The sequence below is a fragment of the Corvus hawaiiensis genome, chromosome 1 (genome assembly GCF_020740725.1).
Source record: "Corvus hawaiiensis isolate bCorHaw1 chromosome 1, bCorHaw1.pri.cur, whole genome shotgun sequence".
Classification (NCBI taxonomy): Eukaryota; Metazoa; Chordata; class Aves; order Passeriformes; family Corvidae; genus Corvus; species Corvus hawaiiensis.
Genome location: NC_063213.1, coordinates 63,321,401 through 63,463,299, shown reverse-complemented (window position 1 = coordinate 63,463,299; position 141,899 = coordinate 63,321,401). Strand labels below are relative to the sequence as shown.

The 141,899-nt window shown below is 41.3% G+C and overlaps 2 protein-coding genes across 4 annotated transcripts; one reads left to right on the top strand and one right to left on the bottom strand.

The window, feature by feature from the left end:
- Positions 1 to 3,166: 3,166 nt before the first annotated feature.
- DEK (DEK proto-oncogene) lies at positions 3,167 to 19,304 on the bottom strand. The gene is made up of 11 exons (XM_048308172.1): positions 19,127 to 19,304; positions 17,306 to 17,446; positions 15,486 to 15,587; positions 14,883 to 14,992; positions 12,930 to 13,024; positions 11,379 to 11,499; positions 10,108 to 10,290; positions 9,007 to 9,139; positions 7,061 to 7,209; positions 5,706 to 5,774; positions 3,167 to 4,801 (listed from the first exon to the last, which is right to left on the bottom strand). Exons 2-11 carry the CDS (start codon positions 17,433 to 17,435, stop codon positions 4,790 to 4,792), a joined length of 1,104 nt encoding a protein of 367 aa, XP_048164129.1. The 5' UTR covers positions 17,436 to 17,446; positions 19,127 to 19,304; the 3' UTR covers positions 3,167 to 4,789.
- Positions 19,305 to 20,337: 1,033 nt separating this feature from the next.
- On the top strand, positions 20,338 to 114,251 carry RNF144B (ring finger protein 144B). 3 transcript variants are annotated; one of them, XM_048308139.1, is made up of 8 exons: positions 20,338 to 20,495; positions 80,419 to 80,607; positions 93,619 to 93,723; positions 101,390 to 101,450; positions 106,123 to 106,327; positions 107,477 to 107,621; positions 109,347 to 109,436; positions 109,619 to 114,251. In XM_048308139.1, exons 2-8 carry the CDS (start codon positions 80,443 to 80,445, stop codon positions 109,757 to 109,759), a joined length of 912 nt encoding a protein of 303 aa, XP_048164096.1. In that variant the 5' UTR covers positions 20,338 to 20,495; positions 80,419 to 80,442; the 3' UTR covers positions 109,760 to 114,251. The 3 variants fall into 3 exon arrangements, with proteins under 3 accessions (XP_048164096.1, XP_048164101.1, XP_048164092.1); XM_048308135.1 differs by lacking the exon at positions 20,338 to 20,495 and adding an exon at positions 62,964 to 63,334; XM_048308144.1 differs by lacking the exons at positions 20,338 to 20,495; positions 80,419 to 80,607 and adding an exon at positions 62,962 to 63,334.
- Positions 114,252 to 141,899: the final 27,648 nt, after the last annotated feature.

The window sequence follows — 141,899 nt, the reverse complement described above, 5'->3', positions numbered from 1 at the left end:
AAACGTTTAAAATACAAACAATGACAAATTCTCATAATGCTTATCTACATTGTTCTTTGTGAAAGGGAGGTCAGGTGTTAATTTAGTCTAAGTCTGACTGCAGCTGCCTTAAGAGAAAAATACTCTTACTGCTTTGAAAGTTTATTTCACCCACATGTAGGTCTGAACCAGTTGAAAGCATTACTGTGGGCAAGGTTCACTGCTTTCCCCTGACCCTGTCATACTTGGTGAGCAGTTCAAAGTTCGTATCTTGAAGATGTGTTTTGTTCTCATTACACCTGATACTGCTTTTTAAAAATGCTAGCTTCATTCTAAGAAAAACAAGCTTTAAAACAGAAATGAAATAGTGATTAAATACTTTAAAATAGAAATGAAATACTGCTTTTTAACATAATGTACAAAGCAGATTTCATCACACTACCCATAAAAATTACAATCATTCAAGAAAACAAGTATTGTTTTCCTTTCAGCCCAGCTGTCTAACACTTAGATCAGAAATAAGTGAAATAGTGCAATCTAGAGAACAAGGTCAAGTGAAAAGGCAGGGCGAGTTACGTGACACTGCCATCCTCTTACACTCAGAAACTCTGGAGCTCATCTGGTACCAAAGCTGCTACTTGGAACAGGGCCAACATGGAGCTGGTTGCTTGGGCCCCTGCCAGGTTGATGTCTGAACATCTCCACCCATGGCGATTCCACAGCTCCTCCAGGCCAAATTTCTGTGACCACCCTTCATGGTGAAGTTTCTTCTAACAACTGCAGTTTCTCTGGAGGCAGCTTGGGCCTGTCACCTCCCATTCTCTCACTGTGCTGAGCAGAGCCTGGCCCTGCCTTCTTCATATGCTCTCATTTGGGAGTCGCAGACTGCAGGGTGATCCCCCTTCATCCATCCCTTCCTCAGGCTGAACAAGCCCAGCTCTGCTTTCCCTCCTTCACCCTGTGCTCCAGCTCCCTCACCATCTTGGCACCCCCTCCACTGCACTCGCTCCATGAAGCCCACGTTTGCCTTGCTCCAGGAAGGCCACAGCTGGACACTGCTGCCGAGGTACTGAACAGGGGTGACAATCAGTCCCCTGCGCCGCTGGCTCCACGCTTGCTGCAAGAGCCCTGAGTCTTGTCAGTGTTCCTTACCAGAAGTGCCCATTGCTGAACAGCCTCAATGAGTTGTCTGCAAGAACCAGGCCCTTTTTGGCAAATGTGCTTGGGAAGACACCACTGCCCCCCACCTACACTGTTCAGTGGAGTTACTCTGTCCCAGAAGCAGAATGCTGCTTCTGCTTTTGTTAACCTTTATGAGATTCCTGTCAGCCAGTTTCTTCTGCAAGTCAAGAATAAACCTTTAGACCTGTAATTTCCAGCATCTTGCTTTAATAAATACTTCTGAATTCAAAAGCAGGAGACACATTTCTTTGCAGAAGGAAAACAACACACTTGTGAGCATTCAAGATGTTTCTTTTCTCAGCAACTTGAATAGTGATTTTACTGAATTTCTTACTGCAAGTTTTCAGACAGTATTCTGGTATCTTAAAGATTTTTCCACTCTTTTCCCTAAATAACAACCACCAGTAGTAATTTCAGGAATGTTTTCATCTAGTTCAGTTGAAGCTACTGGATTATAGTCAACTTTCTGATTTGGAAACAAGGAAGATTAGATCTGCCCAAGTGGTCATGGGCCACCCTCTCTCTGAAACAGCAGAAGAGCCAATAAGAAACTTTACTGGAATCACCATGCTGACAGCCAGGGGTTTTATTTGTCCAGATTAAGCACTGGCCTCCAGAAGGGTTATTTTCAAGTACAGCTTGACAGTGGCTAATATAAACTCAGACACTTCTTATATCTTGCTCTGTCATGTGCCTTGTAACGGGATAACATAGAAAGAGCACAGATCCTATAAGCAGCCAGCTCAGGTCCAAGAAGGCTGTCAGTCTAGAACTTCTGGAAAAAAGTGGGATGGAATTCAGAGCTATGTCTTTGTAATTTCATATTGGTTAGACATGCCTGACCAGTATACCATGGGTTACCACATAACTCTAAAGGCAAGTAACCTCTTTTCACTCCAAATTGCTGATCTCCTTCCCCACCTAGCCCTCTCCATCTTCCTCCTCCTACAAGCCCCATACACTGTTGCCACAAGCGCTAAGATCATGCATAAGAACAGCTGTTTACATCTGCAAATCATTCAGATTAACTTGTGGTTTTGCAGGTCACCAGCCAAAATACCGAATACCAAAAGCCTAACTAAAAAGAGGAACCAATACACTGGGATTGTAGGAATTATGCTGGAAGCAATCAAATCAAGATGTTAGGACTATTTTTCTCTAGAATACAATGGTCAGGGCATTACCTTAAGCATCTGGAAAGGTATATGCCTGAACAATTTATTCAGTTACCTTTTACCCAGTTAACCCATTTCTATTTTATGGGCCTCTTTGAACAGGATTTAGATCCTTGATCAGATGTGTTTCTAATGCAATAGCATCAGGATAAGCAGGACATTTTATTTACCCTTTAGTATTGTCTTGCAGCCTTTCTCCCAGTTGCAGAAAGAACTGGAATCCTGTATCAGCTGCAGCCAGACTGGTATGGATTAGCAAAGAAAAAGCTCAGGCCGTTCTTCTCCATTGAGGACTAACACTGAGTTGTTAAGAGATTTAAACAAAATATTTGAAGGATGTCAAGTTCATTTCCATTCCATCTGTGCAATTCCAAAGTGGTAACTAATGCATATATACAATAAATAGAAGTATGCTATCCTTTTCTAAGTTTTCATTAGAGTTTAAACTATAAAAAAATGTTTATACTTTGGAGTTGTGAATCTTAAAAACACTTCCTGATCCACATAATTAAAACTGGCTAGTACATTTACATAAAAATCAAACGGCAGTTCAAGTATTTGTAAAATATCAAAACTTAATACAAGTAACTTTCTTCTCTTAAGCCTGACTTGGAAATTTTTGATGTTTTTAATTGCAAATGAAAAAGTGTTTTTTCTGCTAAGACAGTTCAGAAACAAAAAACCACAAAAAAACCAAAACAAAACCAAATCAACTTCACAGAGGATATAAAATCTTGTCCTGGTGCAAGGACGTACATTTCAGCAATAGTGTCTTTCAAAGTAGAGAAGCCAGTATTTTCTACCAGATGAGATAAAGACAAACAACCTTGTTCCTGTATAGGTTTTTTTTACTATACATGTAAGCAAATGTTAGATTAAAACTGATTTACATTTTTGTGAAAGACATTTATTGAGTACAAAAAATCCCCATTACATTCAGCCTTATTATAAATGATTACACGCAAAGAAATTCAAAAGTGTGTAAGATCAACAGTCTAACTGGCTGAAATTTTCAGAATTTACATAATTTATGAACCCTTACTTCTCAACTGTACAGTAATAAAATTCAAAAAAATACACTTTGTCTTTCCAGCAATACTAGTCAGAGGGATTCTGTGCTCATGGTGTTAATGGCAGCCCACACTTCGGCAGCTCTTAGTTTCACGATTTTAAGTGTAGGACTTCCCATATTAGCAACAAGGTGTATGGAGAAGAGAAAACCTAAACAACAAAAATTTATGCAAAGAGTTCGCTAAAAGCTGCCAGCCAAAGTTCAAGAGTGCAGGCTTAAAAGTACCATTGTCCATGTCGAGGCAATGAAGCTCAGGTTCAGAAAAGCCCTCCCACACAGAAAAGAGGTTAAAACACACATGCTCACATCAGTGCTGCCTGATGGGGATGCCCTACTGTGGATTTCCAAAGCTATCAAGCCTCCAGCTGTACATCCTGGATACCCACTTCTGAGATGCTACGCCATCAGGTCAAGACACCAAGATAAAAGATCTGCAAAGTGAACTTTAGAAATTTTCCTATTGCCTTTGGAGGGATTTTATTTACTGTATCCAAGATATTGAAACAATGTCTGTAGTCTTTGTATAAAGTTAAACTACAGGTATAAACCTACAGTTTAGTTTCTGTACAAGGAAAGATGAGAGAAACATGATGAAACCCCAGCTCATTTTCATGAAACTTCTGCACACTTTTTATCACTGCCTCACTGCTGAACACTGACATTTCATGTCATAAATTCAAAGATACCAAAATTTAAAAACTGATTTGCACAAAAGAAATTTGAAATAAACTTTATATACACAACAAAAAGCCTTTTTAAAGTACAAAAATAACATCTATATGCCAATTAGTTACCATGCTGTGATAGTTCTTTCAGTGCCTACACATGCAAGACTGTAATCTAGATTCAGAATAATTCTGCATCTGTAGAATGTATCAGAATATAAAAAAGATTAGTATGTGACTAACTCTTCTTATTTTCAGAATGAATATGTATTCAAAATATCTTTGTAACCAATACTGCAATATTCCAGTCTCTGCATGTATACATGTAGATAAGCAGCTTTCCTCTTAGTAGATTTTAAAATCTCCTGTACGCTGGTATCTACACAAAAAAGCTACAATGGTTTTAATGAATCTAGTTACACAACGCAATTCAAAATGTACAAAACTATAAAAAAAGGGGACATTTATTGCCATGCATGAAACTTAAGTATGTTCAACTAAAAATTGCATCAAATGCAATTCTGTTAAAAAAAAAAAAAAAAAAAAAAAGGACATACAAAGCCATTTACATTAACACTCTTAACATTAGATCAGCAGAATTAGCTCTGACTAAATACCACAAGGGTAAGACACATTCCTTTTGCTGGTGCCTATTAGATCTTCAAATCCATGGAAACATAAACCCAGGAATCTTCATTTCCCACAGTCAAATCAGATCATGAAATCAACTGAAAAGAGAAGTGTATTAGTTTTCTCCTTTTTCTCAATCCAATCACATATAACCTCTCATTTTGTATCAAATTATCATGAAAATACACTCTCCTTTTGCTATCACAACCCAAAACATCCCTAGAGCAGACAAATTGCTCTCTCCTGCTAATAGTGACATGTAGGCACAACATAGACACAGCAATTCTAGATAGCCATGTATCAACAAGCCACAAGAAAATGAAGTTCTTTTATTAACTCCACTAAGTGAACCTCACTTCTATGGTTCCATTTTTAGTTTCAGGGCTAGCAAAAGTCATGAAACCTGATTTTTTTTACAAATTACAAAAACCTCAGATTAGACCAAAAAACCCTCTGTCATAAGTACAGTAGATAAGGCCTGATCTTCAGCACAGCAAACTCAAAGGCAACATCATGATAACTGTAGTACCAGGAGCAGATAGAGTAAAGCTATGCATCTTTATTCCCTTTTGCCTTAGCTGACAGGTCTGCAGAGCTTGTACAACCTCATGCATTGTTATCTATGAATGTATGTGGCCAGTGCCTGAATTGAGTGCATCTTGCAGCCAAGGTTGTAATTCAAAACAAATTCATAGCTTTCAGAGTACAAGTCATTAAAAACTATCGTAACGTTAATTCTAGTTATGCTTACCAAAGAAATGCGTAAGAGTAGTAGTGGTATGCTAAGAAAAGAATCCGAAGTAAGTGGTTTTTTAAAGAGGGAAAGATAAGGGAAAAAACCCCCAAACCAAACATCAAAGCTTTAGGTAAGCACTAAACTTTCAATATTATACAGGAGGGTATTAAAACTGGTGTAACAGGATGCCATACCAGGCGGAAGAAGGAAAAAAAAAAAAACAAACCACCCCAACCCAGAACATTTTCTAGTGATAGAGTCTTTACCTCTTTGACTGTTTTTTTAATGAAGTCTTTTCTGTCAGATAAATCATAACTAGGATATTTTTCATACACCTAAAAAAAAGTAAAAACAAAACCACAAAATAAACCTCAAATTACTTTCATTCAATGCAGTGTGTAAATAGAAGAAGCTTAAATGAAATTAAGGCAAAAACTGATGTGGGTACTTCTAGTACTACAACTGCCAAAATGCCCTCTGTTATTTAGGGAAAGACACAAGCTTATTTTCCTGTCTTTCTTTTGACCACATAAATATTTACATGGATGTACTGTTTTATGTTTGGTCACTGACTAAACTGGTACTGTAATTTTGCACATCAACAAACTGAAATGCCTAGCTTGCCATGTCACACAAATAAGAATTGTGCAGTTTTTGTTTTAAATGCTCTCTTAAGCAGTCAGATAGCCCTGCACTAGTGTAGGAAGCTAAACAATTAATGAAAAATAAATAAGCCTTGGTATTTGATAAGTAAAACTGTGATCCTTTCAAGAGAGTAACAGAAGAGTCAACATGTTTGAGTGCTATTCTACAACTACTCTTTTATTAACAGAGTGGGAGAGGACCAAACAAACAGAAAATAGATGCCAACACTGACAACCAATTCAGAGTATTTTATTTCAGCATACCAAATTTCAGACTTCTAGAATGACTATAAATATGAACAACAGTTACATTCAATTTTCTGATAAGAATAACTTCTGGTTTAATTTTCTCAAGACAACATCTGTAAAGTACCAGGAAAACCAAACTTGTGTGTTAACCAGAAAGTATCAAGGTAACTGTATTGTTTGTTTGGGTCACTTTTCCCCACCTTTCCCTTTTCTGGCCACATGGTTCCCACCTGTTCTGACAATTAATGGATTTCTTGCTGAACTGATTCAACTCACTAACTCAGCTGAGAACTATTCTGATAGCTGCTGACAGGTGAATGGACTTAAAAAGGGAACATATGAAGAATGAGTGTGCAAGGTGAGCAGCAGAAATGTCCAGAGCACAGGACGCAGCCCTCCCCTATGGACAGCAGCAAAGCTGCTGCACTATCTAAACATTTCAGGTTTTCACTGTCATACATGGCACTTGGTTTGGAGGTCATAGTGCTACTTCCCAGATAGCTAATTTTAATATTTCCCTTTTAATGCTAGTATCAGTGTTGCAGATCTAAAAATTAAAGCTCTCATCGTTACAGCTATTAGCAAGAAAATAAACTAATGCAAAAACTATTTAGTTTCTGAACAACAGTGCAGAGTATAAGCCTCCATTTCTGAAATGATGATAGAAGTCCATTCCCAAACAATCCACTCACTACCTATACAGAGACTGCAAAATTGTATTTACTTACCTCTTTGCAGATTTGTTTCATTGTAACCTCCTCCAAATTTGCATTGGCCAACAAATTCTTGACAGTTTCCTTCAGTTCTTCATCTGTGGGTGGTTTCTTCAGTTTTTTAATTAGAGGTTCATCATCTGAACTATCCTCAGACTCACTTTCTAAATATGAAGAACAATTTGGATTGTAATAGAAGGTTTTCAGTTTGTCTGCTTTCCTCCTTAAAAACAGAAGCCATCAGAACTTTCCACAAGCATCCAATCCAGATGTTTTCGTTTGAAATAGACATCTTGCTAGACCATCCATTTAAAAACAAAGCTAATGCTATCAGTACTACATTTATTTATGAATTTGTGTAATTATTGATGAACTATCAGTTTACATATCAACAAGAACTCTAAAAAGTATGGGACTAATTTAATCTATCAAACTAATGCAAAAGACTTATTACAACAATTCTAATTCAGGTATTATGACCGTAAAAAAAAAAAAAAAGTAATTATTTCCTTTAAAAAGGAGTTTGGATTTCTTTTTTCCCCTAGCAGTGCCAAAAACACTAGGCTCTTGTAATTTTGCAATTTAACTTTGCAAACTTACTATCAGAAACACCATGAGAACAAGTAAGAACTTCGTAAATTAAGTGAAGGAGCACAGGACACTCCTACAGTCTTTTCCAGCAGAAAAGGAATTAGACCGAATGACTCCAACATCCACTCAGTTCCTCTACTGCCAACAAGACAAAATTCAGAGCAGATGCCAAACAAACTGGATAATGACTTTACAGAAAGACCTACTTTACATTTTGATTTTGGTACTGCAAACATATGCTGGAAACAGAAATGCAGGAAGAGTAAATAAGAAGTTATGAATATATTACGTAACTTATATGAAAAACACATAACATTTGTGTCTATACATATATGCTGATGACAAAATAAGGTGTACACACAACACAGCCACATTCAGTAGTCAAATTGAAAGTACACTGAGTTCAGCACAGGCCAGTTTATTCTGCTGAGAAATAAGGCTATGAAAGAAATTTAGCATAATTCTGTGCCTAAATGCTTACCCACACCTTTTCTCAAAGCACTGACAAGAAGGGGAACTAATCTGACCTGATGCTTGTGCTGTGGCATGCATATGCCAATGCTGGCATTAAATGAAGTACTTTTGTAGTATGGATATAAACTGCATTAGTAACTTGGACTACAGTTGAGAAAGACTTCGCTGTTATCTCAGAGTGTCAGAGAATTTAAGGTGGGAAAGGACCTCTGGACTTCCCTGAGCCGCTGGCTCCACTCTTGCTGCAAGAGCCCTGAGTGCTGTCAGTGTTCCTTATCAGAAGTGCCCACTGCTGAACGGCCTCAATGAGTTGCCTGCGAGAACCATCTGCCCCTGCTCAGGCCCTTTTTGCCAAACGTGCTTGGGAAGACACCACTGTCCCCACCCTCAGTACTGCCATCTTTACAGAGCTATTAAGAAACTCAGTGTCTGTGTACTCTTCATGCACATTGTGAGATATGAGAAAACTGACTGCAAAAGGATGCATGGAGAAACTATATCTATGTTAACAAAAAACCCATATCAAGCTGCGGAACCAAAGATAGAAACGTGGGATATACACCACTGGGTCAACTACAAGATTCGCATAAAGCCACTGTAGCAGCCCAAACAGAACTTTACCAATGTTCTTCCAGCAAAGAATGGAAAACTTGGCTGATACTTTCAGTTTATATGCAAATAAAAACAATATATGTGCACACAGCAGAAATTACATGAAATATACCCAAACGAACAGCTTTTTTCATTAAATACTGTTTCAAGGAAAGAAACATCAAGTAGCAAGTCAACAATTTACCAAATTCCATTTTCTTTCACAATTAGGTGCAAAAGCTTGCTTTCTAATAAGCACACCAGTTAAGCTACAAGACAACATATGAAAGATTTAAAACATTTACCTTTTCTAGAACTGTTCTGGTTTTTCTTAGTAGTGCTGCTGTCTGCCTTCTTGACATTTGCACCCTTCACAGCTTTCTTAGTTTTAGAAGTAATCTTTTTAGATTTTTCTCTTTTAGTTGCTTTTCTAGGGGGCTACAAAGAAGAAAATCAGAAAATTAAAATTATAGGTTTCACCAGAACAATCCATACCTCTTTTCCATAAAGGGAAATTGTTCACTCTCAGGACAATTTACTCCAGCCATTCCATACCAACAGAGCAGGTGCAGCAAAACAGATACACTGCCTACATCCTTCTACCTGTAGTATATTAAAAGCCTAACTCTTTTAAAAAATGCTGCAATCAAAATCTCTCTGCCCAGAGAGATGGGGAATGCCCATCCCTGGAACCATTCCAGGCCAGGATGAATGAGGCACTGAGCAACCTGATCCAGTTGAAGGTGTCCCTGCTCATTGCAGGAGGATTGGACTAGATGACCTTTAAAAGGTCCCTTCCAACCCAAACTAATCCATGATGTGATGTTTCTCGCCTAGCATGCGAAAAGTTACAAAGAAAGCACAAAATACGGCGAGATTCAGACACATCAGAGAGTGCAGGGATCTTTCTAAGGCTGCCAACTATGTTGCTTACTTTAATCTAAGATATAACACCTGAAGAGAAAGACTAAGATATAAAATCCAGGAGGAATATGGAAACAAGATCCCAACCCAATGCAGTCAGGTAGGTCAGGGACTCCTACTGAATTCAAAGTTAAGTCCTAGGTATCAAATCATACACTACATGATGAAATTACAATAAAGTCATCACAAGATGATACAAGAAATGCAATCACTTACATTAGAAATCCTGGCTGCCCCAAAATGACACATAGCAAACGATTTTATAAGGTGCATACATATACCCAAGAACCAGAACTTCTGCCTTTTATCTAAATGATTCTCTAAATTCAACACACAAAGAATTTATGAAAACCTCTTATAAATTGCAGGTGTGTTCCCTTTTCTTTCAGTTAAATATCCCTTACTCCCCAACTCTGTGTTCCAAGAGTTACCAACTGATAACAATGACATAATGTTGAAAAACAAACAAAACCCCTCATTACCTCATCTTCACTTTCTTTTTCTTCTGAAGACTCATCCTTTTCCTTCTTTTCATCTTCTTCACTACTGGATTCATCTGACAAGATCTCTGGGCACTTGGTGCGTTTTGCTTTTCTTGTTGTTCCAGAGCTACTGCGCTCTTTCTTGCCACCTTTGCTTTGTGGTTTTTTGGACTTCGGCAATGGCTGAGAGACAAGAGATGTGTGTAGTCCAAGTAGGAATATAAAAGTGAATTTTAAAACGATAAATTCTTTCAAATCACATGAAAGAATAGTAAAAAAAATATACAGGTGTCTTAACGCAGGACTATTTTATGTACTACACTTAAGCCATAGTATTTTGCAGTAAGCAACTATTCACTACTGAGCTAGAGCTGAGCAAAATGAAATTTCAGTTCCAAGCTAAGTGCACCCTTTCCCTAAGCAAGCAAATCTTCAAAAGCTGGGCATTAGAGAAGGGAAGCAAGAAAGGTTCCTTCTAGGTTGTTCTTTCATCTACCAATCCATAAAAGCAAGCCTTTTCTTTTGGTAATAAATCAGCTGACAACTCGGAAGACTTAAAGGCAGGAATTTTGTCATGTCTTATGCAAACCTGCATTTTGCTGTAACTCAGTGCCTGTGTCCCTAAAGCAGCATGCAGACCCCTTATTCACATCGCTTACCAGTGTTTGTTGGGAATAGATTTGATTTCCTGAGCAACAGTGCAACTATTTTAGCATTACTTTCTAGATTAAAAACTGAAAGTCCAAGAAGATTAACAACAGAGTTTAGTAGTCTTGGCAGTGGCACTCTGAATCTAGTGCACAAGCATACACTAGCTAAACCAAGCTGTTGGACCCTGCAACAAATTCTATTTGGTGATGTACAAGCGTGATAACGTACATCTGCCAAATACAGCAAACACAGGTAACATCTGACATTTGATTTTCCTGTCTTTTCATGTATCTATTCTCCTCCACCCACAAAGGAGAAGCTAATTGGTATTTGGAGATGGATATCCTAATTAGCTCCATGTGTTGAACTTGCAGTTCTGTGCGCTAACAGTGTGTAATGGGTACACCCACATTTAAACAGAATTTCTATTTAAGTCTTCACCCCATTAAGGATGCCTGCAGTAGTAGGACTACTCTCTTTCAAGCAGTCATTCCTACTTCAGTAAGCTAAAACAGTAATTGTATCATCATTGGAAACAAACAAACAATGAGCAATAGAGAACAGATGCCTTTTCCATCAGAACAGAGCTACAAAAGCAAGTGCAACAACCTGCATCTCACCTTGCCTGAAGATTTTGGGTGCATTAGGAAGTTTAATATTCTGGTTACGAGCTCACTATTAACTCCTGATCTTTCCAAGTCAAGAACTTCACAGATACTTTTCAACATTGCATTTCTAAATCTGTAGGAGAAAAAAAAAAGAAAACAGAAAAAAAGAGGTTTAGTATCACATCCTAAACAGTCAACATTTGACTGCTAGAAGCTGCTGTCTGGTTTGTGCCTGCCACCTGACAATACATCTACACAATCAACTTCCAGTCTTATCTATGGTTAAGCAAAGAATCACCACTATATTACATAAAGCAAAATAAAATAAAATTCCCAAATCTCTATGTCTGTATAGTAGAATATTAAAAAAAAGTTAAAGAATCATAGTAAAAAAAAGTATTACATTTTTTATGATCTCTAGCCTGAATAGTAAAGTTCTGCAAAACACATTGACCTTTGTTCATCTTGTTCAATGCTGTTAAAATATGACATGCAAGTGTACAGTCTGGGCAGAAATCAGCCACAGAGGCAGAATAAATTAACAAACTGCTCAACAGTTTGTGTTCCACACACAGCTGCAAACAGCAGCAGAAGCTACCACAGTAACGTAAGCACACGTGGCTCTGTACCTTCATACGCAACCCAATGCAACCAGGTTTCAGAATATTTGCTGAAGACTAAACAAGTTGTTTCATATGGAAAATACAAAAAAAAAAGTGCAAAATGACTTTTTTTTTCCTGATAAGGAGAATTCCACAATGAAACCCATGGGAAATGGTCAAAACTCCCCTCAGGAGACAGTTTGTCTTGTGGATTCCAATGTATTTGACAAACCATACTCCTGGAAAACTGCATATCTGAAGAAGAAAAATTTGGAAATTCCAAATTCTGGAAGCCTTTCCACTACCAACAAACAGGCACTAAAAACCCCCCAGTTTTAGAACATATTGTGTAGATGTTATTCTTTCATTTATTACGACTAGCTACACAAATACACAAAGTCATTTTAAACACTTTCAGTCCAGCCAAAACTAAGTTGCAGGAGCTTCTCCTGTTGACGGAAAAGCAGCTTATGAAGGGAGACAGTAAAAAAGAAAAAAAAAGTTTGTGAGACTAGTTGCTACAGCAATTCTAGTATGTTTAATATATAATAAACAGAAATGGCTTTTGATTTTGAAGGAGGAAGGTTTTGAGGCATAGAAGGATGCAGGTTTGCACCACGAATAAAGTACAATGTGTTCACAACACTATGCTTGCCCTGGGGAAATAATGCTTTCCTCTCACTTGGCAGAAGAATCTGCTAGTTAGCATGCAATAGTTAAAGCCAGGAAGGTGGGAATTGTGAATAAAATGTTCACTATTTAACTTAATACGTTTCAAGCTGTCTTAAGAGACCAGCTTGTGTGATTAAAAGGAACTCAGAAGAAAACTATACAGCTCTAGTAAACAGCCACCTGGCTTATAGCTTAAATTTCATCTCAAGTAAAATTTTGGAAGAAAAAGAAAGAAAAAACAGAGTGCATAGCATGAGTCAAGCTATGTTAAGTATCAAGAGATCATTACTTTTTTAACATTTCTTCCTTCTTTTTATATTGGTCACTTCCTTTTTCAAATGGAAACCCACTGAACTGACCCACATTCTTCTTTAGGGATGCAACCTAGAACAGAGCACACAGATTACTTTTTTCATTGTAAGCAGTTTAAAAGATTTCATCCAATTACATTTGTTAATCTTTTATACAAGAAAAATCTGTTCTAGCATATAGCTTTCTGTTGACAAAGTTACACCTTTTAAGTTATAACCTACATGGATTATACCTACTTATCTCATGACAGATAAACTACAACAATTAACTTCAGCTTCTTGTAACTGTGGTACTTTTAATAACTTACTAGTCAAAGTCACCTGCCATTTCAAGCTCATTTAGAGTGTACTGCATGATGAGTTTCAGGTTTGCAAAACAACAACATTATGAAGACTGTTGCATGCTTTGTATCATGTAATTTGTTACAAAATAGGGGTTTTCATTTTTTATTCTATAATCTGCTAGAGTAAATTTGCTTTACTAGCTTTTCGAAGTCTTACATAGGACCATGACTGTATTTTTGAACATTTTATTTAGCAGGACTGATTTTTGCATTTACATACCACCCAATTTACAACTTCTACCATTACACCTGACATCCGATCTGGGTTGAACTTCCATTGCAACAGCCCTTATAATGGGAGAAGTGCTCCCATCAAGATCACAAAAATGTATTTAAGTTCTTTGTTTTCACTTCGTCTCCTTTCACAAAAAAAAAAAAAAAAAAAAAAAAAAAAAAGAAGTTAAAAGAGAACCCCAGATCTTTCAATCTTCTGAGATCTTTATAACACTATCAAGAATAATTTGAACTCACTTTCAATACTCCTACAAATTTTGTTTCTGCTGTTTCTCCATTAGTTTATAATTTTACCAAAGCTGAGCTCCTTTTCCAAAGAGCTTTGTCCAGCACCTAAAGAAAATTTGCAGGTGGTATGTTTTATTAAAAAATGTTAATTACAAAGCACATACAAATAGGTGCATACAAGACAAGATCTGACCTTCACTATATTAAACAGCATTCTGAGTTCCCAGAAACTCTGATTAAATATAGTTTTGACTGAAACCATACTGATATGTTCTTTTTCTGAATACTTGTGGCAACAGATCATTCTTTGCCATTAAACAAACATTGCATTGGAAGCAGTGGTCTGAGATATTACAGATAGCATGCATCTGTACTAGTGCTGTTCAGTTCCTGGTTTCTACACTGGCTGCTCAAGTCTCCAATATATACAAAGATTTTTAAAAAGCTCCAATAATTATAGTAAATATGTAGAAATAGTACAATTTAATCTACCTTAATTCCACATTTTGCCTCCATTAGAAAGGAAAACGGGTCATATTTACTCTGAAATTTAATGCACAATCACTGATACATAAACCACTCCAAGAAAGATTTGCCATTATATTTTAAGTGTCATCCTTAAATACAAAATGGACAGTATCATATTTTAATTCTCTTAGGAAAATTGTTATATATAAAACCCCAATAGTGATTTTTATCACATTTATCTTTCTACTGCTTTCTGCAAACAAAGGAAGAAAAATAGGTATGCAGCAATGTATTAATACATGGAGTATTTTGATTGTCATCTGCATGTCAGCAGCTTTTAGCACGTGAATCATAAATTATTTCCAATTCATCCTTGTAAGGTAATCCACCATCGTCCCCTTAAAAAATACAAACCAATCTACATTCAAGAGACTTTCAATTTAGTACACTTTGCCACAGGATTTTTATAGGAAGAGGGTTTATAGGAGTTAAAAGAAGGAGACTTACTTAACTGGTCCTGAAAATACCCATTTTCTAAGTAGTTTGTAATAAATGGCACTTAAGAAATAGATCCATATGTGCAAATGTAAAAAACTGCACTACAAACATTTTCACTATACATGAGAACTAATGGATATACAGGACTGAAATTCTTACAGTGCCTGGCCTGTTGTAGAGGAGTTTGTGCAGGTTCCTAAGTTCGTCTGTCTTCTTTTTACTCAGAAAGAACTGTATCCTCTCAATTTCACAGAGTTTTTGTCCTTTTCCTGAAACAATTAAAATCAATTATGCTATTCATCACATTCATATATACCTATGTGTTTATAACTTAAAGTTTCTACTGTTTTTTTAAAAAGCAAAGAACTTAACTTAAAAATGGCATTAGACATTTTAATAGGTCAAACATTAAGCAGGCCTTTTCCTGTCACTTAGGCACCTTGACAGGCTCTTTACCTGCCTTACTACTTAGATCAGGGTACAAGGATTTGGCATTTCTTTCTATTCTAGTTGCTCCTCTGTTAGTAGTGGTGAGGGACTGAAGATCCTAATTCCAAGTAAGTTTAAACATCACGTAACTTTTATGATTTAAACTGATGCTACAGAATAAAAGAGGGTTTTCATATAATAGCCTTATTATTTTTAAACGGATCATGACTCATAAGTTAGGTCTCATCTACAACAAATTAGTGATTTAATCTTTTTAGAGTTTTCATTATCATTCCTGACACTCAAAATTCTTATGTGAGAAGTCAAGCTTACCTGGTGTAATTGTAAAAGGTTCCTTCTGCAGTGAGGACACTTGCATGGTCAGTCGGTCAACCTTCTTCTTCTCCCTTTTTCCTTCAACAATGAGACTCTTTTCTGCAAAAGACAGCCTCCTTAACCACAATATTCTTCATTGCAGATTTGACTGAAGTGACAGAGAAAACAAGACTGACTCTTTGAAATAGCAAACCAAAAACAGATGATGATATAACCAGGTACTATGACACTTTCAAACCTTTGGCTAATATGCCAACGTGATTCTATGGAGCTGCATGTACATAACTAGAAGTTTCTCTAGTTCATAACCACAACCCTGTATCCAACATAACCATGAAGACAAGACTGTATTTCCTAAAGGTAACTTCACCCACCATGGAGACTGCAAGACTACCCATCCTTTCAGAAACCCATCCTTGTCTCCTTTCACTGCCTTTTTCAGGTACAAAACTGACACTGTTTGCACATTCTCCTTGGATGCTGCAGTCGCTATGCACACAGCTCCACACACAGCACTCTCAAGAACAATACTATCACCAGATGGGCAAAAGCAGAGTCCAGGATGCCAGCACACAGATTCATTTCCCACTACTGGACTGGAGGAACCACACATTTCAGCAGGAGAAGAAGCACAAGAGCAGTGGGACTGTACTACACATCCCAGGGCTATGCAGAGAAGCACTCTGCAGGGCACAATACAAGTATCTCTAACACTACAGGAATATTATTCCCAGAAATTCTAGTACTGCTTACTAATGAATACATTTAGGTTGTTTCATGTATACCCTGCACATCACTGATTTAATGATACCACTCCAGAAGAAAAAGCTAAAGCTTCACCTAAACATTTCATACCAAAATCTTGATCTCAAATAATACTATCCTTAAACAGATGGGCTGTCCTGGCTTTAACATCTGAAAGCAACTTCAAAACCTGTATGAACATTATCAAAACTGGTGTGTGACTGCCAAAACCAGAGCAAAACATACACTTGTGTGTTCACAAGAAAGTTGTTTCTGAAAATTCAATTCTAATTACTCTGCTGTTTTCCAAACTGCATAATCTGTCTTCTTTCTACTACCTTTCCTAAAGCCAAACTTCATCTCTTTCAAGGATCCAAGAGCATCAGTGATTTGGTTTTCACTGTGCCATATCACAGCTCTATTTCCACAAAAATTTCCATTGTGGAGTCTCCAGGGATCTGTTTTCAAAGGGAAAGCAAGCATTTTTGCATAGTAGTTCCTTCATCCTGTTTTGTACTCCTTGACTATCCTCCTCAATTACATGCCACAACAAAAAACTTGCCTTGCTTGCTCATCCTATCATATTGCCACAATTTTTTATTGCTAAAATTAGTCAAATGGAATTTCCAGTGACCCAATATAATTACATTTGGATACCCAGAAAATTAATTCTCTGTAGTTAAGCAAAGACATCTATATTATTTCCGAAACTACTGCACACTTAAAAGCTTCTCTTTTGTAAACACAGACCACTTCAGAGTGTTACTGGCAAAAAATAATTTGATAAGGGACACTACCTCCTATAATCCTCAAAAAATTTATACAACAACAACAAAATCCCTAGTATTGAAGTCCAGGATGCTGGCATTTCCTTCAGTCTTTTCTGTGATAAACCACCACCACTGCTTTTAGCGTTGCTTGTTATAGTCTACTGGGAAGCTATTATGACCCATGAGACAGATGCACCATGGACTCTCCTCAATAATTGCAAAATTAGCCAAAAATCACAGGAGACTGCATTCAGTAGCTTGACATTCATTAAAGAAAAATTTATTCAATGGAAAAACAAGTACCCTTTTCTTCTTCCTCTTCCTCCTCTTCATCTTCATCACTTTCCTCAGCTTTGTTTTCAGTTTCAGGTTGTTTCTCATCTGTTTTTTCTGAGGACATTGTATCTTCTTTTGATGAATCAACAGAAGACATGGTGTATGCTTCTGTAAAAAGAGTCAGGGGAAACCATCAGTAGAACAACATCCATGAAAAACACAGGAATGTTACTTTCAAACATGATCTTGTGCAGTAGAAGCAATGTGCTGGTACTGTGATGGTTCACATTCTGTAATCACTGAAGTGTTCTGCGTACACACAATACATACAATTTTTCAGAAGAAGTTGCCATCCATTCTGCAACTAGTCTGGTTAAGAACACTCTAAAAGGTTATAAATTCTTTCCACACACAAGTCTTCAAGCTGCTTTTGTGAAGCATTCGGAAACACCCACTCAAAGCAGCTGATACTGTTATCTATTAAAAACTGCAGTGTTTTAAGATATCACCATTTTACTGCACCCTGCAGTAAAACTTATTTCTGATCATGGTTAACTATGCATGAAGTTTCCTAGTAACTTAAACAAGTTACTTATTTAAATGGGAAATGGGAATAGAAAAATTTTTAAAAAATGTTGCAAGCAATTCAGGAAAGAATTAACACTGCTTTCATAACTCAGACAGCTGCTGCATCTTTGGGCATGAAAATACTTCCTGGTTTTAATTTGTAAACCTACAACAAAAAGGAATAAATGCTTCATACTTAGCATATTTAAGACTCTTTTCTTAGCATGTGAATTGGCCTATATGTAAACTTTAAAACTAAAATATCTTAGTTATGTATGTACCATTTCCCTACTAATAGAAAACGTTTATGCAGTAAAGCAAGATAACCATATGCTTCATTTTTTAAAATTCTAGCTTTCAAAAATTTTCACCGTTTGGATCTGGAACAAAATTTCATGTAATTAAACATTTTCTTTTTGCAATATTAAAGCCAAAACTATCTGCAAGAGATCAGGTGCAATAAGTAACTTATTTAATTTAAATTCGCTGCCTATATGCAGTATTAGCAGGTGCCAGAGATCAATGGTGTTCCAAAAGACACAAAACGTGAGTTAATATGTATTAGTAATAGTACGAGGAAAATTAAAGTTTCCTGGCTAAGTCACCAAGAAAAAAAAGAATCTTTTAGGATATTACTACCAGTATTTAATTTGTAGCAAGTAATCTGGCATTCTCAGGGCGATTACTGACTTTTACTTGAAGTCACGAGTAAAAGCAAGGGAAGCACTACAAGCTCTTTCCTTCCCCTTTCAATGGGAATAGAAGAGCAAAAGAAAAGTTAGAAACTTCTCAGCTTTTCACCACCTGGGTTCATGACGACGCTTTGCTTGGGAGAAAAAGGGTTCTGGATCGACGTTTACCGGGAGACGATCTCCCACCCTCGCCTGGGGCTTTTCAGACGGGGACTCTCCCTCCACCTGTCCCCTCCTTCCCGACTTGTAAGGTGGATGCCGGGGCAAAGAGACGGCGATGGGCAGCGCCCGGTGGCGCCGGCGGCCAAGGCGCCATCGCCTCCTCGTTCCAGCCGGACGCAGGACCGCTCCGCCCGCTCCCGCCGCAGGACACCGCAGCACCCAGGAAACACCTCGGGCAGAGGCCGGGAGGGAGGAAGCTCCGGTGACAAGCGCCCCGCACACGGCGTGTCCCCGGTGCGGGACGGGAGCCCTGCGGCGCGGCGGCCGCGTTTTGTTTCTCCTCGTCACAGCCCGTCCCCGCTCGGCCCGGGCGCGGCGAGGCGGGACCGCTCTCGGGCGCCGTTACGGCCATGGCGGCAGGACCCACCTCAGCTCGAGCCCCGGCTCCCGGCTCCCTCCTCAGGCGCGGCGGCAGCAGCTGTAGGCGGTAGTTACTGCTGGGCGAGACGGGTCCGGGCGCAGCGACACACACACCCCCCGCCGCGGCGCAGCCCCGCAGCCACCAGCCACTCTTTCCCTTTCCCTCTCCCTCTTCCCTCCCTCCCGGAATCAACAAGGTTTTCAAAATGGCGGGTTCTCGGGCGGCGAGGAGGAAGCGGGAAGACGGCGGCCAATCAGCGCGCGCGGCCCGGCGGGCAGGGGAGGGCTGGGGAGGGTGCGCGTCACGCGCGCCCGCCCGCGGTGACGTCAGGCCGCGCGCGGCAGCGGGCGCGCGCTCCCGCCGAGAGGAAGGGGGCGGGGGATGTGAGGGGCTCGAGGTTGCGTTTTCCCTTTCAAAGCCGTCTGTAATTGCACCGTCTGTAATTGCAACGCCTTCAAAAAAAGCTTTAAAATAAGGAATCTGCATGTCTTATCCTGCCTAAATTGGGCGGTGATTAATATACACTCCCCAGACTTCCCTTTTGCACACAGTATATGAATCGTAGTGTTTCCTAATACCTCTGGAACAGTTGCGCAGTGAAGCTATGGATGCCCCATCCCTGGAAGTGTTCCGCACCAGGTTGGATGGGGGTCTCAGCAGCCTGGTCTAGCGGCAGGTGTCCCTGCCCGCATCAGGTAGGTTGGGACTAGATGATCTCTAAGGTCCCTTCCAACCCAAGCCATTCTACGTTTTTAAGTATTTCGTAGTATTTGTGTTCCACATGTATCCTACTTTTACTACCAGTTCTACATGACTATGCTTTACGCGCGCCTACGATGAACAATTCCCCGGAGCGTGGCGTTCTTCCCACTTCCTCTGTTTTACTCCAGCGCGGCTCCTCCCCGCGGGGGCTGGTCTAAAGCGCCTGTTCCTTGCCGCGATTCCTTGTGTCGGATCTGGGCGCGCATCCGTGCGGCCGCGGCGCGGACGGGATGCGGCGCCGGGCGGTCCCGCGCGGCTGCAACGGGCGCGTCTCGCTCGGGGCGCGGCTGGACGGGGGTTGCGGCCAACGGGGGGGAACGGCGGAGGAGTGAGGTCGCCTCCTTGCTCCTGCAAAATGTAGGGTCACGGGCGACCCCGGAATGAGCCGAGGGCCACTCCCAGTCCCCGCGCTGTGGCCTGAGTTTAATTTTGAAGTTTAAGACTTAGTCTTGGAGCCTGAGAGGAGGCCAGGCTGGTCTCCACGTGCCTTCAGCAGGGGTACACACACGGTGTGTTGGAGAAGGAAAGCAGCCCGAACTAGCCAGTGCCGGTGACTTGTCTCAAAGCCGTGTTGTCCCAAGAGCAGCTTCTTGGCTAGTGTGACAAGCTGTAGGTATGTGGCTCTTACTTTGGGAGGGACCAGGTAAAGGGATAGTAAAAGAGAGGAAATGAGAAGAGTGTCACACTCCTGTGAATTGTTCATCTTAGATGCATGTAAAGCATAGTCCCATAGAAGTGGTAGTAAACCCAGGAAATACATGTAACACAACTACTACAAAATATTTAGAAACATAGAACGGTTTGGGTTGGAAGGGACCTTAAAAGTCATCTGGTTCTAATCCCCCTGCTGTGGGGAGAGACACCTTCCACTAGTCCAGGTTGCTGAGACCCCCATCCAACCTGGTGTGGAACACTTCCAGGGATGGGGCATCCACAGCTGCTCTGGGCAATGTGTAGGATAAAGGTACTAGGAAAGACTACGATTTATATACTGTGTACAAAAGGAAAATCTGGGGAGTGTATATTAGTCACCGCCCAATTTAGGCAAGAGAGATGCTGATTCCTTATTTTAAAGCTTTTTTAAAGCTGGTGCAATCACAGATGGCAGTCGTTTTAAAAGGGAAAATGTAAATTATTTACCAACAATACGTAATTAGACAAGCTTATTGTTAGCACACAATAAGGAGACAAAAATATCATGGAGCCATGGGCTACACAAATGGCACAAGACAGATGTTTGAAGACAACAAACTACTTCCCATAAGATGAATAGGTTTGGATTAATTCAGAATTGTGACAGAAGACATCCAAAGGCTGTGCTGCAGGTTGTGATGATAAATTAGATCATCATTTTGTAAAGATATTTACCCAGTGGAGATGATGCGCCTAACTGAATTACGTATGTAGATATTCTCTACATACCACATTAGATGCACCTTGATCTTGAGGAGAAATAGAAGATAATGGTTTCATTGATCCTTTTAGTGAAGTCATACCACTCTAGTAGCTGACAGACCCTTAAACATAAATGGAATCCAGTATTTTAGGAATGGATATACTCAATGAAGGTAAATTTCATTTTGTCCCAGGTTGTTCCAGCAGAACTTCAACAGCTATAACTCTCTTGATTGTGTTTTTTGAAACCTTCTATGCCCTTCATAGTATCTTTTTGATTGACAAGTTTATGGAGTAGTTTCAGTATGCTGTTAACAATTTACTAATTGGTTGTTGCATCTCCCAGATAAGGCTGAGACCATACAGATTAAGAAGACTTTTCAGAAAAAATCTGCAAAGCTAGAATTTGGGAGGAGGGGACCAATTTGAAAAAAAAAAAAAAAAAAAAAAAAATCAGATATGTTTTAAAGGGAAATTGCTAAGTACAAGAAAATAGTTTGAAACTGGTTTATCTTCCCATATTGACTATGAGTAAGTATTACAGCTGGTGGTGGGGTCCGAGGCTGTGACCCAGGAAGAGATGACCGGTCCAGGGAGATGGTCCCGAAAGGAATCGCCTTCCCGAGGTCCAGTGTCTTCCTCTCAGCTGCTGGCAGAGGAGCCCTTGCAGAGGCTGTCAGCTCTTTAGTGATATCAGCTCGTGGTTTCAGCTCAGCTCTGCAAGGCAGCCTCTAGGCCAAACCAGACCAGAGAGAGAGATGAGAAGGCCCGTGTGGCTGGTTCCGCACGAAGGCAGCTTTATTGTGGGTCCCCTCCGGCGAAGGGAGGAGCTACTGAAGACCTCTCTCTCGAGGGGTTCGAGGGAGCTTGCCTTTATAGGAATACAGGGGATCAGCAAGGGGACCAATGGATTACAGAGGGTCTGGGACAGACCAATGGGTTACAGAACGATCTGCATAGTGTCTCCCAAAGGATTGTGGGTCTACCTTTCCTCGCCATGACCCAAAGTAGTTGCCTTTCCAGGGAGTCCTGCTGGCCGATTGCAAAGTTTTTTATCTCAGCAGATATCCCTCCAGGGCAGTGGCTGGGCATATCCCACAAGTAAGAATGCTCATTCTCAGTATACTGCTTTGGGATACTTTGCTGTATCAACACTTCTATATTGCTGCCTTCTCTCAGTCTGATGAAGTTCACTTAATTATATGATTTCAGCTGAGATTTGAAAGACCTGGATGGGATAGTCATATTAGCATAAAATATTAGCATTATCTAAGGTGTTCAGACAGTGTAACGAAAGGTTCTAAATGAAACCTAAAAGCCTTGGTCCTGGAAGAAGGACAAATTGGAAAGGAGTAAGTCATTGTAAGCAGTTCTTAAGAGCTGCTTCCTATAGCCTGCTCTCCTTATTCCATCACAGAGAGGCTGCTCCTCTTCTATCACAGTCCTAATGATAGGGAACACTGAGTTTTTGACAGCTAGCTCCATCTGCAGACACCAGTTCTATAAAACATAGTTATCCTGGAGCTACCTGGGGCTCACTTTTAGACATCAAAGGGTATGTTTCTTAGACATCATAGCTCAGTAGCATTAAATGGTGAAAACTGGTTTGAGGGTGCTGTAAAAAGGGGCAGCTGCATGTTTGAGCATACATTACAAGGTTGTATTTTATGCTGAAGTGCACCAGGCAGTGCAGTTTTAAACATGGTCACCAGCCGCTGTTAATTAATAAAACCAGCTCTTTTCAGTTAGTTCAGAGCAGCTTGTATTAGCAAGCAATGTTTATTGGCTTTCGGTATAGAGCACAAAGCAATGTATGAGAAGCTTTTGGGAGCAGAAATGTAGGCTTCCCAGGATATACAAAGTCCCCCAGGGTGCCTTTATTTTATTTCCAAAGTGACCTGTTACTGCAGTGTCCCGCTGTCAGCACAGAAACCAGCAACTCTGCTGTGGGCAGAACTACAGAAAAGGTCTTCTGTGAATTGCAGAGAAAGTGCCCTGCATCAGACACTAAGTACCACTCATTTGGAATTTTATCCATAGAGTAAAATACCACAGCAACAAATGATGGGATGCTACTTTTTAGTAATGTAGGCACTGTTGCTTTCTGTTCTTGTATGAGTCATATAAATATATGTGTGTGTGTGTGTGTGTGTGTCCACACTTCAGGGTTTTTTTAACAGTCATGTGACAACATGTTTCCTAGAAATGTCAAAATGCCTGGCCTGTGAAATTCTGAGAAAATTCTGTGCATATGCCAAGTACATCTTTATTAACACTAGGGGCAGTGTACAGCTTTTGAATCTAAGGGTTATTTAATCGCTGCTGAAAGCAGGACTCTAAATATGAACCAATAATTGCGTTAATTCATACAATTTAAAAGACGAGAACTTGAAAACTATTTGAGTAGTATGCAGTTAAGTTATGGTGTGATCAATAACACAAGCTGAGGATCTCCAAGTGTTAACTGCATTTTCGTGCAAGGTATTTTGCATTTGTTGACTGATAAGAACACTCAATTTGCACAGTGTTTCCTAAGGGGGTCCAGCATCCTGCATTCACTTCCTTTTTTATACACCATCTAAATGTTTCAGGATTAGCAGGCTATTGCATCATCCACGCTTGTCATGTCTGACCCTTAAGAAGCTTAAGGAGTTGTCCCTGTAAATACAAATACTCACAAACATGAAATGTGTAATTGATATTAATCAATCTAAACAGTTTCACTATACTTCAGAAATCCCTTTTTATGCCATGATTTGGGGTAAGTATGTGCAAGATTCAACAAAATTGTAAAGTACTAAGAAACATCAGAGGTAGACAATGAATCAAAGTAGTATATGAAGGCACGTTTTCCATCTGTGTCTGTGTTGTCAGACTGAGCTCCATGTGGGGATTTCTGTTTACCTTCAAGTTACCATGAAGTCAAATCTTACACTGCAGGGTTTGAAAATTACAGTTTTGTGTGTGGTTGGTAACAACTACAACTCTATGTTCAGTCAAAGGATGCACAGCTTTTATGTGTTCAATGAAGTACTTAGATCTAGTGCTAGATCAAATATTTAGATCTCTATGGGAGGAGCCTGGAAACTGCACAGATGACATGTAGCTCCCGCAGGCAACAACCCTATAAAACTCTGCTGTTGACACAAAGGAGAGGAGTGTAAAAGGGCTCTTGCCTTAGTGTCCCACACGCTTCTTACTATTGAGCTGTTTTCGCAGGATGGTTCCAGAGCAAAGCATGGCAAGGACAGAATCTGACCCGTGGTGAATGCTCACTCAGTTACCGGCCTCCTGCTACCTTGCAATGAATAGTGAGTGCGTGGATGTGCCAGCGAGCTATGCAAATATTATGTAACTCACACTTTGGAAAAAGAAACACTGTCCATTCATTTATGCCTTAAAGGTTTGAGTCTGTAAATTTCTACTTGACAGGTCTATAGGTTTTTGTACAATTCATTTACAATTACACATTTTTGAACTCCTCGTAAATGGAAAACATTGTTGGGACTAATATACTTTGCCCTAGGAACAGTTTGCACCTAGCCCATCATCAAGTTGTGCTACACAGTGGAACTGGTGGTTTTCCACACACATTGTGTACAGGTATTGGCAACCTCTGTTTAAAAAAAAAAACAAACCACCAAAGAACCAAGGATGAGAAAAATTAAAACACTGTGGCTTTCTAATTATTTAAGGTGATCTTGGTAATAACTTATCGTCCTGACATGATATAGTGCGACGTTTTCCAGAAGACGAGAAGCTTTTCTTTCCCGAGCGAGGTCCTCCCCCCAGCAGCCGCCCGGTAGCGGTGAGACCCACCCGGCACCGAGCCCTTCCGCCGCCGCGCTCGGGACGTGGAAAATGAATTTGCCCTTTGTGGGAGGCGGCGGCGGCAGCGCTGCCTGCAGCTGCACGCCCGGGAGCGCCGCCGGCAGCGGCCTCGGCGGCCGGAGCACCCCCGGTCCCTGCGCTCGCCGGCAGTCCCCGGACCGGGAGGCGGATGCGCGACGGGGCACAGGAGCTGCGAGGGCAGCAGGAGGCGAGCGCAGACAGGGGACTCGCAGCAGCTCCCCGGCCGCCCTCCCGCGGGATACCGCCCCCGGAGCGCGCCCGCCCCGCGGCCAGGAGAAGCCCACGGCCAGGCACAGGTAGGGAGCGGCGGGCGGGTGCCGGGGCCGTCCCGAGCGGCCGCCGCGCCCCGGCATCGGGAGGCGCTGCGCTCCCAGCGCCGGGGCCTCGATTTTCCCTGGAGGGCCCGCGTGGGCACCGTCCGCCACCTGCAAGGGAGCCGAGCCCTTTCCCCTCCTTCTCCCGAAGCTTCTCCACCCTCGCCTTTCAGGTGAACAGGAGGTGATTGCTGGCTCGAGGCATGAGTGTTAATTGCTTTATCTTATGCAAAAGAGGTGAACTTTTTAATTTTAACTGAAGTTTACTTTGGGACTTGCATGTGGTTCCTCTCGACTGGAAGCTACGGAATGCAAGTGTGCTCCAGGGCTAACATAACGGGATAGTGGCATTTAGTGGGGGTTTCATTTTGTATACTTTCAAGCAATATTCTGAAGCCTAACTGAGGTTTCATTTTAATTTTAGATAACATTAATGTCAGCATGTACTCTGTAAATTTGACAGTTTTAAGTTGTTTTTCTCATACCTTTTCTTTAGGTGTGCTTTGCTACATGTAAGGTACAAGTGCAACTCTACAAAAGCTTCTTAGCCTTGAAGAGACTACTGCTATGACTAATTTGCACACTTTTCAGGTTCAGTCTCTTAGTATTTATGATGAAATACATAAACTAGATGCAGAAACAAAAAGTATCCAAGTGTTCACAGTCCATAGTTGCAACAATTACATTTATTATATGGAAAAAGAAATCCCAACTGAAGTTGTTTAAGGGTTTATACATCTGGCTGTAATATTCAATCTACTTTAAAATTCCATGTGAATTCTGTATGAACCATGCCTTCTTTTTAAACTACTGTAATTTTACACAGAAAATATTCATAGCATATTAAAGCAATATCCACAGCCTGGCTTAGACTAACAAAGTCATGAAGTTCAGTATGGAAGCAAAGTGTTTATCCTCATTTCACCTCCGTATCCTGGGTTTCTAGGCATTTCTTCTCACAAATTATGTAGTTATTCATTGTTTGACCCTTGCAGGGCTTTAACTTTAGTGAAGTGAGTTAATGCCAGGTGATCAAGTTCTATTACCAGCTACTTCAGACTTTACACCATGGTAACTTTATTTGTTTCAGAGCTGTTACTGCAGTTACCTGACCGTAACTGGAGCCTGAATTTGTTCAATAGCTTGTCATATTTTTTTACTTTGCCAGCTCAAGTTGAAGTTTTTAATACAGGATTTGTATGTAAATTGGATAAAGCACAGTTTAATTGATTCCCCTCTTTACTAGGACTTGCTGAATTGGAAATATAGGTGTAACACATGCTTTTAGTAGAGACAAGAAACCACAGTGCTGTTTTGTGTAGCTAAAAGCTATAAGCTTTCAGTCCTGGTGATTTTGTAGTGGAAATTCAGATATGACAGAACTGAAGGCTTTAGGGAAACTATTTTATGTGCACACACATAAATAAACATGCAAATTTGAGATGAGAAAGACTTTTAAAGTCTTGAAAGGATTCCAGCAATGACATTCTGAAAGAGAGACAATTTAATTATAGGAAGCTCATATTTTCCTCTCTGGTGGCTGGACTTCAGAGGCTTCACTGGTTTCTGCATCTGGCTTCCTCTTAGTGTGAGGTGGGCTCCACCAAGGCCTAGGACACCAAGGAGAGTTGCAGGAAGCCTGTAGAGAGCTCCAGGGGTTTAGCAGAGGACAGATTTACTGTTTTGTAAGTCAGGTCTTGGTTTGTTCTTGTTCTATGTTAATGCATATTTAAGGAGGCATGTTGGTAAAGTTTGTTTGCAGTATAAGAACCTAGAAAGGCATATTTTAAATTACTAATGTATGTAAAGGGAAAATGCCTTATCTTTTTATTATACAGAAATTTGGTATTCAAGTATGATTGAATGGAAGTGGATTGGCAAAGTCTTACTTAAATGTTGTTGCAATACTTTTAAGTGGAAACAAATTTTGTAACACTTATCTGAAATATCACTTTTAATAGAAGTATCCTTATTTTGGAGAAAACATGGTTTAACACCTAATTTTGAATGTGTGACTCAACTCTTTGTTACATGAAGGGGAAATTAAAGAATTAAAAGAAACATTCTGAAGTTTTTGTTGAGCTGCAGCCTAATCTAAATATTATAGAAAGGTTAGAAGTTTGTAATTGTAGATTCTGTCACTACATTTCTCCACCATGTTGCTTTTTCATTTATTATTTTTCCAAGTAAACTTTGATTGATGCCTTTTATTTAAAGTTTGAAACATGATAGATTTGCACTGACATCATACGTTACATAATTCCAAGAGGTATCCATATGCAATAAGGATTATGAAAAACCATGAAAAGGGAGAGTGCATTTAGGCTGAGAGGACTGAATCACTCACCACTCTTTCCAGTGGATGTACTGGCTGAAGAGGCTCATCATTCTGAAATGTGCTATTGTATAGTGCATTCAAATGATGTGGCAAGGTCTGAAAGCTGTGAAACTAATCATTCCTGACTAGCAGCTGTGGACATAGTGATAAAAATTTCTTTCTTACTGGAGCTTAAAATAAAGACTGCACCTTGGTAATTACCAGATAAAACGATCTGGCTTGCAGGAATTATATATAATAGGTAAGAGAAAATTCCCCATGTTAAAATGTCAGGTGGATAATTTTGCTTGTTGCAAGTGGGAATGAAATTCAAGGACACGTATTAACTTTGGTATGGTATAAAGGAATGAAGATGCTGGAGCAGGAGTGATTAGAGATGCTACTATGCAAAAGGAAAGGTAGCTGGATATTTACTGGGAAGGCTGGAGCCAGTTCTGCAGAATTTGACTTCTCCCAAATTTTACTCTTAGGACTTCAGCCATTCTTTGTGGAGGAAGACACTGACTTAAGTTCACACTGATCTTGAACGGCTGCTCAACTTTTTTTTCTGTGCAGAAGAGAAGCTTGTAGTTGTAAATTTTATTGTTCCTTTAAACAGACTTTTCATATTTCAGTCCTTTTCACATGACAACAACAGATACATTCTGAAATCTTCCTAGTATAAAGTAGGGTATTTACATGTGCTCATGGATTTTAGAAAACATTTGCTCAAGATTTAAATATGTTTTACCAAATGTTGCTTAAATCTTCATCTTTGAAAAAGTGGAAAGGCTTTTTCAGTATGGAACCAGAAGTTTCAAGTCCTACATGTATGAATCTGATAGTCACATCCTGTATGATCAAAGACAAATTAATGAAGGTTTCTGTACCTGGGCTTTGTAGGTATAATATGGAGTAAATAATTACACATTCACAGAATATTCTGAGTTGGAAGGGACCCACAAGGATCATTGAGTCCAGCTGTTAAGTGAACGGCCCATACAGGGATTGAGCCCACAACCTTGGTGCTGTTAGCACCATGCTCTAACAGGGATATTCTGAAGCCTGCTCAAAAAATGAAACATTGTGTGATGTCCAGTGAATGGAAGCTATGTAAGTTCTCAAAATGGTTAATGGAATTGTATATTGTGTTTTAAGTCATGCCTGTAAAGTTGGGCTAAGCCTTTCTGGTCAAAATACTCAAACACAAGAGTATCCACTTACATGGAAATCAGTACTTTAGTATCCTATTTATTTTGCAGATTATATCAATACACTATTTTACTTGATGTAATTCTAAAAATTAGATTGCTCTGTAAAATACTTTGGTTACAGCAATCCCTGTACAAGTCCAAATTATTGCAGGGATGTCACAGAAGGCAGAATTTGAGTATTGAATTGCCTGAAGATGAGTGATACCACTTCTGAAATGTGGACGTTACAAATAGACTTTCCAGGAATAACATCGCTACCTACATGCGTCTGTGGGTAGCTGGTTAAGCTTTTTCAGAAAATTTACAGACTAGCTAAGTAAAATTCTTAAACTAGTTGGAATTTGCCAGTTATTGTCTCTAAGTGAAACCACCTCCAAAACACTAAATTTGGACTAGTTGCTCAGGTAAAGTCAGTGGTTTTTTTGGGTTTTTTCCTTTTTTTTTTTTTTTTTTTGTTTTTTTTTTTTTTTTTTTTTTTTTTTTTGTTGGTTAGGGTTTTTTCTTCTTCCTATTTTATGTCTTAGTAAAATAAGGATTAACGTAGTATGAACATTATTTAATAGCAGAACTGGAAATAGGCTGCAAGTCTGCTGATTTCCATCCATACTGTGTGGGCAGTGGAAAAAGAAAATGGAAATTTACAACATCTTTCCTAAAAGTCAGTAGAAAAGAGCAGAGTAAACCGATCAAGCTGTACAGTCCCAGGAGACCTTTAATTGCTATCTGGAAATGGTTCTGTTGCCCATTCTGTCTCCTTTGGTGGTTTTGCTGCCTATGAAGCAGCAGCCTCACCATGCTCTACAGCTCAGTGTATTAGGATGAAACACTGGGTTGCGATCCATGGAAGGCAGATGGGATTCAGGACAGAAACCTGAACATTTACTGATTATTAACTGATGACTTTTCACTTCCAAATCTTCTTTTCTGTATTTGTGAACGTGTATTTGTTTTATTATGCATATTTTGTTGGCATGAAAACTGCAACACAATTATTTTCTTCAGTTTTTGGGGGTGACTTTAGAACTTTGGCTGTTTGTGCTTTTCAGGACTTCAGCACAAAGCAAGCAAACATCTGTTATTGTAGGTGCCCTATTTTAGGGCAAAGAGGTATTAGTGAGAGGAAAGTATCCACAGGTTTGACGTCTCCTGTATTCTCACGCCCACATTTTTCTGTACACTGTGAGCAGATTTTAAGGTAGATCTCGATATGCAAAATTCACTTCAAAACTGGTATTTTTTCAGTCTGTTGGTTAAGATGGTGCATTATTTCAAACATTATGTAGAACAATTGTCTCACTTAAACTTATTAATGATCCAATATCCACAGATAGGTGTGTTACAATAATTTCAAAAGATTTAAGAATTGGTAAAATAGACCTTGGGTTTGTTCATTTTCTGGAATGTTTCAAATTTTATTCTACAGTTTTTATATAAATAATTTTACAAGACACTGCAGACCTTTTCTTCTTACAGAATCTTTGTTGTTGCAGGTATTTTTTTTATTTGTTCAGTTTAGAGGAAGGTGATACCTATTTCAAAATAAATATCCCAGCTTCTTCAAGTAATTATTTTATAAATAAGCTAAAAGTCTTTAATACTGGAAAAATGTAAACCATCAAACTTGTCAAAATCCTATGATTCTATGAAATTATCTACTGCTTTTTGGAACAAAACATGCATAGTTATGTGAACAAAAGTGGCTTTGTGGAGTAGAACATGTTCTCATGTTTTTTGAGCATTTGTTCCTGATGCTGGAGATCAGTGTACAAAAATCAGACAGAAGTAGAGAGCACGCAATATAATGCCTGTGCCTTGAATTCAGCTGAGTTTTTTGAAATAAATTATGTTATGTTCGTGTTATAATAGGTGGTAGTCTGTAGTAGCTGCTAAGTGGAAAGTTATGTTAGAATTTTCTCCATCATTTTATGTCTGAATGTTGTCTTTGCATATTTACAATTTAATGGAATAGTCTCCTTTCCCAATGAAAGTTTTATGTTTGGTTTTAGTCCAGAGGTTTACTTTCCTGGAAAGCTTATGGGAAAATACTTTGCCTGGTTTTGATTAAAAAAAAAATTTGTATGCTTTTCCCATTTGAAATGTAGCTGGAAAAAGAGACTGGCGTTATATAAACACAACTGTATAATTTGACAGTTTTAGCCTGGCCATTTCGCATTGAGAGTTTAATTACTTCGGAAATAAAAGATTGAAAAAATATTTTAAAATTCTGGTGTCTGTTTCTAGTTTACTTTTAGTTGTTTTATGCTATTTTGTCTTTTGAAAGACTTACAGCCTGGTTGCTACCATTTGGTGAGGCTTGTACTACTGTGCTTTTAAACTGCTGTCAATTAGTACAAATTAATACCTACTACACTTGCTGTGGTCTTCAGTAGGATGAGACTTCCTTGGATGCTTAGTTAGGCCTTAAGGGAAATACTTAATGCCCACTATGTAAAGCAGCTTTTATTATTCATGAGAATTAAACTTTTTGGTGGTGGATTGCAGCATTGATCACACACATGAGCTTTGTAACCTGAACACTCTGATATGTTGGAAGAAGTCTGTCCTCTTGCCTCTCAGAAATAGGTTCTGAAACCCCAATGCTGTAAGTACCTATGAGAGTGGTTTCCTGATTTGCTCACCAAATAAAGATGGATTATTCACATACTCAGGGTTTCTACAGTTTGTGTGCAGGATTGTAGACCTTAATAATGTAACATAGCTGACATCTCTGTAACAGATTTTAAAGCTTTATATAAGATTGTACTACCTAATATTATTTGGTCTAGTTGTTCTGTAACACTTCCCATTTTGGGCTTTAAAAGTAAACATGTCCAAAACACTAAAAATTTGCTTAATTTTCCTTAAAATTTGCTATAAGGTCTGTCAGGTCCTAAAGCCTTGTAAAATCTTTCCAGTGTTTTAATGAAGTCCTGGATGTAGCAACTGTGAGAAAAGTATTTTTGTCCATGGTAAATTGCAATCTGATGTATCCTGTTACTGAAACCAGCTGGGAGTGTACACTGACTGAGTGATTCAATTGCAGAGTTGCTGTGTGTCACTTCTGACTTATAAGGTCAGTTCAATTTGTAAGTTTAAGCCTCCATCTAATCTGCTGCTGGCTTTGATGTGAGGGAATCCAGATGCTGAAAAGTGAAGCAGAATCTAGCATTAACTATAGAACTTAAGCCTTATTAAAAATGAATGCCATGGCTGTCATCAGAGTAAGAATTTAGTTATGTTGTGGCTATTTCTTATTTAAGGTGTGTATATATGTAATTTTCTGGGTTTTTTTAAATGGTGTGTTTAAGAGGTGACTTGCCAAGGAAGATTTTGGCCTGTAGTACGCATCAGAATGGTCAATAATACAGGGGTGGTATCGTACATGTATTTTCTTAGAAGTCTTAGTGTTGTTAGATTACACCTTTTTTGTGTGTCTAATTGCTGAAGCAATTACCCTTTAGAAAATGCATTCACCTTTAGTTTTCCAAAAAAGTTTTCCTTGTCTTTTCAGAGTAGTTTCTACTTTTAAACTTCATTAAAAAAAAAAAAACAAAAACCAAACCCCAAACCCAGATATGTGACCTTACTTGGCACAGAAGGTCACATATCTTGGCTTTCCATCTGGTTAAGTAATTCATTTGAAAAATGAGCTAGGCAACAGAGCCATTTTTGTCATTTTTGCAAGTGCCTTACAAAAATACTTACTTGAAATGCTTTCACTTCACACTTCTTCACAGCTACCTTCCTGCCCAGTGCTACACACAGCCCTCTGTCTTCACTGCATTTTGTGTCTCAGAAAAAATGAATAGCAGTCTCTAAGCTTGCGTACATAGGAACATTCAGGAAAAATATTCCAGATTACTTCATGGACAATCTATGTTATGAATTTGAGCTAACTTCAAATTTTATCAGTTAAATCACATTCAAATCTGTTACGGATTCTTTTATTTGGAAGTGATTTTTGTTTGTGAATTCTAAAGTAAATTAAGTTAAATTTACTTCTTAAGTAAATTAAACGAGCATTTTACAATCACTTTTAAACTTCAGTTATGGTTTAACTAATACATTTTAAAAGCTTTTTCAAATTAATCTTCCTGAAAGTTCTGGCTAATAAACCCTTCTAAGTTGTGGTAGGGTGATAGCAGAAGTTACTATGTCTTATTCTCTGTTCTGCTCCTCTCCTCAGTCTGCTGGACAAAGAGCAGCAGAACAACATGGATACTTCTTGAGCAGCCAGGGTGGTTCACAGATGGTACATAACTCAAACTCATGTTCAGAGAAAGCAAATACAGTGGACTGTGAACTGGGGGGGAGGGCACAAGGCACGGACATATTGCTTATTGTGCTGCAGCAATGGCCATCTTTGGCAGAAAGTGGGGCAGGCAGCAAAAAGGGGTAACATATTCAGCATTCCCTAACATCTTCAGCTGCAGGTTTTGGCAGAACTTGCATCAGTAGCAAGAACATCTCTGTAAATGAGCAGTCTACAAACAATGAAGTAGGAATGTTGTCTCTCCTGGAAATCTGTGTTTAACTAAACTGTATAGGGGGGTTGGTTTTGGTGTTTTTTGTTTGTTTGTTTGTTTGTTTTTTGATTGTTTGTTTGTTTGTTTTGTGTAAGTTTGTATTTTACTGACACTGAAAACACTTCTTCCAAGAGAGGTTGCTGGGGAAAAAGGTAGAATGTACACAACACCCGTTGCGCCACACTGGCTCCTGTTTTGGGTGTTACTGAATATTCTTGTTCAATGTAAATTATACTGAATCATAATGATCATTATACTGGAGTGTTCAGCTCACTGCACATGGAAGTAGTTGTTGAGTGTTTGAATTTGTACTGTATATTCATACCCTCAATTAATACAAAGAAGAGTAACTTCTTTGTGTAGATAAATTGTAAGAGTCCTTTTCTTCATTCATGCAGTTCTTGAATGTATTCTTGAATATCTTCCCACACTTTTCAAGCAGTATGAAAGTCTGCTTCTCATGTGGACATCCCTGATTCCAAAGATCCTCACACAGTGAGGCTATCCTGGAGAAACTGCAAGAAGAAATTTTGAATGCAGTTAGTGGTGGGATAAGGCACGCTTCCTTCTCTGGAGTTATGATTACATTCTGTACAGATTCATTTGGATGAACATGTGGAATCTTTCTTGCTTATGTGGTTCTGGCTAGGAACACTGACTACTTTTCAAACTTTGTGTGTAGTAATGTACATTGAACTTCTTTATAACCTGTAAGTAGTTACACATCACTTTCTTCTTCTGTAATCTAGACCCAATAATCTGGATTTTTCTGGTAGTAACCTGCAAGAAGCCCCAAAATATGCCCCCTTAAACATTCCTGGTGCTTCCCAAACCAAATACTCCCTTTTGACTAGTGAAACAGATCATGTTCTTTGGCATGGGTTCTGCTCCTGATCTCAGAGAAACAGTCATGAAAATTAATTGAAACAGTCCAGAGCAGTTGGAAGCAGTTTCTTTGGAAATACTACTAGGTGTTGGTTTCTGCTTTCTTCTGACAATACCTGGTTTTGTGCTTGGGATTCTTCTGTAAAGGCTGGTATAAGCAGTGTTCATAGACTTGCAACCATTTCTATTCTGTCTTTTGCTCATGTAAATTTAATATTGCATTCTTACAGTATATGGGGACTTTTAAAACTTGTTTTTTTGACTGCAGGTTTTTTCCTTACTTGCATTCTGTCGTCATTGCAGAGCCCATTTTGCTTTCTGTGTTGTATTTAATTCTGGCAAATATAGTATAATATGTAAATTTGTCTATGTTTGATTGTGCCAATTGACATTTTCAGATACATTTGGAAAAGTCCAATAGAACTCCAGTGTTTTAGGATATTTTAAAAGCAAATCTGAAGGTAATTTAAGAAATGCATTAATTGAAGTTTATAGCTGATGAGGAGACAGGTGAAGGGACAAATGTTGCTTGTGCTGTTATTGTACGTTTGTGTGGCAGTAGATTTCCAGATCCTTCCAGTGTACAATGAGATGAAGATGGGAAGAAAAAAACAAAAACAGCTTAAGTGAAACAATTTGTTTTATTTATTTATTAAAATATTAGTGGCCTAGGAAGAGAACTCCTATTTCTTTATTGCAAAAGTGGTGCTGCTTTAGTGGGATCACTCTGTGTCATACATTAAACTGTCAGAAGAAAATGAACAATACTGGGGAGTGGAAGGATGTGAAAACTGTAGAACCCACTCGAACACGGGAAAGTTTCACATGTGCCTGACCCTTCATCACACAGGGACTGTGTAAGGATTACAGAGGACGAACGTGCCCGTTGGTGCCTGTTGGCCTCACGAGGTGGAGCTCCTCTCCTTCCTTACCTTACTCTGGGCCCTTGGAGGAATTGCCCTTGTCCTCGATTTTGCATGGAAATACCTTCAGTCTGTGCTTCTGCCAGAGGGGGTGTCTCTGTCCTCTTCCTCCTGGCCACCCACCAAATGTTGCTGCTCTCTTTTATGCTACTTCTAGCTCTTCTTGGCAGCATGATTAACTGGATAATAGACATGGAGCAGTTGGAAAGTGATCAGGTTTTTTTGTCATTTAAGGTTCTGCTCAGTGCCCAGACCTTGCAGATCACATGCCTGCACCAGTGCTATTCTGGCACAAATTAGAAGTCAGGACCCTCTTTCTTTTTGGGAGGTAAGATGAAGTTAGGTCAGTTTTAGCTTAAAACTATGCCCTGAGCATGGATATGATGCTGTCTAGTACAACTGCCATTCCTGTAGGAAAAAGTGGATTTCTATTACATTTCTGTACCAATTCATATACTTCCTCTGTTGCTGGGGCAAGTCCAGTAAACTGGTCTGATGACAAATGTTTATTCTTTTTTGGAGTTCGGCAGAAGACTTGACTAAATCTTCTGTCAGATGAGTCAGCTGGACTGTCTTACTTGGTGGTTGCACAGTTACCAGGTCTGGTGGAGAAGAAGCTAAGGAAGAAAGAAGTGAGGGGGAAGGAGGCAAGTAGGAGCTCATCTTTCAGGGGAAGCCCACCGTTGCACCAGATTGGAATGTGTTGGAGGCATTATATCTAAATATTTAAAATAACAATGCAAAAATTTGAGTAAAATTTCAGTTGAGGGTACATTTCTTTCTGTCCTCACAGTTCTAATGATTTGCTTTTGAATCAAAAAGTTGGTCTTTTGTCATAAAGGGAAAATTTAATAAGAATTAGAACTACTTTGTCATTAGCAAAACAAACCACTCTTTTGTTTTGAATCCTTCTGAGGTTTTTTAGCTCTTATGAGATGTTTCTCTTTTTTGTGTGTGCTAATAAAACTAGTCTTAATCATTAGATTTTGCAGTATCCCCAGAGATTAGCTGACTTGGGTCTTAAAACCAAATGTTAAGTAATATGAATAACAGTTCTACATTTTATTTATTGAATAAAACATTAGATTTTTTACATAGTATATGTAGACATATTTTTAATAGCAAAACAAATTACAATTCTAATATCTCCTAAAACCTGAAACTTGTACTTGCTGGTTTTTAACATTTGAATACATTGATTTTATGTTACAGATGACTCAGATTTCCACCAGCCTGCTAAGTGTGTTAATTCACAAAAGCTGTAAAAAGTAGGCATTAAAAAAAGTCACAGAGTATGCAGCGTGCCCTTCAGCACTGATTACATGCTCATTGCCTTTGACTCCCCTTGTGTGGTTTGTATCCTGGTCCTTTATTTTCAGAAGACAGATGCATGTGCTGCTTTGTCCTGAGTTGCTGCCTGGGAATTAAGGGAGCTTTGATGGTCCTGTTGTCCATCAGCTCAGGAGATCCAACTTGTGAATGAAGGGGTTCAGGAATGAATTAAAGCACAGGAAGAAGCCGGACTGGCACAATGTATAGAGGGATTGAGAGCGTGCATATGGTAATACCCTTGGGGTGGCAGTAGGGAACTGATGACCTCTGAGGACCTCCCTCATCCAGAATACTTGTGTGTGTGGATTTACTGAGCTCCTGCCTCTCTGTGTCCATCTCCTGGGTGATTGCCACCGAGCACTCATTTATCCTTTGCCTATTCATTATCTGTTTTCTCCCCTTAGCCCTCTGACAGAAGAGTTTGGGATATAAAGCTGTTAGTTCAAGCTCAACTCAGACAACCTGATGACATTAACAACAAGGGAAATGGGGGATGTGTTCTGAGAAAACAGTGAGTTGTTTGTTCACTAATATTATTTTAGGTTTAGGACTACTGCTTGTACTTGAGTAGTACAAGCAAAAACAACTCAGCAAGTCTGTTGATGACACCAAGCTGTGGGGTGCAGTTGACAGGCTGGAGGGAAAGGGATGCCATCCAGAGGGATCTGCACAGGCCTGAGAGGTGGGACTATGCAAACCTCATGAAGTTCAACAAGGCGAAGTGCAAGATCCTACACCTGGGTTGGGGCAATCCCAAACATGGATACAGGCTGGGAAACGAGTGGATTGAAATAAGGGGAATTGGTGGATGAAAAACTAAACATGAAAGCTTATTGCATTCTGGGCTGTATCAAAAGAAGTGTGATGCATGTTGAGGCAGGGGATTCTGCCCCTCTGCTCTGCTGTGGTGAAACCCCCCCTGGAATGCTGTGTCCAGCTTTGGGGCCTCTAGCGTAAGAAAGATGTGGATCTGTTGGAGCAAGTCCAGTGGAAGGCCTTGAAGATTGTCAGAGGCCTGGAGCACCTTCCGTATGAGGACAGGCTGAGAGAGTTGGTGTAGTTCAGCCTGGAAAAGGCTCTGGGTAGACCTTAGAGCAGTCTCCCAGTACCTAAAGAGGGCTTACCTATGCCATGTGAGCCACAGATACTAAAGTAGACAGCAAAGCATTGTGGAGCTGGACAACTTTCCAGAGAGGTTCTTTCCCCCCTCCCTCCCCCCCCCCCCCCCCCCCCCTTCTTAATTAAACTTTAAACAAGTAGTTAAAGGTATATAATGACATTTACAAAGAACACTTTTAAAAGTTCCCAAATCCTATTGCCCTCCCAATTATGTTTATTTTAAAAGAGAAAACTTGTTGGTTCTAATGTATGGAGCTGAATTCTAATACGTTCTTTTCTTTTTTATTATGTCAGTGTTGGTAAATTTGTGCTTTGAAGGCATGACCATAGAGGTTTGAGTGTGTTTTTGTAGGAAGGACAATTACAGACACAAGACTGTGATTAATAACTGATTAAAATCAGGTTTTCTAATGTTATTTAAATATTGGAGGTTTATGTGCCAAATATTGCTTATCATGTGATATGCTACCATAAGGAACAATGCTGTAAATGCAGGGAATCAAAACTGCATTTGTCTAAAGTCTGTGAACAGTTGCAGGCAGCCCCTGGACACGTGCTCAGAACAGCACTGCTGGACCAGGAGAGTAGCCACTGCTGAGAGGTGAGCACTCCAGCTGCCTCTGGAAGGTCCAAGAGTTTGGCTGCTTTTCTAGTTGTTTACTATTACTGTCTGCTCTGAAGTGCTGAATTTTAGTGTCACACCATTCTTAATTCCATATAATCCAACCAGTTTCCCATGTGAGGCCTGTGAAGTACTGGTGGCTGCTTTCTTTAAAGCTTCGTAACTAGAGGTGCACATTGAGTACAGGGCTCCAGCCTGGTTTTGCCAGGCAGGATGGTGGCTATAGCATGTACTGCTGTTGTGCAGCGGCTCCCTGCTTTGGTCTGTGTTGCACAGAATTTGAAGTAGCTTCAGTTTCAACTAGGAGCTCAGTTCATACTTGACTTTATATGAAACAGTTGTAAAATTTTTAATGTCTGACTTTTATTTTACTTGAAATGGGTTGAAAACATCTCAGGCAAATATGTAAGTCTCCTCATCTTTCACATGTAATGTTAACGTGCATTTGAAGAGATCTTTGTAAAGTCTTAAGAGATCCATAAACCTTTTTGATTGCAGAAGGAAAATGCGTTCATTTCTGAAATCTCTCTGAGAAGTGGAGAAGAAAAATAGGTCATTAATCAAACGTGGAACAGGAAGTATGAAGTTACATATTGTAAATTATTTCTGTTCAATGTGCTTTTAAAAGATGAAGACAGAAGCACTTTGTAACTACCAAATTACAGTTCTCTTTAAAACTTTTGCAGAAGATGCATATTCATGCTATGGTTTTCAGTTTTCAGATGAAGAAAATATGCATGGTTACATGAGTTGACCTCTGCAGAGTCATCTCTCAATAGGGATCTGCAGTTCATGTTTTTTTCCTTACCCTGACCTTTTTTCAAGGAGGAGAAGAAAAAATGTTGAATAAATTTGGAATATTGTGTCATTCTCAAGGGATAGATTAGTTGATAGTTTTGGCTATGTCAGGGTAAAAATGAAACCTTGTGTTTATGACAATTGACCTGAGAGCAGCTGTCAAACATGTTTTTGAGTCATGGAAGTATTTGAAAATGTTCCTGTCAAATAATGGCATGCGAAGTTCTTTCCTGACCTTGGAAATTATTGCTTGTTTTAACAAAAGAGTCTTGTGGCATCTCTAGTTTCTGTGAATTAGGACCAGTAGGGTTCTTCAAAATTAATCTGTATTATCGTTAATATAATAAAACAATCCAATCCCCCATGTCAGAGCATCATAATTAATTTGTTCTAGTGTCAGTCTGCTTTCTTTCATGCTGCATTTCATTTTCTAATGGAGGTTACATGAAGAAGGAAATCATAACAGGACACTGAGAATTGAACTCTAATTTACATGGAAAAATATAATAATAGTAAAGCATTGGTAAATTTCCTTTGGGAAAACAAGGGTTTCTTCTCTGGTACTGTTGTTCTTGGTGAAGTTATATGCGCTTTGACCTCGTCGTTAATGACCTCAATAGATTAATTCCATCGACTTAAATTCACTACAGGATTTTATCTGTTTTCCTTTTTCTTATATTCCCTAGATAATTTTACTGATTTCATAGGAAGCATCAATTTCATTTACTTTCAGATAACCAGCTTGTGCTAATGCTAGGATGTTATGAACAGTTCTAAAGCTTTTGCACAAACACTCTAACTGAGGTAAGTGATTTGACATTTTCATTCCATATTGAAAATAATTTACACTTCTTGTTCTTACAGTAATACAACACGAATGTATCCTTTCAAGTCCCTGAAGTAAGAATCCTCTAAGTAAACATACAGGAGTTAAGACTGTGTTGTATATTCTATATTCTTCCTAATGGAAGAGTGAACAAGCAGTCACGAGGTGCCTTTTCATATGTCCAGCTTGCCTAACAGAGCTCAGACAAAGGCTGATGTTACGCTTCCTAATCCCATTCATTTAGCAGTGGTTTTGATTGCACATAATATATCCTTATACTACAGCAAATCTAAATGTGGACTTTGAAATGACATCTCAAGGATGAATGTCAGTCTTGTCAGAGGGCATGCCTTTGCTGTCAAACTTTATTCTCAAAACTTTTGCACAGTCTTTCTAGAAATCAAGAAGCTATAGAAATCTAATATTTTTTTGCATAAGTATTTAATATATTAGCTTTTATCTCACTGCAGCATTACATTTCTGGCCCTTTTTCAATTGCAATCATGCAGTGGATATAAAAAGCTACTATAAATCATGAAAGAAGCAGGAATAAAACACCATAATACTTTGATATTTATTGCATTATCCCCGTAAAGAAAATGCTTCGGTTAGATGAAGAATTGCCTTTCTTGCTGACAACAAGTATCCTTCAGGTTGAGAAACTAAATTTAAATTCACTTTCAAGAGCTGTATCAAGGCTATGTAGAAGTACCAGTGTAACCACTCAGTCCATACAAGTTACACTTTTATAGCTTAAGGAACATAATAGTTTTGTCTTTGCCATCTCATTATCCTCTAGATACATATATTCTCTACTCCTGATGTAGGTAGTAGAGGTACCTTGTCCTGGACAATTTTGGGTGCACGGTGGGGTCTAGAGATTTTGAGATCTGAAGTAACCTCATAATCTCCTGTGAAAGCTTCATGTCTAAGGGTGGCAGTGTTCTATCCAGCCCTTTGCTGTTGCTAAGACCAAAGGCTCTGTCTGTGTCTCTGTAAATAGAACATAGATAGGTCTTCAGCTAAACTAGAGGGGAGGTTTGGTGCTTTGGGGGGGCTTTGCAGGGTTTTTTTGGGTTTTTTTTGAAAGCTTACTGCAAAGTCTGGGTATGGAATTCTGTATGATAATGGTTGCACAGTGAAAGAACAACACGCTGGCATGTGTTTGTAAGTATACAAGTAGTTTCTTAAATTTGAAGTGCAGAGAATACATTTTTTCTCTCACATCTGGATTGTGACTGCAGTTGACAAAATAGTGTTTCTAAGGTGTAACTGACAGTAACTTGCTGATGCTAGGATAAGAAAAGGAAATCAGTTACAATCTTGTACTAACTTCATTCTAATATTATAGCTGCTTGGATAAGAATCAGTTTCCCCTTAAAAAAGGGAATGGTGTTCATTCTGTGATACCTGGCAACTGCCCCTCGCTGGTAAATCCATTGTTGCATTGTTACTGGTGGGAGATTCAATAACAAGTGCTGTACTGCTAAACTAAACTTTTTTAGGAGCAGGGACTCAAGTCATTGGACTTTACAGAGGGGATCACATTAGTCTATCAGTAGCCTCCTTCTGGACAAAATGTAAGAATATTTTGTGCTATTTTATGGATTGCCACATCTCTGTCTTGTAGTTCTTTCCAGTGGAGTAATGGGTTAAAATCCTTCCTCGGATGGTGGATAGGGAACTTGAAGGCATATTCTCTATGTTTTTTCTACAGCCTGTGGTAGCACTGAGGAATGTCCTGATGTGGTTCACAGCCTATCTCCACAGGCAGTTTTGTTGACCCAGATGAGGGAGTTGGGGCATGTGAATGAATGAGAAATCTTAAGCTAATAGCACCTTTTCTCCAAAACATGGTCTGAAGGTTTTTGCAATTAATTGTTTAAAGGGGAATGGGGTGGTCCTTCATGAACTTACCTGAATAGAACCTTTATGGAAAAAAATACCTCTCCAGAGATAATTGCAGCGTGATCCATTAGTCACTGACTTTCATCAGTGGTGACTGAGAGAGCTAAATAATTTTGAAAACTGAAGGCTCTTTTTCTATATATAAATAAATTTCATCAATGAATGTTGTGAGTGGATGACTGAAATGTTATTTAAACCCATGAGTCCTTTAAAATTATACAGAAAGCATCATAAACATATTTTCCAAATAACAGTCTTAAGCATGGAAGTTATTTTCTTCATGCAGATGTATCACCCAGTGCTAAAATTAATTTTCTTTCTCTTAGTTGGAAGTGTTTGGTAGAGCTAATAGGCAGAGATATGCAAGGAATTTCCGTACTTATTTGAAAGAATATATTATGGCTGCTGTTGGTGAGCACTAGAGGGCTCTTTAGACTAAAGCAAAAGAATACAATGTCATGTTTATCATCACGGATATGTCTAAGGCATTTTGGTATCTCGAACTAAATAATCAGACCCACTGTTTTCATTAGAATAGTGTAAGGCTTCCCTTTTCAAGAAAAAATAAATCAGTGTCTTCAAAAATAGAGGAGTATAGCCTGTTGTTATGTAGCAAGTGTTGGAATTTTTGAGAAGTGTGGCCTTTATATGCAGTCATCCAACTAGTTTAAATTTTTATACATTTTTTTGATTAGCAGTCAAGATATTTTTCATGTTCCCTTTCCAAGTGGGTTTATTTTAAGATATCGTTTATTTTAAGATATCTTATGTGCATATTTATCTTTCTTTCTGCTTGTCTGTCCACTTTTAAATTTTTTTCCTTACATGGTGTTTAATTTATAATAGCCCCTGTATGATGAAGCCCAAGTCTGCCTTACATTCTATTAAACGTGATTACTGTATGCAGAGGTGAATGTAAAATGTAGCTATGCTTCTTTGGAAGTATTTTTCAATCACTTTGAACTTGCTTTTCAAAAAAGGGCCAAACATTGTACATTTCATTAATGTCAGAAATGATTCTTAGCTGGTATGAATTTCTCATGCAGCCTGAAAAGGCTTTGCCACCTTACCCTGGCTGAAATGTGGACAGAGTGTGTTTAGTCCAGTGTTAATGGATGCCACTTGAGGGGAGAGGAGGAGCTGTAAAACCTATTCTATGCTGATGGGAAAAAAAAGCGTAAAAGAGGACCACTCTATAAGCTGTAGGGGAACAGTGATCTCATTGCCTTGGTTTACACTGTCTTTGTAGTCAGATACATTTTTTTCCTACATCCTCTTGATTTTTCCTTGTAAAGTGCATAATTTGTTCAAGTGTTTTTCAATGACACTGTGATGTTGCAGAAGGTAATTGATACTAAAGAAAGGGAGAGACATTAATAATTGAGTTAGTTATTATGGTACCCAATTTACATCACTCTAGGTAGCATAATTTTTTATTGCCAGAGGGAAGCCTGAAATTATGAACAAAAATTAGTACAACTGTGCTTTCAAATGTAAAGCTTTTACATAGACACAAATGTACACTTGTTTCGAGAAAAGTTTCTAGAGAACAATGAGTAGGCTGCTTATTTAGAAAAATGAAGGGCATTTTTTTTGCAATAGCAAGTCAATCATCAAAGCAGCAATTGAGACTTGAAATATAGGCTGGGAGATAGTTTATTTGTGGGACCAATGTCCTGGAAACCAGTGGAGATTCTTCTGTGTTAAATAATGTTGGCAGCAGAAGGGCAATTTTACTTGACAGACTCTCTTTGTCTGTCAAGCATTCCCCATTTTCTTGGATTTTCCTGGCCTTGATGTACTGTTTCCAGTCACAGGTATATGCAACTTATTTTTAGCTCTTGTGGTGTTGTTCTGTACAAAACATTCTGCCTCCAAGTGGAATTTTTGGAAGTAAAGAAATGTGATGGTGTGGTGGGCACAAGAGCAGGAGATCTATTTGAAATGTTTCAAGGTCAGAGTGATCTATTCCCATCTAGCTTTTCTTTCAGGTTCCTGAGATGTGGTGACTCAAAATATCCATTGTCCAAAAGGGGGCTATGAATTTACAAGAAGGAATTAAACTAGTCAGGAAAGATTCTTACTGATGGTGAATGAAGTGTTAACTGACCAGAACAGCTTGCAAAGAGAGCAAGGAAAGAACATTGTGGTCCATTTTATAGTTTTCTCTCCTCCAAGTCCCATCAAGCTCACATTATTGTTCTTACATGCCAGAAACTCTCAAGGGAAGTGGGAGAAAGGGAATATGTGGAAAATGGTATCTAAGAGAGATGGAGGTGGAATTGGGGTGCTTTGCCTGCCTGGGAAAAAGATAGGGAAAGAAGACAGAGCGTCGAAAAGCTATAAGCTGAGTACAGCTGATCAGCTGTACTGAGGTCAGACTGTGAGGAGGAGCAGGAAAGGTTAGGGGGAGAGGAGGGGAAGAAAACCTGCTACAGACACAAATTGTCCCTGACTGCTCCTAAATCTTCTACCCCTCTCAGAACCCTCTAATTCCTTGCTGGTATCCACTCCCTAGGGACACTTGGGAATCCCTCCAGACGTCTTTCAGGTCTTCACTCTCTCTCCACTGCAGTCCAATAACTCCCCCACCGACCATAACCCTACTCCTATCACCTCTGCCCTACCTATATCCCTGCTCTGCTGCTATTTCCAAATGTTGCTGGCACAGGAATGAGGACAGAAGTACTTAGTTTCTTCTCATCCTTGGGGCAGTAGCATTTACTTTTACCCATCTTGCTGTGGTACCTTGAAGTGATTCCATGGAGGATAGGATAGCATAGCTCTCTTTCCCTAAACACTGCTAATATTAGACCTAACAATTACCAGAATCAAAGTAATTTCAGTTTTCTTTGAGGATGAATGTACTGTCTGTGTAGTTCAGTTTGCTGCACACAGAGTGAATTTGAGCTATGGACATTAGACTTCATTAAAATGTCTTCTGGACACTCTCTGGCCAAAGACACGTCTGGCTGCTGTATTTCTGTTTTTCATCACTGATGAAGCATGATGTGTGTGGTGACTTAGATTAGAAAATGACAGGCTTGGATCTGTCTCAGCTGCTGCTTCGAACTATCACAGGACCAAAATAGCATAAGCTACAATAAAGTTCATAGACCTTGAAAAACACACTTGCCTAGGGAAAATGCCAGCCAGGTATCAAATGCTTTGGCAACGAGAAGGTTCCTTTGATATAATCAGCAGTTTATCCCATGAGTGCAGACTAGGGTTTAAGGAGAGCCTGTGTTGGCACTAAGCTGAACAGACTGAATGCTCAGTGAAAAGAAGATAATGCATTTAAAAATTATTTCAGTCTTCTGTGTCATGGTTAGTTCTATTTGACTGGGCTTTGTTTGAATAAAAATAGAACACAAAATACTGTGATTCTGGGAAGCTCGAGCTCATTTCTTAGTTCTACTAAGTTTTTGCCGGTGTGAATTTATATGTATCTAAAATTTCTACTTGAAATAATGTATTTAAATATTTTTAGCTTTTTCAGTTCTGGGTTTTAGGGCAAGATTCAAATAATTGCCAAGAATTGTAGCATATCAGGAGGAAACTAAATTGTGACAAATAGAGTCAGGAAAGATTAATGTATTTCACATCATTAGAAGATAAAGGATTATGTTTAAAAGAATCAAGTAATTCTAAAATGCTTACTTATCTGAAGACAGGACTCTTTGAAGGAGAATAATTTTCTTCTGTATTACATAAATTCTGAAGCAAAAACTTGTAGAGAACATTTGACAACATTGCTGGTAAAAACATTTTGAAAAATTAATGAAATGTATAATTCTGACATTTTGTAAATAAGTAATTATGCCAAGCTTAATCATCAAAAAAAAAAAAAAAATCAAGAATTAAAAGCACATTTAGAGCTCTGTCTCTGTGATGAAAGAAATTCAGTTGGGAATTTTAACATACGTGGGGAATCCTCTTTCATGTATAGTATTATTTGCCTCAATGCCTCTTTTAGTTTATAACAAGTTATATTAATATCATCCTTCAAAGGCATAGCTGTTTGTAGAGGAAAAGGTAATGTCTTCTTGGATTGTAGAGAGGGAATGAAAGAAAAGGGAGTGAAGAAAGTGAAATATTAATGTTAGGCCCTGACTTCTGCCAATAGAAAATGGTGGTAATGGGCCAAAACCAATTCCCATTACCTTGTATACCAGTAGGGGTGGGAATGTTAAAGAGGTCCATGGTTCCGACGAAGTTTATAGAATCTACAGATATTTAGTAAACCATATAAGCAATATAATTAATGGTAATAGCTTTTCTTATAAATGCAGCTTATTCATAATCTCAGAAGGTGGGTGTTGGTGTCTATAATCACAATTAAATACTTTCCTGTGATAGGTATGTAGATATATTTTTCTCTACTCGTTATCTAAAATTGATGTCTCCCAGTTTTCAGCTGAGAAGTTCAGCTGGAAGTGGGAAATTTTATGTGGGTGGTGGTAAAAAATAACCCTTATTCCAATGGAAAGCATACAGACACACTCAGTGTATCCATGACTGTGTCCCTATTTTTCCACTCCTGCTTTTTATTTAGTTTTCATGGGACAGCCTGTCAAAAGATTCACAAAGACAGGCTGGGCCCTGTGGGCTTGCCCCAACTATCCATGTTGGTTTTGCCAAGAGTTCATACTTTTTCCTCCACAGAGCAAATTTTGCTTTAGGCTCCATGACACAGTTTGAAAATACAAACACAAAAACTGTTTGACTGCTATTGAGATCTCTCTTATAACACAGCAGCCAAAACCTTGTTAAATCTCTTGCTGATAAAGCTCTGATACCTCGCAGCTAGAGTAAACTGAAAAGCTTGCCACAAGTCCATCTTTTTTGAGGAATTGCATAGTGCATCCTCTTCTGTCATGCCAAGGCCTTTCTGTAGGTGGAAGGTAAGGCTGAGAACCTCAGTCTGAGGCAGCATAGCTTCTTATAGGCTGCAATAAAATGCATAAAACTTAATAACACACTTACTGAATATTTTCTCTCTTTTGAGTTAGCTGTACAAATGAACTCCCAGAAGCAGAAGTTGTGCAATGAAAATAATTATCTCAGGACATTTTTGAAGGGTGAATTTTCTGCTAAGTCTTTCATGCTGATGTGTTTCCTGAAAAGGAGCACTGAGAAGCATCTCAGCAACCTTTGGAAGAGATTAGATTTTTAGCTTTCAAGGAAAACACTGTGTGTGTAACCACCCTATGCATTCCTTTGTCTGTCCCATCTTCCTTCTAATGGTGTTGGACTCACTGCCCAGCTTGTAGTGGTTCCTGCCAGGTTGGAGCAGACAGAGTTCAGGTCTCATTCATTATGTTCAGCTGCTGCTGGTCACCCATCAGTGCAGGTGTAGCACTAGGCTGGCAGGAGCTGAGGAGAAAGAAGGATGAGGATGGTGACTCTAGGAAGGGGAAGGGGGTGGAGAGGAGGCAGTGGAGAAATGCTATTGGAGGACACTTGGGCAGAGCAGTGTGTGGGATGGAGAAGTTCAGGTATTGTGTAAGATTGCAGTGAGGGAGCATAGGGAACACTGCTGTGTTGCACTGGAGGGCTCAGGGACTGCCTTACACTGTGGGTGCTAAATGTAGGACATAATTCTGTAGGAAACCAGGCTTCATTCGTCCTGCTGTTCCCAGGGTGACTTACAGAACAGTAGGCATGCTTTGACATATAGCTGTATACCAGCAAAACTTCCTGTGAATGGCTCTACGGCTGAGTGCTTTCTTTTGTTCCAAAGACACATTTTCATTTCTACAGAAAATGGAATTATTGAGGGCCTGCTGTGGATAGAAAGTCTGTAATTTATTGGGGAGCTGCACTGGTAGGCATATCTAATCTGCCTAATCCATTGCCATTAGCATTGAACAGACAAAATGTTGAAAGCATACCTAAGACTGCTGGTGATATAAAAACGCCTACAGCTAAATAGATTTTTTTGTTTCTTGAGATTTATAGCTCACATATGTTTGCTATACAAAAAACCAAATCCAACTGAATAATAATACTGTAACTTAGTTAAAGCTTTCTATTGACAGTATAAATCATGAGGACAAAGCTAGATTCCCTTTTATGTGCCTTTAGAATATTGATATGAAAATAGATCTTTCTGCGTTCGTATTTCTTCACAATAGTTTAAAATAATGCAGAGGCAGTAGTTCTACTGCAATGGATCTTTAAAATCGAGACTGGCATGTAGCTGTATCAAAAGGGAAATTCAAGCCTGGTATGCCCCTATGACAAGCCACAGTTTCGGAGGGGATGGAATCGTCTTTGGTCCTTGTGTGCAACTCCTCTGCTGATTCCCACTGAATTATTTCAAAAGGGTACTTTTTTCTGACCTTCACAAATGTGATTGTTTAACAACATTATCCCGCACCTTGTAATACAGAGCAAAATAAAAGGAAGGCAGAAAGAGGAGTGAATAAAGCTTAGTGAGCAAGCTACTAAGTAGCTACAGTGTGGCAAAACAAACAAAAGAAAAGGAAAGTGTAGTTTGGTGCCCTGTTTGGTGCTCTGGATCTCAAAGGCATTTATCCTGCAAGTGAACCGTAGGGAACACCAGTAACTTCCTCCTCCAGCAGCATCTGATTTCAGTTAGCAAAGATCCTCATGAACCTGTTTGGTGTAGTCTGAAGAGATAGTGTGTTAAACCCTGTGATAGCTGGTCCTAATTGCACTTCTTTTCAGACATTATTCACCTTTTACACAGTAGTGTGTTTTTCTTCAGTCTGCTAATGTCAGACACTATCCAGTTATCACAACAGCTCTTAATTTGCATTCTCTCATTAATGTTTGCTGTGTTTTTTTACTGCGGTAGCTTTGACTGAGTAGTCTACGTTATTGACTATTCCCCTTTTAAACTAGGGTAAAGAATAAATATGACCTGCATTTTGAAGTGTTCAATATTTATTTTGTTCTGAAGGACTACTGAATAACTGGTCAGGGCTGGTTTTCAGGTGACCCTGTAGCATGTTCATTTAGCACTTTGCTCAGCAGCTGTTTGAAAGAGATGGGGTATAGAAGCAGAGGGCTTTTATCCCAGCAGAGGGCTTTTTTTTTTTCCCTCTTGGAAACCTTATTGGAAATTCCCACACAGTGCTAGTATGGATTGGTGATTTTGCCTTTTGCAGAAGTTGAAAAGCTCATTAGATACCATCAGGTTTGTTTTGTGCATGATATTAAGACAAATTATGCAATTGTATGATCACAGTACTTAACTAAAGGTTGTCCAACACTCCAGATGTTGGTAACATGCTGTGTGAACCTTTTGACTTTCAGGCCAGACCCCTCTATCAGCTGTTTCTTGTTTTACTGTAATTTTACCCAAAATGGAGCAGTTGTCCCAAGAGGAAGTCTATAAATGCAGCACAGCCCAGAAAAGGCTGAATAGCTGCAGGGAGCACAAATGAGCCAATACTGTTTTCTTGTAGTGCATGTCAATATGGGGGGAATGGACTGAAAAAATAATATATATATAAAAAAGAGGAGAGCTTGTTCATTTGGGTCTGGCTGGCAAAAAAGATTAATTGTTCTCATTTGGAAGTGGAGGTGGAAATGGAGGAGGAGCTCTGGAGCCCATGATATTTCTCAAAGGCAAAAATCTTTCCCAGTGTCTAAAATCATGGCAAAGCAATGCTCAAGAGTTGATCTGAGCTTCAGGGCAGCAGAGCACTGTTCTGCACACACTGGGTTTCAATTACTCTGCCAGGCAGTATTGAATAGTATTGCATTTGCCACGTGACTGGAGGCAGGCTTGATAAAGACATCATTCGTGATGATTCAATGGCTTAAACAGACTTTGAAAAGGAGAAACGTGTCTAGCTAAGGACTGGGATAGTTGATCCCTTGCTGATTTTGTTAGCAGGGCTTGGGACTTTGTATCTGAGGAAAGGCGAAGCTTTGTGTGACTTTGCAAGGAGGCTGAGTCAGGGGATCACTAACCTGTCTGCCTGGCTTCTGCCAGCCCCAGTGACAGACGGACAAACAGAAGCTTTCTAGAGCCTGGTCTCTACATCCTTCTACATCTGTTTTTCAGAAAGCTGGTCCACACAGAACTGTTCTTCCAGAGTGGTCTGTGGAGTGGTCCTTGATTTCATGGCATTTAAACACTGCTTTGTTTCTATCTCCTAACTAAGAGCTAATCCCTCCTAGAATAGTTTCCTTGTATCATTTTTCAGGACAATCAGTTAGTGAAGCTCCAATTACAAATGCCAGGGAAAGTTCCTCTCAGTTGTGACTGTCAGCAAAATGTCTTCTGTTATTGAGGTGACTCCCATTGTGGAGGAAGGCTACATGGCAAAACACAAACTCTGCCAGAAACACCTCCGCATTAGAGGTGTTGGCAATATCTGTGTCATGATGAAGTAATTGGAGCACCCTACTGATTACTAAAACAGGTTCTTGACAGACCTGTCTGAAACAGAGAGGATTTTTGAGGGGGAGGGGGCAGGTGGGGAAAGGGTTGGTGGATGAACAAGGAAAAGCTGAAAAGGGGGGAAATCTCCCAGTAATTATTCAGTTCATGCCATGCAGGGACTGTCAGCTTTGTGTTAAAATGTTTGAGATCAACTGGTGCATGAGTGTTTCATGTGGCTCTTGAGTCTGGAAAAATGTTCTGGCCAATGCCTAAAATCTACTTGAAAATGTTTGTTGTTTTGGAGATTTTGTTGGGTTTTTTTAAAGTGACGAAATGACTGATTCTGGAAACAGTGAAAGGAAATATGTGGTTTTGTAGTGAGTGTTTTTCAGGCATTAGGTGTTACCATCAAACATCCTGTGGTGCTGGCTGTGGCTGTTCAGCTGTTGGTTCAGTCCCTATGCTGGCCTGTAGCTCATGCTGAGAGTCCTCTCTCCCACAGCCTTTCAGCAGGGAGGATTGCTGCTTCTCCTCTCTACTTTTCTGGTCCTCCACAACTCACTGCTACTCCCTTGTCTTCTGCCATCTATGTCATCCTTGCTTGTGTCGTTATGAACTTTTATGTTCATCTATTAAAAAAAGCACCTTGCCTTATTATTCATAAGGGAAACATCTCTTCTTTCAGCTTCTTTACTTCCTCTATGACTTGTACCAGTGGCCAGCCAACGGTGATGACTAGTTAGTACTGGTCAAGAATTGCACTTATTTATTTTCTTGATGAGGAGGAAAGAGGCTGAAGAAGAAATGTGAAATGTTCTGACTAATTCCATTGTGTACAAAGGTATCTTGTATCTTCTTCCTGTCACACTCACACTCTTCCTGCCTTACTTTTCGTGTTATTTCACAACTCTTCCTCTTGTTCCCTCTGACTGCAACTCAGACTGTGAACTCTTTCTGACAGTGCAGCTTCTTGTGTGTTTGGGTGATGCCTGGCAGGGGGACCACAGTCTGAAGTTGGGTACGGAAACCCTACAACATAAAAAGTATTGATACCAGGCTACTTCATAGTCTCACAAAGTACAGCCTCTTATCATTTCTTTTAAAAGTAGAAGTGTTAGCAGTTAGGAGTTGTCAAATAGGTGTTACCTGAAGAAGTTGCCTTCTGATAATCCTATGCACACATTAATGACAAACATTAAAATATCATGGTCATGCATGTTACATTTGCAGTAAAAGAGGAACTCAGATGTAAATACTAGAAGAAAAACCATTCAACACATTTCACAAGAAGGCCTTTAAGGCAAAAACAAGATCAAGTACACTGGAGCATGTTATATATTTCTACAGATACAAAAAATCTTGGGCTAGTGCCATATTCACAGTGGGATATTTGGGATTTTGCTTACTGATGGAAGCAACTATTCTAAAGAAAAGGTGAAAAGATTTTAGACTTTTAGAATAGAGTTAGACAGGTTTCAGACAGGTAGTGCAGGAAGTTTTAGTTACTGACTGCCAAAGATTTTGTGTGGCTGAGATAACAAGACAGAAAGGGCATGAGTCAAAGGGAAGATGGTGGGAAGGTGGAAGGAAGAACACAGGAAGAGATTCAGAAATGAGAGGTATCAGTGGCCCCTTGTGATCCCGTGGCACCTCTGCAGGCATTTTGTATTTATTTTGTATTAGCATCTAGTATTTAAGCAGGTTGAATGTATATGGCATTTATCTCTTCTACCTTAGTTAAGGCAGGATTGATAAAAACACATATAGATAATTTGTATTGTTTGAATGGTCATTTCTATTATCTTCCAAACAAATATACTTCATCAGATCAGTGATGTTCACTAGAAAACTTCTTTTTATAGGGACTTAACTTTACAACTTTTAATTCACTCCAGATTTCCCTGTTGGAAATTTGTGTTTCACTGCTTTGCCCTTGAATGCAAGACACTTTACAGTCTGTAACAAAGCATACAGGACAGCTGGGGCATGTGTTTTATACTTTGTATACAAGTAAGTAAGGTTGTGGGGTTTTTTTGTGGTATTACAGATGATAAAATTACTGTGCTTTTCCAAGATCAGAGGGTGCTGGTGGCAAAGCCTACAAAAAAGAAAAAAAATATAAACCTTTTATCTGTGCTGCAGGTGTTTTTTGTTAAAGAGCTGGAAAGCCTATTGCAAAACTTCTGAAGTTGGCTTCCAATGGTCAAAACCAAAATGTCAAATGAAAGTTTCCTCTTTACTTCCTACTGTGTATAATGAAACAGAAAGGTTGTACGTAGTCACACGTCTGAAGAGTACCCAGTAAAGTGCCTTGACTTTTGCTATGATTTTGTGAAATGATCAGTCTAATCCTTAAAGGTTTGAGCTGATTTAAGTCTCCTGCTTAACTGAATTTCTTAGGGAAATAGAGCTCATGTGGATTACACTATTTTTCTGCTGGTACACTTGACAACTTTCTGAGCCATCGATGTAAAAAGGCAGGCAGGGCTCCCCTGTTGTACCTTTTCTGGTACATCCTGTCAAAAACCCAGCATCACATAGAAGGCTTACTGATCAGTGTGCATGTGGGTCAGCACAAGTCATAAACTGCACTGCCCCTGCTCCAGGGGCACTTTGGAAATGATACCAGGGAAATAGGGTTATTGTTCTAGTAGTGTTAGGGCACACAAATCCTTAGAAACCAGGCTTCATCAGTTTTGCTGCTCAACCATTTCTTCCCATACAAGCTGGGAGCATAAAATCTGCCAAATTAATAAACCTTCATTCCTGAGAAAAACCATGGTTTACAATGCCTTTTGAATGAGGAAAATAATTTATTCACTGACTGTTTTTCAGCAACATGCTGGAAACACTTGTACAAGTGTGCATTATTTTAAATTCACAAGCTTTTTGTAATCTTTTTACAATAGAAAAAAATAAAATTGTTTGGCAGTGGATGGTATAGAGACAGCAGAGGTCTTGACTGTCAGCTTATGGATGCTTTTATGTGAGAGAATCTTAAACCTTCACACAGTGCCAATAACAGACTTTTTGTGGTCTAGGCAGAGTGATGGATGGGCCTCATGGCCCATAATAGTATTGAAACTGAAAACATCTTGGTATGTGGAGTGTTGCACATTTGGGTTATTACTAAAAGATAAAAATTTTATTGTGCACTTGTTGCCATTTGAAGGAGGCTGAAGCAACTTCTCTGTTTCCTGGAAGGACAATCAAAGAATGAAAGCACATTATTGGAATTTTTCCGTCACTGTCACTATCTCCATTCCCGTCATACATTGCCGTGTTTAGTGGAAATTAACTGCAGCAGAACATCAGGAGAACATCTGATTTCCTGTAAAACATTAATTTTATTTATTCTTTCTACGTGTTTTTCTGTTCTCTCCTCTCCTTCCTAATCCTATTGACAGCAAAAGAAATTACCCAAAAGATCAACTGTAGGCTTTATGTAAAATATTGCATCAAAATAATGATTCATTGGCAAAAAATTTCTCATGGTAAACACACACACAAATACCCACTCAAGTCACAAAACCAAAAATGTTATCAGTAAGGACAAAGGAAGTTGTTATTTTAGTTTTTGAACAGTCTTGATTCATGTTTCCTGTCATTTTGCTTGGGGGAAGAGAAATAATTATTCCTAAATAAACAATTAAACAGAACTGCCAGAAATTCTTCAAATCCTTAAACCTTATCAGGAATGAATCCATAGTTGAAATAAGCTACTAAATTCTCCCGCTGTCCAAATTCTGTTTCCATATACAAAGTTTCAGTGCTACATCTCACATCACGATCTGATATTTTTTTTAACCCAAAGGCAAGAAGCCATTATTGTGAACCCTGTTTCTGTGGCATAGTCTGATGATCACCATTATTTCAAGAGGGTCTCAGGTGGAGCTTCTTGGTTTTTACCAAGTTGTGCTGTATAATTACTCTGAAGTTTGCTCAGTAGGAAGCAGCCGATTTGTTCCAGTTTTATCAGCCCAGAGAGGTGCTTTGTGCTGCTTTCCCAGCTGAAGCCTGTGGCAGCTTGCTCCCTGGGACACCCAGAGACTGGTGAGATGTTTGTGATCACCAGCAGGGGTCCTGGGGATGGTACATGTCTGGATTCTGACACTGTGTTTGCTCTCTGCAAGGCTACTGGGAGGTGCTGTTTGTCATCTTGTTTATGTTGTTCAAAAAGCCATGAAGATACACAAAGCTAAAAGGTCTTAGTGTTTTTTCATGCAGTGTTAGAAATATTCTGTAAGTGCTTATGATTCTTCTATCCTTTTACCTGTTATTTTTCATTATAGCAAATGTACTCTATTCATGAACCAAAACCAGAAAGACCAGAGAGTGTTATGCTCAGTCTCTTCATGCTGTTAATTTCATATTTAGGAGAGTCAAATGGTTTTCCTGCCTTTGGCCCCTGTTAGAGTCATGGAACATTTTGGGTTAAAGGGACCCATCTAGTACAACTCCCCTGCAATGAGCAGGGGCATCTTCAGCTGGATGAGATCTCCCAGAGCCACATCCAACCTGACCTAGAATGTTTGCAGGAATGAGGCATGCACCACGTTGCTAGTCAATGTGTTCCAGGGTTTTACCACCCTCAGTTCCTAATATCGAATTTAAATCAGCTCTCAGTTTAAAGCCATTCCCCCTTGACTTGTCACTATATGCCTTTGTAAAAAGTTTCTCTCCAGCTCTTGTGTAGGCCCCTGGAAGGTTCCATAACATCTCCCTGGACCCTTCTCTTCTGCAAGCTGAACAACCCCAATTCTCTCAGCCTGTCTTCATAGGAGGTGTGCTCCAGCCCTCAGATCATCTTTGTGGTCCTCCTCTGAACTCACTCCAGCAGGTCCCTGGCCTTCTTGTGTGTGGGACCGGAGAGCTGGACGCATCACTGCAGGTGGGGTCTCATGAGAGCAGAGACGGGGAGAATCCCCTCCCTCGCCCTGCTGGCCATGGTTCCTGTTAAGCATACAGTTGGCTTTTCTGGGTCAGGTCCAGCCTCTCATCCACCAAACATTCCTTAAACTTCATGTTGTCTCATATCTCCTTGGCAGATTTCAAGATCCTGGAAGTTTCTTCCCATCTGCCTTCTGCAGGTGGGATCTGACCTAGCTTTGATCATATCGTAAGTGAGAGAGGTGTTCAGGACTTCTTTGGAAGTAGGCCAGTTGTTTCTCCTTTTGTCTAAAGCCTCCTTCTCTTCTTCCACAATGCCGCATTTCTATTCCCTATGATTTGGGATATTGTTTTTCCCAACATATGTAAATTGCAATCATGTAGAGAGTTATCCTAAGGATAATATAAGGAAAAATTTAGTTGTTTACTCACAGTCAAAGTTCACTGAGCAGAGTTTCTTCACCTTGAAAGACAGAACTCATGGAAACTAAAAATTCAGAGTTCACATTTCAAGCTTTGTTTATATTGTGTAATGCAAAGTAATTTTCTGTGGAAACAGATTTATTGATGCATTTTGCCCCGACTGTGTTTTGTCATATCCCAGGAAATAAGTGTACATGTATAAAATATAAACTTGGAGGAAGTACTTGATCTGTTTAAATTTCTTCCTGATGAGTATAGAGCAGTTAAGTGGAACCAGGGGCTTTTCACAGATGAAGTCAAGCTTAACAAAAAGATGAGTTCACTTGTCATTTCTTCAATGACCGCAGATAGTACTGAAGCAGGAAACACTATTTGCTTGGATTTTAGCAGTGTTTGGAAAAGCAAAGGTTTTGGTATGCCTCTTACCCTCTGCCCCTGTTGAGACTTGTAAAGCTCAGGTTTCTTTTCCTAGATGTTCTCTCTGCCCAGATGGGTATCCCTAATTTTATTAGAGACTTAAACAAATTTCTAGGTAAAAAAGCACATATTTTTAATGAAGTTACCTGGCAGTTGATTGTAGCAGATACAAAAATAAACAACATTAAGTAAAGCCCTCCCAAATTATTTCAGTGCAACTGAATAAATCCTTATGTCACTTGCAGCAAGCAAGCAATGTGCCTGGCTTTGAGTTCCCACTATACTAATTTTGGGATTGTTGAATTTAACAACTTCTTGCTAGGTGGTGTGTGTTAAAGATGTCCTTCCAAGGAGATTGTTGTAATTGCTGTCTGCTCTGCTTTGAGCAGAGGAGGGAAAAAAAGTTTTATCACTATCCTAACAAAAGACCGGAATGTGAAGCAATCTTGGATTTTGTTACTACAGCTGTGATGTGATAAGAATGCTGCCAGCAAACAGTTGCACGTGTTTTAACACGTTGCTGCTTCTCATCTGGAAAGTGGTATTGTGTCCTTGTTGGATGCTGCCATTACAAAGGTGGCCAGCCTAAAGCAGCAGGGAGAAGATAGGCTCACTCAAATAGCCCTGCTGAGAGACTGAAATCCTTAGAAACTTAGGATTGGTTGTGTTATGTGACCACATGATTAAATTCCATAGAGAGAAAAGTGGATCTGGGCAAACCTTTCATATCCGCTCTCACCATAAATGGGTGAGATGTAAATTCTGGTAGGGAAAGGAGACTGTAAAAGGGGAGGGGAATGGCATGGAGACCCTTCCTGGAAGTTGAGTAAGGAGAGGGATGCTGGGAGAGGGGGACAAGTTCTTGGTTTTCCTCTAGGGGTATGTTTCAGTTCCATTATTTCCCTGCATAGCCAGTCCATTGAAGTAACCCCTCTCAACTTGGAAACTCTTTCTCACCCTGAATTAATCAAAGGCTAAGTGTGTCATACTTAAATACTAAAGAAGAGTTATGAATCAAAGGTATACATTAGCTGCACACCTTGGTCCTTCCTGCCAGATGTCTGTGAAAATCCTATTGTTGGCTTTTATAGCCATAAAATTGTCTCAGCTCTCTCTCATCTCTAATCTGCCCATCCTTGACTTCAGAAGTTAGTTAAAACAACAAGGTCTGGGCTGAAATGTATTATTAGGTGACCTCTGCCAGCTTCCCCTCCAAATTCTAGCTGTCTTTTAAATCTATAGATGGAGTTCAGGCTAAGGCAAAGCCATCACCTAGGAGACTGGCTTGGGTTGGAAGCTGTCTCTTAATATTTCCAAATAAAGCAGTTAAGAGCTTGAGGCAGGACAGAAAACACAGTAGAATCAGAGACATGAAAACATTCTGCACATTTTTATCTTATGACAAGGACAGGTTGGTGACCTCCTCTGTTACAGAGGAAGCTTTCTGTCTTGGCTGCCAGGATGGTTTTCCCCTCTCAATTTTTAAACTGATGGTGATTCTGATGTCTGAAATCACTGCAATTCCAGGTACATGACCAAAACACTTTGTTAAAAGTCAACACAATGTGTCATTTTGGGCACACAATCAAAAGGAAGAAAAATATCCATGCATAATTGAAAGTCTCTGCCATTCTCTGAAATTAGCTATGAGCACAGTTAATAGAAAATAAATTAATTTACCTGAGCCTTAAGTTATCCCCATGCAATCTTTATATACTCTGGTTGAAAATGTGTGCTGACTTTAAGAGAAGGCAGGAGGACAACTTCAGTGTCTTCTCTTTCATGTGTATTTAGTATGGTTCCTCCAATGCTGCTTTATAAATTCCTCTTTTTGCAGCTAGAAAGTCTCGCCTGTTACCTGCTGCCCATAAGAGCTGAGCAACTCCACTTCTGTATGTGTAACACATGAACACGAGAGCAAAGCAAGCTGTTTGGTTTCATTTTATTTTTTATCATCAGTTCATGAGGTGGTGCTGGTCTGGGGGGAGCTACATGTGCTGTCCAGCTGGGGAACTGGACCTGCTTGCACACGGTAGCCTCTGAGCCCGAGAGGTGTCCTGTGTCCCTGGCTGCAGAAGCAGTGCTGTCACATCATTGATGATCACTGTGCAGCTGGGGAGGGACACAACTGCCTTGTGAAACGATGGCTGGCATGTCTCATGTCGCAGGAGAAGGTCAAGGGGGAGTGTGACAGTAGCCTGCCTCTTCCCTGTATTTCGAGTGCAAGGAGGTGGCTGAGGATGTGCCCTGGGCTGAGGGTGCTGCTCTGGCTGCCCCTGGGCTGGATGTCTGCTGTTCAGTGGCAGCTCATCAGTGTCTTATTTATGGCAGGCTCATGGCAACTTAGCTTGTTTTCTTTTTGCAGGCTGGTTCTTCACACACTTAGTGAGCAGGAAGGAGTTAGCCTAAGCAAAAATTTCTGTAGAGCTGTTGCAGAACTGTTTGGTTGCCAGTAGCAAAATGCTCGCTCCTGGTGGCATTGCCAGTAGAGCTCTGCCACCAGCAGGTTTTGCTGTGGGGGCAAATACACTTTGTCTCGATGCCTCGTGGTCCCAAGAAGAGGAGTTGCACTGGAATTGCAGTAATACACTGTCAAAGCCATTGCCCTTGATCTTTAAACTGAGATTTCTAAGCGCCTGAAACCTACCCACTGGGGTAGCAGGCTGACTTCTCATAGTTTTCTGCTCAGGCTCTATTTTTTTTTCCTCTAGCATGGTTCTGTATGGATCAAATACCAAAAGATAGTTCCAAGTATAAACATAGGAAAAAATATGGATAGAAAAGAAACACAGAAATACAGAACTTATGGAAGCCATATGATTTTGTTTGGTCCACTATGCCAATGAAGTTTAATGAATATTGCATTTTGCTTTGTTCATAGGAGCAGGATGAGTGTAAGTCACCTACCACTTTTCTTTGTATCCGAGACAAATCCACACATTTTGAGATCATAATCATTATAAATGTTCAGTAGACAGTGTGCCATCCCACTCCCTTTCTTACTGTAAAATAAAAAGCTCTTTAGATTGCACCTACTATTCTTTTGAAATAGTTTAACTTGATTTATTTCACTCCAATAGAAAACTCCTTGTAATAAAGTTTTATGTTTTAGCTAAAGGGATTAATGAAGATTTCAAGCCTGGTTTGTCAGTGAGTGACTTGCATACCAAGTCAGAATTGTAGAACAATAGGGTTATTTAAACAGGAAAAGATGTGATCCTGATTTTCTTGTAGCTATACTGACTAAATCTTGCCTGCATGCAAAATATTACATAGCTCTGTATTTTTTTGCACTGACATATTATTTCTAGCATTGTGTGATTATATAAACACATATATTGAATAGAGATTCTTTTTTAAAACATTTGGTTTATGAAGGTACCACAAATGACTTTTGATGGTGTAATCCCTCTTTAAAATAGTACCCACTGAAGACAAGTATTAATAGTCCATGACATCAGGGGCGTCACACTTGCCGCTTCAGTTGATATATGTATACTCCCTGTGCAAAACCCCTTCCTGTTTAGTTTTCAGCATTAGTTATGTTACTCATTAGTATCTATTTTTGTTGTGAAACTGTCTCTCTTACATCTACAAATACTTTCTTTTTCCACAGGGAGATGGGTTATTTGCCTGTACAAAAGTCAGATGGATAAAGACTAATTTTTTTTTAGTTAGGCTCTGGTTTTAGAAAGCTTGTTACAGAACCTGTTTTTATGTTACACCTATGGATAGCAATTGTTTTTCAGGATATTTGGGGTTTTTTAGTTGAAAATTGTGAAACAGGGTAGTGAAAATTTCTTTTTTTTCCTCAGAGCTAGTCCTATTTCTTTATGTAGAATTACAATGAAACTGTTAGTTATACACTAACTCAGTGTTTTCACTTGCTGTTAATGGTATTTTGTTCGTGGGATGTGAGCAATCTTTTCAGTGGTCATGCTATTACTTTTTTACTCATCTATGTCAAAAATTAATTAGTAATTTCAGTGAATGCAGAGTGGCTTAGTCATTTCTGAAGTATTTCAAGTCGCTGCAAGGATGACACAGCAATGTTAGTAATTAAATATGCCAGCCTTTATTTTTATTCTGGCTAGTAACTCAACTAAAAGTTTCCAGTGATACTGCATTTTGACATCTCAAAGGCTCAGCCATTCCCCCAGCCCAGAGGTATAAAAGCATCATTTAAGAGTGTCCAAAAGATTAATTGGACTGTCTCAGTTCTGTGCTTTACATCACTGCTACCCAAGAAGAAAGCAAATGGGGAGAATTTAGCTTGTGCCTTGTCTGGTATTGTGTGGCAGTCTGAACTTTTTTTTTATTTGTTGGCTCAAAAAGGAAACCAATCAATCTGGGTTAAGAGATTCAGGGATTTGAGCTGGGTAGCAGTTTTAGCATGACTCATAACACTTCACAAAATTAGCTTGCCAAGAAGATGTGCTTCTGTGAAACTGTGAAGTACCTGGGCTCGAGGTATAGCTGGAAGACAAATCATTTTGGCAGAAGAGCTCCTAACAGTCCAGCTCACGTCTTTTGGTGATGGCAATTGAAAGAATCATCGGTATTGATCATGTCAAGTCCTTATAGCCTGAGCTCCTGCACAGTGCCACGTCACCTTCAGCTCCTCTTTGCTGCGGAGATCCTGGATAAGCACAGAAGTAGGGGCAAATACCGAAGAGAAGATGGAAGCAGGGGCATAGCCAGCTGTCCACACAGCATCAGTAAGTGATTGTCCAGTGTGTTAATCTGGGCTCCACAGTTTAGGATTTGATACTCATGAAGTGGAGTACTTGGAACAAGCGTATCTCAACACTTCTAGTTAATTGTCTTGAGAAACATCCCTAATTTTTCTCACTGATTTTGTGATGTCTAAGGGAAAATAATTTTGTTGTAAGCAGTTTTGCACATTTGTGCAATCACATTATAACTTGCATGGAGACATATAGTAGGAAATGGGATAAAAATATGATGGGATGTTTGTAGCTGAAGTTTCCAGAATTTGTGTGCATTTTAATGTACTAAATCTAGTTTTCATAGTTCAAAAGAACAGCTCCCCCCCCCCCCCCCCCCTCGGATACAAGTGGGCCTCATCATTCATCTGAAGGGAAGATGACTAGTCTTTGTTGCAGTTCAGTCTCTTCACTGGTGGAGGCTGCTTCAGTGAAGCTTGTTTTTGTTTTGTTGTGCCAGCAAGGAGTAAGTACCAAACCAGATGCTACTTTTTCTACTCTGCTACTGGCAGCTGCTCTGCTCTGCTCTGCTTCTGAACTTACTGCCCTGCCATTTTCCCTACACCTGCATGAATGACTTGATTTCCTTCGTCCTCCCTCTCTCACCACTCTCCTGAGATAATTGCCTTTTGCTGTTTGAGTGCTGTGGTGCTGAGCACAGGGGCTGAGAACTGGAAGAGTTTTCTTGCTGAGCTTCATCTGTGGTCTAGCAAGTACTTGTGTGATGGAGGCAGAGTAGCAAAGGGAGCAGCTGCAGGAAGAAAATAGAGGAGCTGGAACAGAGAGGAGGTAGTGAAGAGAGTAGTGACAGGGGCTCAAGCTATTTCATACTAAAACAGAACATGGAGGATAAAAATGTAACCACTGAAGGAGAATCCTTTTCTACTCATAAAGCTTTACAAAGAATTTCACATTTTCACTACTGCTCTAGAGCCTAAAAAAATAGCTCTGAGCCCTAAGTGTTTCTTGAGTCCTGTCTAGGATTGGCCACTGCTGAGATTATATATGTCTGCTTCTGCTGGGAAATGCTCTGCTAGCTCAAGTGGCAGTATATGTGACATGGCTCTAGTTTGCCAAATCCTGTTGTAACCCTGTTGATGAACACCATAGAGATCAACAAGATTCCACATGTTGGAACAGCTATATTTTTTCTGGTGATTATTCCCTCCCTCCCTCGCTAAATATATACAAATAATATATAAATATAAAAAAAGTATATATAAATTATATAAATTATATTATATAAATATATTTTAAATTATATATAACACCCAGTGTTAAATAGATAAATTCTAAGTTTGTACTTATTCTGAGAGGAAAAGAGTATGTGATGGTAATTCAAGCAAAGCTGTAATATAAAGGAGTAATTCAGCAAGGAGGCTGAATGAAAGTTGCACAAGCTTACTGCCTTTTCCCTAAATTAATCTATGCAGTATAATTGTCTGAAAATAACTAAAAGCTCAGCTGTGAGCTTTTATACACCCCGGAAGAAATGCCTATATATAATTTTTCACAGGAAAGTACTGAAGGCAAAACGCCAGCAATGATTGCATGAAGTACAAAGTAAACTTATTTCATCATAAGGAGAAAATTATAGATTAACATCTATACTTCCTTCTGTTTTTCTGCACCCCCTGCACTCTGATATATCTATATTTCTTATCTGTGGGTGTGGTGCATTTCCTACAGCAGGAAAAGTTCTTGAGGGTTTGGTGTCATGTGGCACAATTAAATATCCTCCTGCTACTTGGCTGCTGTAAATCACACCCTTGCTGGAATACGGAAATGCAGGATTCCCAACCCCTCTTGCACACAGGGACAGCTTAAAGAGTGAAATTTTAGTATTGACAGAATAAGATGAGCACCATCATCATTAAACACTCAGATCTGAAATTACACTCGTACTTTATTTGTGAGTTTAGATTTTTTGCCCTATTCCCCTCCAACGTGAAGAAATCACTTTTTTTTTTTTTTAGGTGACATTTTCCACAAGCAGAAGCCAGCAAGGTTTCAGACATCAGCTGCTATGCAAACTGCTCTCCCAAAACACGTTAATTTGGGAGGGCTTTTATGAGTGTAGCATCTAATGCCTTGCTGCTTTCAGTTTTACCTTCTCAGGGCTCAGATGGGAGTTGTGGTTAAAAGCTGCACCGATACCCAAATCAGAACGTAAGGGTGTGCATTGGCTGGGAGCTGACAGGGTTTAAGGAATCACCTGCAGCTGAATTGAGTCTCGGATGGGAAGTAGGAAGTGCTGTACTCACGCTTCCTGTATAAATAAATGCGGCTTTCCCACAGCTACTGCATACAAGCTGCGACGTGCTTTTAGGATCTAATGGCAGCGTGCACTTAATAGCAGGGAGGGGATGATTTCTCGGAGTGGCACAGGGGCTGGGAGACGAGTCCTGCTGCAGTCCTTAAAAGTGTACAGCTGTCAGATACCCAGAGAAGAGGAAGGGCGTGTGGGAGCAATCTGCTGCGCTCCTCACTGCGAGCTTCAGGGGTCTGTGACATCGTGGTGCTTGGGAACGCCGGAGTCTGAGCGCAGCTACTGAAAAGTCACACAGCTGGCAGTGAGTGTGAGTGCTGCTCTCCTTTCAAGGTATGTTGGAATACAGCTTTCTGTCGGTTTTTTTCTTGAGAGCAAAGGATAGCCTAAAAGAACAGAAAGCCAGCCTTTGCTTCTAATGGAAGAAAGTAGAAGAGGGTTGGTTGGTTGTTTTTGGGGTTTTTTTTCTCCAGAGGTAAGGACTAGAATTATTAAATAGCTAAAATAAATGTTATTTGTGGTTCAGGTAAAATCAAACTATGTGGTGCTTAGAGCTGAAGCAAAAGGAAACCTTGGTGTCCTGACTGTTAAAGGCTGAAAATAAATCAACATCAAGTACTTCCCAAAAGGGTGAAATTACTTTTGTCAGTGTAACTTTCAAAGAAATATCTGTGTGAAAAGATCTGTGTTTAAAAATGCTGCAGTATTAGGATGTATCTGTGTGGAAGGCAGTTGCTGAAATGGCATACTATCAGTATGTTTTAATTTAAATAGAAGAACTTTCATACTGAAAAAATGCCTGATTAAGCTGGAAGAAGGCTGAGTTTAAAATGCTGAGGTTTCCTCCTGGTTTAAAGGCATTTCTTCTGCCACAGTCTCATGCAGCTGGTATCAGGAAGGAAAAAATATGTTCATCGGTATTGTAAGTGTTAACTTCTAATCCGTGTTAATGTACACTTCTAATCTGCTCAGGGTTTAGGGTTATGTGGTTTATGTAAGCACATACAAAATATACACCATACTTTTGTTTTCTAGTTTGCATTTAAATTTTTTTTGACACGAAGAATAGACAACTGCATTTACTGGAATGTTTGCACTGCTTTCTCATCATAAGGCTTTCTCAGTGCAAAGCAGCTTTAGTAATGAAGATATTTCAGTCTAGTTTGTTTTAGAGCTCTGAATTTCTGTAATACAAAAGCATTCTGCTTCCTAACTGTATGCAGCAATATCAAATGTCTTCCTTCAGAGAGCACTGTAAGTTGTAAAATATTTAGATTTACTATAGTAAAGAATGCCTTGCAGAGTGACTTCCAATCCTCTTGGTAAATAGACACTGAATGCTTTTAAGAAGTAAATTTTAGCAGAGATGTAGGCCATGACTGAAATACCCCTGTGCAGCTTTCCAACTGTGTGTGAGCAGGCAGAGCAGTCTGATATGTTTGGCTGCCCTCAGCCTGAAGGGCAAGTGGACTTGTTAAGGGCAGGCACTGGGTTTGGGATTCCAATATTTACGGAAACAGAAGTTTCAAAATCCTGTCCTGAAATATTTTTCAAAATGTTGTGATTCTTGTCCTGTATAGGACTTGTCTATGCCTGAATGTGGATGGGGGTCTGGGTTGTTGCTATAACGTGAAAGTGGCTGAAACCCTTCCGTCAATAAACACAAGCTATTTTGGAGAAAGTACCACATTGATAAGGGCATGGCTGCAGTTACACTGCTGAAAGTAATGCTTTAGATTATGGATTGACAAGTGTGTGTTTGCAAAGTGTCTAAAGCTGTAGTAAAGTGGGAGGTATTCTTTCAAAATAAACCAGAGCTACTCCAGAGCCAAGCCAGTATGATGAGAATCAGACTCATTTTCTCCCATGCATCTTGCTGTCTGATGGGGGTATTTCACACAAAGTCCTGTCTGCTCACACAAGGACACAGAAACCTCCCCAGGCTTCATGTAGAACTAACATTTGGCAACCTGGTAAAGTTTCTGTTCCCCATGCTGAAGTGTATTCTGCGTGCACCTTGCTGGTGGTCATGATCTTTCCTGCAGATGTGACATTTTGGTGATTTTGTTTGTGTGATAGTATGCTTTGGGGCAGAAGTTATCAATATAAATAGCAAACAATATGGAGTTTTTCTCTCTAGGTAGGTTCTTGGATTGCACTCTGTTCTCTAAATGCTTCATAAGCTTTGTAGAAACAAATAGTGTAGAAGTGGTTGTCTGCCCTTTCCCTTCTGGTGGAGGAAAGAATGTACTTGTCCATATTATTATTGTTACTTTAAAATGCAGCAAGTGAGAAGCAGCAAGTCACTCCATAGGGAAACAAGCAGTGCTAATGCTTAACCTGGTTTGCAGCTCATTAGTATGCCTCTGATAATATCGGTGGTGTGAGCCTGAGCCCTGTGCCTGCAGTTCACCCTGTCCAGACCTTTCAGTGACTTTTAGTGGTGAGACCCAGTGGAGTGTGTTGCTTTGATGTAGCTCGAAAGAACTGCTATAGACTTGCTGTCCCTCTTGTTGAGTGGGGAGTTTTCTTGAATGTGTCTGAAACTTCACAGTGCCTGTAGGTTGTACATATCAGATCCATAAATATCTCCTGGGCTAGTAGTACTGTGATATCTGAGACCATAATTACAGCTCTGGGCCCATGGATATCTCAGGCACACGTGAACAAAATACTGTGGCAGGCTGCCAGCGTTGCTGTGAACTGAGTCCATCAGACCTCCTTGCACATCCTAAAGCAGATATTGCCTTCAGCTTCGTGAGCCTGATTCTGGAGCTGTGCTTTTCCTCTGGGTGCTTGCCCAGAGGTGGGTACAGTTCCCTCCTCTTCCTTGCGTTTCTCTGTGCCAAAGCAGAGCCCGATATAATGCACTTCACAAATTCTCTTCTTTGCCCTTAACATTCATTCCATTTGAAAATTAATCTTCTTTTGGTTTGCAAAGGGAAACATTGAACAAAACAAGAAAGAACAGATCCGAAGGGAAAGACAGCAATGATATTAAGCTCAGCCTCCAGCATTCTGTATTTCTGCTGAAGCACAGCTGGGCTCCAGTGCTAGACTATGAGCCTTCTCACTTGACAGAAGCACAGGTCTGAGGGCCATCGAACACTGCAAATTTACCTAGTCTTGGACAAACATTTACAGAGATGCTTGTGCCAAATAACTTTTTGCTGATCAGTAAGAAAATAGTGTTCAGTAATCGTTCTGTGTCTTCTAAATGGTTTCGGCTCAGTGGGAACTGAATGGGCTTTACATTCATAAAGTAGGTCACTGCAAGGAGATACTAAAACACAAAAAAAAAAAAGACAAAGAAAAAAAAAAGATAGTATCTCAAATTACAAAGGTCCTCATCCTTCCCTTCCTGCTGAAGTAGGACTTTTCCAGCTTGTAGTCTTCCGGGAGGAACAGCGGTGCCAAGTAGAAATTTCTAGGCATGAGAGCATAACTAGGTTAACTGCATTGCAACCACACTGTCAAATAAAAAAAGTAGCTATGTAAAAAACCACTCTGTTTTTGGAGTTTCCTAGATCTCTTCATATGTGTTGAAACTTGTGCATAATGACGTATGTGTTCCCCATTTCTGGTTTCTTTCATTCTATTATAATAATGAAAAAATGTCATGAGTTGCCCAAGATCTGGGGGTTTTTTTTCTGTACTTTTAGGGGAATCTGCTCAGCTCGCAAGAGAGAATCCATAATACATAGTTAGAAAGGTCACCAGTTTACCTTCTTCTTTGAGTGTCCTTGGTTCCTGCAAGTACAGCTCCAGCTTTGGTGGAGTTTGGACTAACTCAGATATGGGACCTACAAGCTCCCTTGCTCGTTGGGTTTCTGAGCAAATCAGTATCTCTGGAGTCCCAAAGCCAGCCAGCCCCAGGCACAGTGATTCGGGATGTGGGAATCTGGCTTCTGGGTTTATGCACACTAGAACAAATCTTCTGTTTCTTCCTGTGTACTTCCTGAGCTTGTTGTAGACACAGCCGTCATGGGTACTTCTTATACATGCTTTTTGTTGCAAGGAGAGGTCATAGAATCATGGAACAGCTTGGGTTGGAAGGGAGCTTAAAGACCACCTAGTTCCAACCTACCTGCCATGGCCAGGGACACCTTCCACTGGACCAGGTTGTTCATAGTCCTATCCAACCTGGCCTTCCACAGCTTCTCTAGGCGATCTGTTCCAGTGCCTCACTACCCCTCTGAGAAAACAATTTGTTATTCCTAGCTCCTAATGTAAATCTCCCTTCTTCTAGTTTAAAACCATTCCCCTTGTTCTATCACTATCTGCCTGTGTAAAAATTACTTTCCCTTTTTTTATAGACTCTCTTTAGGTACTGGAATGCCACACTGATGTTGTTCCTGGAGTCTTCCCCTCTCCAGGTGGAAAAATCCCAGCTCTCTTAGCCTGTCTTTGGAGGAGAGTTGTTTCAGCCCTCTGATCATCTTTGTGGCCCTTTTCTAGACCTGCTCAAACAGGTCTGTATACTTCCTGTGCTGAGGACCCCAGGGCTGGATTCAGAACTCCAGGTGGGGTCTCATAAGAGCAGAGTAGAGGGGCAGAACCACCTCCTTTGATCTGCTGCCCACTTTGCTTTAGGTGCAGCCCAGGGTGCGGTTGGCATTCTGGACTGCAAGCACTGATGCTGTTGGCTCATGTCCAGGTTTTCATCCACAAGAACCCTCAAGTCCTTCTTGGCAGGGCTGCTGTCGATGAATTCTTCTCGTATTCTGTACACATGTCTGGGACTGCCCTGACCCAGGTGCAGCACTTTGCACTTGGACTTGAACCATTTAGTTCTTATGGACCTCGTTCTCTAGTTTGTCCAGATGCTGGTTAGGAGACAGAATACAGAATCACTTTTTATTAGAAGGAAAAAACTACGGTTTTACTGTCATGCTCATGCCTCTGCCCTTTAATTGAGACTGTATTTGTCTCAGTATTTGTGTCTGTTGCAAGCTTTTCTGCCTTTTGCTTTGTTGTAAAAATGAGGAGAGGACGGAAAGTATAAGACACAAGTCATTACTCAACCCATTGTCTGGGTATCCAACAGAAGCTTTGATGATATTCATGTTTGGTTATACAAACGGTTGTATTTTCAGATAGACAGACAGGAATTAAACTTGCAGATCTGAAAACATTTATTTGCTCTATATATTTGCAAAAAGGAAAAATCATTGGAACAAAAAAGCTGTGTCTGTTTTCAGGGACTGGCAGGATTCCTTTGAGGAAGGAAGCAACCTCTGCTTGCACTTTTATGTACTGAATGTTGCTGTGGCATAGGGGAGAATTCTTTGCACATGTATATATAGCTGCAAATAATTCAAAATTGCACGCTCTTAAACTCCTGTGTACATAGAAGGAAAAACACATTTCATGACAGCTAGTATCCAGGCTAATCATTTGCATGCAAAGAAAATTCCAGAATTAAGTAGAATCAGTGACACGCAGGCTGGCACTGGTTTTGTCTGAGCAGTAGATGGGAGAGTTCATGTGTTCTGCCTGTGATTAATTTTTGAAGCATTCTGATGGAGGTGGGGAGATGATGAAGGAAAAAAAGCCAGTTTTACCACCCCCCCCTCGCCCCTTTCAAAAAAAAAGAAGGTTACGAAGCTGTAGTCGTGGGGAAATCGAGCTGATCCTGTGGGCTGTTTACCATTGCACTCCCTGGAACATTTCTTACAGCAGCGGGCGCTCTGCCAACCACTGATCCTGGAACTCCTCCCCATGGGGTTTACCCATTTTAGGGCTAACATAACATCCACAGGGCCAGCAATAACTTGCTTGCTGAAGTTTTGCACAATGGAGAAGATGCAATCTTGCACCCTCTTGACCTCTCCACGGTTGCACTGATGGTTTCAGTGCTGGGGATTCTTCATCACTGTCTCCACAGAGGATTTGTGGGAAAGGCAGTCATGCCCTTTGCCTGGAGTGAAGTGGAAGCCACATACATGTGCTTAATTTAGACAATACTGCTATAAGGACATGTATTTTTTGGATTGGTCAATGTTTTTGTTGCAAAATACCCAAGCAGTGTGCATGGCTTGAGCAATTTCAATCCCCTTGTTAACTTTGCTTACCACATTTTGGGAGGATGGACCAACAAATTAAGGAAACATACACTTGTGAAGAGTAGAGAAAAAGTCAAGAATTCTTGTCTTTTCCCAAATTCTGCCACAATGAGGACAAAATGCCTATTTTGCCTATGGGCATTTATTGTCATGGTCATAATTAAAAGACTAGCTGGCAGAAAGGTGTCTAGAAAGGTTTCTGTAAAACTGTCATCCTGTAATATAATGAGTGTATGAGTTCTTTCAGTGCTCTGTTCTACATACTCATTCTTCTGAGAGTTTGGGAGGTGGGGCAGCTTCTTTCCAAGATAAGCTCCCAATTGCTTATCTTTGCACACATAATGCACAGGTCCGTTGAAAAATGCTCCAGTGGAAACACTCCCATTGGCAGTACTTTGACTTTGTGGATAAGATCATGTAGAGACTAGCCAGTTGTTACCAGATGCTGAGGCGCTTGAGGCTGAAACCTCATATGTTTACAGGTTGCTGTTCTCGCTTGGAATTATTTCTGTAATGAAGGTTGAAATTTGGAATTGAAGTGAGGGAATGATGAATGCAAGCCTCTGACTGCATTTGATGGACACCTCTGGTTTATTACATGTCTTATACTAACATCTGGATTTCTAAGTAGTTGCATCGAGCCCCTGAGAAACTAACTCTGTTCCCTGTGCTCAGCCCAGTACAGGCAGAAATCTTCTTGTGAATGCTTGGAGCTTGAAACACAGAGACAGAAGGGAGATGTGGAAAATCGGGTGGGAGGGGGCAGGGCAGCAGTGAGACAATACTGTGTTGTGTGATAGACAGTGTCATCAGTCAAACAGCTTTTTAACTCAAGTTTAAGAAAATGTTATATTTGTCTTACACTGCTAATAAAGTGCAGAGCAAAATAGATCACATCTGTTACAAGTGTTTATTTATAGAAGTGGGAATATACAATTGTTTTAAAAATACATGGCTGTTAGTCAAGAGTGTAAGACTAATAGTAGTTGAAGGTATCTTTGCTGTTCCAGCATAGTTTGCAGCTTCTGTTCAGTAGCATGTACATGATGGCTATCAGAGGTTAGAGGTGCCCCAAATTGAAAGCCTGGGCACGTGTCCTCCTCCACACTGGAGCAGTAGGCAATATGGAAGGAATTGCCTGCAGCAGAATTCCTCCCAGGATCTCTCTCCCAGCATGCTGGGCTCTTACCTTTTTCCATGCATGGGCTGGGAAAGAGGGAGATGAAACGTGAACATTGAGAGTACAAACAGAGAGATGCTCTGTCAGGGGATTGCTACTGGAGTTTACTTCTCTTTTTTACCTCTGCAGATCTGGCCAGAGCTAGAACTTGTCCTTTCCTCATCTCCAGTTGTCTTTGGAAGGGCTCATTGAGGAGCTGGCAGAAAAATGGTTTACGGATACACTCCGACTAGTTTAATTACTAGTCGTGAAAAGCAGTAGTAGTAGTCACTTCAGTAAATGCTTTTAGTTTCAAAACAGCCTCATGTCCAGGTCCAAACTTCTGCTGTTGTTTCTTGCCAAATTTCAGCACAGTCAGTAGCTATTCATGTTGTTTTCTTAATGGCAAAGGCTTATGTTAGAGATAGTGACTTCCCCAAGGTCTAATCCTCAGGTTTGACTCCCAGTCTTTGATTCACTGCCTGTCCTTGGAGCTAAGACTTGAAAGTTACCACTGGGTAAGGTTTCTAAGTCATTGAGATGTATGTGGATCAAGGGCAGTTTTCAATGTTTTGTTTTATTTTGGTTACCTCGAATAACATAGTTATTCTGTAATAATGAGCTGTGTATATGACTGTAAGATTAGATAGGGGCAGATTAAAATATTATATGTATTAGTATTGCTCACTGAGCAGTCACACAAAAATTGTTATCAAAGGAAAGTCAACTTATTCTGCAATTTCTGTTGATGTAAATCTAAAATAGTTAAAAGTGCTTTTCAATGCTTGCAGTGAAAAAAGTCTGCAGGACCATATTCTTGCAAGTTTGTGCTTTCTGTGGCTTGACAAAATGAAATGACAGATGTTAAAGGTATTACCTTATTGCAAGCACTGAAAAAAAAAATCTCAGATCACCCCTTCTGAAAATAAACACATGTTAATTTTGTTTTTCAGTAGATGGCTTTCAGTACATATTGCAGAATTCAGTGGAGGATCACAGTGGAGATTTCATTGTTTCTGTCAGCTGAGTTGTTCCTTCGCTTCTGGCAAACTTGGCATGCTTCTCTTGATGCCACAAAGTTTCTTGCTGGCCCTTTGGAGGCCTGGCTTTGTGTCATGTCTCTATTTGCTTTGACCTGCTTGCCTTGCAGTCAGGACGCTGCTTGCTCCAGACCCAGCTTTGGCAGTCTCCAGCCGGGGGACCCCGAGGGCCCAATTAGTTTCTTGTTAGAAGAGGAGTGCAAACTATGAACCATCACATGAAGCTGGTTCCTCTGTTTTCCCCTGCTTTTCCATTGTTTTACACTGCTTTCACTTTAACAATGTGTGTTTACAAATATCTCCTAAAAATCCTTGATGTTAGAACAGGCCAGTGTTGCACATGTCTTCTGAACACACCCTATCTAAACTGTAAACATTCCAGCTCAGGGATTTAGCATATCCCAAGGTTTTGTTATCCGATTAACAAAAATAAACATTTTTTCTGTGTCAAGGGCAAATTGTTACATCTGACTTCCTATTCCTGTTTCAGCAGAGACAGCTAGCCAAGTTATCAACCCATTTGACCTCCCAAAAGCTCAATTCCTTTTACTTAGTAAATGCCACAGTTACCAAAAGCCTCCACGTGGTCAGAGAGGAAGATCTGTCATTTGTCATTTTGAAGAACGTGCTTTTATTTAATAGTGGTATATTACCTCTTGTCAACAGGATGTTAAAACTGAAGTGCACCAAACTAGTTTGGGTGGAAATTCCTTGTAGTTTAGCATTAGCATACATTGCACAGTGTCATTAAGAACAGAGGATGTTATTTAGAAAAGCTTTAGATTTTAATCTTAGACCTGGTAACCAGTACTTGGAATTCCACTTGGTATAATTTTGTTGTTTGAATATGTTTTGGAAATGTTTGATGCCAAAACATTCTAGTTCTCTTGTCTGACTGCACTTTGTTTCACTGCATTTTGTGCTGATCAGCTTTGCTGAACTCAGTGACCAGGATGAACATAAAACCTTAGGAGAATCCTGCTGTTTGACCTCCTGCAGGACCAGACGTGTCACCCTAAGCCTGTGCCTGCGGCCAGCACCATCCCACTGCTCAGGCACAGTAAGCTTGATACATCTGGATCCCCCCAAGATTGAAGCCCACAGGCCTGCCCAGGACTCACATCCAGTAGATCTGGTGGAGGAAACTGTGTCTCTCCAGCCTGCCAGTGTTGATAGAGCTGTGTCCTGAACTTTGATGTGTCCTAGTTTCAAGCACAGAACTGAGTGAAAGTGGTGGCTTCTGTGATATGGTCTGACCTCATCCCATGCAGAATGGCTTGCTCCCATCCTTATGGATTCAATGAGTATTGCGTGGCTCCTGTCAGTATTGAAAAGAGTCAAATACCATGTTTTGATTATGCATTTCAGTTTAGTAACAGGCTGAGTTATTTCTCTTTTAGTTTACATGTTTTTATCTTTAAGTGATCCAAAAGTGCCTTTCCTAGCTCCCTTCAGCTGGGAGTAGCAGCATTCATTTCACCATTAGCTCCTAGATTCCCTGTTCTTGGACTCCCCTGCTTTTTAAGAGTGGAAGGGGGGAAAAAACCCACTTTTTTTCCTCTTGCTTGTTCTCAAAAAGTATTGCAAGGAAATACAAAAAGGGTTCCCACAACTGCAGAGTCACATCTGTTTCAGAAAAAAAAAAAAAAAATATTTGCTATATTCAGTTAATATCCATGGTCTTCTTGCAAAAAACCCCACCTCCTTGAGGCCATATTGACTTTGGGTCACAAGAAATTACTGTGAAGAGCTGGTGTTCTCAATTCTCAAAGTTACTCATACCTCACAGTATTACAGTACAGTAGAGAAGTTACCTGACAAGTGAACTCTCAAAGACTTGTGGAGACTGATACATGTGTGAACTAGTGGTGTTTTGGTTTATTAGAATGTTTTGGAATGATTGGGTGCATGTGATATTTGGGAAGTTGTTCAACGTGTATCTTAAGCATCCTAAAGTACTGGTATAAAAGTTCCTGGCAGAAATCTAGATGATATTCTGAATTACTATGGTCAGTTCCTTGACATTTTTTTTGTGCAAGAAGCTTTTCACTCACTGCATTCCTTTAAAAGTATTTGATATATTTATTTTTTGGTTGCTAGCATGGTATGAAAATACTCCATATAGCTACTGCTTCTTGAACAGCAGCTCAAAGTTTTGGGTTTTTTTCCCAGGCATTCCAATGAAAACAAGTGAGAGAAATTGCCTTTGGTGTGTTCTCATGTACCAGACAACACATTTATTTAGACTGCTTGTTCTTTAAACAAGTCTTTTGACAATAAAAATTTTACAGTGCAGAAAGCTGTCATGAAATATTATACACCTGACTTTTCTTAAGCCTTGCTCAAAGAGAACAGATATTGAAATGCTTTTATTCGCTCTAATGCTTCAGCTTGGTAGCATATTATGGTAATCCAGAAATGGGTTCTCCATGTAATCAAGTGCTTGCTGTTTTAAGGCTTAGATGTAATACAGTAATTCAGAATATATTAAAAAATGTATTTAAAATGAGACCTTCTATTTGTGGATCTGGTTGCTTTTTTTGAGACCATGATTTCAGAAAAATCTAAGTACTTGTTTAACTTAATAATCTCATTGCAATAAAGCAGAACATTCAGGCTTTGATACACAGGAGCACTTAAACATATGATTAAAATTTGTTCTTGAAGATGAAGGCTTTTTAAAATTGAAGCTTTAATCATATGTTTTGCAGCCTAACTGAATCCCTGCCTGATAAGTGATGCTGTATGGACTGGATAGGTAGGTCTTTGTAGGCAGTGCATATCATAAGGAGAAATGAATGCACCGTGGGTTAGTGATCTGTCTGTGAGACCACAGAAGCTCTAGTGCACTTGGTTCGGACTAATCCTCTGAGCAGAGCTGCTGAGTTTAAAAAAGCTGTCTTAGAAATGAATTTTGAACAACATTATCTTGAGAGAGTTGGAACAGCTAAGGACTTGCAGCCAAAACTGGTAATGATGGCATTTTGCTGAAACTGATAGAAGTGTGGATTTCTGACAGCTGTCTTCATGTGTCCTAATTTCATAGCTCAGTTTATATCTTGTAATTTGACCCCATTATCTTAGTACCACTTTGTTATATTTTTAAAATCTTTCTGTAATTGCTCTTTTTCCCCAAGGGCCTGATTTTTAGCATTGGTTTTGAACACTTGTATTTTTCAAGTAGTTTTCTTTTTCTACAGCAGAATCATGAGTGGACAATGTCAGACCAGGTTTTTGTATAGCACTGAAGTAATTTCATAATGGGTGAAGTATTTGAAAAATCTTTAGGGCGTGAGAAAGAATTACTTGCAGTGCTTGCAAATGTTTCTCCAAGAAAGTTTAGGAAATACCTGGTACACTAAATAAGAGTGTAGCACATGTGCTGTGAGTTTGTTTTAATACTAAATGTCTTTTTTTTTTTTTTTTTTTGTAAAAGGGAGAAGTGCTGTGCTTGGTGTTAGACCCACATGTATCCTTATACTTCTTTTCAATCTCACCATGTGTATGCAAGTTCACATGCCTGGGTGCTGGTTTATGGCAAGCTTAGGGTGTACTGGGGCAGAGGGGCCTCTCAGGTCTCACCCTGCCCACAGGATGGACATGCCATCACATGGGGAAAAACACATTAAGGACCCTTTTTGTTCCATTAATGTTTCCTGGAGCAATGTGTCTTGTATTTGTGCATTTATTGGCTTCCTTTAAACTCTAATTGTAGATAAAAGCATAGAGCCTGACTAACTTCAGCAGAATTGTTTCACACAACTTGAAGTAGCTTCTGCAAGAGGTGTGTTGTTGCAGTTGGATGCAGCATGTGAAAAATGAAAGGATAACTTGTGGAGCTGAACACGCTCCATTCATTCTCCTCCAGCTTCAGCGCAGGAGGCTTTAATGATTGTGTGTGATGTTTCTAAGTGGTGAAAGTCACATCCAGACACACCTTTTTTAGCTAAATACAGTGAGTCGGTTGCAGGCACACTGACAATGTCCTTCTGATGTTGCAGCTCAGGAGACTGCCTGGCTTGTTTGCTCTATCCCATATATAGAGTAACTTCTGTTCTTTGGTAGTAGTCATGGTTTGAGGCAGCTGGGCAGACTCAAGTGAACCTTTGTGTGACTGTAACAAGGATGTTACCTTAAAATTTGTGCTTACAGGGAAAGTTTCAGCCCTAGGTTGCATCGATTTTTTACACCTCTGTTGAGCTGCGGTGGCTTGACCTTGGCTGTGTGCCACACACCCACGCAGGTGCTCTCTCACTCCCATCACAGGGAGTTAGTAGTTTCCACTTCAGGACGCTAATGCCAGGATTTGCAATGGGTACCTGCCTAGAAGCAGGCATTGCAGATACTTGCTGTTAGGAAGTCATTTTCAAGGCTAGACATCAGACAGTGTGGTGTCAGGAGGCCCTGAAGGCAGACAAGTTCTGCATTCCTTCCTGCAGTGCTTGTGTTCTGTTTTTCATATTTCACTCAAAATCTCCATGCTTTCATGTTAGTGTTTCTTCTTGTACTTACCCTTTCTGCCTTGAGCACACACTAATGTTTTCTTGCTTACGGGTAGTGTTGAGATGTTTCAGTGCTACAGGAAAGCACAAAGCTTTGTCACCTCCCAGAGACAAAACGAAAGTGTCGCCAGGCAGATGAGTGAAATGGAACCGGTGACGGGTCTGAGTGCTTGGCAAGCTGTGGTCCTGGTGACTGTGCAGTTTACACCCCATGGGGCTGACCCTCCATAGCTCACTCACATTGGTTCAGACCTTCTGGTCCTGCCTTATCCTTTGGCATCAGCACCATCAGGGTCAGAGCCAGGGAAGTATGAGTCTCCTTATGAGATGAGCAGCATACAATTTGAGGAAAGATGTCCAATTTCCTGGAAATCCTGTGCAACGTGAAAGGAGTACGATATGCGTGTGTGTGCATGTACGTGACTGGTAGAAGTAGGCAAAAAAAGTGGGTCTTTAGAGTTCCTGAGTGTTTACGCGTACTGGGGCCAGTCTGACTCTTCCTTGCCATGATTCATGCTGGTGCAGGATTCAGACTAATACATTTCTCTGGATTAGAATGCCCTTGAGATGTATTCATCTGTATTCCACAACATCTCATGGAGCCTGTTCAGTGGAAGTTTTTTTGCAGAGTTAAGGTGCTGCACTACAGTTTTGGTGACACATTTCATGCTTTGTTTGGGATGCTTTCCTAAACAGGTTATTTGTGTTTATGAGCATGAAAGGGGAGATTTTAATGCTTAATAATGTATTTTATTTGTATGAGGGTCCATTGTTTTTCAGAAACCTTCCATTTACTTTAATTTCTGATCACTTTTCTACATATAACCAAATTTGGAATGGTCTTTTCCTCTTTGTTACTAAGTCATTCTTCAGTGACTCCCTCTTCCCCTGCACGACACATACATCCAAGATGCTTTATTTTCAGGCTAACCTATTGGCAACTCACTTGTAATTACAATAGGAATTTTAATCCTCTGTAAAGAGGACTGATGAATGTGTAATTAACTAATGACAGTCTGTGGGATAAGCGTAGCAAAGTGAAAGCCATGAAAATTCAGAGCAGCTGAGGTAGAACTTCATGGCTTCCCTGCAGCACCTGGAAAAGTGAGTTCTGCCAGGCTGGTAAAGTTGAGGAGATAGTTGGAAAGCTTGTGAGAGGACAATGCATTTTGAAGCGTTGGGGAAGAACAGGAGGAGTAGAGGCTGAGAACTGGAGGAAGATGTGTCTTTCCCCATTGATTCTGCCATCTGATATGATGATGATGAGAATGAACCTCCCCTGCAGACCTGATTTCAGAGCCCAGCTGCAGTTGGATGGGGCTACCCTTCTCCATAGCCCTGAGCTCTTCCCCTGGCACGTGTCCCCTGGCAGGAGTAACAGAAGTCCCAGTTCTGATGGGCAGATGGAAGGACCAGTGGGTTGGGTTGCTCTGGGAGAAGGAGCTGGCCAAGCAGGCCGTGTGTCTGCTCTCCCTTTGACAGGCAGGTGTTCAGTGCTAACAGGATGGCTTTGCCTGTGCCAGCCTGACCTGGAGAGCTGCTTGTGGACAAGCTGGCCTCTCAGGGAGCGTGGAAGCAGTGCTCTTCCTGGTACCCACAGTGTTTCCTTTAAGGGCTGAGCAGACAAGACATGGAGCTGCCTCCATGTCCTCTGATCCTGTTTGCTTCGTTTGATGAACTCCGATGGATTTAATGAGGCTGTGGTGAGGTGAGCCAGCCTGGGCTGTCTGGGGGTAGATCCTCTGATCTGCCAGGCTAACTTGGTGTTGTTTGCTGGAGATTTCCACAGGGTGCTCTGCCTGTTTTAGGGAGTACCTCAGCTGTGCTCTGGCATACTGGTGTGAGGGAAGGGCAGATGTGTGGTGGGACAGGGAGCAAAACTGAATTTAACCTACAGTCTTCGGGGACAAGGGTTATCATCAGTGACAATGGGATATCATAATGAGTCCCTACAGCCAGCACACTGTGGCATTAGGTTGCTACTAGTGAAGAGCAGTGTATCAGGAGTCTGCTCGTCACTGTCACACTGAGTGCTGGATTTAGACCATCTAAAATTATCCCCTAGCCCTAAACCTCAATCATACAACTGAATCTTCCTATGTCTGCTTAGTGCGGCCTGCGTGCAGGGTCACAACCCTTTTAGTTATAAGAAGAACACTGACTTTTGAAATAGCTGTATCCATTTTATATCTGTTCCCACATCCCGAAATATTCCTACGTGTTCTTTTGTGCATCCCTCCTTTTAACATTGCTGCCTTTTATTGTATAAATGAAGACATTTCAGATTAGTGCAGAGTCAGAGTGAGTAGCTCACCTGTACAGACACGGCTGCTGTTGAAAAGCAACCTGAGTAAATGTGTTACAACTCCCCTAAATACTGAGATAACGTCTAGCGTGTAGGTTTAAATAACAGGTAGTTCTTGATCTGCCATAGCATTTCCAGTGACTCAGTGTTCCCCCCCACCCTGCTGCAGTAATTATAGAAAATTATTGCAGTTCCTGACTCAGAGAGAGGCTTCCTTCTGAGGCTTCTGGCCATGCTGGAGCTCCAGCTCTGCAGCTGTATGGAGCAAATTGTGAAGGGCATCATAGTAGCAGGTCCCAGGACTGCAACAAGAATATGTGGGAATAGCATATGTTTTAAACTAGTGATAGCAAGCCATAAAAAGATAGTTTGCTTTGGATTTGTGGTCAGGAATTTGGTTGCCAGAATCTTGGCCATGACTCTCGTATCTCTTAAAACCATGTGCTTACAAGAGAGACATTCCAAGGTACAAATCTGATGGCTTCTCTGACAAGCAAGGCTAGGAAACTGCAAAGTATAAAAATTAAAAAAGGGTAAGTGTGCTCCCAGATTTGTTGTGATTTTGTGGCTTTTGAAGAGAATATGTTTTCCTGCAGATTGTGGGAGCATAGGGCATGAAGCTTAGGGGACAAGCCTGAGGATGGGCTCAGCTGGGAGTCAGGTTATGAGGTGGGAGCTGCAGGGAAAGGTTCCACAAACTCCAAGAGCCCCATCATTCTCCCCCTAGGGAGGAATTCAGCAGGTACTGCAAGTCAGCATGTCACATATGCATTGACTGTCTGCAGCTGCCTTGGCCACTCTGGGAGCCACAGAATGGCAGCAGGGTCATGCTGCCAAATGTGACCTGACAGCCCTGCCCAGAGGGTGCTCAAGACTGCAGGGGAGGCTAGCAGAAGTGGACCAAAGGGCTCAAGGCTCTGGTTTGCCTCATGAGATGTTAGATCTGACAGGCACCTGAATTGGTCTTGATTAGTTTCATGTTCATGCAGCCTTCATTTGTGATGCATGCTCTTCAGATTTACTAGAGTTGCACTCTTGGTGCTGCTGCAAGCAGCTGTGCACAGCTGGTTATCAGGCTTCTGCTTGTAAAATATTCGTGAAGGTCTTGCCATCAGCAAAGTGTATTCAGAAGGAGGTCTGTGGAAGTTGGGCCAAGTTTCTTAGAGGTGAGGATAGATTTTCCTGTGCCTTAAATACTGTAATGAACTCCACTGTCTGTGCTGAGGTGAGTAAAATCTGCAAAATGGATTTCCATTGTTTCAGCTTAAGCACAAGGATTTTCTCTTTAATTCCTTTTCAGTGTCTTTACTGTGTAAGAAGGAGGGTCTTGAGATTTTTTATGATTATGGTGCAGTGTTTTCAAATGCTTAGGCCAGAAAGCATTACATGCAAGCATGATATTTCCATTTGCTGCTCATCAAAGAATAGAAGTTTCATCCCCAAGCACTGCTGTGTGTAGTGAAAACATGGCTCTGCTGAGCATCTCCCTGTCGAAGTGCTAGTGCACTTAGTTCTTGGTTCACAAACATCAGGTAGATGCCTCAGGGGCCTATGAAATAAATAGAAGAGCTGGATGCCAGGAAGTGGGATGCACAAAAGCTACTTTCTGGCATCATTAAGGCAATGCAAGGAAGAGGACTGCACATTAAATGCTCTTACTAATTTAGATTTAAGCTCCAGCCCTGCATGAAGTAACACATGCAATCTGAAGCCCTTTGGGTTTAGATGCCTTCACCACCCCTCTTGCAATAGAGTGCCGGCTCACTATCTTAGTGACAACTCATGGAGAAGGTGGAGTTCATGGTACCCACCACCTACATTACAGACTAAATGTTTGAAGTGCTTGCCTAGAATCTGTTCTTGTCTTGCACTGCCTAGGGGAGTTCCCAAGCCACCAACTGGAATAGAAAGTGGGAGTGGAGACACTCACTGGAGCTGTGTGGGTGCAATGAAGACTGAAAGATCCCATTTGGGTGGGAGGAGTATGAATCTGAAACCTATTCGAAAAGGCAGAGTGATATATATATATATATAATGCCCCATCTGTATGAGTTTTGTTTTGTGTTTGTTTGGTTTTGTCCTTTATTTTGATGTCAAGCAGCCTGGCTGAGGTGCTTTGTGCCAGCAAGGTGAATGTTTTCAGAGAACCCAGCCAGTTCAGGTCTTTTGAGGAGGTGTGCTCTCTTTGTAAATTTTGAATGGCCTGAAGTTGAGACCGGCCCCAAGGTGTTGAGCAGTACATTTGGGTGCACAGGTACTTTTATGGATCTGAGATGTAAATTTTCAGAGCAGTGAAAGTGACTGCATGGCTTGAGCAATGTTTCAGCTGCCGATTTATATTTTCAGGCTGAGTGGACCATTAATGACTGAATGGGCTCTGCTGGGAAGGCTTGTCCTCACACCATGACAGCAGACGAGTCAGAAGTTGGAGAGTTAGCTCTGGAGCCTCTTCTCACTTGCAAGCTGTGTCTCTGTGAATATTCCCTGGATAAGATGACCACTCTACAGGAATGCAGCTGCATCTTTTGTACCGCGGTAAGATCTGTCAGTGCCTTTACATTACAGAAGCAGCGTAATGGAAGATGGACAGAACTGTGAGATGGGATTGCTTGTCTTGTACAAGAAGCATGTGTTACCTATGTTGACACAGGATGCTTTTCTAAAAGAGCATTTGGTGTTAGCCTGTCTTGCCTTATTTAAAAGATTTCTCTTGTCATTTTGCTTTTGATAATTTGTAACTCTAACATACGTTCCCATAGCAAGTAATAGTAACACCCAGTAATAAAGGGGGAAAAGATGCAGTGTAGGAGTGTTGGAGAACATACACAGTCTGCATGCAATCTCAGTATTTACTTTTTTCTGAAGCAAAATTTTGAAACATCATAGGATAGCTGTGAGCTTTTGTTTCCCTGCTATCCTTTTCTGAGTTCTCAGAGACCTTTAAAGTCTTTTTTATAACTTCTAAGGGCAATCAGAAAACCTAAACAAAAATGAACCTTGGCCTGTTGAACTTTTGCCTCTGTGCTGCAGAGATGTTGCCCAGGTCATGCATTGCTTATAGTTGTCAGTAAAGACTTTCTGGCCTGCAAATTCAGATCAAATAAAGCTGGTGGAAATGATGGAGGCAGAGTTTGAATGAGCCGATAAAAGCCCTGCAGATAGTAGTACTCTTCTGGTGTCTTTGTCAGCATGGGAAAAATGGACCTAGTTTCTCTGGTGGTAGTGCCTTTAATGTACCTGACTAATGGATTTTGGAAACAGGTCAGAATTCACTGGAGGATGTTGGTGTGGTGTTTTGTTGTTGCTTGTTTTTCATTTGTTTGCTCGTTTTGTTTTGGGGTTTTTACGGGGGGGGGGGGGGGGTGTGGTTCGTTGTTTTTTTTACTCTAGAATAAATGTACTTAGTTTTATTTTTTAAAAACAAATTCTGGATAAGCATCAAGCAAGTATGTTTAAGTTTTACCCTTGATTCTTTGAATTCGTGGAAGAAATTTGGTATTTGTGAAGCCAGCTAGGGTGAGAATATTTTCACTTATGCTGAATTCAGGGTAGCTTAAACAGGATGAGGATCTAGCTGTTGAGTTTCAAGAAACTAGGATAAGATTGATTAATATGCATTTCAACCTGAACTTCATGAAGTTTGTTTTCCATACTGACTTGCACAAAACATTTCTGTATTTTAGTTTGTAACAAGTTTTAAGAGCACATACCTAAAAGGTAGGTGTAAAGATACTGCTATAAATACAAAAAAATAAAATTGGAAAAGTTGATACTTTCACCGTGGTCCCATGCCACTCCTATCCAAGAGCTCAGTGTCTCTGATTTAGTAGCATTAATAGTACATTAACCTCAGTGTTATCTGGGCAGAGTAACCCTTAGAGAAGGGTGGGCTGCTGAGGACTGTGCCAGGACTCTACACTCCTCCAGAACACTGGCCAAAGGGGTCACTGATGGCTGGGGATGTTGCTGTCCCCCCCCGTTGGTGCCACAGCTGCCACCACATCCATACACCTCTTACTTGGCCAGCGCCAGGAAGAACATCCACTGTGAACTTGGTGCTCCTGTGCTGTGACAGCGACATGGAGAGTGCAGTCACGGTGATTTGGCACCTGTGCAAACTTCTCTGGCTTTGTGTGAACCAAGAGCCAGCCACGAGTGAGCCCGAATGCAGCTGGGAGAAGCCTTTAGACATGCTCTATTTATTTCAGTGGGCGTAATATGTCTCAGTTGTGCTTATGCTCCAAGTCCAGCCTTTGACTGTTGTCTGTGTCCAAACATCCTCCGATGGATGTGTCTGAGCTGATGCATGCTCCGACATGTAGATCTTGCATCCTATAAGAAATATGGCTCTGGAAACTTTTAACCTGACTCCATGGCTTTCTGTCTTGAAGCCAAAGCAGTTTCTGGGAGGCCATATGAGTTGCACTTTTGGGCAGCCTCCAAAAAGCCATGTCAGGAGCAGCTTGACACGGAGTGCTGGAACTTGCATGGGGGATTGCTCGGGGCACAGCCTGCAGCAGCTGTACTGGTGTGCCATGCCCTAAATTTCCTCTCACCCATGCCAGGACATCTAGATACCTTCACACTGCACTTAAGAAAGATGTTGGGGTAAGAATACCCACTGTGAGCTATGGGATTGAGCCCCTATTAGTTTTTCAGCTAGCAATGCTCTCAGCTTGTATAGCTTATTCTTCTATCACTACGGGTAATTTTATAGATCCAAGAGTAGTATTAAATTTGAAATAGAAAAGGGGTTGACATGGATATAATAGATTCTGATCCAATAAGCTGAAACCATTGCTTTTGTTAATTTTTTGTTCTATTACATGTGAGGTCTTTTTTTTCCCCTCCTAACTGTAACAATGGTGCTGCAAGTATGATTGTTTTTCACTACAGCATTTATGGCTGTGGAAATAATTGGAAATTGTTACTATTTAGATATCTGTGGGGGTGAGGATGTATTTCCTTTCCATTTGTAGCCTGTAAAACCAAGGCATTCAAACTACTTAGAATGGTGTACAGCGATTTTTTTCAGCTTAGAAACTCTTGCAATAAACAATATATCCCATAAAAGCTGTGTTCTAGCCAAAGTAAGTAAACTGTGCTTTAGAATGTGCATGTTTGCATTTTGGTGGAATGTTGCTAGTAGGGCAGGAGTTTTTCAAATAACTGTAAACATTTTTACTCTCTCTGTTCTGAGCAGAAAAAGCAGATGGCTTGCAGAACATACTTGTCATCTTACTTGGTAGCCCGATCAGGTCTGAAGAGACATCAGCCTTGTATTTTTCCACATTTGTTGCACTTGGCATAAGACTCCACTGCAGTGTGAGATAAAGCACACATTTACACATCCCAAGAACTTGGAAATGGCTGTAGTGTACCTAATGACTTGGTTTCAATGTGTTTGGATGTATATTAGTTTTGAATGAAAGACTGATCTCTGAAGATGGTTGGGCAGGGATGTGAGATAAAATATATCTGTGAAAGTTTTAGAGGACTGCACTTTACATTATTCAGTTCATTTCCTGTATCTATAAAACCTTTGCAGAGTACCATGCCATGGTGCACACTTTTACATACGGATATTCAGCTTCAATACTGCTCAAGCTGCATAATTTTATGGTACTTGTCCCATTTCCAAAAGGGGAGGGGGTCTCATCTGTTCCTCATACTGCTCATCTTGTTCCTTGTTTTGAAGGGGGGATGTCCTTCTTATCAGCAGTCCCTTAGGTTTACCTGTTGTTGCAATTTTTTGTTCCTTGGATGTGCAACTACTCAGGTTTTTGCCCCCGTGGTGGTCATGGTATTTTCACATATGTATGTGAAATAATTATACACTGTGTCTGACCACACCATAATGGTGCTAAAAAATACAGTATTTTAGTGCACTTTAGTGTATCTGGCTCCAAAGCAGACAAATATTAATTACATCTTGATTGATCCACTTACAGAATAATACTTAGAATATTATACTTATCTCTAATAAAATTTCCTAAATCCTTGCTTCCTCCCTCCGTGCCTCACTCAGGTAAGACTCAGGTGTGCTCTGGTGGGGCAGTGCCAGGAATGGACAGGCCACCCTCCCTGCTTTGCCTTTGCACTGCACACTGGGTGTTGCCCAGGCTTTGGTGCTCATTAGACTGTCTGGAAAGTGTGCATCTAGGAGACTCCTACCTTTTCAAAACATGGCTGAAACTGGGAAAGCAGCAGGGGGAGACAGTGAATGATGTGATCACGTGCATCTTGCATCCCCTTAGCTAGAAATGCCCTGGTGTCTGGCACAGCATAAACTACCCTTTGGAAGTGCTAGTGAGGAGTGCAGGACTAGCAGTAACACTGGGAATAACAAGGGCCCTATGAAAGACTTGGTGTCAGTCTGTAGCCTGTATGCAGTCATGGATGTGAGGTTTTAGCAGGTGTGATAAGATTGCCTTGGTGGCAGTGGTGACAGAAGGGAACCCGTGCTGTTGCCAAAACGTGGTCTTAGGGGTCAGTAAAAAACCCAGGGTTGGCTTTTCTCTGCAAACCAATTCTTTCTGGTTTTGTCCTTCCTCCCGTCCTCCTAGGAATTTCAGAGCCCCAGTGACAGGTGAGCAATAAATGGGATTGCTGCTATTTATGTCAAGCAGCAGCTTATGTTCATCTATTTTGTTTACTGGCACAGGGTTTGAGATGCCGAAGACAACATGTAACAAACTGGAAACAGAAGATGCTTTCGAGTATGTTATTCTGTACTGTTGGCACAGGTTTATGCAGAATTAGCACGATTCACCCCTTTTTTTTTTTTTTCCCCAAGCAAATTCTTTGTTGAGTCTTGTACTTCTGAGAAGTGTATGAGGCAACTGGGTTACAAAATGTGCTAAACAAATACCATGATGATCTACCTGTTTGTTATTTTGATGCACACAATGCAGTCCAAATGAGATTAAACTTCATGCAGCCTTAAAAGGAGAAGTCAGCATGTAAGACTGGGTAGCTTCTGTGCTGTCTTGTGCTCTTACAAGTTGGAGGTGTTCCAAAGGCAATTGGAGAACAAGATTTTCTGCCTCACTTTTAGCTATGTGTGACAGCAAGGCTAGGGCTAGACATTGGGCTAAAAAGGCTCCTTTGCTGCAGTGGACAGCATGGTGCTGTGGGCCGCTGCCTGCCTGGGCCTTGAGGGGCTTCAGCCTCAGAAAGAGGCTGCTGCCAGCTGCTTTTACTAGAGGAGAAGAAGAAACTCTTAACAGAAATAGCAGTTTCTCTGTTGGTACTTCATCAACAGGGCACTCTGAGGCTCCTATGCTTTCCTTAATCTTAAGAACAGCTGTGCATTGTCCTGCCTCCTTTGGGTGGCTGAATAGTAACATTTTGCCCTTAGTGCTGTGAAGTTTCAGATTGTTTGTGGAGGGGAGCACTGAAAAACTGGAAAAATTAATGTGAAGGGTCTTCAGCAAAAAAACATGAGCAGAAAAGTCTGAGAGCAGAGGAGACTGAGTAGATGAAGGACTAGGCAGAGGCAGATGGCAAAAAGAATGGGATACCTGCTAAGTGAAGCAAATGTATATGAATAATCCACTGAAATAATACTTAGTAAAACTTATGAGTAAGGGAATATTTGGATTTGCCATCATCTAGCCAACACTGGGTTTTAGTATTGCATCTGTTTCTTTGTGCTAATTTTCAAGAAGGGGTTTGTTCTCCTCTTTTTCCTCCTTTTCTCCCCATCCTAGGAGAAACCTTCTCACGGCTGCACCAGAACACTCACTACCTTCTCCTCTTCCTAAATATACCTTGTGCTGCAATGCCCCACTTACTTATATAAAGCTCACCTCAGATTGTTTTCCATTTGGAAGTGTTGACGTTTGGGATTCTTTTTTTCCCAGCTCGACATTTGAAATGTTTCAGAATAATTCTGTTTTCAAGTTGAGAATTCCTATACCTGCTAATATTGGCACTGAACACAGAGCATGTCTGTAGTAATTTAGATGGCTTTAAGATCTTCTTGCATGTATTTCTGTGCAGAGTAACACCAGAGGCAGAGTTGGCATACCAAAAGAGCACAGATTGCCTTTTGATGGATACTAGTATTCCGTAAGAGGGGGCTGCATGTTTCTGAAGTCACTAGAGGTGGCAGTTTCTGGATGGTGGTCAAGGGAAGACAGGGGAGGAAGAGGGAACGAATGTTTTAATGACAGCATTGCATCAATGAAGTTGGTGTTATCTGCATTTAACCAGTGAAGAAGTCAATGTGAAGTAAGTTGTCAGTGCCTCAAAGTGCCACAGTAACTGAGCCAGACTGGGACATAAGCCTTATGGTCATGTCTGTTTTGTAGCCGTTGGTAAGGCCAGGTTTGGCCTGACATGGATTCTTGGCAAGAGAAATTATATTTGCAGCTGGTTACATTTTGTGAAGGGTGAATTTCTCTGGTCTTGTTCTCTGGTCCTTTTTTGTTTGGTGGTACCACATGGCAACGATTACCAGGAACCTTTCATGATTTTTATGAACGGCTGCCAGGATGTGTTGGGCCATGAGTAAACTGGTTTCAGACCGTGCTTCTGAGCAGAATTTAGCACCACTGGTAGATATTTTGGAACAAAGCTGATGACAGTGTATTTCTCAGGTACATTTGAAAGATCCCATAAAAAATATGCTGGTCGACCAAGAGGAGGCAATTATGTTCTGGTCCATTGTCATGGTTGCTTGGTGTTTTCACTTGGTCGTGACAAAATAAAATGCTTGTCAGAGATGTTTTTCCTTCCCTTATACTGAGCCATGAGCTGACTGTATGTTCTTTGAAGCTACAGGGGCATTTTTTCACTTCCTTTCAAGCGTCTTTCCTGATAAGGCTCTTATGTGGCCTGATCTTCTATCCATTTGATCTTCTATACATTCATGTACCACTGTATCTGGTCCTTAGCAGTTAAAACAGAGACTGGGCATTATGCATATTTCATTGGAATTTTGTTTCTCACTTGAAACCGTGCCTATTATAAGTTTATCTGTAGCAAATTAAGAAATTACTGTTTTTGTGGTGTAGTTTCTAAAAACTTTCTTTAATTGGAAAAGCCTCACTTTTTTTTCCAACTGAAGTGGAAATGCCTTCAAGCTGATTGCCAATACACTTGTTTAATCTAGTTTTAAGACCTGCTGAGAGATACTTGAGAGACTGCAGGAGTTTGAGTACCACATATTGAAAGTGACTGATCCCTTTTGGAGATTGAAGACACTGAAGTGCAGATGTCGTGGCAATGATGAAGATATTATTAAACATTATATTGATCTGCCATAAGCACTATGAGTACTGTCTGGGGGGGTGTATTTATCTTAGTACACGGTTGATTTAGATACTGGGTAGATCAGGTGGTTAAATGTAGGTTCTGACGTGAACTGTCACACTGAAATTAGTAATACTAGATTGTGTATGCACCGAAGGACAGGTAACATTTGTAGAACATAAGAAATAAATGAATGTTGTTTTACCGAATAAAAAGTACATAACCATGGCCCAGAACTAAAATAAAAACTGAATGCCTATCTATTCATCTGTTCTGAATCATGAGACACTCTGGAATGTCAACTGAAAAGTTAAGTATCCTCTCCATATACAGTATTTCCACATCCCTCCCTCAAATCTGGAGTCTGTAAAAAAGCTAAGGCTAAACAAAACCCAAACCCCAAACAAATACAGTTTTGTGGACAAATCTGGAAGGGAGATTTAACAATTTAAATAATTCCTGTGGATTTTAAGAGGGAGACCTGAATTTTTCTGGTTGTTTTTTTTGTTTTTTTTGGTTTTTTTTTTTTTTGTTTTTTGTTTTTTGTTTTGTGTTTTTTTTTTTTGTTTGTTTTTTTTTGTTTGTTTTTTTTTTTTTTTTTTTTTAAATGGAAATTGTCTTCAAGTTATATGTTAGAAGGAAAGACCTTCTTGTTTTGGCAAGATGCCTTCAATCATTTTGTGCGTTTTCACATTTAATATAGATCATGGCCTAGTACTGTCTGGGAAATACTGCAGATCTATTCTTTACCTTTCCATAATTGAATTAAAGACAAATACCCTTAGTTATCCTGTACCAACTGCTACAGAGTGGCTGGCAGCAATATCTGTGGCATTCAACCGGAAAAAATGCCAGTGTTTTCCATTTCTTTCTTCTTCCTAGCCATCCCTCCATGTTTCTTAATAAAGGTACCGTTCAGTTTTGCCATATCACATATGGGGTTTCTTTTATGCTTTTGCATCCAAACTAATGAGACTGCATTTTGGGAGCTGAAGAACTGTAAGCAGGTGGGAGAGGAGCAAGGTAATGGAACATGTCTGGGTACTTGAAAAGCAGTATGTAGGAATGATTGAGACCCATCTTTTGTCTTTGATACATAAATTATCTGAAAGTGGATTTGAATAGAAGCTTCAGATTTCACAGTGAAAGGTATGTAGTACCTTTGTCACATCATTACCTAGCAACATAAGACTGAAGTTATACTTCGAGCTCATTTTTATGTTAAAATGCAGAACTGTTGTGATCTCTTTGCAGAGTAAATACATTTCCAAACAGACATATTTTTCTTGGTCAGTACATTAAAAATCCCCTCTGTACGATATACTTGGGGGGAAAAATAAGTTGAAGTTAGAGCAGCATGCAGAAGTGTTGAAATGAAAAATCAATGAACAGCCTGAACAGAATTTTCTTTCTGGGGCTTGAAGCTGACCACTGAAAACAGTTCTGTTTATTACTGAAGAAGGAATCTTTTCTATTACTAGTTTGTCCATTCCTAGATTAGGCTTTTCAGTGTATTTTTAAAGATGCTTCCGTCACATTTCAATGTACTCTTTCAACAAACCCTTAGCTCCAGGAGGTGAATGTGTACTTGGGGCATTAGTAATTATTTGCCTAAATCATAATATTTCCTACAAGTCTTGCAAGATAAAAAAAAGATGCATATATGTTGCATGATAATTTTATCCAGGTACTTTATAGGCCTTAACTTACTAGATACTCATGAGTAGCATTTTGTGAAGTAGGTAACTGGATATTGATCTTATTTTATTAAATAGAGGAAGGTGATGGCCTGAAAGACAAAACCAACATAAGAGGAAAAAATCTTGCCCCAAAAAGCTTTGACAGCAAATTACTGGAAAAAAATATCATTATACATTATGAATCTCAGGCAGAGAAAAAAATACTTGTAGTCCTCTTTTGACTGAAATTGACAGTAGTCCAGCAGGAGCAAAACGTGCTTTGCAAAGCTAGATCAGCATCAAAACATTCTGCTAGGTGTACTGAGTTTTACTAGTGGAATTACATTATTGCATTTGATTTGATCCTGCTTACTTGAATGCCTTAGGATTTTATTATGTTTCCCAGAACACAGATATGTACATGATAGAGTTGCTCAGTAGGGAAAATCTGAGTAAACTGTATGTAACTGATTAGAGCACACTTGCAGGTATGGGAATAAATGCTACTTGTGTTGGTGTCTGCCTTTTCTTTGAGGGGTGAACACAGTGGAATCAAGCCTCCAGTGTGTGATCTGTAGTCAGCAGGATTCTAACCTGTTCAGCAAGACCTCAGTAGATTTTTAGTTTGTTGTCTCAACCATCTGTCTCGGCTATGTGACACATTCATGGAAACTTTGCTGGCTCTGGCCATGGAAAGTAACAGGATGGCATTAATGTCACTGTAAGCCACGGATCCTTAGATGTTGAGGTCACTCCAGCCACTGACTGCTCTCCATACTCAAAAGTCACCACACTGCAGGAAAATGGTGAGAGAGTGTAGCTCAGGGTGTTGAGACCTCCTGATTTCTTGGATGTCAGGATTAAGACCCTTTCAGGCAACACTTTGTATCACAGAAGACAGAGCATCTTCATTTTTCCTTCCCTTTGAAGAGCAGTTAAATAGCATATGTAGTGTGTGCAGTTTTCCTGAGATACTGCTGGTTTTTGTAGACAAAATGCACAAAAAATCTTGCCATTTTATGTCTGTAATAATGTACTCTCTAAAGTGTGGGAGGACACACTGCTGAGAAGGTCAGTTGTGATTCATTATATAGACACTGAAACAACTTTTCATCACGTTTTTGGCTTGCATCTTTTCAGAGCCTCTTAGTTGCCAGTTCTCAAGTAAGCAGCTGAATTAGTGGCTGAGCTGTAAATAATGGTAAAACCCCTCTGAAAACAGTTTTGCTGCAAAAGTTGAAGGCATATTTTACAATTTTAGTGATTTTTCTAATGTTTCTTCTTTGGTGCTAAGAGGGAACAAGAAATTCACATCTTCATTCATGTATGTACTTTGGTAAAAAAGCTTAATCCTTCAGCGGTAAATATTAAATGCTTCTTTCAAGTTTCCTGGCACCTTTAAGTCCTTTTTGTATTGCACCCAAAGCACCTCCAAGCACAGAAAGTCAAGACAAAAGATTTCACACCTATAAAAATGATTTAACAGGGAGATTTTCTGGGAACTACTTGAAGATCTGTGGCACTGCACAGCTCAATTATAAAATCTGTCCAAGTCACCCTCTGAAAACACAGAAGGCTTTGGTTGCCCACCTGTGCTCACCTACAACCAAGCACTGGATTAGAAGAGAAGAATCATCCAGATCCATTAGCAATCCTCAGAAACCTCTGTTCTCCTGCCTTGGTACGCCTAATGACTTAGATACTGCATATTGAAACTGATGGCAAAATCTATACTGTGGATTGAAGCTCCTTAAGAGCCTCATACCCGTTCTTGAACGGAAGCGTAATCGTCAGTGCTCCGAGCTTCTGTCCTGAGAGTCTAAATTAAGAACAAGCTTCTGGGCTGCTGCTGGGCCTGCAGTAGCTTCTCAGGCTTTGTCCTCCCTCTGTAACCACCTGACCTGAGCTGCCCCCAGAATACAAATCCACTGTACCATGCTGTCAAAACAAATTACTAAATATCAGGCAGCACCACAGAGGAGACAGAACCCAGGATCTTAGCAAAAGTAAAATGTTGCTCTCCCATGCTTGCTGAGCAATTAAGGCAGCCTAAATGCTTTAGTGGGAGGGAAACATTTGCCCTTCACCAACTGCTGCCCTGAGACTTGATCCAGAAAGTAATCAGGTCTCCCATGAGGAGCTGGAGCAATATGTAAGGAGGCTCTGCCCACATATCCAAGAAATGCACTCGACACACTGCAGCATGCACAGGCCTTGGGGACGGGACTCTGAGGGCAGAATTTTCTGTTTACATTATTTGTGGAGGAGGCTTGGTACAGGTACAAACCAGGGAGGAAATCTGTGCAGGGAGTGAGCACCTGCAGCCCCATTTCTCCTGTGGTATGTGCTGAAGCATGTGGGCAATGCTCAGTGCTTAATGAACGTGGAGCTGCAGGACAAAGTCATCCACAGCCTTCATCTGCACCAGTAATGGTACTGGGAGCCACCCTGGCCTCTGGGCACGCTTTTTGTGGGCTTTCCTTATGTCACCTGCTGCCACTGCCCACACCATGGTGGCAGATGTGGGCAGGGCCCTGGCAGCTCCACTGTCACCAGGATTCTGCTCACAGGCACCGCTGTGGTTCCATACCTGCTTCTGCTCACTGCTCTGTGAGGGAGCTGCAGTGCTGGGGGGTGATTTATCTGGAGTAAACTGACTTTGTGAAAGCACTGTGCCTAGATGCCTTTGGGAGAAGATGGGACAGGGCACCAAGACTGCTGTTAGAATAATAAAATAATAGCTCCTGGTTAAATCTGGGCTGATAATCCCTAGGGAGCTAATACTGCCTTCAGTTGTTGACATGATTTCTTTTTTGCTCTTCACCTGTATCTCCCTCACTTCCCACGTGCTACTTGCAACATCAATTCCTTATCAACCGTCTCTGCTGCTTTCTTATAGGGGTGCATGCTGGATCTGAATACATTAGTGCTTAATGAGCTACATATTTAAAGCTTACCAGTTAGGTTATATCCCAACATTCTTCTAAGAGAATACATTTCCAGTATCAAAAGTAAGTTAATTTAAAATCCCACTAAGTTAAGCTGATTCTACTTGCTTGGACTAATATCTCTCTATAGCTCATCAGAATTAAGCAAAACGTGGATGCGGACATTTCAGTAGAGAGACAGACAGAATAATAAGGAAATCTCATTTCCATTTGCAAAAGTCCTAATTATCCTGATGGTTAAGAGGGAATCAGTTTTCCAATAAAAAATACAAATGAGGATATTTCTTTAATCAGAGCACCGTATGCAAGGCCTTCTCAGAATAGTCTAAACTAACACAGACTTGAATGTTAAATGCCTATAAATAATAAAACAATGATTTTGGGGATTCTAAAGATACCATACTCTGAAGGGCTGTGATTTCCCCATCACCCACCCATTAGCTTTTGAACTCAGTGCCTCTTCCAAAAGTTGGCAAAGAGACAGAGGTCTCAAAACCATATTTCTCTTTGACATATTTCTTGAAAACCAATGGGGCAATAAGGGAAGAAGTCAGCAGTACTGGGGAGGGGATTTGTCATGTGGGCATGAAATATAAAAACTTTAGGGAAAAGCTACATTAGTCCTACCTTTTGTAACATATGCTTATTTTCATTAACAGTTAACTATGCAAGCTGATACCAAAATCTGTCAGAAGTCCATGCTTTGTTGTTTTGCTAATGGTGGTTTGCAATTTATTGTATGCTTTGCTATTATTTTGAGGAGACTTCGTTGTTTCATTTTATTTAGAAGTGACCTTACTTACTTACCTGTGCAATTTGGAGGAACAATTCGAGTACTGTTCTTTGGTATATTGCATGAGTTTTGGGCCATGATTTTACTGAAGACTCTAGAATATGTGCTGTAAAGACAAGCTGAATATATTTGAAACTGGCATGCCAAATCAAGGGTGGGGAGAGTAGAGTAGAGGGCTTTTTGAGCATGGAGGGGAAGCCTGCTGTTTTTGTGTAATGGAACAATTTGGAAACATTCGTAAGGTGGCCTCCATGCTGGAAATGGACTTTGGGTAGAGTAGAGGCTGATGATAAATCATGATAAACCATGGAAATTATTTTATCTATGGGGGGGGTTGAGGGGGAGGAAGAACTGGTAGCTGCACATCTTCTAGGGCCGATTAAACCTCCCAGCCAGGTTATAAACCCCCTTCCCCTTTTGTGCAGCTGAGAACAGTAATCTCTTTCTTGTAAATGAGTTCTCCTACAATGGAGAATTCTGGCTGAGAGTCTGAATTAAGAAACAGGAGGAAAAACAAAGGAACGAAGTCTGTTTAATTAGGATAAAAGATACTCCCCCCTGCCAAATCCTCCAATCCCAGTTTAGCAGAGCACAGGGCTTGTTAGGGCTGAAAGGTCTGACTTGCTGACTTAGGTAAACGCAGTGCTCAGCAGATGAAGTCATGCATAATTAATTGTTCTTTGTTGCATTCTTTCCAATGTAATGACTTGTAGCATTCACACTTGTAATAATTGATGTTTGCTGTGTGCTGGAGCTTCAGGACAGCCAATTAAGGCGCTGAAGGTGGGAACTGCGCAACATCTCTGCCATCTGGTTGTTACCAACACGTGGGCTATAACGTTGTTTTTTCTTCTTTACTTGTTTCTAGTGTCTAAAACAGTACATGGAGCTGGCAATTCAAGAAGGTTGTGGTTCTCCTATCACATGTCCAGACATGGTATGCTTGAACCATGGGACCCTACAAGAAGCAGAGGTATCTATACTTCCTGTACTTCTTTCTTTCTCCCTTTTTTAACATATATCCCCCAAATTTCTTTATCTGTGTAATAAATATAATCATACACCTTCTCCTCCCTTTAATTACCTTTAATGAGCTTTTGGCAAGAGGCCTGACTGACAAGAGGAGATAGGAACAAACAGATGTTTTTCAATGGTTTTGCTCCTTTTCCTCGCCCTCTGTGCCTTGGGGAAAGGTTTACTTGGCATCTGGACAACCTCTGAATTACTCATGCAGGTGACTTAACCAGAATACCCTGTATCCTGGAATTGCTGAGCCTCCATTAGACTGTCAGTTCAGTCAGATTTGATTTGACTGCAAACACTGAAATTCTTGATCTTTCTTAAGAGCAAGAACTCAGACTGATGATATGCAAGGCCAGAATTTCCTTGTGTATGTTGATCTTGGGCTGCAACAAGCAATTTGCAGTCCAATATAATCACACAGGGCTGTATAATTACATGGAAAGAAAGGTGTCTGCGCAGCACCAGGTAGAAGTAGGTCTTAAGAGATATGGAGGGTGTCTCTTGGGATACACCCAAGGGATGCTTGCTTGCCTGCTTTGTGAGGCAGGAATGTCCCTGCTGGGCCTGAGAATACAAATAGGACAAAAAAAAAAACCCAGGAAAAATAAGATGGCTAAGGGATTTTGATTGGTTTTGCGCATTCTCTCAGCATTTGTTTGCAGGAATAAACTAAAGGAGAATTAGATCTTCATCCCTGATCTGAAGAAGAGAAGTTTGTCTTCTGGATTCCCTGTGCATACAGATGCCATAAGAACAATATAATCCTATTCAAATGCCATCAGTGACAGTGTGATTCCTGATACCTTGCATTGAAAAATGCCTTTTTCTCCAGAAAAAATCAGGATCTGCTCTCCAGCATACATTTGAAATGTTGTGCTTAGTTGAATCAGGGCATGGGACTTACAGCTATGCTTGTTACAGCATGCAGGCATATGGTGGAGCTTTTTTTTCTGGCTGAATCCAGCTATTGTTAAAAGTAGCCAGCTGTTTCCCTTCCTCCTCTTTCTACAAAGATACAGAGAGGGTGTAGCAATGTCCTTCCACCCATTGCACCAGATTGGAGGCATCTAGCCTTTATTGAAAATGTATTTTTAAATGAAAATTAACAAATGACAGGAAGAATTCTGCTCTGTTCAACCAGGGTTCTAATGCTATAGGAATTAAGAGAGATATATTTCCCCTTAGTAAAGGACACTCCAGGGGCATGTATTAATGGACCACTGGCCTAATCCTTGGGTGTTTTTTGGGCTGACAGCAGAGTGACTAAACAGCCCAAATGTGCATTAGTGTCCCTTGGATGACTGAATGTTCTGACACTCCCTTTTGGCGATGTGCTTGAAACACAAGCCTTCTGCTTGAATAGAAAACAAATCCCCAACCTGGTTAAAATTACTGCTTATGTATTTTACCAAGTACCTGTTTCTTTAAGGAAGAAAACCACCCAGAAAAAAACAGGAATGACTGAAAGAATAGATTGACTCCATTAACAATCTGAAAGAATAGTATGTAAACTACAGATTTATGTATGAACATTCTCTATTCCTTTTTTTCCCTCTATAAAGAAAAGCTTTTCTTTGTGAAAATGTGGCTTTTAAAAGCTCTTTCTTAAAAATCCAGAACCTTATCAGATGATAGAGAACGTGTTTAACTATGGCTATTGTTTGGCGTGGAAGTACTGTTTAGAGTTACAGTTTATTCCTTACACACTCTCAAACTCCTGGTGTAAAAGTATGAGGCTTCTCACCTCTGGAGGGTCTGCAGCTTTTGTCTCTGCCTTCTGGCAGGACAAGGTTCCTCACCAGGACAGTGCTATGAGGAATGACATGTTGCCTGTACTGCGGGGAAAAACAAAAATAAAAGGTCCTTTTTTTTCTCCTCTGTGATAGCATCAGTGTTTTGAAAAGGTGTATTTTTCATGTCATGTTCATTTCAGACTATTCTGTGACTGCTGTTCATCAGGTACTGTTACAGTTTGGAGAAAAAATAGCAGTTCAATCTCTTTGTCATGGACATGGTGCTAAATTGGTTCCTATACTTCGGGCTAAATACATCTCATTATGTTAGCTAGAACAGTTGTTTTGTTTGCTTCTTTAAGTGCATTTTGCCATAGCCTGCACAAGGGAGATAAAGGTGAATTTAGGCATAATTTGAAGTGAAGGAAAGCCTTTTCATTGACTTCAGTGCATTTTGGATTGAGCTTTCTTCAATAAGAAAACTGAACAATTAATAATAAAGCTTATAAGCATTTATAACACAGTATAGCTATCAACGCAGTATAGCTATGAAAGTTCCTCTTCTTCTCCCTCTCAAGGTCCTTATTCAAGGTGTGTAACATTTCTTCAGTGCTTTCCAGTGACCTGTTTTTCTTCATTAAGACAAATCAGAATGAAGTCCTGTTTATCTTCCCAGTAAAGTTCTGAAGGGTTTGTCTAGTTTGGTACGAAATAACCAGAGCCTTTTCAAAGGTCTTGCCTTGCTTCTGATTCATGTGCTTCTTCTGTTGCTTTTGGGGGATGGAGGGAGGCAAAAACTCTGATTAACAATTTAAACACAGAATATAATTTCTTCTTGTATGTCTGATGAAGAAATGAGCAAGTGCAAATAGCAGGAATGTGTTTCTCTAAAACAGTTGAGTATTTCATCAGTACTTGGGGAGTAAACTGCTTATTCACAGGAGATGCTGGGAATTAAGGCTTAACTTTTTGGGTCCCTCTGGACCTCGGAAAAAAATGTTCCAGGTTTTTAAAATGCATAAAGTGAAAAGTTATTTGAACTAGAAAATTGTACTTTCCAGTACTTTGAAAATATGTTTTCTGAAACCCCTCTGGCTTGGGTTGCTTTTTCCTTCAACAAAATCTAGTTGAAACTGGTATATTTCCCAGCAGTTTTTTTTGTTTTGACAAATAGTGCATTCAAACAGAAGGAACTGTTCCACTGAAGTGCTTGAAATCAAGTGCAATCCGAGGTCGTATCTTGACCTATTAAATCTAGATAGCAGCTGCTTGTAGTATAGCTGTCTTTTAGCAGAAATAAATGAGGGGTGGTGGTGGTAAGGCAATGGTTTTGGCTACAGACTCTCTTTCAAATAGCTGGTTACACAAAACAAGGAAGGTTTAAAAGCAGTCTTGTTAAACAAAATGTTTGCCCTTTCAAGCTCTAATGGTACAATAAACAAAGATTATTTGGATTTCTTCCTGGAAGCAGAAGGTAGAAGAAACATCTTATATTAATGCAGTTCTCTTTAAACATGCAGACTTCTTCTGTCTGGAATATTCCTGTCTCTCTTGGGAACTTGCTCCATTGATTTAATTGGACCAGTTAATATCCCTAATCTAAATAAGGGGTAATTTATCATGGTTTGAAATGGTTTTGCTTGGTGTGAATCCAGTCACCAGTGTAAGCTATGAATCAAGGTAAATCTCCGCTGTATACAGGGATTTTTAATGCAATACTCACTTAGATAATATCTAGGGCATTGTGCTTTGCTGTTTGTGATTCCTGTATTGTTCTAAGGTTTATAACATCGATGCAGTGATCCATGTATACATAATCTGATTTGGATTAAAACTGTGCAGGAGTCACTTAAAGGAGGTACTGATTTGGGCTCTTAAGTTTGTAAAGGATTACGCCTTTGCATGCAGTGCCGATCCTGCTCATTGTCCCTCTGTCTGTGTAAATCCATGATCTACACCAGTGCTAACCTGACAGAGGGTTGTCAGCACTTTGTAAAGCAATGCTGAAATAGGACAGTAACCCAGATCTTAGAATTCTTAATTGTGTTATATTCCATACATAGCCAAACACAAAATCCCACTGGGACTCGGTTTAAAATATCAGTCTTATTTTTAATTTCAAAGTCAGTGTACATTTTGCTCGAGGAGATTGAAATAGTAAAATGAGAAGGAACGTGAGAAAACATTGCAGGCTGACCTATCTTTTTCAGGGTCAGAATAAAAATTTTTGCTCTTCTTATTTACTTGTTTTAAAATAAAACCTAGGAGAGCAAGTGAGAGAGCCTTAATTTTGTTTTTATTTGTCGCTAAATAAGAGAAGAGCTCTTTAATGGAGAACATGAATAATTTAGTATTTAATTATGACTCTCGTGAGCATGGTAGCTTGATGAAGAAAGTTGTGGGTGTAATTTCTCACAATAAAGTGATTGAACTCCCATACCCTTTTCAAAAGCAAATCACAGCCCCTGTTGAAACCATTTTACACTCCTTGCAAAACAAGACAGTGCCTCTGTGAGTGGGGCTTTGGCAGAGGTGGGCAGTGCCACCCTTTCAAAACTGCTGTTGTTGCTGCCTGTGCAGGATCTGCCCTTGCTGCCTGTCTGCTAGAAGCTCTTGTCCTGCTGAACTTCCCTCCCTTGGCATTATCAAGGTTTGATTCATATGGGTGTGAAAGGAAGTAAGATCTATTCAATTTGCTAGATTGCCTCCTTGCATCTCCCTTGAAAGCCTGAGAATAGGTGGAGTAGTGATTTTCCCTTTCCACTGTGGTAGCCAGTGTTTAAAAACAGGGGAGTTGTTCTTCCTTGGGTCCTGGTTACTGCACTGCCTGGAAAAGTTTGCCCCTGTGTGTACTGAACTAAATTATTTTGAACCCTTTCAATTTCCTTTCTTTGCTCTTTTGTCTCATGTAGTAGCAGGGATCCTTGTTATTGTGACACATTTGATGACATGATCTTTTTGGATGCTTGGCAGGGGTCCAGGTGGAGCCCTTTGTGGTAGTAAGCCTTCAAAATTTTGCTTTTGTCCATGGATTTTTACTTCAGGTGAATGCTGCTGTTCTTAGCAATAGCTCTTGTGTGTTCTTGTGCTCTATAGCAAGAGTATATTAACTGCAGATACTGCTTACAGGGTTTGGAAAATCAGAAAACTTATTTCAACTCCTAACAGTCTGATAAGTCTCAAAGCAAGATATTTTCTGGAGAAGAGAGTTCTTGCCTGTATTTTTTTTTTTTATTAAAACTCCCAGTATTAAAAAAAAAAAAAAATTCCCCAAACCTGTCCTCTAGCATTTCTTCCTACACGGAATAATTTCATAGCCTAGAATAAGAAAAGCCTGCTTTCTGATATGCTCATGGTCTTTCTCTTCTGGCTCTTTGCCATCTGCTGGGTTGCTGGTTTGCTGCCTCCCCAGATTTCCATGCCCTGACCAGCCCAGAGACGTGAGTGGTTGTGCAGGAGAGGAGGTGTTTGGGATGGACAGACACCCAGGTGGGGCTTGAGAAGTTGTCTGGAAATGAACATTTAGACTGATGCCAAGCAGGAAGAGATAAACACCTAATCCCCTTACTGTGCTTATGACTGTCCTCGATTAGGTGTAAATGAGATTAAAAGTTCACTGAGGAAAGGATTTGCTGGTTTTTATGGGGACCTGATATTCATGTTTCTTTTAATTAAGTTTGTACATACAGCTGTTAAATGACACTGAATTCGGGCAGCAGGAATTTCTGTGTTGTTTTCTTCATGCCTAAAGGTACTAAATCTGTGAGAGGCTTTGGCTCAGCACCTCTCAGGTTGACCTGTGTGTGGGTGCCTCAGGATCTGGTCTTTCCAAGCCTGTGGGAGTCAGGCACAGGTGATGGGCTGCGTGCATTCAGTGCCCAGAGCTGCAAGCAGGGAGGGGGAAGCTGAGCTGTGAAGAGGATACGTGGGGAAAAGAATGGAGCTAAGTGAAACCAGTGGGGAAAGCTGGCATGGTAAGCTCAAGTTTTCCCCAGGAGAATGGGAAGCTTTCAGCACCGCCTCTGCTTCCTATTGAAACCTGTGTTAAGATGCATAACTCCACTCCCACTGTAATCAAAAAGGCTGATTTTTAATACATGGGAAATTCTGGGCTCAATAGAACTGCTCTTGAAAAAACTGTCTGTTAAAAGCAAAAACAAGTACAGAAGGACCCTGGCCAACTAAACAATTCACTCAAGTGGCTCTTACAGCATTGAGACTCACTGTTTTAATTTAGTTGTAATGAAGAAAAATTTAAAGTGGTTGCCAATGCTCACCCAGCTAGAGAAATGCAGATGACTCTCTTCATTTTCCAAACTATTTATATGTGAAGCTGCCCTGGGGAGGAGTGGGCAATACTGAAATGATGTGTCTTTACTGAAACTGCTAAGCTTCACTCTTTTTAGCCATTTGATTTAGTTATTTTTTGTTCTCCAAGAGTGTTTCAGCTGACTTCTGATGAACAGGTGAAGAGTTTTCCAGAAAAATCTGTCTTACAGTCATATTAATCTTAAATATTAATTAATTACAGTCATATGAATCTTTAAATTATTAAATCTTGACATAATTTGGATTCATTTTTGTATTACACTGGCTTAGGTTAAACAAATGATCCAAGCATCTGCTACAAAATGCAGTTTTGTGCAATCAAGTCCAATCAATTTGAGATATTAATAAAGCAATTTCATATTTTATAATACAAATTCATTTTCTTTTTTCCATCTGTGAAAGAAAATATATTCACAGCATGATATTGAATATATATTGGATTTTTGACATTATATTTCTTCTCATGAATGCTCTGTCCCACAACCCAGGAGGACAGCAAGGGCCAGTGTCCACTTGACTGAGGGCAAATTTTGTCCTTTACAGTAATCTGAAGGACTGTGGTTGGATACTGGATGTGAGATTTGAAAGCCTGTCACTTTGAAGCTGTCAGTTCTACACTGTCTCACAGTGCTTCAAATGATCAGGTCCCAGGTCTTATATTAGTCTAGGTTTATTTTCAGTGAAAGACAAAAAGTATTTCCAGTGCTAGTACAGTATTACAGACAGATCAGATAAAGAGAATGATCCCACATTCTGCGTCTGACAAACATGTGACTCCTGAAATGCCTGTGAAGTTTCTTTTGAAACCCTCCATACCCTGTGTGCAGGTTCACTTATTAGGTTTAAATAGGGCACTTGGTCTTCTTACATAGACTGTTAATTGGAGATTAGAGCATTTAGCCTTTTAGGCTGCTAGTTTAATTATGGTAATGTGTAAAATGTATCAGCAAAGCCTGTTTGTCTATGCCGACTAAAATTTTTAACTTCAGTCGGGTTCCCAATAGGCTGCTCCGTGTCTAAGGCAAATTCCAACAGTGATGGCATTAGCTGTCTTGGCCCAAACCCCATGAAATGACTAAAAAATGGAAACCAGACTGGCTTTCAGTTCCTGAGAGCTAAGTGACCCCTGCCATTAACGCCAGGAGACACGAATGAAGAACCATTCATTTGAGCTATATTCTTGTGCACAAACAGCATGCTGCAGTCTCCAGGGCTGGAAACATGTCACCCTTTGTTACACTAAACCAACATGAAATAAAATTGACAAGCCTGAAGTAAATACAGAATGCACATAGAAGGTTTTCCTGTGCATGGTAAGAAAGACATGGGCTGAACTACTGGACTGTGTGGCTGAAATAGAGGCGGTCAAGAACTGCTTTTAAGTTTTGGAGGAGTAGTCAGGGTATGGAGGAACATGGTGCTGATAGCAAGCAGGAACAAAAAGGTGAATTTGAGAGCCAGCTCAGGAAAGCAGGTGTGTTGAACACAGTGCTTATTAACTTTTTAAGGTTTGTGTTTATAATACTTATTTTGTGTATTTGTTTCTCATTTCAGATTGCCTGTTTGGTTCCTGTTGACCAGTTTCATTTATACAAGAGGTTGAAGTTTGAACGAGGTGCGATCCTTTTTGTTCCTATTACCTTCTCTTTTGTCAGTGGAGGCAGCACTGTTATATACTGCAAAGACAGAGCCTGTTGAGTGAGTTAAGGAAGAGACAGAGAAGATGCCTTTGCTTTGAAATAGTTTAAGAGCAGTCACTAGGTCTGATGGTGCTCCACAGACAAATTCGAAATTCTTTCAGTATTGAGGAATCGAAAAAGCAGCATCTTACTGAATTATCCGACTTTTACTCAAGCTTGTGGGCAGCAGTCTCCAATTGCTTGCCTGGGGCTCCACTGTTCTTCCAATAGCACGTTCGTCTTGGATCCTTGAGGTGGTTGTACTGGTAGAACTTGGCAAGGTGCTAGAGGCTGGTGCAGGCCAGGGCGCACAGTTCTTTTACACATCCATGGGGATCTTCAGAGCCTCTGGGGGACACATATTCTGAAATCCAATGCAGATTTTTGCAAGCATCCCTGCAAAATGGCTTTGCTTACGTAAAAACCTCATGTGTGTTCACCTCATAGAGTTTTTCTTCCTGAGGATTAGTAGGTCCCCTCGTTCCTGAGTAAGGCCTATTTTGTGAACAAGTTTGAAAGTGAAGGTCTCACTGAGGCCAAGCTTTCCTATGCCCAGAGATCACCCTTCTGCATCCGGAGATGGTTCCTTGCCAAGGCTGAAGAAGAAACTTGCTAGTCAGAAGGATGAGATCCCATTCCTGGTTTTAAAGACTGTCAGCAGCTTGAAAGTCTCAGCTGGAAGGTGCGGTGTTTTTCAAAGGACTCAGTGCATGGTACTGTGCAGAGTGCTGTGTCTGAGACACTGCCCTGACTCTGCCTGTTTTCAAACTCTCCTTGGGAGATTGTATTTATGTTCTTCCTCTGCATGCCTGCTTAGATGCAGTGGACTGGGAATGCATAAGACAATGCAGAGGTCTATAAAAGTTAGGCAAAGCAATGCACTTGAAAATTTGATCGGATAGAAGAATATATAGGTTTTTACAGAATCTCATCTGACATGAGTCCTTGTGAATGACCATAAAGTACAAAAACTGCCAAATACTCAAATATACCCCAAAGTTTATGGGCAAGTGCAGATCGTAGCTGTGATTTTCAGGCGCTTGGGTCAAAAAAGAAAGGAAAAAAATCCCAAACCTTGCTTTCATTTTTTATTTCTCGCTCCTGTTTTACCACCTTCTTGTTTATTCTTAATTCCTTAGGAAGTCTCTCCAGTTCATGAACTAATCAGTGGCTTGTCTACAATCCTAGACAGTGGAAATCAGAGCTTGTTAAATCACCATATTAAAGAGTTAAGAAAGACTTTCTTGCAGTACATCTGTTTTATGTAAAACCTTTTTTAACTGAAGATTCTGAAACTACTGGTTTCCTGGTATCTCCTACCCTGTAACTAGCCAAAGCTGAACTCATGATCTTTTGTCAAACTCACTGTTATGTCTTTTTTTTTTACTGCCTCCCACGCAGAGAAGCCTGAAACTTGTCTCTTTTTTAAATCCTTCTTTACTTTTCTTTCTTGCCTAAGTCGGACAAATCCTCTTCCACCTCTGCTATCTTTCTTTATTATGATTCTAAGATCTGTCCTTGCTCCTTTATGATGAGTAAAACTGATGTCCAAGCAGCAGACTTAGACATAGCCCTTTTGCCTTGCCTTTCAGCCCCAGCAATAAATCCAGCTTACTGATGTCTGGGAACAACGATTCCTGCTAGCTAAAGCTCTGACCCAGACACCCAGCACTAATGCCAGCCCTAGCCAAGACCTTTTGCCTATCCTGGATTTAGTCCTGTCCCCAAGGCTGATCTTTCTGCACTCATCAGTGGGACTTGGCTTACTAGCTTCTGCTGGCCTGAAGCTCTGTTCTCAGACCTGAGCCTTACCTGCAAAGCCTGCCCACTCTGGTCTGGCAGTCTTTTTCTGAAACTAGCAATAAACCTTGCTGATGGCATCTGCTGGGGATGAATTCTGACCCAGAATCTACCCAGAGACTCCTTACTGATTTTCAAGTGATTGGTAGAGCTCTCCCAGACATTTTCCGTTGTGAGATAAATTTTGAGCAAAATTTTGAAAACCCCAATAAGGACTTACACATCCAAAAGCTATTTCCCCCATACTCCATCTGTGCTACCCCATCTGTGTGTTAGCTATGTTAATAGAATATATTTCTTCTGAATTTTATTGTTTTCTTTTTTTAATGGACCAATAACATTGTGTGAAAAAGTAGTGAGAAGTAATTAGCATAGAATTGTGTATCTTTAGACAATCACTAAATCTAATAAGGAATGCACTGACAATATGCTGTTCTCTTGTGGGTTTTGTGTTCTTAGAATGCAAATAAAAAACAAGCTTTCTTGTATATCTGTAACTTCTCAGCATCCAGTCAGGGCCAAGCCGCAGAGCTTCTGTGAAGCATATTTTAGTAGAAGAAACAGGAATTGCTTTATGTCTGTTTAGGATAGGGTTGAGGTAGTCAACAGAAGTAAAGAAACAGAGAAATGGTAAATAGGTAGGACACATGCATTATGTTTGTTTCTGTGACAATTGCTCAGTAGGCCGAGTGGTAGATGAAAAGAATCTCCATTTTATGCCTGACTCAAAAGTAGTCCATTTTAAAAGGAGATGTTGCTAATACTCTGCGAAAAAGAATCATGAACTCATCCTTTCAGTGAGTACCTCTCCTGAGCTGGAAATTATTTTCTTCAGGGTGCTGCATTTCCCCTGTCTGCCACCCACATCTCACCTGCTTGCTCACATGTTTTATGAAAACTGGCCAGATCCCTGCCCAAAACTGGCACTGTTTGGGAAAGCTTTTCTCCTGAGAGTAGAGGGAGTTGTGGCTGAACTGGCTGCAGGGAATCAGGGGAAAGGCTTGGTAGAGAAATGGCCCTAATGAAGAGACGGAGCAACTTGCCAGAGCAGGATGATAGCCTTTTTCCCTTTTTTGGCTGTGCCTTTTTAGTTTTTTCTGGTTTTGCTTGTATTCCATGGTAAACCAAACAGTATGAGACAGCGTGGATTGCAAAACACCATCTGTAGGTTCTTTGTAAAATGGAGGAAGTGGGAGAGGAGGGAGTTTCATCTCATGCATTACATCTTGCTGTAACAAATTGTTAAAAAACAGGTTTACAACCCAACTCTCCTCCTCCCAATGATGTCAAAACCAGACACCCTGTCTTTCTCCCAAAAACAGGATAGGGGAATTTAGGTTTCCAAAGCTGCATTTTCAACAGAAAACATACAGAACCTACTGTGTGAAGGACTAAATGCAATAGCAAGTACTAGGCCATGGCCTTACCCAGTTCAGAGTTTCTTTTAAGAGACACCAACGGAACCTAGAAAAATAAAGATTTCTCAGTCAGGACACTACTTCTTGAAAGTATTAAAATGTGAAAAGTTACTTGCTTGGCCATGTGTCTCTTCTCCCCACAAATGAAGCTGAGAACCAATTTGTTTTGGCTTTCATTCAGTTGAAAGCAAAATTTTTGTTTGTTTTGGGAGGCAGAGAAAGCATGTGCAAGAGAGTAAGAGGAAAGAATGAAACTAGATTTATGAAGTGGCTGAAGGTAGATGGTACAGGTGTTTTGCTGTCACTGCTTAAATTATAGATGACAACCTTTGCATGGATATAGAAATTCTCCACATATGTTGGAGCGCTCTGACGCAGAAATTACCTGAAGTCAGAGCACCATGTACCTGTGTGTCCTGCAGGCAGCAGAGAAGATGAACATCCGCATGTGGTTTCAGCAAAATTTGCCAGAGAACGTATATATGAGGCCCTTGTGCACCTTTTTGTTTCAAGTGGGACAACTTATTTTATCTGCTTGTAATGGCTTTTGCCATCTGACAGTCAGGATTTCCACTGGCTTCTGAGACATCCCCTCCATCTATTTATTTTCGGTGGTGGTACCAGAGAGCTCCCAGGGAGGGAGGAGGGGCAGGTAGCTCCTGAAGGCATGACAGCCCTTTTCTGGGGAAGCTCTGCAGGGTGTGAGTGTTTGGCTGCATCTCATGGAATTGAGTAGCAAATGAACAACATTGAATGTGTCCCAGCTGGGTTTCTGTTTCAAGTCCAAATTCCTTGAATAAAGATTGGGAAGTGAGAGAGAGGATCAACATTTATCATTCTCTGCCATGTGGTGATGACCGTAACTCAGTGTCTCCACCCTGAATGTTGACTTCTGTAATAATCTGATACCAGACAAATAGTAATGATATGATACAGTGAATATTAACTGGAGTTTATGGATAGAGGAGAGTAAATAAGGCATAGAAAGTAGCTTGATACTAATTTAATTGCAGTCTTTCTGCTGTTTATATGGAAGTTACTGCATGGCTTGCACATGTGAAAGACATGGAGTGACCTAGTGTTACAAAAGACGTTCTTCTCAGCAAACAGCAGTTAGGTTCATATTTTGAACTTCCCTATGAAAAGGCAAGGGACACGTTCTGTGTAGTGTATTTCTATTGTTGCAATGCTTTCAGTGCAACTGCTGAGCAGAGCACAAATGCAGACCTGCCTAAAGAAGAGAAGGCCCAAATACCCTTCGGCATGGGTGCAGAGTGCTTTGGCTCCCACACCCTCATGCAGAATTGGGTGTTGTATACCTAGACACATGTCACTGGAACAAGCAGGGGACTGTATAAAGAGTTTTATTTCTCTCTCTGTTGCATTTCAGAAGTCCACTTGGACCCCCAGCGAACATGGTGCCCCACAGCCGACTGCCAAACAGTGTGCCACATCTCACCAAGTGAGTCGGGAGCACCGGTGCCAGTGGAGTGCCCCACCTGCCACCTGACCTTCTGCTCCTCTTGCAAGGAGGCGTGGCACCTGCAGCACCTGTGCCAGGAAAACCAAACTGCTCCAGTACCAACCGAGCAGGGGTAAGATGGGAATCCATGGAGGCCATGCAGTCTTTCAGTTCTTTTCATCACAGGGCGTCACATCAGGTTCATGGAACGACGTCCTTCTAGGTCCACAGCTTCAGCTCTGAGACTGTCCATCTCTCCTGGTGTTTCCTAAATACAATTCCAGTCTAAATACTACTTTAAATGATAAATTTTATTTTTTAATACTTATTATTGTTTGTGTATTTGTCAAGCTTGGGTTGCAACTGACACTTCTGAAAGATGAAGCCCTCCAGGACTTTAAATCTGCCTAAAGGCTTTGTTCACATGCTAGACTTATGACCTGTGCCCATACAAAAAATCCAATATACCAATATTGCAGGATCCAAGTTTTGCCTATACTGTGATTAAGAAATTGTCCCTGCTTAATATTTATACAATCTCTGCATAGACAAACTGTAACTCCTACACAGAGTGTAAATTTCACTTGGTGTGAGAAGCCCGATTTATGGTCATTTTCCTTAAGTGCAAACAACCTACAGATCAGGTTGTAAGAGTCATTAATCTACAGAAAGAAAGCACTTTTGTGTTTAAATTGTCATGTCTTTGGCTATCCATCTTTGTTTTCAGAATCAGGTTATGTTGAGTCATGTGTTCTAAGTTTTCTATCATATTTTTTCAAGAAATGAAAGACTTAAAACCTAGAGCATTCTGCTTGCTAGAGACTTCATGGAACAGGAGTTGCCAAAAAGCTCTTGCCATGATTTTTCTTCTCTAGGTGTGATCTCTGGCTTTGGTGGAGTTTAAGCCTATTTTATTCAGACAAGGACGATGTTATGAGTTGCATAATCCAGTCCTGTTAAGTGAATTGTGCAAGGTCTCTGTAACAAAGTCTTAAGTTTTAATGCTATAGGTGTTTAATTGTGGGTGTAGTGACTGCTGGTTTTATATAGCATAAAAGAACAAGGCAAGGGATTTTCACTTTTATATGATATTAGTAGTCTTACACCTAATAGTGGGTATGCTTCATTGTATTGTACTGAATATAAGAAGCTTCACACACTAAGTACATTAGGACAACAACATGAGATTCTCTGGAAAATAAGCACAATATACATTAGGCAGTGGACCTGACTACCAACAGTTATGTTCACATCTCACTTTAATGTTTCCTTACTTTTCTAGATTCCTTATTGGAGCAGCGACAGAGGCACCAATTAAGCAGTGCCCAGTTTGTCGGATCTATATTGAGCGAAACGAGGGCTGTGCTCAGATGATGTGCAAGAACTGCAAGCACACGTTTTGCTGGTACTGTCTACAGAACTTGGATGTAAGTATTGCAGAAAAAACACCAAGATAAAGAGCAACAGGGTTAGGGTTAGTCTGAGGCTCTGTGCAAGCTTTTTGTTAATTCATTGTTGTCCTAGCGTATTTCTTGGCTCAATTCAGCTTCTTATTCAGTTTCTTTCTCTTCTCTCACCCAGTGCTTTTATTTATATCAATATCGTTTTTATTTCTTCCATAAAGGGTTATAGCCGTGTCTGTGGGTCCCATGTTTTTTCTTTGAGGGAAATGGGACTGACTTGTTGCTTTCTGGACGTTAGTTCCAGCAATACCTTGCTCTGATTTCCTCTTCCAGTAGCTAAAAACAGTTTGGTTGAGAGTGAGGGAAATAAATGTCTTCCCCCTGTTTCAACAGCAAAGGAAACAGACTATCCAAAAAATGGTATGGTACTGGGTGAAGGGGGTTGTTCCGTGGTATGGTGCTTAAGGGCTCCCTCCTAGCGAGGAGGAGCTAGGTTTCCTTTACTGCTCCATCTCTAGTGCCATGTTTGCTGAAGAGAGTGGTTATTAGGCTTGAGGATAAAAATGTTGGATCATGAACATGGACTGTAAAGTGCATGTTGCTAGTTTTTTCTCAAAGGTTGCAAACCACTCTCAACTCATGTGGACTTCAAGTATCGTAGCAGAAATAAGAGTCCTAGAAGTAATGCACTTGTATATATGGCAGCTTGCCCTTTTGGCACAGTTGTCAGTAACAACCGTGGGAGTGTGAAAAGGACTTTTACCAGCACTTGAAATAAAATGTTTTGTGCTTGTCTTCTTTTTTGTACTCCACAGCCAGCAAACAATGAGACTTCCTCATTCTTCATCCTGCTTTTACTCAGCATGCTAAACAGGTTTCCCTTAGTGTTATGTCCCCTTTCTGTGTGGGTGAACGTGCTTTTTCAACATGAGTCTTAGGGCTTGCCTCAGAGTACATGCAGTACACAGTGATTGCTTAACACTGTGCTGAACTAGAGGAGTGTCATTCTTGCAGACTCTGCAGACATGCCCTTTTGAGCTTTTGTCAGTTCAAAGGGAGAAGGAGAGAAAGAAACTGTAGTTGTGTGATTCAAATGTAGTTTTTCTAAATGTATGGGGTTACAGGAGCTCCAGGCATAGGTGAAGGTAATACCTGCAAAGCCAGAGAAGTAGGGCTGAAAAATGAAAGGGGAAGCAGCATCAGGTTGCAGCACAGTGGTTCAGGGAGGGTAATGCTGGGCATGAGTCACCTTCTGAAGAAAAAAAATGAGTAATTTAATAAGTATTAATGGTAAAAGAGAAATGAAACAGGATTTTTGTACTTTTAAATATTTTCCTATTAAGTCTTAGAAGAAGATTTCTGTGAAGTGTAGGTACAGCAGGAGGACAGAAGGTAGAATACCTCAGGAAGATGATCCTTCACATATCTAGTTTTCAGAAATGCCTGTTGTTTTCAGTCTCCTTTATCATCACCAAATTATAGACCAGGTGCTTGTGCAATAGGTGAAACTCATGTGCTTATGCTTTTTAAAAGTGGGGGAAGAAAGATGCTATATGATAGCTCAGGTGCCAAACATATGCCAAACATAGAGAAGTTTCTCTAGGTAATTATTTAGAAGACAGGTGAACTTGTCTGCTGGCAGCTGGCAATTTCGAAGCAGTGCCAGGAAGGTTGTGTTTCCACTCCGGTCTTGAACCTCTCCCTGCAGTTCTGTAACCTGCTCTTACAGCTTCTCCTTTTGTTTTTCAGAATGATATCTTCTTACGGCATTACGACAGAGGCCCTTGCAGAAACAAGCTGGGCCACTCGCGGGCTTCAGTGATGTGGAACAGAACACAGGTGTGTTCCAAGCCAGCTGGGCAGAGCTCTCATACATTTTACCCTTCAGAGGAGGACCAGAATGATTATTTTCATGTTTTCATCTTTTCTTTTTTGTGACCTATGCTATGTTTTTGCATGCACATGTGTGTTTTATTTTCCATGCTGTCTAAATATATATTTTTCTCCCCCGTGTCTTTCAGGTTGTGGGGATCCTCGTTGGACTAGGTATCATAGCATTGGTGACCTCTCCCTTGCTGCTCGTGGCATCTCCATGCATCATCTGTTGCATTTGCAAATCTTGCCGGAGCAAAAAGAAAAAACACAGCCCACCAACAACCTAAAACTCTGTGTCTTTTTGAGTCTCCATCTGTACAGCATCTGTATGTGAGAAAGCACAATGGTTGTGTTTTGGTGCCATACCTACCAAATAATGCTCCTTTTTATTTGCCAATCCTTGAGATAAGTGCCTATTCTTTACAGGCTATCTAACAAGTCCTAGTGGGGGAAAAGTCTAGATTATTGTGCAGTACATATGGTGTAGGTTTTTGCTTCCTGAAGAGGAAAACAGGACGCCATTCAGTAGTTCATAACATAAATATGATCTACCATTCAAGACTAATAGAACATTCCCATTTTCCATCAGCTGCACATGACTTGATCCTGCTGCATTACTCTGTCTTTGCAGATCCAGTCATTACTGTCATGCTTGCTGTTGGTTCTTGACGACACTCAGATTTCTCACAAAGTTTTGGGTCTTTTATAAAAGAGGGAGAAGCCTGGTTAGGTTCTTCTGTCTGCTAGCTTGTGTCCCGTTAAAGGTAACAAACCATTAAGAAAATATGTTTGGTAGTTTCCTGTCAATTGACTACCATGGCATTTCTTTCAGCATTGAAATCCATTTGATTTTTACCATCGATCTCAACTACAGAAGTAGAAAAACAACAAAACTGTTTCTAAGATAGGGCTCTCTTTTGAGAGGCTGCACTACCTTGAGAAAGCTGCTTTTTCTTCACATCAAACGTGACCTATGTACCAGGAAATATTAGGAATATGCATAATTCCCTACGATCGGGCATGCCTTTTGTCAGTACCATGGGTGTAGCAAACTCACAGTGAAGGTAATACTGTAAGAAAGACTGTGATACCATTCCCATTTGTGCAGAGTGTTGGGATCTTGGCTGTGTGTGTACAGAGTGGCAGCATGGGTGCAGATATACTAAGTACATATGGGAAATGTGTTTTCTAGGCAGTCAGTATATTTTTTCAACAGTTTACGTGGGGTGGCAGCAAGAACCCTGTTAAAAAGTTATTGAAACCAGGCCAAGACAAGCCCTTCTTTAAAACCTTATGGACCTGCTGAAGTGAATACTTGAGAAATGCTGTGTAAATGTGAGTTCCATCCATTGGTGGGTATTTCTTTTGTCCTGCTCAAGGTTAACAAACTCTGTTACTGATATTTTTTAGTTACTCTAAATCTGGAAGGCTGTCATTTAGTAAGTGCTTCATTTTAATTTGGTGCCTCACCACCAAACCAATTCAGACCCTGGTATCAGTTACACCTGAAGAGGTGGAGTTACTCCAGGCTCACTCAGGAGTGGCTGAGATCAGACTCTTCTCCCTAAAGTTTATTTCCTTAATGGATGGTGCTCCTCACAACTGGGGCCGGTAGCACTTTTGTTCTGGACTCCAGTCTGTGCATTTTATATCTGTGGGAACAGATACAAGTTTGCACTATATAATTGGTTGTAATTCCAAACCCCTTTCCATAAGGGCTGTGAAGTTTGAAGGAGATGGCTCAGCCCGAGTGTGGTGTCGGGCTCGTGCTCCGCCCAGCTGCCCCTCTCTGAGCACACAGCGCAGGTCACCCAGAGTGCTGCGAGGAGCATCTGTGTGTGGTGTTTGGCCGAGCCTCAGGAACCTTGCCTTCTTGGCAGCTGTAAATGTGACCTGTTTTCTGTTTAACTTTGCTCTCTGGTTACTGTAACAGAAGTGGTTGGTGTTCTTCTTCTGAGAAAGTGTAGTCTGTTGAGCAGACTAGCAAGGACAGAGGCCTTAAATGATACTGTCTGTTTTACTTTTTAATTGATTTCTTTTTTAAATACTGTCTGACTTTGCTACCAGTCGTGGCTGGAGGGCAGGCAGTGCTCTTCAGTGCAAAAGGCTATATTTGTTCTTCATCCTCAGCTTTGAAGGGAAGCAGAAAGGTAGTCAGTGCATTCTAAATACAGAGTGCAATGCAGGCAACTGCCATTTATAATAAATAAAGAATGTTTTCTGTATGTGTTTTCTTGAAGAGCACTAATGGTAGTGCTTTGGGGTACTTGTGACAGATTAAAGTGTCCAGCCCTTGGCTTTGCACTATTTTTCTACCTATGTTTTTATGGCACTACTGTCATTTCCATTTTATTTATGAACTTGAAGTTGCAAGTCTTACTTTAACGAAGCATAAAGGACAAAGATGTAGGAACTGTACAGTCTCTTTGACCATAACCAGCATTGCAATGCACCAATATCTTTTGCGTGTTAAAATTTGAGAGTTTTTCATGTTTTGTGATCTTGCCCATGACTGATGCATCCTTTGCTAGTCTGGTTTCTTTCCTTGTCCTCTTCCCTCTTTCTGCTGGTCTGTTTTTGCTAAAATGCCTATTGGAATGAAAGTGTCTGATTTTTTTTTTCATTAATACTGTTGTGTTAATGAAACTGCCAGGTTCTTCCCTCTGTTAAAGAAATGCAGCTAAAGGCAGCTCTCTTGCATCAGTTTAGATGCCTGGTGGGGGTACCAAAACTGGTATAAATTAATCATGCAGGAGTTAACACAGCCTGGCAGTCTCAGTCCCAGTCCAGGCATCTAAAAAGTCTGGATGTGGATTGGTAGCCCAGACTTTAGCTGGAGGTCTTTACACAAAAACTGGATAAGGAGAGCATGAGCTACAGGCACTCCTTCCTTTGGCTGTGTAGGTGCAACAAATGGACCAAGAAGGAAGCCCTAGACACTTTAGAGCTTAAAATTAAGGCTTTACAACAATGATTTTCTTTAAAAGGCCGTGTCCAGTGCCCCATGTATCCTGGCTTTTCATTGCATGGGAATAGTTGAGCATATGCATTAAGTAGACCCTGACCTGGCCGAGTCGAGCAGTAGCTGTGCAGAGTGCTGGGAGCAGTAAAGCCCCGTTGCTTTGTTTTCCAGAATGCAGCTATTTTTGCACCAACTGGCTATGCTCACAGAGTTTCCAAAGAAACATTTTAGCAGGAATCTTTTTACAGTGTTGGCTTTTGCTTTTGTGTTGCTTTTTTTTTTTTTTTTTAACTTTATAAGAAACATTAAAGTCACTTTATAAAAGATTTATTGCAAGCATGACAAATAATACTAGTAGTAATTAGGGAGAAAGAAAAAAACCAGGACTGACGACTACATGGGACTCTTCTTAATCAATATATCTGTAGATCCACCCTCCTGAACTCCATCAGTATGATGTTATTTGGTGCATGTTACTACCAGGCTTCACTGCTCTTCCCATCTCTGTTCTTGCCCCTGTGGTAGGTGGCTGGCGTGGGGGCAGCAGCCAGGGGCGAGCTCAGGGCTGTAGCAGTGCAGGTACCACACAGGAGCACATTGCCCACCCTGGAATCATCACCAGTTTGTTCTTGGGCCTTTAACCACTGAGAGACACCTTGGGGGTTTTAGGCATTTAATGTTACATTGAGAGCATTCACAGATGTCTCTCTTGGAGAACAGAAGTGGGAAGTACTTCATTCCTTCTGAACCAGGAGCATTCAGGCCTTATGAAAATTGGGCTCTAGGTGTTTAAAGGTCAGTTCTCAACCTAAGAGAGCAGTGCTAGAAATCTGGATTTGTACTGCATCTGGCCACAAATCTCCATGGCCACATATCACATCATTTCCCATCAGTCACTGGGTCTGTGTTAAATACAGCTGAAGATCCCATTCAGCATTCCATGTCCTTGTGTTAAAATGAGGATGATGACACCTCTTCCCAAATCCATCTCTTAATAAAAAGATATTTGTCATGCTACAGCATAAGTGCATCTCTGCAGTATTTACTCCAGAACTATGGTAGGTGTTCAGTCCTGCCCTCCAGTAAGTGATGGTTTATTTTTGGTGCATGGAGTTACTTACCCCAAAGAGCAGCATGAGGGATAACAGTAATGAATGTTTCTCCGTGCTTTAATGATGCTAAATGCTACGTCTTGTTGTCTGTCCAGTAACACAGCATGATGTCCCAAGACAAGTTTAAAATGTACACAAATTTTACTTGAATGAGCTAAGAAAAACTGGATATTGCCTCCGTATTTGCATGAATAAATAAATACAGGTGGACAGAAACAACTGCATTTCCACAATGGGACAATAAAATCAACTTTAGGCTGCTCTGTTCTCTGGTACCACAATGGGTGGTTGTGCTGTAGTGCCTGCCGCTTTAAAAATTTGAAATGTGTTTTGCACTGTAATCTTCTCCCAGTCATTCTTTCTCAAACTAATTCCTTTTATGATCATATTTTTCATCCTGTATTTCCAGCCAAAGATTCTTAGAGCAAAGTTAGTAGATTTCTTTGTATGAGGATAAAAATCTTGCAACCATTTCTCCCAGGTTTTAATAAGAAATTTGATGCTGAGATACCTGACCAAAGATAGAAATTCCAGACTTGGCTTGTTTAGAAAAACCTATTGAGACTTTAGAAGTTCTCTTGTAAGTTCTAAATAAGGACTGCTTTGTTAGAGCTCATAGGTAAGGGAGCCTTACAACTTCTGAGCTTCACAGAAGAGATGCTTCTATTGTTAAGCAGACTTCGGACATGTGCTGGGAAAAAAATTTAAAAAAAAAATCTACATCCTCTATACATATTTTTATTATATAAATCAAAAAGACTTCCCTTGCATAGATTCATAATTTAGGGATTCAAACTCTCTGCAGGCTTTTTAGGGTATAGTTACACAGGAGGATAATCTTATAAATATGCTGAAGCAGTTGAACAGAGTGTGCTAGTTATAAAACAGTTGTCAGACATCTCTCACATGTGAGTATGTGGGATGAGATAGTAATTTACATGGCTGGAAATAAAGATGTGAAAATTTACCTTTTCTGGAACAGCAAGAGTTGGTTCTTCTGCAGTCTGCTGGAAGGTGAACTTACTGCTGAGGCTCTGGAGAACTTTGTTCTCATTTTCATTTGTCCTCTAGTTAGTAAAGTAATGAAGTGAGAGCTGAATCGTGTTGCTGAACAGGAAGTCCAAAGGTCTGTTTTGTGTCTTGACACTCAAGTTTCTTATAACCAATGTGGTTTTATAATTTATTATTATAATTTATACAATGCAAATATAATTTATAATTAGTAATTATGTTTCTTACTAATTTGTAGTTATATCAGAGAGTTTTTTATGGTCCCTCAAGTTAGTTCTTTGAATTGAGCAAATCTCTATTGTTACGAAAGGCAATTTCCTAGCAAGGAATTTTATTGACCATCACAATCTGAGCTATAAAAGATTATACTGGTTGACAAGGTCCACCAGCTCTTTAGAGGACACAACCTAATTCTTCTCCCTTCTTCCCAAGAGACTTTCTCTTTTCTTGGATGAAAATTAAGGATGTCAGTAATTTGCTTGTGCCTTCTGGATGTCCAGACAGAAGCTGCAGCTTCTGGTGGCCACGTGCTGGGAGATCCCAGACAGGTTGAATGTGCGATGCTGCAGCAGGTGTGCAGTGAATTGCTTAAATTTCAAGAAGGTGCCTGAGCTTTATGGCTTTCTGGGGCCCATGCAGTGGATGTGGTGCACAAGGGACTCATCCAGGTGAGGCTTCAAGTGCCACCATCTCAATGGCACATGTCATGCTGGGCCTTCTCACCACCTGCGTATCCTGGAGTTTCATCAGGGCCCTGTTCTCAAGCTGGCCCTTTCCAAAGCCACCCACCCACCTCCAAAACTCCCCAGAATCCAGAGCAAATCTCTGTTCCTTTCATTTCCAAGTCTCTTGCTACTGGCCTGGTCCAGTTTCACAGAAGCTTCAGTTCATGTGAGCTGTTTGGAGCTCAGCTGGTCTAAGCATTCGCTTTCCCTAATGAGCAAGGCTTGGGAATGAAGAGAAGCAGAACTGTTCCGTACCATGCTGGCATTGGCATCCATAGGCACCAAAGGTCACCATGTGAGAGCTCTTTTGACTGCCCCAGTGTTGCTTATTTCTGAAAAAAGCCTGTGTTTTAAGTGTGTGTAGATGGAAGTGTCCGAGTCTGGCACTGGGTGTGTTTGTGTGTGCGGCGTGAGCCAGCAGTGGCCACGGACCCTTGTCCTGCCCCTCGCAGGTTTTACATTCTGTTTATCTATTTTTTGGGTTTTTTTTTCTTTTCCTCCAGGTAATACACTTTCTTCACCACTTTTCTCCTGGTGAAGGGCAAAAGGGTTTGATCTTTGTAAGATTTGTTAAAATATTTTTGTGTTTATAAGAAGAAAGCTGACATGTATAAAAAAATCAGTGCTTTTGTAAATTTTTTTTTTTTGTGGTATGATTCAGCATTTAAATGTTTTACGGATGCAGTTTTTTGCACTCTCTGCATATATTCATAAAAATTATATTTATTTTCTGTCTTTGAGGTTTACTTTGGGGTTTTTTTCTTCTGATGTTACAAAATGCAATATGTGCAACATTAAAAAAATCAGTGTAAAGACATTGTCTCATTTTGCTGTAATCTTCGACTGCCTTTAAAAAGATAACATAGAAAATTTGTGGTAAGAATTTGAATACATCAGAGGTGCTTAATGGAAATTTTGAGGATAAAAGAAGGTAAAAGAGGTGGGATCAAGAGTCATGGCTCTTACTTTCTCAAGAGTAAATGACATTAAAATCCTTTTAAAGAGTGTGGGGCAGGCTCTGGATTAGCCCTGGGAGCTGCTGCAGTGGTGTGCAGACAGCGTTGGTGCTTGCTCTCTGTAGATGGAGTGCAGCATTACTAAAGATCTACTCCCCTGCAAAGTCTGGTGGAGACTGTGGCTTGGGAGATACCAGGAGCACCTGGAGGAGCAGTGGATGTGGGATGTGGGATGTGTGGCAGGCTGCACAAAGCAAAGTCTGCTCCTTCACAGCACCCTTTTCTCTTTGCTTGCTCCCTCAGCCTTGCCTGTCCTTGCAGCAGAATGGGGCCTCCTGCTCCGAGTTCCCAAGGGACTTGCTTGGAGGCTGCATCCTGCTGTGCAATTTCAGACATCCGTGCTCCTTAGTTTCCTTGCACACCCACATCCTGCAGTGCTTACAAGAGACAATCACAGCTGTGGTTTTGAGCATCACACATGAGGGTGATGTTTACTGTTAAATACTTCTAGTTTAGCTACAATTACTCAGCATCTGAAAGTAGGATTTTCCAACTGGGTGACACATCCTTGAAAACCCTATGTGTCATCTGTGGGGCTCTTCACCTCAATACATTATCTGAAAGGTCATGATAGTTTTGCCTCTGAGAACAGGTTTTCAGGATGAAGGTTGGGGAGAATACCACCATTGTCACTTGCAGCTCAAAATTCTGGTCATGCATGTACATTTTTTTCCCCCCCACCAGTTTGCTTAGAGTAAATTCAGCACTGATATTATTCCACTTAAACACAGTAATTTTTTTCGTGTGTGTGTGTTGAAGGCTCTTGTCTTGTTCTGTGAATGTGCAACAAAGCAGGAGCAACTTACCAGTTCACACAGTAACACAGATGATGACTTGCACCAGACTTAAAAGTTTCCAGCACAGCACTTTTTCCTTCAGAAGATCCTGCTGTTTGCTGAGGAACAAGCTTTCTGATGGGAATGTGTCCATTCTGTCAGACTTATGATGGACACCAGCTGCTGGCAGCCAATGTGCCTGGTACCCTGCCAGTCTACCAGCTGCCAGTGGTGGGCAAACTGCCCGGCTTCCCACCTGGTAGATGAGTGAACTGCCAGCTCCTCACCTGGCAACTTTGAAGAAAAACACCAACAAATCTTCTCCAAGAAAAAGATACACATTTCTGAATTTCCATTATTTAAAATTCCAAATCAGACTAGTCTAAGCAACCCAAACATCTTCTGGCCAGTTTCAGAAAATAAAAAAAAGTCAATGGATTCAAATTTGATTTGATCCCAGCTTCAAGGTGCAATTTCCCCTCCCAACTCCTGCACTTGTCATGAAGACTAGTTTTCTTCAAAAACCTTTTATTTCAGAGCTATTTGTAACCAAATCCCTTGATTTTAAACTCTCCATCTTTTTTGAGATTACAAAAGATGTCATTTACCTTCTTAACCTCTGTGTGTGTGCACATCCATCCACCCACCCACACCCACAACCCCTTCTACACTACCCTCAGTCTGATCCATCCTTCCAGTTTGACAAACACAACCCACATCACCCTCTTAAAACACCTTTCCTGGTCTCCCATTTTTGCTCTGGGGTGACCCTGTGGGTGGTGCCACCCACTCCATCATCATTCTGTCATGCTTCTCCATGAGGCCCATGACTCCTCCTGGGAATCCTTCCTCCTCTTTAGGCACTGAAGGCGTGCCTCTCAGGAGGATTGCCCTTGCAAGTACATTTTCCACTGTCCTTTGATCCTGGTGCCTGCATTGCAAGTCCTTTCTCTTTCAAGCTCCACAACTTTTTTGGTCTGAAAGCTTCTTAGTCTTTGGAAACCAGAAATCATGGAAAATTTAAACAAAAAGGCTTGTCTTTCTACAGAGCTTTCCATGGATATCTCATAATTAAAAAACCCCAAAAAATCCCAAAACCCAAAGCAACCCACAACAAAAATAAAACCAAACCAGCATCCCATACCACCCACAAAATCATACTTCTCAGAGGAAACACTTTCCCCTTGGTACCATGGATTACTTCTTGCATGGGACATCTCATGCTGAGCTGCTCAGCCCAGAGAACACCTTGTTAACACCTATGTAGTAAGCTATGTCTACAGCCACTGCCATGCTGAGTCTCACAGGTGTCCAACAGGCAAACTCAAGGCTTCAAATCTGTACTGTGATACTCAATATAAAAAAAACCTAAATCCTTTTTTGTCGTTCCTTTCCCTGATCTGAGCACTAGCTGGGCTAGCAAGCAGTGCATCTAGAGATAGCTGCACTTTAAAATTCAGCAGGGATGCTGGAATAACTGTGTCAGAGCTTTCAAACAAGTCTTGTGTCCACACCTTGAAGATGTGCTCGTATTTTATCCAAGAAGGGGAAATTGCAGGATCTCTGATTTCTCAGAATGGGGTTATAAAACGTGTCTGAAGAAGGGTGAAGCCTCTGAGAAAGAGCACCCCATGTCTTTTTCCTTAGTAGTATCATGTAGCAAATGAAAAATCCTTCCTGACGCTGACCCTTTTTTAGCATAATCCATTACCAAGCACATTGGTAATTTCACGGTCTCACCTTCTTGAGATCCATGTCAGTGTCAAGATGACAAACTTTGAGAAACCTGGAGGACTGGCCCCAGTTAGTAGGTAATTGTGTTTTCCTGGGTCTTGGCTAAAAAACTTGTATTTAAGCCCAGGTGGGCGCAGATGCCTGTAGTAGTGTGTGTGTGTCTCCCAGTTGTGAGAGGTAGATGACTCTTGCTGCTTCCAGCAGTTCCTGCTCATCCTGGGCACTACAGCTAGTGGGGAAGCTGCTCTGGGAGCTGTTGGATTGCCCTGTGTGAGTGTGTCTCATCCCATTGTTTGGTTGTGTTGACCAGAGACGTTGTGGGTGCCCTGTCCCTGGTACTGTTCAAGACTGGGCTAGATAAGACTTTTACAACCTGGTCTACTGGAAGGTGTCCCTGCCCATGGCAAGGGGTTGGAACTAGATGATCTTAAGGTCCCTTCCAACCCAAACCATTCTGTGGAATGGGGGTCTGTGGGTCAGGCCCTAGGAAGAGGGCTCCTGGAAATGCCCTGTGAAAGTGCCCAGGAGCAGTGCTCTAGATACTAGAGGAGGTAATTCAGGACCTCGAACCTTCCTGAATGTCTCTCAAGAAAGCTTTGATGTTTTTTTTTAACTGTACTTGCTCCCATTTGGAGGCTTTTCCTCCTGTTCTCCCTGGGAATCCCAGTCAGAGTGGAGGATGAGACATGCAATGGCAAAGATCAAGGGATTGATATCTGACTCCATGGGATACTGAGGCTTGTCTAAATTCTGTTGTTCTGCCCTCAGCACTGCCAGGAGCAGAGAATTAATCTCTTTTCTGCCACACTGTGTTCAGTTTTGCTGAGCTATACTTTGCCTGTTTAGCTGTTGCCTGGAAGGGACAGTGTTCCTGATGATCTTTTAGCTGGAGAGGGTTTGCAGCATGTCTGCTGCCAAAGTCAGCTGACATGAGCGGTGTTGTAGTGCCAGTGGCACTAAATGAGGTAGTGTCATTTTAAAAACATAATCAGAATGGAAAGGAAACTTCTATCTTTGTTCGGGCTATAACTACAAACAACTAAAATGTGACAGGCCCTGGGGCCTCCAGCCTGTATCATCACAAGGTTCAGTAGGGAGCAGTATGTGGTGGCTCCTCAGGGGCAGTGTTTGCAAAGTGGTAACAGGGGTGTTCTGGGCTGTAGCCAGACCTGAGTCCCTCTTGGCTGGGTGAGGAAGCGCAGCAGGGCCTGATATATCTGTGGTGGCCCAGAAACCAGAAGAATGCTTGTGGTAGTGGTGGGTTGGCTGGGTTTTGCACTCATTTCTACTACCTCTGAGCTGTGTTGTCTTCACATCACCCCACATCATCCCGATATGTGGTCTAGGGCTCTCAGCCACAGGAGAGCTCTGGGAGACAGTGTGGGGACTTGGGCTGGCTGTAAGAAAACTTTCCTCTTCTGTCTTCCACCAAGTGTGTAACATTTGGTATGGTAATATGTGTGTTTAATCAAAGGCTTCAGTCTCTATTGCATGTAGGTTTTGGCGGAAAACTTCACTAGTTAGCTAGAGGTGTTCTGGTTAAAGTTCACCTGGTTAATATGACCCTCTTACCTACCCTATTTATGAAGATGAGTGATTTCCCATAATGTCACGTCCCTCATACAGACTGTGATGCATGTGGGTTTTCTTTCTGCCTGTTCCTTCCAGACAAGTGGCACAGCTGTTCATGCTGCTATGTCATTATTTGAATTGGCACCCAGTGCAGCCACTCCGGAGGATCTCTCTGGCTGAGTGCTGTGAAAGGTGGTAAATGTGTCTCCTTCGCAGGGCTGTGCTGCTGCACAGGGCTAGGCTGGGACCTGTTCATCACTTGTATGGAGCTTGGATAGGGTCCTACCATGGCAAGATGAAGGGAGAGTTTTGCCATGAATTTGGTCCTTTCACCTCTCTTCTCCGTGTAGGAGTCAACTTCTTTCAACAATGACCTAATCCCATCTTAGATGAGTCAGTAAAATTATCAGTGTGCTTAAGGTGAGACCAGTTTACAGAGGAAACACAAGGGGTGTGGGCATGGTTGTAGAAGCTTTTCCCAATGTCCTGAATCCCATTATGGGACCTGAACAGGGCCTATGAAAGATGCTTCACAAGAGCCTGGAAGAGGAGGCAGATTTGGGGACCCAGGGAGAAGCCTGACTGCTGCTGCTGCCCCAGTGTCTCACCTGCCTTCCAGGGCTCTGCTCACATTTGCTTCCTGGCAGCTCCTGGTGCGGCAAGACCCTTCCTCCAAGCCCCTCCACATCCCTCTGGAAATGAATATTGCAGAGAATAAACAAACCTGACTGCAGAGCGAGGAAAACACTTTCAAAGTAGGGAAAGACAAATACCTGTGTAGGGGAACAAATCGTGGGAGTAATGTGTAAGACTACATTATTTTTGTTAATTTTTGTAAGATGACTTGGTTCAGCTTCCAGAGCTGAGGCATATGGGATCAATAAAAAGAATTCAAATAAGAGAGTATGTATGTAAACAACAGGGGGTAACTCAGCAAAAATCAAGCATGTACTTCTTTGTTAATTAAAAGCAACCCCCTAAATCTAAGCTTCTGGTGGTTCATAATCCCTCTAAGGATTTTGGTCACTCTTCCCAGCTGTGGCTTGGGTTTGGATAGTGCCAGGTCTAGGCCTGTGGTTGTGCTTAATGTTATGTGTGCATGTGTGTCCCACTGCTGCCAATATGGTTTGTGCCAAGTTTGTGCCTGTGTATAAACTTCTGTGGGATGACAGCTCTGCAGGAGACGAGCCCTGTATGGCAGTGGACACGGAGACTGGTGGGATTGCATGCCTGCTTCCCTCCAGCAGCCTCATCTGTTGCTGACAGCACCCAAGGGAATGGAGGGTGGTGCCCCCTTCTCTTCCTAAGCAGCTCATGTCTCCTGGTCCTGCATCCGTGTATTTTGGGTGTTACTGAGGCACGGTGAGACCCAGCCTTCTAGTTAAAATCAAGGAAAGATTACTGATGGCTTTTCTAAGTGAACAGTAAACACCTTCACTCCCGAGTGATTGCAGCAGACCCTGGAGCCTGTGCAGGCTGGGATAGGGGGGTGTTACAGCTCTAAGTATCTACAAGGGCTTGTCTGGCCCAGGCTGTGATGGTGGCCTAGAGGGAAGTGTGTGCCCCCACCACACATACCCTTGCAGGGAGGTATGTCTGCAGTTCACGTCTTCTACCCCAGGCTGATCTGTACAGGAACAGCAAGATAACTTCGTGATTCTGCTTCCACTGCTCTGGGAAGGCGAGTCCCTCTCAGAGCCAGGGTTTGGTGTTAGTCCATGTCCGCGACTGTCATTAAGCTGAGGTCACGCTGGAAGGATAAGCACCAGTGACAACCAGGATTGTTTATAACCACAGCAGTGGAGGTGTTATTATAAGCCCCATTACTCATATGTTATCATTATACTATCATACAGAGCATAATTTTATGTAATTGCCATTATCTAACTATATATTTATATGCACATGGTGATCTTGGAACACCTGAAGTGACCAGTTTCTTCCCAGATGTGATTATGCTCCAGTGCATCTGAGAGTAAATACATGGCAGCTGCCTGAGGCCTGGAGAAGTCCAGGGGTGATAAGGCACTGCAGCTATGTAGGACATTGCTTTGCTGGGGCAGGATGGAGGCATTTTCTAGGAGAAGATGAAGTTATTTTGCTCTTTGCAAATCACGTGTCACCATCATCCTTGTCCCCCCTAGCCCTGGCTCATTCTTTAAAATTACAGTGATTTTGGCTGAAGATGTGCCCTCTGCCTCTTGTTATGGGATTTTGCACATCCAAAGCTTCCTGTAAAGCTGGTACTGATGTGGGCCTGCTGGGGTTGCTGCTGGGTTGCAGCATTCCCATGGCCTGGCAGGACAGAAGAAGACGAGACTGCTTTATACTCTGTGGACTGCGTCACGTGAAGTATGATAGCTTCCTCCCCAAGATTTGTTTTAAAAAATGGATGCTAATGTACTAAAAGCAAAGATGCCATTTATTTTTAAACAGGGTTTAACCAGAAACCATTTGTACTGTTTCATGCTGTATCATTTGTGTTTCACTTATATCTTTGGGAAAGCAGTGGGGGAAAGATGTGCAAGTCCAAGCTGGGAAAGAGAGAGGAAAAACCAAATACTGCCTCGGATGTAGGATTCTTCCATTTACTGTTGTGGTACCCAGAGTAAATCCATGGGCTCCATTCAGTGCATCTCTGGGCTAAGCTGGGAATATTGAGAGTCAAACGCCCTGAGGTAAAACCCTGCCCACCACCCTGCTTGCATCCCTGAGGAGCACAGGGCAGGGGATGTGTGAGAGAGGAGCAGCTACAGCACAGGACCAATGACTGCTCACCAGTGACTTTGTGTGCAGGAGAAAGTGAGTGTGGGAAGGGAGAAGGAGAGCAAGAGGGAACAGTGATGAGTGTCAGAGAGATTTGTCTTGGACTTTAAAGTGTTTCCTTTTCCATCATAACCACCATCGGAATGTGACTGCAGGTTGTGCTACATCGTCTCTGTTCCCAGGAAGCAACAGAGCAGCCAGAAGAGCAGAAAAGCTGCAGAGAGGCATCAATTGCTGGCTGTGCTCCTTGCTCTGAATCTCCTGCCTGTGTCACGGCATGGAAACAACTTGTAAGTAAGTGAGGGACTACATGGGCGAACAGGCAAAACAGCGGCCAGGAAACAAAAAGCAGGTTACAATCACTGTCTGACTCAGAGGCAAAAAACCAGTGTGGGATTCTCGCCAGTGATTTCACGAAGTCATTTAGCTGTTTTTCCTTGAATGTTGCCCAGTCTCTGCAGGGAAAGAGTTGATGTGGGCACACTGTCAGACTTTATGCTCCTGGAGGAATCAGAAGTGATTCTGGATGTTGGAGGTGGGTATTGAGTGTCTGGAAGGTGGGTTTCTCAAAGTGGTAGCTCAGGGACTGGCAAATGGATAGACACCACAGCATGTGTTACCCCATGGAGACCTGTGTGTGTTGCTGAGCTGGGTGTTGGGGCAGGCTCCACAAGGCACAAGGGAGGTACAGCTACCCACAGAGGGGGGGCATGTGGGGACCCTTCTGCCCTGCTGTCATGGGATGTCACATGAGGTCATGCCTTTTGCCTAGTGGATCCAGCACTGGGGTGGGACAGAGTCCTTAGCTGACATCTTGGACACCAGTGCCTAATCTTCTTCTCCTTCTCCAACATATTTGGGGGAATTTTTCAAGCCTGTAGTGGGACTTTCAGGTGGGCACATCTTCCTTGACTTGACCCTGCAGATGAGGTGCTGCTGTGTAAAACTTGTAGGCCCCTGACTTGAGCATCCTTGAGCGATTATGGGAGGCTGTGTTAATGTCCTTGTCACTCCCTGTTCTCCTCCCCCACTTCTCCCAAAGACCTTCCTTGTGTGGCCTCAAGGAAGGGTGAAGCTGAGACACTGGGCAGAGCCACATTCCTGCACCAGAAAGTAGGATACCCTTTCTCAGAGGTGCCGTGGTCCCACCATGGTGATGCACTCGGCCACAGCTGGGCCAAGTCTGGGGGCTGTCAACAGTGAGAACAAGGGTCTTGGATGGGTTGCAGAGGAAGTTGAATCATGCCTGTGTGTGGGCTTGCTGACAGGATAATGGGGCACCTCATGGCTTCTCGTTCAGCAAGTGCCAACTCCCCATATCTGGGAAGAGAGGGCAGGAGGGGATGGGGCCATGAAAGCTGCCGGATGGTGTCCATCTCTCTGTTCTCTGACCTCTAGTAAGGGTGGGAATAGAAATGGAATAAACTAGTGAGGTTTGGCCCTACACAGATTCATTCACAGCAATTTCCCCTTTGCAGGAGTGGCAAGGTTAAATACTGATTTGCAGCACAGCTGAGTGCAAGCTCTGCTCCCCTGCCTGGCTGTGGTGCAGTGGTTGATTCTCTGGAAATAAGAGAAAATTCAGCCAGAGGAAGTAGGTTATGTTGTCCAAATGCCATAACATCTGACACATCCAAACAAGATTTGTGTTGCTGGGGTGATGCAACTTCCCATTAACTGGGATAAGGGTTTTACCATGGATTGCTGTGCACTTCAGCTGTGATGTGTGAGGCTCTGTGGGAGCAAACCAGAGTTTTCATGGAAGTTAAAGGATGTCTCTGAAATATTTCAGACACTTCTCTGTATGGAAAATTTCACTATTATTTGCAGGAACAGAGCCTTTACAAGTCTGGAAACAACCTGGCTTTCTTCTGTGTACTGAAGGGCTTTCTAGGGACTTTTCTTTGCTGCTCTTCCCCTTTCTGCAGATGTGACCCAAGGCGATGGCAAGGGGCAGGGTTAGGAGAAATCACTGATGTTCTTGCCCCTCTGCCAGGCAGCTGCCCTCCCCACGGGACAAAGCAGAAGACTAATCCAGAGGTTTCAGCCAAATACCATTTTGGAGCCAAAGCTGCCTGAGTGCTCTGGAACTGTGAAGCAGCCACTGTAGCAAGGGCTGGGGAGTGACCTTCCCAGAGGGGGGTAAATACAGCTGATAGTAATAGCCAGTATTGTGCCTTTTAGAAAATTAATATCTATTTATCTCGGCATGGGCACCAGAAAACAGAGTAATACTTTTTCTGCTAAAGGCTTTATTTTCTTCTTGGCATGGGCTCTGAAGGGTCTGGAAATGCCAAGGATTCCCTTCTGCTGCCTGTGAGGTTTCCCTGGGACTGTAGTTGGTTTGGATAGAAAGCTGGTGAAGCTGAAGGTTGGCTGCTACTAGCGAATATCAGTGAGGTAGTGCTGCAGCAGGTTGGATTAAATGCTAGGAAAAAGAGAAAGAAGGTGAAATTGCAGCCTCTGAGTGAAATGGGGCTCTCTGAACAGAATAATCTGAAAATGCCAGAGTTAGGGGTACAGAGCAGACTAGCTGGGTCTGGGTGAGACATCAAAGGTCAGAGAGTGTGTTTTGAAGGGGCAGCTCTAGCAGAGAGGAGGAAAGCAGCCTTAACAAGGAAGGAAAAACACACATAGACTGTATGAAATAACTCCCTATTTTCACTTTGCTTTTCTATAATTTTCCCCTGGTCTTTAGAAACCCAGTGCGGTGAAGGAAGGAACCTGTGCAGTGTTAGCAGAAGAGAGAAGGAAGTCAGTTTAGCTGGCCAAAAAAAAGCTGACTTTGTGCAGCTTTAAGGTACAAAGCACAGGTCTGCCAAATGACCTCTGACTCTGTCAACACCGGCAGCCCTCACACTTGCACCCCCTGCCATGGGACTGGGACTCTAGCTCAAGGATGCAGCACCTCCCAACTCACACCCCAGCCCTGCCCAAGTAGGTCCTGGCTCCTGTGCCAGGCACCTGTGGCAGAGCAGGCTGCAGAGGAGAGATGAGATATGAGGTTCCTTGAGTTGTGGGCTGCTCTGGAATAAGTGTCAGAGGTTGGATGCTGGGGAGAGGAGAGGACGGAAAAGGGGATTATGTGCACATGATGCTAAATGCATCTGATGTCAAAGGGAAATTGTAACTGGAGCTTTGGCTGTCTGTCAGATCTCGTCCCTCCTCTGGTAAGAGGTGCTCATCATCTCCCCTTTTGCCAGTAAGGGATGGAAATGTGGTTATTATGGACAGGAGACTGGGGGAATAACTGATTTGTGTGCTTGTCTTTGCCATCTGTGGCTGACTCAGGAGGGGCTCAAGGCTGGTGCTGGCAGGTTTGAGGGCCCCCAGCAAGAGAGAGGCAGCTTGCAGAAGTAAATACAGGGCATATGTGTTTTATATTGTGTGGCATGAACATAAGCACTGTGCTGCTGTAGATAAAGGATTCGCCTCAGTCCTGTCCTGTCATCTTCACCTAAAGAACGAGCTTAAAAATGGAGCATGACAGATGATATACCCCAGTACAACCTCCTCAGCTTCCCTCGAGCAGCATTTGAAGGGCCTTAAAATAATCTCTCAAGGTGGCCACTGATTGTCATTGCTTTCAGAGGCTTACAAAGGGTGCACAGTTTGAGAAGCTGCACGGCTGGGTGCCTCTGTGTGGGAAATAAAGCTGGGGAAAGCAAACCTGTGAGCAGCCTCCTTGCTCCTAGTTCTTGTGCCACAGAAGAGTTTGAGCCTGTTGTCATACATTACTCTTTCTACCCCTGGATAGGAGGCACCAATCTGTTGACACAGGCAGGATGTATGAGTGACCCTCCTGCCCTCTGAGAGGAGCTCTCATGGGATAGGGTGTGAAGAAACGCACAGTGCATGGTCAGGTGGGTAAAGTTGTGCATTGCCTCTAAGTGAATACTGAAAAGAGAATGAAGCAAATCCAACGGGTTATTCCAGTTACGCTCTCTCCTCTGGCCTTCCACCCCATCAGACAGGTGAGGAGGGCATCTCTGTAGGTATGTCAGGACAGAGGGATGAGCTGGGGCAGCCAGAGGCAATTCTGTCATGCAGATCAGTACATTTATATAAAAAGATGGCTCCAATAGAAAATAAATCAAAAGAGAGGCTGGTGAAAGAAACAGAGGCTTTAGAGCTGAAGGAGAAGTCAGTGTGTGGGTACACCCTGGAAAAGCTGCTCCAAATTATCCTTAGAAGAAAACAGCCCAATCAGAGGGGAAGAGACAGAGATGGTGGGGGGGGATGGAAGGCCAAGGACAGATGCCTGGTAGCTGAGGAAGGCAGAGCACTCTGCTGACACCAAGTGTGTGTGACCTCTGCTGTTGTAAGCACAGCTGGAGAAGGCATCCACTAAAGAAACCAGGGCAGTGGAGGAAAGATGCTCTGAGGAGGCATTTCCTGCTGGAGGTCCCGATTTGGGATGGACAGGAGATGCAGCTGGTTGAGGGCGTTTCCAGCAGATCCTTATCTGCCACCTGGATGTACAACAGTCACTGCTGGGAAAGCAAGAAGTGATGTGAGGCAGGTGTGATAAAAAGAGCATAAAGAGAATTTGGAAATGGGAACATCCCTCCAGCTTCTTGGAAAGGTGATGCTTGCCTGCTTTGTGAAACTTGTGAGGTTTTGGGCTCCGTCTATGGGATCTTAGCATGTGTTAAGGATGCTATAGGGTTTGTAAAGCTGCTGGACTGTGATGGGCAGCAAGCTGTATCCCGAGGGACAGGTGTCCCGGGTAAAAGGGATTAATACCCCCGGGCAAAGTGAGTTCGCAGCCCCCAGAAGCTTCCCCTGCTCGCGGGCGAGGGGATGCTGGGGGCACGCAGGTGGGAGAAACCCGTCGGGTTTCCAAATGCAGTTTCTTGCTGCCATCTAGTGACATTCACGGGTACCTAAAAATGTCGAAAAATGACTGGTGGTAGTGCCAGGCTGCGAGCGGGGTCGCTGAACTGGCACAGACAAACGGCGGGGGAAATATCGTGAAATACCGTGATCTTTGGATTCTGTATCTCCTGCAAAACAACCGTGGGAAGCTCCGCATGCCAAGACAGGTTTTGGTGGGTTATTAGTCATGAAACGTATTTGTTATTGGATAAGTTTTTTTCCCCAAATATGAGACAAAATTAAAGCTGGGTTTTTTCCTCCATAGCATCGTGGCTCCGGGTTGGAGCAGGTTTGCTTTGCCTGGCTGTGCTCATTTCTTATAACAGTGCCCTGGTGATGCCCCTGACACGACAAGGAGCCCCCGATATAAACTTTGCTGTTGAATCTGGGTTGATCTCAATAAAAAAAGAAGGGGAAAATACATTTATTTTTGTACTTTTAAATGCTTCAGGCTCACCGAATAACGATGGACCATGACCCATAACATATTTTTTTCCTATGAAGAGGTGTAGGGCAGACTTAAAAAAGCAGAGAAAGAGGGCATTGATGGATTGTTTAAAATGGCTTATTGGGATCACAGAAATCTTGACCCTCCCAGCTCTAGAAAATGAATAGGATTGCAATTCATCTTAACTTTTTAAACTGGACTTTCTTGAGCTTACAGGTGAAAATCTGTGCATTTTCTAAAGAAATTAAAGAAGCTTCTATAAGCTTTGATTAGGCCAAGATATCACTATAAAACTTGTGAGTCCTTGTACTGCTTCTGAAATAAAAACATGATGAAGATAATATTTTTACCTTGGAAACATTTTTAGAAAGATTCCTGGAGCTTCTTTGTGTGTGCTACTGCTGTGGCCTGTTCATCCCAGTATAATATGCTATGGGTACTCAAACCTTTCTCCTGTGTCTCTAAATACCCTTGACAAGAACCACCTTTGCATCTTGTTATCACCTAGCAGGTTTCTTCCCCCTAGCTCCAAACAGCACCTTGCAAGAGCTGTGATGGAAACAACATATTAGACAATGACTTTTCCTTATATCCCCTTTTTCTCTGCCTTCCTTCCAGCCTGAAGCTTTGCAGGGAGACCCACTATGAGGTCCTTAGCTGCTGAAAGCAGGATGCCTAGGAATACTGCAGGTATCCCATTACCATTCTTTTAGTCCTTTTTGTTCCCTGGCATCTCAGGGAGTCGTGGTGCCAACAGTGATAAATCATTGCTGCTGGTGGTGTCTTTGGGGGCAGCTGTAGTAATTACTTGGAGTGACCCTTGCTTTCAGCCAGCAGAAAAAACCTTGCCATCATCCCAGAAGAGCTTAAATCCTTGATAAGATGCAAACTGCTGGCACCAAGGGCAGTGCATGTAGCCAAGCAGGAATATAATACTCGAACTACTGCTCTCCAACCTGTGTATTTTTAAAACAAGGTTAACGATCTCTTGTTAAAAAGAGAACAAATGTGTAATGGCCTTAAAAATGTGGTGTCTGTTTACCCATCTATAATGTTTCAAAGGCTCTTACAAGGGAATTAGAGAGGACAGTCCCCTTCACTGGAGTCGGGAGGTTTGTTTGGACACAGGAAGGTGATGTGTATGTGACCCAGGAAGGTGATGTGTATGTGACCCAGGGGAGCTGACAGTGCACTCGGGTGGGGATGTGAGAGGTGAACTGGGGCTGCTGGTGAGTCAGACAGGCCCACGAGGGGATGGTGGTGAAGTATTTCCCTGCTCTGAAGGTGAATCTATCTTTGCCATGATAGGTTTGCTATACTTTTTGATTGCTGGGGAGGTACAAAATTGGACAGAGGTAAAGTCAAAAAACTCCTGGAGGAGTGCAGATGAGACTAAGGTGGTGAAAGGCACACAAAAAGCAGAGCAGTGACTTTCACAAGGTGAGACACGTGCCATTTCCGCACCTGCCACACACAGACAGGCTGAACTTTTCCTTCCCTGGCATGTACCACCACACTGCATAACTAATAAGGTCCATCTGGGTTTCATGAGCCCCTGTTTTGCCCCAGTTTATCTCCAGTAAGAAGCATAAGAAATGTGCCTGTAAGCTTTTGGGCTTGTGGCTGAGGAGGCTGCAGCGTGGGGGCAGCAGAGTTGCTGCTGGGCACAGCCAGCTCCTGATAGCAACTGCATCCCTCCTTTGCTGCTCCCATCAGGAGGGCAGCTTGGTGAAATGTCTGGCCACACCACATCTGGGCTTTAATTCTGAAGCAGAGCAGAACTTTGGGTGCTACAGGAGATGTGTCCTCTGCAGCAGTGGAGATGTCCTTGGTCACACTTGGCGGCCAAAAGTCACTGCTCAGGAAGGATTTTGCACTTTGCCTTGTGCCATTGAGACCGTCTGGAGGAATTTAGCCCACAGATACCAAACCCTGGGCATGTAGCACCAAACAGGTTTGATAATGGCAAGCTATGAGTGGAAAAGACTCTCATGGAGCATTATCCAACACATGTGCTGTGTGTCCAGACTAGAAACCAGGCCCAATTTGTAACTAGAAGTGTTACTCTTAGAACAGTTTTCCTGGGCTGTATGGTGAAATATCCATCATTTTAAGTTGCCAAATCAAGATGCAATGTCTTTCCCAAAGTCATGGTGTAATGAAGCCATAAGTAATTGGGCTCAGAGCATAGCAAGAGCAGTAGCCTATAGCCCAAACTTATTAGATGATAGTTCATAAGACACTTACGTTGGTGTTATCAAATCCTAATGTTTGCAATACCTTCCTTGCAAAGGATTCAGGTGCCTTACATTTCCAGAGCTGTTCTATGTTACTTTTTACCTTTTGCTAGAATAAGGATAGGGGAGCAGAATCTAGAAGAGGTCACACTCAAATTCTTGCCCTCTATCTTCTCTTTCCCCCAATACATCTGAGGATGCAAAAATGACCAGCTGGCTTCAATGAACCTAATCAGAAGCTGACTCCAGTGAAGTAACATTTGAGGCAGAGGAAAAAGAGAATTATTATATTATGTACAAAGTCCCATTCACAGCCTTTCCTCATGCTAGGAACCGTGCACATGGCAAGCATTCAGATCAACTTCACAGCCAGCTGCATCAGAGGACCAAAACTGGGACCTCAGAACTCCTTGTAAAACTAATGAAAAACAACTGAGAAAGTGATTTACTTTACTTGCATGGCAGGCAGAAAACTGTGCATGTCTTTTGGAGTTTGGATAAACACGTGTAAGCACACGGGTAAACTATAATCCTCTGATATTGTTTGAATTAAATAGATGGATTAAAAAAAAAATTGGCCTGGCTTTGTCTTAAAAGAATGCCAGAAGATATAAGTTGGACAAGAAACCTAAGTGAGATTGCTGAAGTTTATGTATCAAATCTAAAGCCCCCAGGCTGAGAGTTAGATGCTAAGGCAGGAAAAATCACAGGCTTAAAGTTTCAGCCAGTCATCTCTTATCAGTCATTTGGGCTGGAACTCCTCAAGCAGAGAGTTTGATTTAAAAGTATGTAATATTTTGTTGTGTTCAGCCACAGGGGTTTAACTGAGGGCAGCCTTCCCCGGAGGAGGAGATATGCAATGGCCTGTAGTGGTGGATACGTGCAGAAATAAAACAGACATGATCACCTTGGTTTTTAACATTGTGATCTATTCATTCCCAGCTGGAGCATTCTTGGGGTGAGAAGAGCAGCTGGAGTATCAGACACTGCATCCACATAGATTCCCTTTTCTGTCTGACTTGGTGGCAAGAGACTGTCTTTTGTCTCTTCACTGGGTCATGATGCCTTGCAGATGTTTTAAAAAATCAGTGCTTCTATCTGCACAATAATGTTTAATGAAAGCCTCTTCACTGAGGTGTTCTGGATCTGAAGGCATGCTTGCTTTCATATAAATGAGAATGATTTTGGCCTTTTCTGCCAGTACCCTTGAGGTGGAAATGTAATGGCTTGCCATCAGGTTTGTCCAGTAGTTCTTGTGGTAGGTAATGAGGGACAAATTCCTGACACAGTAATCCTAACCAGTCCTACTCCTCTCAGCATTAGCTCAAGTCCCTGCTTTCTGTTGGAAGCTGCACTTCTGGGCTCTGTCAGACAATATCTGAGCTGGGTAATTGAAAAGGGAGCTGGTCTTGCCCAGGGAAATTTTTTGACAAGCCCAGATTTTAACCACGGGTGGATTAAAAGTGTTTTGGAATTTAGTATTTGATTAGGTAACCCATAGAGTCCGAGATCATGCGTTTCTAGAACTTCCTTCAAGCTGTGTTTGTGTGCAGAAGCAGCTGGGACACTGCTGTAAGTGGCCAGAGTGCCAATGTCCATGGTCCTGGCTCTTCAGCAGCTGTGGTGGCAGAGGGGCTCTGTGGTGGTGGCTTGGTACAACAGCTGGGTGAGTGGAAGTGCCAGCTCTGAGTCCAGAGCAAAAATTCTTCTTTCAGCTTTGGTGCCATTTAGCTGTGCCTTGTGGGACCTGGAAAACACAGAGGTGGCCCTGAGTGTTGTGGATTTGATCTGCAACAGGGATTTGGCTCAAATTCACCAGAGGCTTGTTGTATTGTTTTATTTAGGTTTGTCTGTGCCCTACTCAGAATGGATTTCTTAGAGTTTAATTTGATGTCTGCAGGATCTACCCAAGCAGGCAGTTGGTTGATAAAATGTCTGTATTCCAAGACTCCCTGTTTTGCTGAGTTAGTAACAACCTTCTCAAACATATTCCCATTGAAACCTTATTTTACTTTTCCATATTATAACTAAGTATTGTGTGTATTATTACTAAATATATAAACATTCTCAGTGAATTAAGTTTACTTATATTAATTTATTACTAAGATGCTTTTTAAATGCTGCCTTAAACTACATCTTGACACACATGGGCACTTTTTTGGTTTAAAAGTATTTTGAATATAAGTTTTACTTTTAACTGATGCCCAGTTGAATGAGAGTCCGAGAAGTTCCAGCTGCTCTGTATCTGTTGCAGTGGACGTTGTCACGGTTCTGGTCTCTGGCTGGAATGAAACCTCCTCCATGAAACCAGACTTTCCTTGTTCTCTGTGTTCTGACCCAGCAGGTGGCTGCCATGGTGCTCAATGGACATTCAATCTCTCTGTTCCACGTAGCTGAATTTGTCTGTAGTTATCTATTGAGGACAAAACGAGTCTCACCCCAGCCTTCACTGATGTTGATTTCTTCAGCTCAAGATGCCTACAGCAGAGACACCTGTGTTTAGTCAGACTAATCCCATTCCTGTTGTTTTACCTGATTTTTCCCCTCCCTAAAGTGGTACTGCAGGACATCTGTTTCTTGTCTTCAGTGTGTAAAACAGATTTCCTTGAATAAAACCCTTTTAATTCTTAAACTCTTTCCAATTCTTCTCTCAGTTCTTTCTCCTCTGAATAAATTGGCATTGTTCAAAGTAACTTTTCTCATAAAGTAATCCCTTCGAGACCTGATTGTTCCTGTGACTCTCTAAATATTTTACTATTAGTCCTTACCTTCCTCGCAGTGTGATGCCCAAAACTGGAGAGCGTACTCCAGCTGAGGCCTTACTCATCATCCTGAGCAGAAGGAACAAACTGCTATGTGTAGGAGCAGAAAATTTTCATTCCATTTCCTATGCAGCTTTCTAATGTTAGTCTTTTCGGGCCAGCTTTTGTTTTCCAGAAAATTATCAGTGCTCTGTCATACATTCATTCCTCAAATCTCTGAAGCTTCAGTATATGTGGCTTTCATGTGCATCAAATCACTGTCAATCCCCATGTTCTGCCTGTTCCTGGCTGTGCAGGCTAACACACACTCTCGGAACAATGCTGAAGTGTGTAATGCCTGTATATGCTGGAGGAACAGGCTGAAGTAGCCTGGTCTTTCCACTGCTGCTTCCCTCCCAGCGAGATCATATCTGGGCTACTGGCACCTCATCCCTTACAAAATCTTCTTGGTCTAAAGTCTGGAGCAGCCTGGGACCAGGTCCATCTTACAAATATTTGTCCATCTGCACTGTTATAATCACTAGTGGTGACTCTTTAACAGGAGCAGGCAGCTACTAAGAGGGCATTTTCGGGTTTTTTGAGATCTTTTGAGTGATTTCCTTTTTTTTTTTTTTTTTTTATTTTTTGCCCTTTCGCTTTATTTCTATGTAACCTCACTCAGTGATTCCTCAGGAATAATTTATTTTCCTACTTTTTCAAAGGCTTCAAAGTTAGACTTTTGTTTGATGTGGGTTAGAACAATTTTGGTAGGACATTCATGGAATTTTTCATTGACTGATATAATTTATTTATCTGCAGAATATATATTAACTGATATTTTTAAACTGAATACTGGTAGAGTTAAGAAATTCTAAAGGAATACAGGGTTTGGTTTTCCTGTAACCTGATGAGTTTCTTCCACTGGATGCAGTGTAAGAGAAACATATTGGTGAGACACATTGGTGCATAAAAACCAGAGCATCACTTTCATGCATATCTACTCAACTTCCCTGTTAATCCAAGATTAGAGTTTATAATATTGAAAGTATTGGAGCAGTGTCTATTTTAAAATTTGACTCTGCAAGGGAGGAATGGATGGAGATAAACCAGAGTCAGAAAGAAATTTGAGTGAAAGCAACCATGAAACAACAGAATCACTGTTCTGGGGAAAGAAAGGAGTGAAAGGAGCAGAAAAAGAGCAGTGAACTTCAAAAAGCAGACGTCAACAAGCCTGGGAAACAGGTAAATGTGTGTCTTCTGGGAAGATAATCCTAAAGATAAATGAACTGTCAGTTACTGAAACTGCTCTTAACAAAAGCAGAAAGGTAAGCTATCCTGATGTGAAAGAAAGAGGAAACCGAGAAGGAGAGCAGCATCCAACCACACCATAAGCCAAGACCTAGAAATCAAAGGGACTTACGTGACAGGTAGAAATGGGGGCTCGTAACTGACAGTGACTGCAACAGAGCAGCATAAAACTGCTGGGGTGTAATCGGAAAAATGTGAAGCCAATTAGGAAAAAATCTACAATGCCACCTTTCTATAAATAGGCAGAGGAATCATCTTTAATTTAATGAAAAGAAGTACAAATAGCAGATGAGGTATAAGAGCTGGGAAATCCAACATTTCCTTCACTTTATTTGCACAGCCCCGTTGGTGGCAGGCAGAGTGTGTGGCATGGCTGCACAGCGAAGTCAGGAAGGCACAGGCTGCACATCGGATGTAAAAATTAGAAAACTCTTATGTACAAAATGACTCCTGCCACGTTTATGGTCTGTTTTATGGCTCTTATCACTAGGCATTTTCAAGGATTGAGAGCACATTTCCTCCATCTCCTGCAGGAAGGAGCTCATTATTCCTTATTAATTAGGTCTTCAGTCAGTAATCTGTTATGTACCTTTCCAGCAACTGTTTACAGATAAGTGTTGTAGGATCTAATTGATGGAGGATAATTAGCTCCTCCCTAATTAGAGTGAAGTGTGCTTCTTTTCACTCTGTGGATGATCGCTTATGAATGAAAGGCCACAAATGGAAAGCTCAAGATGTGCAATGTGTCAGGAACTAATTTGCTTAAACTATTTCTGAAAGCTTATTCAATTAATACCCAAATAGTAGGCTTATACATGAGTGTGTGCAACTGACTTCAGTTGCAGGCAGGCATGTGGTTGCCACAGACTTGAGCATTAATGTCACGCTCAGTTACCACACGCTGCTGCACAGGCACCATGAGCAGCAGGTCTGCAAGCATCAGCACAGAGGATACAGCATGTGGAAACAAAAAAAAAACCTTCTGGAAGTTTTGTCTGCAGCTTCATCATCTCACATAATTGTCTCAACTATGAAAAAGAACGAGCTGCAGCCAAGTGGTTGATAAATTTTGGGGTGCCCTTTTGGTTTTTTGTTTTTTTTTTTTAAAGGCTAGCCTGTGAAACTTGCAGAGGTTCCTTATTGCCAGTGAACAGATATTCAGTGTCCTTTGGAAACCAGATGCTTATATCCCATTTGGCACCAAAATGGCTAGGTATTTTCCAAAAAGCTTCTCTATAAAGACTCTAGATCATTCTTTCTGTAACAAGAAATTTTCTGGTTATTGTCTTAATTGGTCTCGGTTACAACATTTTTACTTCTTCCCAAAATGTGACTGCTTTTGCCTGTGAGTGCCCATGATCTCCTGGCTGCAAAAAGAAAACTGGAGATTGGCTGATGATCACTGTGAAATATGAGTGCTGAGGCTTGGAGTATGTGCTGATGTATCAGAAAACCTGTAAGAGAAGATGTGGAATTTATATAATTAAAATGCAGATAATTTATAATTATATGATAACCAAACTGTAATTTATATGTTTAAGATGTGGATTCACAGCACAGCCTGAATGCAGACATAGGTTTGTAGGCAGATAGGCTTCTTTCTGGATGAAAACAATGTTTGGTGTTTGACATAATCCTACTGCTTGAGAGCCCACTGAAGTTATTATAACATCTCACCTTGAGTTTCCGTGTACTTTAGCTGAGATGACACAGCTAGAAATACCAAGGGAGACTAAGTAGGCCTTCTTTCCTAGTTACGGAGAAATCTTGAAGTGTGTCCCTTAAGGATTTGAAAACCTGGAAAACAACAACACAAATCCCATAAAATTTTTCTCCTCAAGAGGTTTAAATCAGTTTAATGATTTGGGAAGTTATGTTCTGCTGCATTGCTGCCAATCTAACATATTGAGTGTGACAGAAACTGGGGAGTCAGAGGGGACATGGATGAGGTTAGGATTACCTGCAAATTTCTAATGTTCCCTGAGACTGGAGAATTGCTTCGGTTCCCTGGAAGCCTAATACTGTTAATCAGCGAAGAAAGATTTCACTGTTTCATTACTTTCTGCAGCTGAAACTCAAGGAAATTACTTGGGTCTCATTATCAGATAAAGTTAAGATTCCAGTATAAAAGAAAACTCTTTTTCACACTCAGGTCGAGAGTAATTTATTTTTTGTACCTCAGATTTTAAAAATAGAGAGCCAGCACAGGAGAATACGATAGAACTGCACAAAATCTGGATATGGCAGATCTGCTTTGATACAATAACAGTTTCCAGCCTCTCTTTTATCTTTATAACCATTCCTAGGTATGGTGGGAAGAGATTAGAATGGCAAACGACGCAGTGCATCTGTCCACTATGAGGCACTTGCCCCACTCTATTATTTTGTGGAGCCTGGAGCCGTATAGGGGCTGTTGCTATCACTGGGACCTGGTGCTGGTCGGTGTACCTTGTAGATTAAATAATGCTCACGGGACAGAGTGTAACCTTGCAAATTCATGTAGGGAAGCAGGGTCAGACTCTGCTGGTCTGGTCTGATCCTCAATTTTCCCTTGCGGGGAGTGACCCTACAGGCCTTGGCTGGGGCAGGGTACCTCTCCTTGGCATCACTGGCACCATGCTTGGGCCTGGACCCTGGGCCCCGTCTGTTCTTTGTGCTGCCTGCTGCCACATTGAAAGGGATGCCTGGGAGAGCCTGCTCACTGCCACTGGCACCCAGCCAGTCCTCAGGCACCCTCCTACCTTGCCTGGGGGGAGGCTGATAACAGCTGTGTGCTCCCAGCAGAGGTCATGTGGGTCAGTGAATGGCTTTTGAGTGGGATTGGTGGTGTGTCTGTGTGTTTTAGTGCTGCAGAAACCTGGTCTGTGACACTGTAAATCCTAAGAAAACTCCTTGTTGTCAGACCTCTAGGCACTTTGTCCTGGGAAATCTTGCTGTAATGAAAACTGAGCTGAAGGGCTTGGTTACGTCCTAGGCAATGGACAGTTTCCAGAGGGGTTTTGATGCCAAAGTTCAGATGTTTTTCTTTTCCTTGAAAAACACAGTGCTGACTAGCTTAGGCTAGTTACAAGATGTGAACTTATAGAAACAGGATATGCCAGCAGGGATGACAGCATGAATGTCCCTTCTCTCTCGTGTCATTAGAAAGAGATGCAGCTGCCAGCTCAGGTGCCTGAACCCAGTGCAGGACTGAAACAAAGGAGAAGCCCAGACAAGTTCTTGTTTTCCTTCTAAATAACTTGGTAAGTACTTGGCAAAACCTCTGGGAGTCTCAGTGGTGAAATGTAAAACTTTCCTGTCCCCTTGAGTCCCCAGCCACATCTGAACAACGATATGTGACTTTCTGAAGGGAGCTGACATGCTAATTGGGAGGTGCCAGGACCTTCACCCTGCTGCTCTTTGCCAATGTCTATCTTTTTCCTCCCCAAGCTGGGAGTGTGGAGAGCTTTGCTTTACAGCCCAGAGGAAGTGTGGAGTGTCAGTGTTGATTAAAAGGGGCAGAGCATGAAGTCTTCCTTGGCAGAAATCTTGAGGGTCAGTGTAGCCCCAAGCCCAAAATCACCCACTCTTTAAGCTAAAGAAAACTTTCTGGATGTGCATTATATTCACTAGAGGACTTTTTTGCTTTCTCTTGTTCAGTGACCAAAATTGGTCTGCTTTTTCTCCATCAGTTAAATATGACATAATGACCAAAGCCAAAAGTTATTCCACGGAGGAGAAAAGGCTGATAGATAATTCAGTTGTCTCTGAAGTTAGATGGTACCTCCCATGTACAAGGTTGCATTACCCTGAACTCATTAGCAGTCGAACACTAGAAGGCTGCCTCTTTATCCAGAATTTCCATTTCCTGTCACTTTCTCCCTAGCTCAAAAACCCCTTCTCCACCTCTCCCATGGGTTGTGCACTGTGGCACACCGATGAAGGGCCTTTCTCCTTCTCCACCTGGATCAGCTTCTTTCCAACTCCCTCTGTCATCCTGGCTCTCTGAAACCAAGCTCAGCCCTATCATTTTTTAACAGAGAGACCTTTGATTTCTAAGGCACCTTATTTGCCGTGTTTTAGGAGGGTAGGATGCTCAGCTTTCCATTTCAGTAATCTGTAGGGAGCTGGAATTAGCACCTTGCACAAAACTGAAATGATAGTATCAACCATGATAGTGATATGTGTCAAATAACTCTTAATTGCTTGGTAGCTAAGGTGAACAGCTCTGGCTATAGAAATTGTGTGTGCACATTTGGATACACGGTTCATTTTTCAGCCTTCTTTTTTCTAGTGGGAAGGAGGTCTGAAATGTCAGCACATTCAGAGAATATAACTCTTGCAGTCATGTACCCTCTGGCTTTTCAGATGACATGTCATTGGCCTCTCCTAAGCTGAGCTCTCCTTTCTAATAGGGAATACAACAAGTCTTAAAGAAACAGCAGTAAATTTCAATATCCGTGACTTTTCTCCAGCACTGTTGTGAGGAAGGGGATTGTGTCCTTTGCTGTTCTCCACAGGTTTCCTACCCTCCCAAATCCGAGGACTGCTCACAGTGTGCAGGGAAGCAGGATGAGCAGGCAGGGAAACCGAAATGAGCCAATGCTGAGGACAACTATGAATGCTCCAAGAGACTTGTGCCTTCGACTCATTGCTGCCCCTTAAATGTGACCTAGTGCACGAGTAAAGAGCAACCCAAGGAAATGAACCACAAAAGCAGCTTTTGAGAGAGCAGGATACCCCTTTCTCTAGCACTAGTATATAACCAGCTCCTCTCTGAAGCTTTCCTTTATGTGTTTCTTTTCTGTACCTGGGGTGCAAATGAAAGGCAAAAAATATGGGTCAGGTGTGATGGTCTTAGGTAACAAACAGCTGGGAATAATTACCTGCTACCAGGAGGAAGGATGATGGATGGAGGTGAGGAGCAGCTGTGTGGCATCTTCAGCTGGCTGCTGTGACAGAAGGGGAATCAGAAATGCCCAGAGAAATTGCTTGGAGGGGCTGTGGGGCTTAGGCAAAACATTAGTGCTAGAAACAGGCTACAGCACCCTGCTGGGGAAACACTTTCAGGGACATTTCTTATTGTGAGACCCTTGTGCTTCCTTCTGGAAAATTTAATATTAGCCTTGGCTTCCAGCAAGACATATATTTCCCTAATAGGCTGTGGGAAGCCTCCGCTCTGCTCTTTTTAGCCTGGAACTGCGAGCTCAGGTGCTTCACTGCCTTTCCACGTAATGTGAAGCAGGAACAGAGAAGGTCGAGGAGAAAGGGGCAGCAGGCTGAGGCCAGCCTGAGCGTTCACATGGGAACAAATGTCCCTCCAAAGCTCTGGGATGCTGTGCCTGAGGAAGGAGGAATGAGTAGAGCCAGAGAGCCCCTGCTTTCTGGGATAGCAGAGCCAAACTCACATGTCAAGGGCTGTGTTATACGGCTGGGACAGTTCCTGTAGACACCAGCTTCTCCCCACGGCTATTTCCTACAGCTGGGGCTAGGAGATTGCTGTCACCAAAATGCATGAGAATCTCCTACATAGCCAGGAGGCCAGTGAGGAGCCCAGGAAACTGCTCCCCTTAAATAGTTAAATGGCTGCCTCTCGACAAGCACAATGTCACATTGAATTTGAAACAGGGAACTTTTTATACTTTCCCCCCCGATTGTGCTGGCACCTGGCAGATGCCTGTTTACCACAGGCATCCATACACACAGCAATCAAAGGAAATCAGAGGCACGGATTAGCAACAGCTGCAAGTCATTAGTGGCAGCCATGGGAAAGCACAGCTCTGCACCCCGCTTCGAAATAACCAACGTGAGTATTCCAGAGCACAGGGGTTACCGCGGGGCACTCTGCGGGCACCAGGGACAGCAAACAATTGCCTCACTTGTCTCTGGAGATGGCTTCTTCCCTCTCCCCAAGGCAGCAGTGTGTTATCGATGAATCAATCATGCTTTATTGGCCCATTGAGCATTAACTCTTTGGGAGGCTGACTTTTGCCGACTGGGAGTTGTCAGAGCTGCAGGATGGGGTCTCCACCTGTACAAAATTTCTAGTAATTCTTCATTTTCTTTGGGCTGACCGCTGGCATCCTTGGCAGTGTCTCAACACAAGTGAGAACTCGGGATCTCCTAGAGCTAATGCTCATTTTACAGGAAGTTTTATTAGAGTGAATGTAAAGCAAAAGCTGACCAAAAGCCTTATTTGTGTATCTGATTTCTTTATTCAATTCATTTTGAACCAGAATAGAGTCCAAATTTTATTTAAAAACTTAGTGTTGATTGAAATTTCCATTGCAGATTTAGGCAGCTTGGGTTTCTATTTTGATCAGTCCCCGGAAAAGCTGATTTTACTTCAAAGCATCTCTGACTCTTGGAGGAGCAGGAAGCTGGTGCCCTATTAATAGAGAGCAGAATCCAGCATCACTGAGGCGTGCCTGATTCCCCAGCAGTCCTGACATATCTGGCTGTATCTGACCTCCTTTCTCTCTGTCTCAGCACGGCTTTCACCATCACAGGTGCAGTACCCAAACTGTGTGTGTGGTCTTTGTGGTCCACAAGAAGTACCTGCCTGCCTTGCCCTTGTCAGATGGGAACCCCATCCCTGCCTTGCACTTGACCACTGCCATGAGAAGGTGGGAGCATGTGAGGGAGTTGACAGCAGGAAGTACAAATGCTTATATCCAGTACTTCAAAATACCACCTGAACTTCTACCTTTTGTCAAGGAAGAGAATAGGAGGAAAAGGAATGGAAGCAAGGAAAGTAGTCACAGAGACTAGAGAAATGGAAAGCTGGGGGGACAGAAAAAGACCTTTCTAGAAAGGCCATGGTCAGTCTGACCCTTGCTGCCCCTGGGCTTCTTTCCAGCCCCAAAACCTTCAGCTACTCTCAGCTTCCCACCTGCATCTCCCACCACAGACCTTATTTCTTATCTTCAGTCCCAAGCCTTGCTAATTACCAAGGTTTGGTCAGACCCAGCTTTCTCCAAATCCCTTCCTCCTATGTTCTCTCTGCTGTTACTGCAAAAGTTGAATTTGGTTTCCACAGGGATAACAGCATTTACGTGGAGGGAAAAATGGGATTTAGCCTTGTCTTCCAAGACCTCTTAAGTTGGCTCTGCAAACAGTAAGGAACATGCAAACAGAACATTAAAGGTAACAAAGGGAAGGA

Coding starts and splice junctions, on each gene's coding strand:
- DEK (XM_048308172.1), bottom strand. CDS start 17,435: ATGTCTTCTGTTGATTCATCAAAAGAAGATACAATGTCCTCAGAAAAA. Junction 13,025..14,882: donor TCTACAACAGGCCAGGCACT/GTAAGAATTTCA, acceptor GCTCTGTTCTAG/GTTGCATCCCTAAAGAAGAA. Junction 7,210..9,006: donor CCAGAACAGTTCTAGAAAAG/GTAAATGTTTTA, acceptor CTTCATATTTAG/AAAGTGAGTCTGAGGATAGT.
- RNF144B (XM_048308139.1), top strand. CDS start 80,443: ATGGGCTCTGCTGGGAAGGCTTGTCCTCACACCATGACAGCAGACGAG. Junction 93,724..101,389: donor GGACCCTACAAGAAGCAGAG/GTATCTATACTT, acceptor TTCTCATTTCAG/ATTGCCTGTTTGGTTCCTGT. Junction 109,437..109,618: donor TGATGTGGAACAGAACACAG/GTGTGTTCCAAG, acceptor CGTGTCTTTCAG/GTTGTGGGGATCCTCGTTGG.